The 126283-nt window shown below is 40.3% G+C and overlaps 6 protein-coding genes, 1 non-coding gene and 1 pseudogene across 13 annotated transcripts; 3 read left to right on the top strand and 5 right to left on the bottom strand.

Annotated features, from left to right (window-relative positions):
- Positions 1-4450: 4450 nt before the first annotated feature.
- On the top strand, positions 4451-7807 carry LOC121762609 (heat stress transcription factor A-3-like). 3 transcript variants are annotated; one of them, XM_042158559.1, is made up of 4 exons: positions 4452-5260; positions 6177-6972; positions 7348-7453; positions 7588-7807. In XM_042158559.1, coding segments are annotated over exons 1-4 (1341 nt in total). In that variant the 5' UTR covers positions 4452-4822; the 3' UTR covers positions 7589-7807. The 3 variants fall into 3 exon arrangements, 2 of the variants coding, with proteins under 2 accessions (XP_042014492.1, XP_042014493.1); XM_042158558.1 differs by having other exon boundaries at positions 4451-5260; positions 7348-7807; XR_006042257.1 differs by having other exon boundaries at positions 4453-5260; positions 6177-7453.
- A 660-nt stretch (positions 7808-8467) lies between these two features.
- Positions 8468-17312, bottom strand: LOC121762594 (serine/threonine-protein kinase CTR1-like). Of its 4 annotated transcripts, none has more exons than XM_042158530.1 (17): positions 16451-17312; positions 14951-15252; positions 14731-14875; positions 14358-14461; positions 13036-13244; positions 12349-12444; positions 12046-12231; positions 11889-11929; positions 11614-11682; positions 11429-11529; positions 11247-11331; positions 11017-11115; positions 10446-10514; positions 10215-10346; positions 9662-9756; positions 9087-9288; positions 8468-8958 (listed from the first exon to the last, which is right to left on the bottom strand). In XM_042158530.1, exons 1-16 carry the CDS (start codon positions 17045-17047, stop codon positions 9177-9179), a joined length of 2442 nt encoding a protein of 813 aa, XP_042014464.1. In that variant the 5' UTR covers positions 17048-17312; the 3' UTR covers positions 8468-8958; positions 9087-9176. The 4 variants fall into 4 exon arrangements, with proteins under 4 accessions (XP_042014464.1, XP_042014462.1, XP_042014465.1 ...); XM_042158528.1 differs by having other exon boundaries at positions 12328-12444; XM_042158531.1 differs by having other exon boundaries at positions 12349-12423; positions 16451-17310.
- Positions 17313-20371: 3059 nt separating this feature from the next.
- TRNAL-UAA lies at positions 20372-20454 on the top strand. Its single transcript has one exon. It is a non-coding gene; the product is annotated as a tRNA-Leu (tRNA).
- Positions 20455-29654: 9200 nt separating this feature from the next.
- On the bottom strand, positions 29655-69010 carry LOC121760774 (annotated as a pseudogene).
- A 9594-nt stretch (positions 69011-78604) lies between these two features.
- LOC121762628 (growth-regulating factor 3-like) lies at positions 78605-80946 on the top strand. The gene is made up of 4 exons (XM_042158584.1): positions 78605-78861; positions 78984-79154; positions 79366-79633; positions 80241-80946. The coding sequence occupies exons 1-4, from the start codon at positions 78720-78722 to the stop codon at positions 80647-80649; spliced, it is 990 nt and encodes a 329-aa protein (XP_042014518.1). The 5' UTR covers positions 78605-78719; the 3' UTR covers positions 80650-80946.
- Positions 80947-90399: 9453 nt separating this feature from the next.
- On the bottom strand, positions 90400-98414 carry LOC121762590 (ABC transporter G family member 39-like). The gene is made up of 20 exons (XM_042158521.1): positions 97932-98414; positions 97693-97813; positions 96012-96100; positions 95809-95893; positions 95434-95724; positions 95242-95332; positions 94216-95116; positions 93964-94124; positions 93785-93888; positions 93518-93683; positions 93376-93441; positions 93106-93248; positions 92681-93013; positions 92300-92590; positions 92129-92212; positions 91899-92032; positions 91573-91800; positions 91279-91450; positions 90949-91203; positions 90400-90864 (listed from the first exon to the last, which is right to left on the bottom strand). The coding sequence occupies exons 1-20, from the start codon at positions 98273-98275 to the stop codon at positions 90595-90597; spliced, it is 4329 nt and encodes a 1442-aa protein (XP_042014455.1). The 5' UTR covers positions 98276-98414; the 3' UTR covers positions 90400-90594.
- Positions 98415-107087: 8673 nt separating this feature from the next.
- LOC121760775 (BTB/POZ domain-containing protein FBL11-like) lies at positions 107088-117367 on the bottom strand (the record flags this gene model as incomplete). Its single annotated transcript, XM_042156396.1, has 10 exons — positions 107088-107693; positions 107992-108143; positions 108202-108238; positions 115422-115512; positions 115621-115709; positions 116070-116119; positions 116248-116389; positions 116846-116966; positions 117082-117139; positions 117259-117367. Coding segments are annotated over 10 exons (1455 nt in total), but the record flags the coding sequence as incomplete, so codon positions are not given.
- Positions 117368-118484: 1117 nt separating this feature from the next.
- LOC121762593 (serine/threonine-protein kinase D6PKL2-like) lies at positions 118485-122894 on the bottom strand. Of its 2 annotated transcripts, none has more exons than XM_042158527.1 (3): positions 122630-122894; positions 120196-122277; positions 118485-119510 (listed from the first exon to the last, which is right to left on the bottom strand). In XM_042158527.1, exons 2-3 carry the CDS (start codon positions 122115-122117, stop codon positions 118694-118696), a joined length of 2739 nt encoding a protein of 912 aa, XP_042014461.1. In that variant the 5' UTR covers positions 122118-122277; positions 122630-122894; the 3' UTR covers positions 118485-118693. The 2 variants fall into 2 exon arrangements, with proteins under 2 accessions (XP_042014461.1, XP_042014460.1); XM_042158526.1 differs by having other exon boundaries at positions 120196-122338.
- Between the last annotated feature and the right edge of the window lie 3389 nt (positions 122895-126283).

A 126283-nucleotide genomic window follows, 5' to 3' on the forward strand; every position in this document is an offset into this window, starting at 1 on the left:
ATCTCCTTCATGATTGAGGAGAACATCTCTTCGATAGTAACATCGGATGATGGTGATGCGTCTTCCCTTGTAGGTGAGTTATGCCTAGAGTTCACCATTTCAAGTACCTATAAAACAAATTGCATAAGTCTAGGGACAAGTCCATTTTTGTTAGTAACACAAACAACACACACACCCGAGAATGGAGAATTTAGTGAGGAGCTCACTTCCCATATTTTGTACCCCTTTTCCCCAAAACTCACACCGAATGTCACTCGGAGGGCTTAGAAATTTTGGTGGCTAGGATACTCTCCCTCACTTGCTCTCAAACATGTTAATCCACAAGGGTAGCACAATTCACAAACAAGATATGCAACTAGGCAAGTAATTACTAATTCTAGAAGCCAAAAGATAAGTGAAAGTAAGGTGCTAGGCCAATGGGACAAAGCAACAAACACTTTGTGTGGACAATTTCACCCAACAACAATAGACTCAACAATTGATGTAATTTTGGCCTACAACTTTGTAACAATCAATTTGACATACCCAACAATATATATACCGATTTTCCCATGGATATATTTTGAAGTATCTCTTTTTTTTCTTTTTTTTTATAATTTTCTAACAATTACAAGAACAAGAACCAATGGCTCTTGATACCAAATAATGTGAATCTTAAGGATTCAAGACACATATGTTTGCCCCGGACTTGCTCTTGTAAATATTTCAACAACCCAACATACCCAACAAGAAATGAAACAATAAAAATGGTGGAAAAGGAAGAAGATGAAGGTGTTATGATTTAGATAGATGCTTGAAACCTATGGACCTTCTACAAAACAATGAAGAAAACCCAATGCAACTTTCACCAAAGCAAGAATCTAATGGCTGCACAAAACTAGCAACACAAGAACTAGAATTGCACACCTTAACATTCAATCTAAGTCCGGCAATAGATTAAAATGCAACCACAAGGGATTTTGATAAGTCTTCAAAGATGGAGAAGGATGCTCAATATTGAGACTTTGTTTGTTTACAAATGAGTTCAAAGCTGCCATGAAATAAACCCTAGCAAGAGTATTTATACTAGAGTGAAAAAGAAGCAAAATAAAACAATTCTTAGTAAAAAAGTCACATCCCGGACAAAACACCCGACCGGGTGTTTTCCACGGCTCATTTCACCCGCCCGTGTGAAGTATCTGGACAAAACTGATTTCTCGGTAAAAACGCCCGACCGGGTGTTTTTGGGTTGGCAAAACACCTGCCCGCGTGTTTCTTTCTACATTGCGGGACCTTCTTAAAATGACCATAACTTCCTCATCCGGGCTCTGATTGAGGCATGCAAGATACTCACGTGAAGCTTTTTCGACGATGAAGACAATGGTGGTCTGAGGAGTGCATTTGGATCTTATCTTCATAGTAAAATTCCAGTTTGAATCAGACCTCTGAATTCGGCTTGGCTCCTTGTCATGTCTCCACCCTCTTCTCGGATCCCAATCAACCCATGGCCCTCGACATCGTTGTATTCTATGATTGTGAATACCCGGATTCACATAAGCTGATTTGCAACTCGGCGAGTCACCGGAATTGCGAAACTCTTTCGATGACGAAAAGAATGGTGGGTTTGAAATAGGATTTTGAGATTATCTTGGCAGCCTAATTAATGTCGACATTCTTACTTCCTTCATTTTTCCATCTTACCTTGAGTGATAAATGTGTTTTTGGCTTGTTTTCACATGTTTTCTTGCACATCTCACACAAAAAAGTCAAAATACCATTATATAGAGAATACGATATAATAATGCCCTTTTAACGGCCAAATGTATACAAATACCGAACAATTCTTATCTCTAAACACATGCAAATCCAAGCTTATCCGATACATGATCCAAAAAATGGATACTCGGGCTTGAAAATCGGAGAAATGTGCACCTGATACATGTACTGATATATTTTATGACACCTCAATTACCCGCACCGAGTGTCCGATCTCGAGCAATAGGGTATTGGAAAAGTCTGATTTGACTTGTTTAAAATCTTGAAACACAACTGATAAAGAAGAAAGCTTCACGAATTCACAATCAGTTTGTAAAAGCAGCAAACAAGCTCAAGCAAAAAAGGTAAAGAAAGAGGAGTGGCACCCTCTAAAATAAGATTTCATGTGTTTGCAGAATGTGGTAATGTCTTGGTGGTGTGGAGGCAGAACTGCAATGGAGAGATAGTGAGATGAATGTGGTTAGACAAGCAACTCACTTTTGAAAATAGTCTTCAAATAAAATAAGAGATTAATTAAAGATTATGATTTTTAGTTTCATGAATATCCATTAACTCATGTTTATAAAAGATTTAGTATACCACTCAACTAACCACTCTTTTAATATCTAATTAATTTTCTTTCTTGTACATTTTCAGTATTCCCCCGTCCAAACATACCTTTTTTTGGTAATTTATTAATGATAATCCAACCACATCATTATGTTTTCATATTGTTTTTATTGAAAATATAATTCTTTTTAATAAATATTAAAACAAATTTTTATGGCAAAATTTGTTAAAAAACACAAAAATGATAAACTACAAAGTATAAACAAACCATATAGACTGGTTGACATAAATGTTGGTGGAAAGAGACAAAAGGAAAAAATAAGTGAAGTATGGTAAGTGGAGATTGAGTGCTATCTCATTAATTAGAAAGATTAAAGTTTTCTAAAATAGAAAATTTCTAATTTTAAAAATAAACCAAAACAAATTAAAATCAGTGGAGGAGATGAGGGGCTTAAACCCCTCCCAAACATTTTTTTTAATAAATTTCTACTGCAAAAAATTCAAAAAATTTAGAAACTATCTTCAGCCCCCACCAAGATAATATCTTTGAAGTCTAACTTGTTAGAGGTTTAATAGGAAGGAGGGGTTGAAAACTAAAATTGCAGAGAAAACTTCTTAAAACAATGGCCTCAGCTTAGAATTGGGAAGAGGAAGAAGATGAAATAAACAAGAGTTGATAAACTTAAATGAGGGTGTGATTGGTTCGCGGAAATCCTTTTCATGGGTTTACACATAGGAAGCTTTTCAGATGATTGGGGATAGTATTTTCCCAATATTATGTTGTTTGGTAGAAGAATAGATGTTTTGTGATAGATATCCAATTCAGCCGATAGTGATTTGCCTCCGTCGCTGATGGTTATCCCAATTCCGAGTGAAACCCGGTTATTTTCTACCGGGTCTGCCGAAAAATTTCAGAGCTATCAAATGTAGAAAAAGTCAATCCCTAATCCCTACTTAAACGGTGGCACGATTTAGCTGTACAAATATTATTTAATTGTCAATACATTTTAAAGTTAATAGTATCACACTTTTTAAACTGTTTCCTAAATTTTTATTTAAAACTTAAAAAGTAATTTATTGAAAACTGAAAAGAGTTTTATCTTGTTCAGCTCTATTCCATTTTAATTTATTCCAAACAATCAACAAAAAAAATTCGAATCTTTCTCCCAAAAATTTCAAATGAGAATTACAACCTGTCTTCTTCACAAATTTCAAACGACAATCAATCACAGTGTATTAGATAATTTAGATTTGTAAATTTTCTTGTGTGTTTCTCATTATTTTGATATTCTGGGAGAAAATAAACTTATACTCTAAAAGTTTACATTGCTAATAAATTTTGTAAGTTTTGCTTAGTTAGAAGATGGAACGTCTCCTTAAAAAATGCAAGGTGATGGTTGGATTATTTTTATGTATTAGATATCTATGGATTTGATAATTTTTATTATTGTGATTTTTTAATATATACTCCCTCCGCTCCATAAGAAATACACTTTTGGTTGGACACTAGTTTTAATGCATGATTGATAAAGTAAGAAAGATAGAAATAAAAAATTATTAAAGTATTGTTAGTGGAGAATGAGTTCCACTTCATTGGAGAGAAAAACTTTCTGAAATTAGAAAATATAAACTCTTTTGAAACGGGTTAAAAATAAAAGAGTGCATACTCTTGTAGGACAAAGAGAGTATGAAAAAATTTAGTGAAATCTCTACTAAAATTTATTTTTGCATTCGGCACTTATTACAATATTTTTAAAAGGCGAAGGTAATATATGTATTTTTAAAAAAATTGTTAATAGAGTATAGAGACCATGAACAAAATAAATATTCTCAATGCCAATGTAATCTTATTAATTAAGAAAACTAAGTACTACTATAATTCTATTCTGTTTAATAAGGCTGTAATTATTGTACACATATAATAAGAGGCGGTAAGGTAATCTCTCTAATTCATGTCCAATATAGCACGTGTGGATTGGACCACTGGCAGAATTCCCACACGCACCTGGCACACCACAGTTAATCAAAATTTAGTTGTTTAATTACTTAATCTGGAAGTTTAAACCCACACCAGAAAAAAAGATCAGATTTTTCCCCAATTCTGACCAAATTTTGATTGGTTGACAAACACACAAAATCTCAAACCTTCATATCAGGTGACGCCGCCTACGAAATTCAAACCTTCAACAGTCCAGTTTAGAAGCCCAGATCCAAATTCCCACAAAATATCTTGTCTTCCTCGACCCCACACTTGGTATCTTTACTCTATTGCAAATTTTTGTGCTCGAAAGTGCGATGAAGAACTGGAAAATGAGACGAAACCGCGTAGCTCCACCGCCTTATGCAAAAATTCCTGATTTTTTCTCTTCCCTTTTTCTTTTCTTTATTTGGATTTTGTCTGGGGATGGGCAATACCTATATATACCTCAGCCCCACCCACATTTTTGCCGATCATTTCTCCGCGTTCCGATATTTTTTCCCCTGCTTCGAAAATCTTGCCATTTGAGCCAAAACCGTAATGAACCCTGATGACCGCCCTCGCACTCTTCCAATGCCCTGTTTTCCTTCCGGTGACGAACCACCTGTTACGGTGGTGTTCCCAACTCCGCCGCCATTTCCTTTCTCGACAGAGTCTCTGTCTCTAGAACCGCCGCCATTCTCTCCTTTGATGAACTTCGAGTCGTTTGAGGCCCAATTTGAGTCCAAACCGGACTTCGGGGAGAGTCTAGTGAGTGCCCCTCAGCCGTTGGAGTCTCTGTATGAAACTCCAATTCCGCCGTTTCTGAGCAAGACGTTTGATTTGGTGGATGATCCTTCGTTGGATAAGATCATTGCTTGGGGTGCAAGAGGCGATAGCTTTGTGGTGTGGGATCCTGTTGAATTTGCCAGGATGGTCTTACCAAGATATTTCAAGCACAACAATTTCTCCAGTTTTGTGCGTCAGCTCAATACATATGTGGGTATTGATTTCATTTCTGTATCGGATGCTGTTGGTCTCTATTTGCGTTTGATATCTGTTTATGCAAAATTTTCTATGTAAATCCTGTTTCTTTCTTCTTCTTTATGTATTTTTTTTCTTTTTCTGTTTTGATGTTTCTGGAAAATTGTATATAGCCACATTCTGCAACAAGGACTTTCTGTAATGAGATGTAATTTGTCCTGAGATTTATATAATTCGGAGACAATTTGTATTCCTAATTCTTGATGTTGATATCTTGAGCTGGATGATATTCTCTCTTCATGTGCAGTGGTTGCTATGTTCTTCGGACCTTGCCCCTACATTGGAATGAGCAATGGTGGATTTTGCTCATATATTTAACTTAATTTCAGGAATATCTGTATATATATGTATGTGTATATTATTTCTGCCATTATATATTGCTAGAATGAAGATTCAAGAAGAACCTTTTTTGGTGATATAATCTGTAATGGAAAGCAAAGGCTTTTGTATAGATAATACCAAAACCTTTCACACCTTGTGTATCTGTTTTCCTTGGATGAATGTTCTATATTGAGACTGTAACAGCTGCTGTAAATGATTGAACCATGGTGTAGAATCATGTTGTGAACTAACACTACTTCACATTATGCTTTACCTCCTCCTCCAAATGAGTAGAGGAACTGGAATGCCCATCTCGTCACAGGTAGAAGATAAGCTTTTTGTGCAAGATTTACTTGGGATTGTGTACGTGACTGATTTCTTGCATGAAATTATGTGTGGATATAAACTTGTACTGATCTCATTACTTGTATCATGATGCAGATGGTGTATGGACGTTGGACCTATGCATATGTTTTGTGCATATTTAAGCTTTTCTTGTGGTTGTTGGGAATGGGTTTCGGGTGTGTAATATTTTGTTTACGTTGCGCAGGGATTTCGCAAAATTGATGCAGATAAGTGGGAGTTTGCAAATGAGGGATTCTTGAGAGGGCAGAGGCATCTGTTGAAAAATATCCGAAGGCGCAAATCGTTACATCCTCAGCATACTGGAAGCTCGTCTGGATTGTCTGATGAGGCAGGCAGAGTTGAATTGGGAGGTGAAATGGAACATCTGAGGAAAGAGAGGCATTCGATGATGCAGGAGGTGGTTGAATTGCAGCATCAGCAGCGTGGTACAGTTAAGCATATGGAAATGGTTAACGAGAAGCTCCAGACAGCAGAGAAAAGGCAGAAACAGATGGTCTCATTCTTAGGAAAGATCTTTCAGAACCCAGCTTTTCTAACTCGCTTTCAGCAGATGAGGCAACAAAAAAGCCTCACCTCCCCAAGAACGACGAGGAAATTTGTGAAACATCAAGCGCACGAATCTGGTACGTCTGATTCATCCCCCAAACGGCAGATTGTGAGCTGCCAAGATGAGCTTGGCAATCCTTTCATGCCCAAACAACTTCCCTGTCCTCCCTTGCAAGGTATGATGGGAGACGTGCCATTTGGGATTGACGATACTTCACTAAGTGAATACGCAAGGATGGATGAATTCCTCAGTGAACCAGAGTCCAGCGAAGCAGTTCTTAAAGGCAAGGGTGTTGTTGCAGGTGCCGAATATTTCATGACGTTTCCAGAGGACTTTGTGGAGGAGAAGACGCCTCCTGAATTCTCAACCGCAGAAACTCAGACTATGGCTGTTGAGGAGGGTCTTTGGAGCACGGGATTTGGAGCAAGTGCCGGTATGTCTAGTTCCACTGAGTTGTGGGGTAATGTTAGCAGTCACGACACGCCAGAAATATCAGATGTTTGGAACATAGGTTCACTGCAGAGAGCAGGAAGTTGGGGAATTGACAAGTGGTTGAACCAAGACTCTCCCTTTAGTGAGTTAGATAACGAAGGCCAACAAAATAGAGATGATTATTCTAAGAAGTTGGATCCATGAGATTTCTCTTGGATCCTTCTTCATAGTATAGTTAAATTCATTTGATGGACCATAAATAATAGTATCATCATTATTATTGACTACTACTTTTTAGCATTTGATCATTGGGCCTCAATCATTTTCCCATATTCATTGTTGTTTCATTTTTTTTGTTTCTCATGTTATGCAACAGTTATGAGCTTTTGCATAATCCTACTAACTGTTTTAAGCTGTGGGCGCATGGGCAAGCACACACGAGAGGGCACGAGAAGATGCTTCCGCAACACTCTTTACCACTGGTAAGCAAATTTTGAAGTGTTTTCATCTTCATCCATCAGTATTTGATTGCATTCTTTATTCTTCCCTATATATCGCTCGATCATATACATGCTTTGATGGATTGAATAAGTTGATCTTTGCAAAATGCACGTAGATAAGCTGTGAACAGAATCTGCAGTATTGAGGCAAGCAAACTTGGAGAGGAGAAATCCAAAGCAGAAAACAGGGGATCAATTATCCATCGACCCATGTATCTTTGTGCAGATTGTGTTTACACGATATTGAAATCATGTTTGATTGACGCATGTATTTTCGTTGGTATGTTGAAGAATGAGAAACTGATTTATTGATTATGAAGGTTTGGTCATGTAACATTTTGAATTCCATTGTATGGTGTGTTCAAATTATAAAATAGTAGTAGTACTACTATTTTATGAAGCTATTTTATGGGTGCGGACATCGGCTACTCTTGATTAATACTAACTAGGAGTTAATTAGATCATAATTAGGATTATGGTCAAAATAAGTAATAATCTATAATCAATATTTATAATTAGCTAAACAAAGATTAGTAATGAATTAAGTTCAGTTAATTAAATTCATTAAATAATTTAAAAATTAGCCGCCCTTGCACGGCAAGGCCTCTATACAGATTATAGAGTAGCAACATCAGATTCCTATGAAGTTAAATGACCAAAATTAATCGTAGATGATTCAGAAATTCATTGTTCAATTGCAAAAGATTTTAATAAATCTAGTGGATGATTTACTAGTTACACTAAGAACTATGAGAATAACTGCATTGACAAGTTTAAGGTAAATAGTCGTTTTATTTTATGTTTCAAGTGTTTACCTAAAAAATTTCTCACCACTTAGTACCATTTAATACACAGCAATATCATGATCACCACAAACTTTTTTCTTAGACATTTTATTTTAAAAATTGAAACAATAAGTACTACACAAAAATTACTTAATTGATCATATACCCACAAGTTTATTATAAATCCAAACAAAGTACAATGAAACGAAAGTTCAACAAAATTGATATGGTATTTCCACTCTCAAATCAAAATTTATTTGAGTTGTCAGTCGTTCTTTATACTTTTTCAGTTTTTAGTAAAAAAATTACAAAACAAACAAACCAATGTAGTAGTAACATATATACACATTATTATTGCATTAACATCCACGTTGTAATTTCCAGGTGATGCCCTAATTTAACATATACTATATTGAAAAGCTGGACACAAAATTGAGAATTGTATATGAATTAGGGTTTTTCTGTAGAGCAGTTTTTTTTAAACATGCTCTATAAAACAATATCGCTAAATAATTATATGCACGCTTCTGTTTCTGGCTTCAATTGGGAGTGCATAGAGCTAAGCAGTCTCTTTTGAATGTCTAGTAAAAGGAATTGCAAATTCTCAGAATACCTTAAGAATGATCACACCTTCTTCAACCTTTGCAAAAATGCCAGTTCATCAATAATTTCAACTACTAGCTTTTATGTACACAAGAACACCTGAAACAATAATAAAGAGACGAAGTTCGATCAAAGAATTTTCTGCAGCTTCAAAACCAACCCTAAACCCTAGACTACTAGTGCAGAGAAAAGATTTCAATAAGTTGATAGTTTTCAAGATAAACAACCTTGCGATCCAAGCAGCAGCCTTCATGCTAGAAACTGATCAGAAGAATCCATGCAGAAAATTTGTGAGCTTTTACTGATGTCCAAAATCTTCAAATTAGTTGTAGTTCAGCACGGCCAGCTGGTTTGATTCTTGATGGAGACTTAATTAGTGGTGCCAAAGATTCCATTATACTGGAAAATGATGGTCGTTTCCAGGGCTCGCTGCAGTTTTATTGATAAAGTCAGTATGAGCAGTATGTTCAGCTGGGAACTAGTCTACTTTTGGAGATGATAAATACATTCTCAGTCCAGCGACTCTTCCATTACAGTTACAAAACTAACCATTTATGTGGATCACTTTCTTTTCTCATGCTTTGCTCAACTTTAGGTGACATTATGGAATGTGTATGTGTATGTGTATGTGATGGTTTGTTTATGTATGTGATGTCTAACATGCATCCTAGGAAAGAGAGAAACCATTTTTCCATGCAGTTTCTCCGGTTTGCATCTGCCCAAACCATGTAACTTCTACAATTTAGCTACTAAATAAACTAGTACATTCCAAACATCAAATCAAAAAAGATAGCATACTCACTTGGCCCAGCAGGCTACAATTACGTCTGCAACTTGAGGATTCATATTCTCAGGAATTTCGAGCCTCTTTCCCTTAAAACCAACTGCTGCAACAACCTTGATGACAAAAAGAGAAGTCAAATTTTTTACTTGGGCTCAAACCGAATGTTAAGAATGATGACAGCAAGAAAAGAAACAGCAAAATTCTCGCGAGGGACTTAGTGGATGCATTATTTAGTTTTCCCCTGTAGAATGACAGCCACACATCACCTGCCGACTTGTAATTAACTTAAACATTAACATTAATAATCTTGCCACTAAAAACCTCTTCCAGTTATAACTAAAATAGAACACCCATACAATGATGTCACTGTGTAGATGTAACAGTGAGTACCACTTACAGTATGCATTATTACAAAGTATGAGTAACTAAAAACCATGCCATCGACTTTTTCCACTCCCAACAGGAGGTCAAGGTATATTTTGCAAAACTGTGAATTTGTTAGTATCTAGCAACCAGCATGGCAATGGACTTGACCACAATTATTTATGCCTTTCAAAGCAAGTTCACCAACCTGTGCAGGATTCAAGTTGCCCCATGGTTGCTGCAAGGTTGCCAGCTCCCACAGAATCACACCAAAACTGTATATATCTGATTTTTCATTTGATGGTTCATCGCGGAGGACTTCAGGTGCCATCCACTCAGGCTATCAGTAAACAAATTAATTCCTTATTAATTGATGAAAACTCTCCAAACAAGAAAAAGCTCATGGCATCAGATCATTGCAAAATTGCAGCAAACTTACAGTTCCAGCAGCTGACTTGGAAGAAAGAAATGTGTTTGCTTTGAAACGGGAAAGACCAAAATCACATACCTGATGCAGATAATTTATAGGTGAGATTCCATGCAAATAAATGAAATAACTTAAAAGGGTAAACAAGATTGTTTGACAGAGGGAAATCCTGTATGAAAGAGGACACAATGAGTTATAATGTACATGCCTACTTGCTTCAAGAATATGGCAATCTGTGACATGCATCACACATCAATCACATGGAGGCTATTACAGGGAGTTAACGTTTCAAGGTTAAGAAGAAATCTTAGCTTTTAGTCCAGAAAAATACGCAGGTTAGAATCGTTAGATACTTAGATTAATGTATAACCATGTTCAAACAATATTTTCACATACCAGGAACCATGCCCATAAAAGTCTGAAAGCTTCATATAAGTATCACTTATCATTAGAAACAGTAATGAAGTCACAAACAATAGTACATCATAGTTAGTATTGGATCATATCCATAACATGCCTATCAAGCCCCTCAGCTTTATATCGTGCAGAAGTACCCATCCTTTAGATAACCCATTTTTCATACCTTAACAGTATACTTTATATCAACTAAAAGATTAGGAGATTTCAAGTCTCTATGAACAATTGGAGGGTTGTGTTTGTGAAGATAATTCATCCCCTTTGCCTGTAGGAGAAATTAATCACTTGTCAAATCTCCAAAAGTATTAAACTGAAAAGATGGGGACGGGGCTGACATGGGACTTGATTTTAACAAAGGAGCTGCTACAATCCTAACAAAGCAAATTGAACACCTACCACATCATAGGCCATACTCAACTGACGTCTCTCATCCAACACCTCTCTTGCACCATGTTTATGCAATAGCCTATACAGGCTACCTCTGGAGAGAAAGACAAATGCATAAACAGTTAGAAAACTGAAAGTAATCAATGATAACTAAAGACTTAACATCTGGAATTCAAATGACAAACAAATACCTGGATAAATATTCTGTTACTATTGACAAGTTTGGTGGCTCTGTCACAGCTCCCATAAGGAGCACTATATTTGGATGGCGCAATCTTTTCATGATTGCCACCTGCCCCAGTGAAAAGATCAAGACAACATCATATTGCACAAAGAAGGCAGGTTGAAGCAAAGATTAGAAAGAATTGGCATGTACCTCTCGTAAAAATTCCTTGAACCTTTCTGCATGAAAATCTTGTTCCATAAGAATCTTGACGGCTACATCCTGGAAGATACAATCTCTTATAAGATAAAAACTCGTTATATAAAATACTGAATATTATTTAGGGAAAATAAGATACTCAGAAATTACACATCACAGAAGCACATGACATAGAATCAAATTTCCAATTTAACTAGTGTGACCAGCTCAAGTCACAACAGCATTAACATGCAAGGTCTCTTTAAAGATTAGAAGGATGGATATCATACCGAATCATTCCATTCAGCACGATGAACTGTACCAAAAGAACCTGTAGTTGAAAATCATTGGGCAAATAATTAAGAAGAATACAAGAATACCATGTTCTCTAGTTCCCAAAATATGACAAATTAAAAATATATTTTTGCAATCACAAGACATAAGTACCTGCCCCGATCCTCTCCTTTATAACTAGATCATCCCAGTGAATCTTCAGCTCTTCAATATCAAAGGCTAGTTCAGCACTTGATTTAGTTTGAAATAACATATTTCCTCCATTTCCTCTGGGACCTGGCACAACTTTATGCCGGACTGGAGGGGGAGGCTTTAAAGGTGTTGAGCCTTTTACTTTATCTGAGAGTTTAAAGCATGCTGAGCATTAGATGTTTGGGAAAGCAACGGTTGTAGTTTAGAACATGCATCCAAGAGTTTGTGTGTAAAGCGGCATACAAGAAACTTCCTCCTCCTTACTTGAGCTTGGAGGAGTGCCTGTACTGTCATCATTAATCTTCTCTGATTGTCTAGGGTATATGGAATCACCAGCACCTGCATCAGTAACAGGTCCAGCTATCACCACCCACCCAAAAAAGGAAACAAGGAAGAGGAAAAGAAAAGAAAAAAGTTAAAAGAAGGAACTTTTCAATACTCAAGGGCTAAAGACACTAAACCCATAGAACTGACCAATAAAATCAAATTACACTAATTAAGCAACTAAGTGCCAAATCACGTGTCATCAACACAGAATAGTAAAGAATAAATGCTGCTCTGCATGAAGCAGGATTTAATAAATATACTAATATCTACCATCTGTACCATTTTCAGAAGTTACTACCTAATAAATTCAGGCGATAGTTTTTTATATAGTTTGTAACTAATCAGATTATTTTAATGTTGAGATCCTGCCTACTGTATTAATAATATTATTGACGTCAGTATTTTTCTTTAAAAACTTGTTAGAAATATAAAGAAAAATGAATAAACAGAACACAACCAGAGGGTAAAATTAGTATTACATGTGACTATGTGATGCACGAGCAATGCTAGTATACTTGAGAAAGTTGAATAGGTAGTGATATAGGCATATAGCCAAGGGAAGGCTAGTGAGACTTGCCAAAAGATAGAGCAAACACAGGAAGGGTCAATTTTATAGAAAATCACCTGCTAATGATTCATCAAATATTTGGTTAAGCGATTGATATTCCAAGAAGTACTGTTTCGCCAGAAGCCTGAAGTCAATTGTAGGCTCCACCTTCTTGGATCGCGGATAACGCAATGGAGAAGAAATGGAGATTGTAGATGGACCATTTGACATAGAATCAGGTTCACATAAGCATCCTGGTTTCTCAATCAGATCAATAAGATATTCCCTGATTTGAAACATGATTAAGACAGTGAGCAACCACACACCTCAAATGAATTTTAGTAACAGCACCAACACAACATGCCAGTAAATTAGTCTTTATATCTTTAGGATGTTCAGACACGACACGTGAAGAGTCCATTTGTCAAATTTCCCCTCAACTGACAGAACGGCAATAACCAACAAAGTAAGAGCATACTTTGATAAGCATATAAGATAGGAAGCCCTAACTTAACCCAAAACCATGGTCAAAGGTAAAGGGTTGACTCCCTATTATATGCTATTCCACACTTTCGTGTGAAACCGATGTGGGATCGTATCAATCCATCCCTCTTTTAAACCGGACGTCCACGGACGGCACACGCCACGGGCCCACCATCCGCTTTACGGCCCTTTTTCCTTTCGGGCCCACGTTTTTTTCGGTGGCACCCCTTGGTCACACCTACGGGTAGCCCCTTTCCGTAGGACATCCGGATCCACGTTCACCGCACCAAATTGATAAGCATATAAGATAGGAAGCCCTAACTTAACCCAAAACCATGGTCAAAGGTAAAGGGTTGACTCCCTATTATATGCTATTCCACACTTTCGTGTGAAACCGATGTGGGATCGTATCAATCCATCCCTCTTTTAAACCGGACGTCCACGGACGGCACACGCCACGGGCCCACCATCCGCTTTACGGCCCTTTTTCCTTTCGGGCCCACGTTTTTTTCGGTGGCACCCCTTGGTCACACCTACGGGTAGCCCCTTTCCGTAGGACATCCGGATCCACGTTCACCGCACCAAATTGATAAGCATATAAGATAGGAAGCCCTAACTTAACCCAAAACCATGGTCAAAGGTAAAGGGTTGACTCCCTATTATATGCTATTCCACACTTTCGTGTGAAACCGATGTGGGATCGTATCATACTTAGAGGTGACATCACTATCTAGAAATTACCATTAGTATATGAACAAAACAGAGCAGCTGTACTCGAACAGTTCGCTCAACAATACGAAATTAATTCTAAAGATCTTTTATAAGCCTCTGGAATGTGAAACTTCAGTTTTGGATATAAACTTGGGAAGTTACAGCTGGACTAAATGAATGCAATGCATCAAGGAATAAGAAATACCTGTCTAGCTCAAATCGAACCAGACATGAGGAACCATCTTCTCGATTACAAAATTTACATCCTTTCGCAATCCGACAAGGTAATCCAATAACGTCGGCTAAAACCTGCCAAAATAATAATATTAATAATAGATGAGGTGCCAAGGAAAACTATTTCCAAGAGACATCTTCACTGTCAATTTTGTCTTCTCTGGATTCAGTTTTACTATTAATATTTTTTAAAGCAAAGAACTATGGACATTCTCTTAGGACATAGCCGAGATAACTACTCGGTATATAGGGTATCTAGGTCAAATACAGGTCTGTTAGAACTTAGAAAGAGTTAATTTTGAAAGGAAATAATAACAAGTAACTTCAAATTGTAGAGAGCATACTTTGAATAACAAGGATCTGTGCTTGCAGAGGCCGACAGACACACTGCCAATAGGTAGAACAACAGACCCTAAACAATCTTTCAAGTTATCACTATGCTGTTTCCATATCTGATTTAAGTCGTCTTCCCCATTAGAAGCTGCATGCCTTAGAAAAAAGAAAACATAATTACAACACAAATCAATTTGCTGGAAAGCTTCAGTAGGAACTGAAAGTGCTCACCCCATACGATTGCAAACTATCTTTGCAAGCTGGCCAACAACTTCCTTAGTTGTAATGCTACTAGATGATACAGTATGAACCTGATTTTGCAACTCTCTCAAGCTAGGATCACCATGTCTATCAACTACAATTACTTCGACAGAAGACATAGTGGCAGGATCAACGGCCTTCATTGATTCAAGAGATGGAATTCGGCCAATTTCCTGAAGATCAGAGCATACAGCCCAGACATACGGTACCATCCCGTGAATGGAGTAAAACCCATCAGGTATTTTGTCGGAGTATGATAAACAGCCATTTACCTGAAGAAAACAAATATATGAATTTGGACATCCCAATAAAGTAGAAATATGATACACAATTTATTCTACTCATCATATCATATTACATTAAAGTAAAGCCACATTAATATGTGCCGTGTGAATATTATTCAAGACCTGTGGATATCCCTGTTTCTTTATGCAGTCTTTAACCTAGATAGCCATTCTCCATATTACGTTTACAAAATTCTCAAATCAGTTGATTAAGTATCACCAACAATAATGACGACGACTATCAACTACGTCACAGAACAGTCCCAAATGATTCCGAATAAAAAAAGACGATATGGTCCTTACTAAAGATTAAATACCTGGAAGCCAGAGCAACTTCACCTTATACAGAAATCACTTATTTCAATGCTTATAGCAAGCGACATAAGTTACCAACTAAGATACGACAAAATACGGAACTGTCAGGCTTAATTTTGGTTTTATTATGTTGCAGTTTGGGTAAACATGCTGTAATTGTATTTACTAACGACGGAAACACTTTCTATCATAGATATCAGATGTCATTATAACAAGATCTTATTTGCTGGCGTCAATCGACATCCCATTTAGTTAATTGTCGTATACTGCATTAATGTAGATGCTAGTGTCTTGGTTGGACATGAAGGGGAATACATCAAACTCTTATTTTCAGTTTTCAAAGATACGGATCACAAAAGATTAGAACAGACACTAAATAGACAACTAACAACATACACTTGGGATATTATATTGCAATTCGTCTTCATAAATCTAACTACAAAAAGATTCACATCTCCAGAAGGTTAGACCAGCTATCTACGGGTATCCTTTTTCACAAATACATGTTTCTCGAAAATTGATTCCGTGATATAGAGACATGCAAGAAGCAGGTGACTACTCGAGTTGTACGTGCAAATAAACACACCGAATGTCGACAGTCCAGAATCTAAAATAAGTAAATGTTATAAACGAGGACTTGTACAAACGCAATAGCAAACCACCAGTCACTACTCGAGTTGGCGTTGCCACTAATATCCCTCATAAAGAAGTGTAATAAGTTACTCAATAATGTTTTCGAACTATAGGAACTAGTTCTTGGTTGATTCCAACAATTGTCACTTCCCAATTTATCTTTCACTGTCTAAATGGGCTTTCAAACTACAGGAGCATGATCTTTTAACCCTATGGCTACTAATATCGTTGACATTACCCAGAATCGATGAGAAATGGCCTCAGCTGAAGAAGAAGGGCGGCAAGCAGATTCATCCGGCGCCGGATCCAACAAATTAGGGTCATCAGCACAGGTAGCTTCTGAGGAGAGTCGGAGAGCCAAGGCCAGCTGCAATTGGTAGCTCTCCTCCGTCTGCAGCGCCCAGCTCTTACGCGACGACGAGCTCCCGGCACCCCTAGCCGACGCTTCTTCCGCCTTAGCCCTGAGGTCTCTGCCGCCGTCGCTGAAATGATTAAAAACCCCATCCGGATTGGAGAGAGAGGGCGGGTAATAGTCCCCCGATACAGAGCTCTCACCGAAGCTGCTCCCACTCGATTGCCTCTGCAACCCGAAAGAGCCGGCAAACGACGTCGGTCCGATCCGGCTCTGCTGCTGCGAAACCTTCAGCTGATCGATCGCGTCCCGGTCGTAGGCGGTGGCTCCTCCGAGCTTGTTCTTGTCTCCGGAGTGCGATTCGTAATAGTAGGGCTGCGGCGGCGCGGCGGCGGCGGCGGCGGAGTATTTGGGGCGGTAGGGCGGGTCGTCGGGAATTTGGCTCAGCAAAGTGTAATTGGATCGTCGGCCGGGCAATTCCATTGGAATTGAGGCAGTAAATGCATGAGATCGGAATTCATTGAATTTGAAGCACAGCCATGGTTTTAATTTGTATGGTTGTTGGCTATCTGGTGAAGATTTTGTTTGTTTCTCTCTTTGTCTCCTACTTTCCGCTTGCGATTGTCGGAAAGTGGGATGTTTCAGTTAAATGGCGTAGTCCTATTATTCTTCCCGGTCAATTTTCAACCTTCACATAGAATCCTAGGTTATGGAGTATAATTCATCATTACATGTTTGGAGGTTGGCCACATACAAGGCTAATTAATGGATTTATTAACCCATCTTTGTACCTAATCCTCCTCAATTTTACTTCACATTGTAATCTGCGTAGTGCTCAAGTGCTCGTCCTTGTTGAGCACAACCTGCTCGTGGATGTTTTTTCGTACGACTACATTCAGCGCTGCAACATAACACGCCGATTTTTCTGTTTTTGTAGTTTGGACTTTGTGTGCAACGTAAAATTATTAACACAATTCATTCCACAATTTTAATGAATTCTTTCCAAATTTCAGTGTAACTCATAGAAGGATTTGTTTCGTGATGCCAAATTTTTTATAATAAAAAAGTCTTAAACCACCAAGGTGGTGAGTAAAAGTCCACAAGACAACAACTCCAAGACAAGATCTAAAAAACAGCAAAACCAACTAAAAACAACAGCTAGCCACTAACACATACACACACAAAAAACAGAGAAAGAAACTACAAGCAAAACATTGAAAACCCATGAAAAAAGGAGCAACACATCACTACGGAAGAAACCAAAACAGATCAAGCAACCAAGTACCTTACCCTCCGGTCCAACTTCTGAGTTTGCTCAAGTTGTCGAAGAAGGACTCCGTTGGGGTAGTAAAACTCGGACACCAACTTTTAATCTACGATCATAAGCACCAAATAAGTCTTTAGCAGTGCAACTAGTTACTCTATAGATTGTATATACAAATAGGTCTCATATTATTTCCTAATTATAGAATTTGAAATACCTTAACTTTTGTTTAATTTATACAATACATTCAAATAGTAATTAATAGTGCCACAAAGGTTTTAGGAAAATTAAACTTCATTTAGTACGTGTAACTAAGAAAGAAGAAAGTAAAAAAAGGAGAGAGGAGAAAGAAGATAGTACTATGAGATAGGAGATGGAAGTACCAAGAAGAAGAAAGGAAAATTTTTTAAAAATAAAGGAGAGAGATGCCATGTAAAAGAAATGTCTAAAATGCAAAATTAATTCTAATAATATTACAACAAATCTTAGAGACGTATGATGATATTTTTAAAGAATGAGGGCCGCAAAAGATACTGACGATTTAAGAGACTTGATTATGGATGACTTTAATTGAAGTAGAAAAGGCAATAATCATATTTTCAGATGACTTCAGTCCCAAACACCACTGAATAGGTTTTTGACAACCCAGTGGTGCGTTGACTTAGTTTGGAAAGCGTGAATTTTACCAGATTTTTGTCTTTTAAAGTTCGAACTCTTTCCAACTATAAATAATGCCTTATGGCTCAGTTTTGAGACATCATTGATCCTCATTTTTTGTACTATACATGTTTTACACCTCACACCCCAATTCTAAAAAGCTATGAGATTGATAAAGCAAAGCAAGACATGAATTTTTCTTGTTTACTTTATGTTGAACATGATTTCTCTTGTAATTGTTTTAATTTATTTGTCTATGAGTAGTTAAACATTTAAAATTTTAGTGTTTGGGAGTAATTGCCTCTAATATTCTTTTGTTAATTTTATCTAATATCTAGACCATGTTTTATTTTTATAATTCCTGTTCCCAACACTTTTGGTTATTTAACCAATAACGGTATGATCTGTTATGTTGGTACGAGATTCGAGAGATAGAGTAATAATGCATGACCATGAATTATTAACACCTTAATGCAATAGAACCGAGAGGTTTGTGACTATAGATGTGAAGAAAATAGATCTTATGAACAATTAGGAGTTACATTATTTACTTGCTTATGTATTTTGATGCAGAAGATCTAATGTGTATTCCATGATCTGAATGCTTCGATACAAGGTTTAAGATTATACTTATGACTATTGTAGTGAAATTTGAGTTATAATTAAATAATAGTTTAATGGTTGGATTAAAATATGTTTAAATTTCCTTTTTAATTGTTTCAAATCTAATTTTTTATTAGCTATCTTTGTTTGTTAAAATTATTTATTTTTGTTTGATTAGTTAAAGTAGATTCAGCTTATCTAGTCTAGACAATCTTCGTGGAAACGATAATCGTATATATCTTTAACTATAATAAAATGATATAATTCACTTATAGTCTTATTTTAATGCTAATAAAAAGTGAATTAAGTTTTTTCGCCTCCGCCAACGGTGCCATATTTAACCTCGAATAATCCTTGCACTCTTGTATTGACACGTACTTGTGTAATTTCAATTAAGAAATATACACTTCCATTCACCCAAAAATGTATCGTACTTGTGTAATTTCAATAAAAAATATACACTTCCATTCACCTGAAAAAAATATCGCACATTATTGAATAGTGAATACACAACTGACTAGATTTCTTGTTATAAAAGTATATATGTTGTTCCCATTCCAAACTTGGTTGTTTTAGCAACTTGGATTTAATTTTTAAAAAAGCGGTCCGCCTAATTTTATTGTTGAAACTGTGTAGTACATAATTCAAAGTCATATCACAAGTGGGAGCAATTTGTTTATGTATAAGTATTTATAGTAGATAGCATGGACAGATCAAAATCGCGACCATTGGGAATAAACTGGCATAAACAAAATGTCTATTAAAATGGGTTAGGCATCTTACAAAGATTATATGTCCAAATGGTCAAAGATACTTTGATTTATCATACCATTTGTGTTACTAATGTAACGTGACATGACACGATATAATATCATAAATCTTGTTGTTTTAATAGAAATGACCAACTACACAAAGCATACTATCCCAAATTGTCATTTATCCTTTATATTTTGTCATGAAAAGGATATTATCGGCAACAACATAAATCATTTTAATTTTTTGGTTTCTCGAAATTCATATGTTCCTTCCAAATTTGACGTTCAAAATTATTTTGAAATGCTACATGTATTTTGTCAAGATCTAGTTTTTTATATATTAATTGGAAAAAATGAGATGATTTACTATAGAAGAAGATAAAAATATACTAATAATCTATAATTTATTTTGGTATTTAGCCTAATAAAATACACCCACAGCATAAAGTTATGTTGAAATTCATTTGGCTTTTCTTACTATTTTCACTTTTAGATAAATAAGCTAGGTAAAATTAAATTTTATTATCAGCTGGTTTGCCCGAGAGGTTAAGGGGGAAGACTTAAGATCTTCTGCACATAAGTGCGCGTGGGTTCGAACCCCACAGCCAGCAATTTTTAATATGTTATTTTTTGCTTTATATATTTAAGTAAAATCATTTTTTTAAGTGACTAAATATGTGATGTTTAAACACCATTGAAATATTATGAAACTAGGTTGGGCCGATGGAGCCGGCCATGTTACATAAAATTATTTTGGAAAAGGCCTATAAAGAGTTGGGCCTAAATATATTTTTTATGGCTCTACTATTTAGGAATCCTCTAAAATCCTATAGTTTAAGAGCCTTTCCATGTCTGCTTCATCCAACGAATAAATAAAGGATCATAAAAGTAAAATTATCTATGAATCTGAGGCATCAAAGTTATTTAGATAGATCTGCAAATGCAAAAGTTGAATTTTAATTACAACGAATCAAAGAGCCTCATTTTGAAATTACAGAGTTATGTGTAATGCATTATTTAATAATCAAACAAAAAAGGATAAATGTAAAAAAGCAGTTTGACTTTGACTGGAAAGCCTATGAAGATAAGTAGCATGCCGGAATACGACACTCTCATTCCGTGTAATCTCCCTCTCGTGTCATCACGTGATTTATTTTGTCGAGGATTTCTATCTTTGTTTATTTCATCTTTTAATTAAGTATATATAGATGCTTTGCGTCACCAAATTTAAATAAGAATGGAATCTGATTGCGTATGACTCACTTATACAGATTTTATTACCCACAAGGGAAAGCATATTGTGTATATTTACTAGAAGTACTATGTTTTAAGTTACTTAAAATATACTAGTATGATTTAATCAAGATTACGAATATTATTAGAAATAAAAAAATCATACCAATAGTTTAACTGTATCATTTAAAAAAGAAAAAACACAAGAAATGAAGTAAAAAATGAAATAAACAAGAAAACACAAAATTAAAAAAAATATAATGTGTTTTGAACTCACAATTTCCAGCTTTCACCATAACAAATTTTTCACTAAGTTAGATTTTGATTTTGATTTTCTATCTTAATCAACACACAGTTATTTATATACTTTAATAAAAGCTCTTTCACAAGTGTGAAACATATATCACACGTCCAATACACAAACACTTATGGTGGGTTGAGATTTTCCTAATGGGGAACGAAACTTTCAGTTGAGATTTTGATAAAACATTTATCATACTATGTTTGATTTTTGCAGTTGAGAATTTTGCAAACTATTGATCATTTAATGATAATTTTAAACATAAAAATTGAAATATTTTGATTGGTGGGAACATAAGGCAGCGTCGCTGCTCAATTTCATTCAATAGCACAATATTGGGCTATAAATTATCAAGGAGTACATATAAAAAACTGAATGGTCACGTCATGAATGGTCACCTCAAGAGAATCAAGTTATTGAATTATATTGGGCAGCAATATCTGACACTCTCTCCGAGATACAATTACCAATCTCTCCCCCGCTCAAAGAGCGTCCACTTATTAGACCCCAATAGCCCCGCCTCAATTTTTATCCACGGCTCTAAAATTATTATCCACAACCCCAAAAATTTGTTTCCGCCACTATAGTGGACACTTCCAATAGCCTCAATCTTTTTTTTCATTTTTTATGTTACTTCAATTATAATTAAATTTATCGGAGTATACGTAATTAGAAGAAAACGGTAATACGCGAAGAAATTAAAATTAAACACTAAATTTTCGTCGTATTAAAGTATATGAAAAATTATACAACGAAAATTTAATCTAGTGCAAATCACAAAGGTGTTCACACTGCGCCGCCTCCCCTACGTGCCCAAACTTCTTCAATCAAATCGGTCTGGAGTGTGGTATGTGCTGTGGTCCTGCGCATATCAGTAAAACGTTGGATCAAATATTCATTGCTCCGTGGTACGCCCATCTGGATCGGCGCGAATGCAACACCGTGACTTGTACTTGCGCCCTCTTCCTGTGCCCAGTGCTCTGCCGCAAATCCTTCGTCTTCTATTATCATATTATGCAATATGATGCATGCTAACATAATATTCGCGACATCATCTTCGTGCCAAAGTCGTGCCGGGCACCGTATAATGGCCCACCGCGATTGGAGGACACCAAAAGCCCGCTCAACATCCTTCCTAGTACCCTCTTGTTTGCGCGCAAAATATTGTTTCTTCTGTCCAACCGGTTGGCGAATTGTCTTGACGAATACGGGCCACCGCGGATATATTCCATCAGCCAAATAGTATCCCCTACTGTACTGCATGCCGTTGGCTACGAAGCTGATTTCTGGACCCTCCCCCCCGGCACTCATCGTTGAAGAGCGGCAATGACTGAAGAACATTAATGTCATTGTTCGAACCTGCCACACCGAAATACGCATGCCAGAGCCGCAAACGGTAGTTAACAACGACTTCCAGAATCATCGATGAATGTTTGCTTTTGAATCCAGTTGTGAACTGGCCTTTCCAAGCCACGGGGCAGTTCCTCTACTCCCAATGCATGCAATCGATGCTTCCTAACATTCCTGGGAACCCGTGGATCGAACCGTGCATATCCAGCAGTCTCTGACACTCATCAGGGGTGGGCTTCCGTAGGAACTCCCCACCGAAAATTTCCCGGATCCCTTTACAAAACTGCCTAAGCACTGTTAGGCTAGTCGTCTCATCCATCTGTAGGTATTCATCGAACATATCGGCTGGACCGGCGTAGGCAAGCTGCCGGATTGTAGCGGTGCACTTCTGATGCGTAGACAGCCCGATCCGGCCAGCGCAATCACGCCGGAGGTTGAAGCACTGGTAATGCTCCGCCAAATTCGTCGCTATATGGTTGAAGAGTCGTTGCGACATTCTGAATCGTCGGCGAAAAATCTTGGGTGGATAACGAGGGTTATCCACAAAGTAATAAGCCATTAGACGCGCACCGACGTGGTCTCGTTGGATGGTCCGCCGATGAGTAATCGCACGAGGGATCGCAGCCTCCGCCTCCTCCACCTCCTCCGCCAAGCGATCCGCATCCTCCTGAGCGGCCTGGTGTTGCACTTGTTGAATCAGAGAATTTCACGCGTCTTTCCACAAATTGTCCATTTCAGACCACAAATTTTAGTGAGAGAAAGTTTGAGTGATGAAGAGTTGGAATGGTGTGAAAATAATGAATGGAATGGAGTGTATTTATAGGTGAATTAAATTGAATTAAAAAAATTTAATTTCGCCGTCCTCCGGCGCGCCGGGCACCGCCCCACTATAGCCAGCGCGCCTATTCGCTGCGTCTGCCCCGGACCGGCGCGTCCTCGTCCCGAAGACGCCGATTGATCGTCCGCCCCGAAAATTTTGTCCGCCGCGGGGCGGACGTGCTCTCCACTATAAGGCGCCCTATCCTCGCCCCCACCGGGGCTATAGCCGCGGCGGTTCCATAGTGGACACCCTAATTAACACCACTACCTACTTACTCCGTTACGCAGTAATGGATGCGTTTCTTTTCGGCACACAATTTAAGAAATTTATGTTAAGTGAGTTAATTAGTAAATGGAGAATTAAGTAAAATAAAAAAAATTAGAGAGAAGAAATATATTGACTTTTGTTAGAAAATGAAATGACTCTACTATTATACTAGAACGTACCAAAATAATAAAATGACTTCACTAATGCAGAACGGAGGGAGTAATTCGTCCGTAAATGTGTCACAATTTCCCTTTTCTTTTCACAAGCCAAATATATAACCCTTCCGTTCCCTAATAGTTGAGTCAAAACGTTTTTGCGCAGGATTTAAGAAAATGATGTTTAGTGTGTTAAGTAGATAGATAAAAAGTAAGAGAGCAAAAAAAGTAAAGTGAATAGAATAAAAAGTGTTTAAAGTGTAGAGATAAAGTAAGATAGAGTAAAATAAAAGCGAAAAAAAGTATTCCCTCCGTTCCAATAATTGTTATTGTGGGCACGGGTTTTAAGAAATTTTAAAAAAAGTTGGTTGAAAAAGTTAGTAGAATGTGAGACTCACTTTTTATATTGGCTTTATAATAAAATGTGAGTGAAGTGAGTGAGTTAGTGGAATGTGAGACCTACTTACCATTTATGGTAAAAATGAAGTATGACAATTATTGTGGGAAATGGAAAAGAGTAACAATTATTGTGGGACGAATAGAGTATTATTAATTATAGAAATTACTCAACTATGATGGAGCTTCCTAAATGAAAAAATAACTCAACTATTAGAGAACAAAATGAGTATCACTTTTGTTCTTTGGCTCATTTTTCTACTAATTTATTGCGGGCTAATTTCTCCACTTAAAACAAATCTACCTGAAGGGTGGTTACTCTGTAAGCAGTGATAGTAAGTAAGTCAAGTGTGCACAGAGAAAACTAAAGCAAGTGCTCGGTCAAGACACCACGCTCCTTAAATCCACCGGATCACCAGGTTCAGGAACTCAAGAGAACAACAGTGTTTTTGTCGTTGGACACACTCGACTCCCCTTCAAAAATAAATCCCTCAACCCGAATACTATAAATTAGTATAGAGAAGCGGGGTCGATCCCACGAAGATGGATTCGTGAAGTAGTGCTTAGAGACTCTGGAAACAAGCGGCTGCTGCCACGCAAAAGGGTTGAGAATTTTAACTACCTCTAGACCTAGACACGAAATGTAAATGCTAGACCTAGGACACGGAAAGGAAAATAGAATCAGACTTCAATACTGAGAGACGCATTTTACTTCCTAGATTGAGTAAACGCCTAACTAATTAAGACTAGACAGAGAGAATAAAACGGCGGGGACCATGACTCCAAATATAGTAAGTACGGCCAAAGCTGCAAATAACAAACTTATGCTCCAACAAACAACGACATGAAATTTCCTAACCGATTCAAGCACGCAAATGGAGAAAGAAGAGCATATATCTGGATTCGAACAGAATATAAAGATTTGGATGTTGGAAACTTACCATGAACCGGAAATACATCAGATCTGCGTAAACTTGACGAAATGAAATGAAAACACGTAAACTAGGCATGAAATTTAATCAATCTTGCTCAGATTCATGTCGGATGCTTAATCCACTCCGGATCCAAGCGATCCGAACCCAACAACAGACAAAATCGACTCTATAACTCCGGTTTTCACAGATCTGTTCCGATCAACTCCGAATTCAAACAATCACAACCTGCATAAATTCAGAAAACAACTGTGAAACGCATCCAAAACAAGTAAACTAACTCAAATTCTAGAAGATCATAGCAGCAAAACCAGAAATCAACATCATCGACATAACTGAAAATAAAACTCGCATAAAATACGGAATAAATGGTAAAAACAACCAGAGGTCCGAGCTTCGAACAGCGAAGCACGGCGAAATCAGCAAAGTACGAAAGCGGAAATTAAATTGTTTCTTCGCCCCACAGAAGGACGGTGTTACAACCCAATCGAAAACGTGAAAAAGCTAGATGTGAACCCAAAGTGCGTCACCCTGAATCTCTCCACGAAATGAACCCAAGTGTGTGAAAAGTGAACTAAGCTACAGGCTGTTAGCGAGGCCTCCAACCGAGCAGATCACTCCAGCGTGCATGCTTCTCCCTTTTATAGATGCGGACATAACCTTCTAGAGTCTTCGTAGAAATCTCTATTCTACCCTTCAACTCCGAGGTTTCCTCCGTCAAGTAATTTTTCGCACATTGTTCACTTATCCGCCAGTTTCCTCGGGCGTGTGATTACCGTCTTCCCTTCCTGGACCTGGCGGATTCCTTCTACACACCTGGCTTAAAACAAGTGTTAGACCCTGTAAATTCACGAATTTTTCCCCTAGACCTATGCATGAAATTAGCCTTATCAAACTGCTCACACTTAAACCATGCTTGTCCTCAAGTATGAAAGACAAGAAAAAAGAAATAAGGCGAATTTCAATGCATGGTTCCCAAGAACGACTCTATAAACAAGACACTAACACAAAAACAGACTCCTAGACCTAGACAACTACAAATTCAGAAAAGAAAAATAACACACAAAGAACACAAAACACAACAAATAAGCATGCACTAGTTTCAACTTTTAGGCAACGGTCCCCACAAGCTTAAGTTCTCTCTGATTGTCTACAGTCTTCAAATCCTCCCTCTTCCTTCGTCGACCTAAACGGTCCGTCAGTTTGTCAAGAAGCCTATGGATTTCCTAGCGGTTAGGTTCGCTCGATCGCTCATTCCTCACCAGGGATGTTAGGACCAAAACGCTCCAAAGTTAAAGTTACACCACTGATGCGTTGGGTTACGAGAGTTTCTCATTTCTATCATCTTTTTTTTTTCTAGGTCAGGTAATTTTTATTCTTTTTTTCCCTTTTTCTTTTTTCCCCTTTTTTTCCCTGGACTTCGTCCAGCTTATACCTCCCCCTTTTCCTGGACTTCAACCAGCTTATACCAACAGTTCTGGACTTCGTCCAGCTTATTCCTCCATAACCCATTTTTCCTCCTTCGTACTCTACTCCCTAAGCATCAAGTGGCTGCCTATTTTTTACATGTTAGCTCAAAGTGTTTAGGCTTATAACTCAATTTTATAGTAGGGCTGCACAGCTAGGTTATCTAAAGCATCCTCTATCGTCCTCACTTCATCCAAACCGCTTTTGGTTTATTAAGGAAAATGGCATCAAAGTTGACGTGTATCCTTTCTTCAATTGCTCTTACTAAGGGAATTTTTACCTTATTGTATCCACTAGCTCATGCAACACGCAAAAATAAAATAAAAAAACTGAAGACTCTAAGACTCTTATTTACATACTGCACCTATTCCCTCCCCCTCCCACTTCACTCAAGCTTGTCCCCAAGCTATCCTAGTGAAGGGGGGAAACAGAGAAGTATGAACAACACAAAACAGACCACAAAACGAACAAACAACATGCTAAAAACAAAACAAACTTCTCACACTTAGACCGTACACCGGGCTTAGTGGGAGAAAGTTCAACAACTAAAACCAAACATGCAAAAACGACACAACCCCTTCTCACACTTAGACCAAAGAATGGGCTAAGTGTGGGAAATTGCAACACATAAGTACAGAACAAGCATACTGGCACAGAAAAACAAAAACAGAAAGCAATGAAAGATGAAAAGTAAAAGTTACTTGGGTTGGGGGGAATTAATTCGGGGTCTGGCCCCCTTGGGAGCCAGACTTGGGCGACACGGCCTGTTGGGTCACTTTAGCCTTCTTTCTTGCCGGCGATTACGGCTTCTCTGTCCTCTCTTCTGTCTGTCTGGGTACGGTCTTCTTTAAAGTCACGGGTCTAGCAGAAGACAGGATGGTCAGAGGCTTGGTGACTTGTGGCGGCTTCTAGATAGATAAACTTCCTGGACTTAGCGCCGTGGTTCCGCCACTGGATCCAGGAAGTGACTTTGGTGCGTCCAGAAATTTCTCGCGCAACCACTTCATCATCGTCATTATTAATGCGACACCTTCCGTCATCCTCTCAGTACATCTGGATGATGTCTCCACCAGATCAGAAATGCGCCCCTTGAGGGCCCCCATTTCCTCCCTAACCTTCCTGACTTCCGTTTTTATTTCGTCGATCTCCATTCTTACTCCGACAACTTCTTTCCGGACTCCCTCAGCCCCAACACTGTCCTTCCCTTTACCCCGTAGGGCCACGATCTCTTCCCTCACCTTTTGAATTTCGGATCTCATCCATCCGACTTCCTTCCTCATCACTTCCACTTCCACGACTGACTCTCTGGCTGCATCCACATCAGCAATTTCTGTCACCCCCGCCACCTCTTGCTCCTGTTTGATCTGGGCTTCCGACTTACCAACTTCATAAAAACAGACATCCCTCCCGTGCGTGATTAGCAGCCCCTTGTTGAAGAAGTAATCCATGTTGAAAACCTCTGGGGGTAGACACATCTTCACTTCTCGGCAGGACTTGTGGATCTTCATGATCACATTCCGCTATAGATAAGCCCCGAGAAGATGGCATGTGTATAGATGCCGGGAAAGGTTGGCAGTTACTTGGTGGCAGGCTTGGGCTAACCAGTAGCCCAAGTGGACACGTACACCCGTGGCCATGCACCAGGTAAAGTATAAGTCGGGAGTCGTCAATGCGTTGTTAGCTGTGCCCATCAGATTATAGCTAATGAAGGTTTGGGCGAACCTCAGGATCCTGTTCTCGATATGGTGGGCTTTCGAAAAACTAGTTTTAAATTGACCCACCCTCGGGTGGGTCAAGAACTCCCATGCGCTCTGCGCTTTGAAACCTGGCGTGAACTTTGGTGGGCCGACCATTCTCTCGTTCCATAATCCTTCGTCATCTTCTGTACGCATCAGCAGACCCATCCATAAGGTCCACTCACGGATGCTCATCACATGTTCTTCGGTGAAGAGCCGGAAGTTAATGGAATCGGCATCCAAGTCGGTGGTAGATTTAAACCGAAAAGTCGAGAAAAATTCCTGGGCCAAGTCTATCGGAACCTCAAGGGTGCTATGCTTTAGCAACCAGTCAAAGTCGATTGCCTCTATATACCCCCGAAATTCATCGTTGCTCGAGATCTCCTTTAGTTCCGCCGAGTCATACATCTTCCCGGACTTAGCAACCTTTCCTAAACCACTCTTCTCCGTGTATATTGCTGTGCGTTTTGGGTCCGCGAACTTCCTCATCTCGTTTAGCAGCTCTTTAGTAATCCAGATTTCTTTCGGCTCAAAGTTGAGCTCCACCTCTTGTTCTTCTTCGGAGTCACTGGACCCATCAGGGCTTCCGGACTCCGCAGCGTACGGTACCTTAGCAGGTGGAGGGAGAGAGGGTTCAACGGACTTCCCTTTTGCTTTCTTGGTCGAGGAAGGAGCAATCTGTTTTCCTTTCCTCTTCCTCTCGACCGCGTGTCGGCGCTCCTCCTTGTCGCTCTCCCCATCAGTAGGTCTAGGAGAGTTTACCTGGTCAGGAGCTGCAAGCTCTAGATCCAGCGACCCTGCTTCTGTCCGCGGGACGTGTTCCTCTATTTCATCACGTAAACCTCGACGAGCTTGTCTCCTTGCTTCCCGTGCATTAACTGGTGAATCGGTCCCAACGGGGACATCAGTCAGATCTACCATCAAAGTCATCCCGTCGCCGCCGGGATCTTGTTCAGCATCAGCAACGAGGGCTTCTCCCTTGTCAGACATAAAAGGGGTCGCCCCCTTGAGATAAACAGGGGACTATACCCCAACCAACTCTTGTTCAACGTGGGCTTCAATACCCACGGACTTCTTAGGGGTTTCCCCCTCTTTGACATCTTCCTCAACAGTTAGGGCTTCGGCGCCCTCAACCACTTCTGGGGTTTCCCCCGCTAATTTCTATCAGAATTTAGGGCTTCGTCGCCCTCTGGAACATCACTACCAACAACTGGGGTTTCCCCCCCTCCAAACTTTTCCAAAACAGGGGATTCCCCCTCTGTACGACTATCAGCAACAACAGAAAGATCCACACCCACAGATTCTGGTAGGGTTTCTTTCTCCACAAAATCCACGACGGCAAACACAGGGTTCACCCCCTCAGGAACTCCAACTACTTCATCATTTAAAACAGGGGATTCCCTCTCAGCGACAGAATCTAACTTGGGTTCACTTACAGCCAATAATCCCAGCCCTGCCGCCAGATCTGCTTCTTCTTCGTGCTTTTCTGCGGCGGCTGTCTCCGGGACGGCAGTGTCAGGTTCTGCGACGGCTTCCGGTTGGGATGTTGAAACCCCTGAAGTTTCCGGTGGGGGTGGTACGCCAGATGTTGAAACGGCCGGTACAGATTCCCCATCACAGCCGCGAACATAGCAAATGCCTCCATCTCCTTTTCTGGCCCCCCAAATTTTTCTAGGAGGTCAGCCATGAACGCCACCGTATTAGAATCGGCGGGTCCTGAAGTACTTCCGGCACTCTGTTTGTTGTCCATGAATAATGCTGCAAAATTTTCACAGAAACTCGGATGGAATTTTCTCGATTAGGGTTAGAGAAAGAAAACCTAAAGAGAAATTTTGGGGATTTCCGAATGTAGAGAGAGAGTGAGTAATGAAAAATAAAAAGCAGCACACGGTTATTAGCTGATGGGTATGGACGAGGACGGTTTTGCAGGCATGACGCTAGCGACCGTGCGTCTCCTCATAAAGGTGCCCCTTTAGTTTTTTGAAATCCGAACCGGTGCCAATTCCCTCCAATGTTTTGCTCCTCAACTCCCTGCCCCAGTAAATACTCTCTGCAGAACTACACATAAAAAAAGAATCAAAATAAAAAAATGAAACGCCAGACCCCCCAGGTTTAGGATATGACAATATAAAAAACATTCCCAAGGAGTCTGGTATTTCGAAAATATTTTTGGAAGATTATTTTATTTCTGATTTGTTTGGGTTTTCTTGATTTAAGAATTAAATATTTACAAATTGTGTTCAAGTGTTCTCACGATTCCTAGGTCAGGTCATGGTAAAACTTCTTGGATACTGGACCTAGGAAATCCTTAAGAACACTCACTTCCTAGACCGATCATGCGATATCAGGGAGTGCGCGTAGTGGCATTTCATCCACTACACACGGCTCCGAGTTATCCCTAAATACCTTCACACGATGACCGTTGACAAGAAAAGGAGTTGAGTTTGAAGCACTTCCCTGGATCTCTACTGTTCCATTTGCACTTAGACTCACAATAGTGTATGGTCCAGTCCATTTGGACTCAGCTTACCAGGCATTAACTTGAGTCGGGATTGGAACAGGAGAACTTTCTGCCCAACTTGCAGTTCCTTGGTCCGGAGATTCTTATCATGCCAAAGCTTGGTCTTTTCTTTGTACCACATCGCTGATTCGTAAGACTTAAGCCTCAATTTTTCCAACTCCTGGAGCTGCAGTTTCCTCTCTCCCTCACAGGCTTGAGGATTCATACTAATCTCCTTGACTGCCCAGTACGCCCTATGCTCAATTCCCACCGGCAAGTGACACATCTTGCCGAATACTAACCTGTAAGGAGACATTCCAATGGGCGTTTTATATGCTGTTCTGTATGCTCATAGTGCGTCATCAAGTCTCTTACTCCAGTCCTTCCTTGATGGATTAACCGTCTTTTCCAGAATCGCTTTGATTTCCCTATTTGATATTTCAGCTTGCCCATTTGATTGAGGATGATATGGTGTGGAAAGGCGATGGTGAACTCCGTACTTTTTCATTAGAGCTTCAATAGTCCGGTTACGAAAATGCGTCCCATTATCAGATATTATAGCTATGGGCACTCCGTACCTGTTAAAGATGTTAGCTCTAAGAAATTTCGCTACCTCTTTGGCTTCACACGATGTGGTCGCCTTGGCCTCTATCCACTTTGAAACATAATCAACTGCCACAAGTATGTATGCGTTCCCGTATGAAGACGAAAATGGACCCATGAAATCCATTCCCCAGACATCGAAGATCTCACACACAATCACTGGAACTTGTGCCATTTCGTCCCTCCTGGAGATTCCCCCTGTCTGTTGACACCTCTCACAGTTCTGACAAAACTCGAAAGCATCCTTATGCAATGTAGGCCAGTAAAAACCACTATCTAACACCTTCCTTGTAGTCTTCCTAGGTCCAAAGTGACATCCACAAGCTAGGGCATGGCAATGGTTCAGCACATCCCTTTGTTCCCATTCTGGTATGCATCTTCTAATCACTTGGCCAGCTCCCATTTTCCACAAATACGGGTCGTCCCAGAAATAATACTTGGCCTCGCTTTTGAGCTTCATCCTCTGGGCCCAGGAAATTTCCTGCGAACTGGGCACCTCTCCAGTGACCAAGTAGTTTGCCAAGTCTGCGAACCATGACTCATCGTTTAGACGACATTTTCCTCTCTCGGAATCTCATGGATCTGTTAACGCCATGATCTTTTCCCAATTGACGGGTCTAGGAAGTTCTCCTAAATAGTACAGATGTTCCTCGGGGAATGCATCTGGAATTGCTTCCTCGGTCTCCCCTTGAAAAATACGACTCAAGTGGTCAGCCACCTTGTTCTCAGTTGCTTTCTTATCCTTGACCTCCCAATCCAATTCTTGTAAAAGTAACACCGAACGGATTAATCTTGGTTTGGACTCCTTCTTCGCCAGCAGGTACTTAATAGCCGCGTGGTCTGTGAAAACGATCACCTTCGACCCCAGCAAGTACGGGCGAAACTTCTCGAATGAGTATACAACAGCCAGCATCTCTTTTTCAGTGGTGTCATAATTCTTCTGAGCTTGATTCAGTGTCTTGGATTCATAAAAAATCACGTAGCTTTTCCCATCAACTCTTTGACCTAGCACCGCTCCCACGGTGTAGTCGCTTGCGTCGCAGATGATCTCAAAGGGTAGATTCCAGTCGGGCGCTCTAATAATGGGAGCAGAAACTAACCTATCCTTCAACAACTGAAAAGCTTTTTTACACTCCTCATCGAAAACAAACTCCACATCGTTATGCAATAAGTGAGTGAGTGGTTGAGCAATTCTCGCAAAATCCTTTATAAACCTCCTATAAAATCCTGCATGCCCTAGGAATCCTCTCACCTCTTTCTGATTCGTCGGGTAAGGCAGTTTTGAGATAACATCGGTTTTTGCTTGATCTACATGTATGCCTCTTTCCGATACCACATGCCCTAGGACAATTCCCTCGGGGACCATAAAGTGGCATTTCTCAAAATTCAAAACCAAGTGCTTCTCCAGACACCTCCTCAGCACTATATCCAAACTTGCCAAACACGAGTCAAATGAATTCCCATACACAGTGAAGTCATCCATAAAAATCTCGATGCAATCCTCCAGGAGATCCGAGAAGATACTCATCATACACCGCTGAAAGGTGCCTGGCGCATTGCACAGACCAAACGGCATCCGTCTATAAGCATACGTTCCAAAGGGACACGTGAAAGTTGTCTTCTCCTGGTCCTCGGGATCCACATAGATTTGAAAATACCCACTATATCCATCCAGGAAGCAGAAATATTGCTTGCCCGCCAACCTCTCCAACATCTGGTTAATGAAAGGTAACGGGAAGTGATCCTTCTTAGTAGCCTCGTTCAGCTTCCGGTAGTCAATACACATCCTCCACCCAGTAACAAGTCGAGTGGGGACCAACTCATTTTTATCATTCTTAACCACCTGTATTCCTGACTTCTTTGGTACCATATGTACTGGACTAACCCATTCACTGTCTGGTATGGAATATATGATTCCTAGGGATAGCATCTTCAATACTTCCTTCAGCACTTCTTCCCTCATGTTCGTATTCAACTTGCGTTGCGGGTCTCTGCAGGCTTTTGCTCCTTCTTCTAGACGAATGTGATGCATGCACATATCTGGACTGATTCCAACCAAGTCAGAGAGTGTCCACCCAATAGCCTTCTTGTGTCTCCGGATCACATTAAACAATTTCTCTTCTTGTCCCTCGGTCAGGCTGCTGTTAATAATTACCGGGAAATTTTCATTCTCCTCCAGATACGCATACTTGAGCTCAGGTGGAAGCGTTTTCAATTCTTTCTTGGGGACATCTTTTTCCTGGGGCAAGGGATTTTTCTCTGTCGACTCTGTTGCGATTCCCTTCTTAGACTCAGTAGAACTGTCTATGCTCGCCACATAAGGTGCCTTCCTTGATCTAGCTAGCTTCGGGTTCGCACAGAATTCCAGAATCGCTTCAGCTAGCTCATCATCAGATAACTCACTCGTGTTCATTGCTTGACACCAACTAGCTACTTCTCTATCAATGGCATGACTCATCTCGGATTTCTCGATCTGTTCCCGCATTAATTCTGTCTCAAGGTATTCTTGGACCAAGGGGTTAATAACATCTATAGCATGCAAATTTTCGACGTCAAGAAGTTTTTTCATTGCCTCATCTATGCTAAATGTATATTTCTCCCCATTATAATCAATGCAGATGGTACCATCAAAAACATCAATGATAGTCTTGGCGGTACGCAGGAAGGGTCTCCCTAAAAGTACTCCGCCAGACTCTGCAGATTCATTATTACTCATTCTAATCACATGGAAATCAGCTGGGTACAACAAGTCATGTACCTTTACTGTTACATTCTCAAGCACTCATTCAGGATAAATGCATGACCTGTCTGCCAATTGGATCACAACTTTCGTGTCCACCATGCCTACCCCTACTAACTTCTTGTATATAGACAGTGGTAACACATTTATGGATGCACCTAAATCGCACATAGCATGCTCGATTTTTACATCACCAATAGAGATGGGTAAGGTAAACATACCTGGATCATTGCATTTCGAAGGCATCCTCCGTTTTTGAATCACTGCAGAGACGTTCTCGCCTATCAAAATTTTCCCACTGGGTCTAGCCTTCCCATCTATAAATTCCTTGATGAACTTGCTAAACACCGGCAATTTCAAGGCCTGTAAAAATGGTAGATTAATCTCCAATTTCCCGAAAATATCCATGAACTCCACCGGTTCTTCCTTCTTCTTCTTGGCTTCCCCCCGGCTTGGGAAAGGCTTCAGTCGCTTCCCTGCTCATGTAGAGCTTTCAGCTAAGAATTCACCAGTTTCCTCCCTTACTGCCTCGTTCTCCAACTCCGGCTCTGGATCGAGGAAAAAAGGCTCAGCTGACCTTGGCAAGGGTTTCTCCAAATCCCCTGTCTTAAGGTCATCCTTGACCCAGGAAGTTCCCCCCTCCACGTTCCTAGGCCTAGGAATTGTATTCTCGTCCTTGCCTTCCTCGGGGCTTGTCGCTTCTTTCGTTCTTACCACTGGCCCATCATATCCTTTCCCGGATCTCAAGGTAATCTGACTTATATTCGCTCTATCCGGTGGCCTTACGGAGGTGGGAATCTTCCCTTCATTTCCCCTCATATCACTCAAAGAAGTGGCTATCTGGGATAACTGCTTGGCCAGCATATCCATTGCTGCCTTTTGCTCCTGTTGAGCATCTTGAAGCTTGTGCACTACGTCATTGTTCGATTACAGGTTGTTTTGCATATGCTGCTGAGAACTGACGAGATCATGCACCATATCATCGATACTCTTTGGTGATTTCGATGGCTGACTGGGCCCTGGCCCTATGCTCAGAGTCGGTCCACTCACTTGACCCTGACGAGCGTTTCCTTGACCTCCTGAAGAGTTGTTGTATTGATTTCCTTGACCATGGTAATTGTTCTGAAAATTCCATTGGTGCGGTGGTACATAAGAGTTCCCTTGGCTGTTCTGATTTCTGTTTCCCCAGCTCGAGTGGTCTCCTTGGTTCCGATTGATCCAGCTGCCCTGCCCCTCTTAATTCCTTCCTGACCAGTTACCTTGTCTTTCGGGCTGAGGTGCAAATTGCTGACTTTGTTGTGGTACCGGCTGATTCTGCTCATTGTCAGTCCATTTGAAATTTGGATGGTTTCTCCAGGGCGCATCTCTCTGTCTCTCTGGATTCCAGCTCCCATCGGGATTCCAACTTCCCATTGCATTGACCTCGGCCTGATAATCTCCTTCCTGGGTCCCGTAATATTGCTGAATTTGATTATCTCCTGGACCAGGAGATTTCTCCTTCCCTTGTGAAGCCAGTGGAATCGTCTTTTCAATCGCCTTCAAAAGAGCTTTCTCGAGCCTATCAATTCTTGCTTCTACTTTGTCATCTTCTTGCTCCCTTACAACATGCATCGATCCTCTCCTCACTGCATTCCTAGGGTTATCATATGTTTTTTTAGCGTCGATCAACTTCCCCAGGATTTCTCTTGCCTCACTTCCTCTTTTTCTTGTGAAATTCCCTCCACTCGAGGAATTCATTAAGTCCTTTGACTTAGGAGTTGCCCCTTCGTAAAACAGAGAGTAGGTCTCTGCCTCTATCATTCGGTGGTTCGGGCATGCATCCAACAACCCCTTGAATCTCGACCAATACTGACTCAGCGATTCATCGTAATCCTGCTTACACTCTAGTATTTCTTTTTTCAGTGCATTCGTCTTGTTGGATGGAAAGAAATAATCTAAGAATTCCAACTTGAAGTCCCTCCATGTGCGGATAGAATCTGGGGGCAACCTCAATAACCACGTATTAGCTTCCCCCTTCAAGGTAAATGGAATTGCACGTAGGCGATAATCCTCCTCTGTTGCATCATTCGGCCTCTTCTGAATACCACACAACTTACTGAATTCATTTAGGAACTCATACGGACACTCATTCCTACGCCCAGAGAACGTTGGCAATATGCAGAGTACGTTTGTCTTGATCTCAATAGTCCTCTGGCGTGGATTCATCACTATTGCTTGAGCTGGTTCTCCATCTAAATGGGCAGTGAGCGAACCGATCTCTGGATCTGGATCTGGATCTACTACTTGCACCATGACTATTTCCTCTACTTCCCCTGTTTCTGACTCTGTTTCTGATTCGGGTGGTGACTCTGGATCTTCGCGTCCTGACGACGTCCAAGATTCGTCGCTAGTAAATTCACTCGGAAACGGATCTCCCGTGGTGAACCCTGATCTGGTGGTCACAGTAGAGACTGTATCCTTAACCCACCAGTTAAATTGGTCGTGCTTCCACCCAGATGAGTTGCTCCAGTAGGTAGATCTTGAGCCTCTACTCATAAACTACAATAAAAGAGAGAGAAAATAAATAAAAACTATTTACACTACAGGCTCTGAACACTAACACAAAGCACGTCATCCATCCCCGGCAACGGCGCCATTTGAAGGTGTGGTTACTCTGTAAGCAGTGATAGTAAGTAAGTCAAGTGTGCACAGAGAAAACTAAAGCAAGTGCTCGGTCAAGACACCACGCTCCTTAAATCCACCGGATCACCAGGTCCAGGAACTCAAGAGAACAACAGTGTTTTTGTCGTTGGACACACTCGACTCCCCTTCAAAAATAAATCCCTCAACCCGAATACTATAAATTAGTATAGAGAAGCGGGGTCGATCCCACGAAGATGGATTCGTGAAGTAGTGCTTAGAGACTCTGGAAACAAGCGGCTGCTGCCACGCAAAAGGGTTGAGAATTTTAACTACCTCTAGACCTAGACACGAAATGTAAATGCTAGACCTAGGACACGGAAAGGAAAATAGAATCAGACTTCAATACTGAGAGACGCATTTTACTTCCTAGATTGAGTAAACGCCTAACTAATTAAGACTAGACAGAGAGAATAAAACGGCGGGGACCATGACTCCAAATATAGTAAGTACGGCCAAAGCTGCAAATAACAAACTTATGCTCCAACTAACAACGACATGAAATTTCCTAACCGATTCAAGCACGCAAATGGAGAAAGAAGAGCATATATCTGGATTCGAACAGAATATAAAGATTTGGATGCTGGAAACTTACCATGAACCGGAAATACATCAGATCTGCGTAAACTAGACGAAATGAAATGAAAACACGTAAACTAGGCATGAAATTTAATCAATCTTGCTCAGATTCTTGTCGGATGCTTAATCCACTCCGGATCCAAGCGATCCGAACCCAACAACAGGCAAAATCGACTCTATAACTCCGGTTTTCACAGATCTGTTCCGATCAACTCCGAATTCAAACAATCACAAACATCTCCACAACACCAGCGAACTCAACTCTCCGATTCATCAACAAACAGACTCCGATCACCCAGATCCAACCACAACCTGCATAAATTCAGAAAACAATTGCGAAACGCATCCAAAACAAGTAAACTAACTCAAATTCCAGAAGATCATAGCCGCAAAACCAGAAATCAACATCATCGATATAACTGAAAATAAAACTCGCATAAAATACGGAATAAATGGTAAAAACAACCAGAGGTCCGAGCTTCGAACAGCGAAGCTCGGCGAAATCAGCAAAGTACGAAAGCGGAAATTAAATTGTTTCTTCGCCCCACAGAAGGACGGTGTTAGAACCCAATCAAAAACGTGAAAAAGCTAGATGTGAACCCAAAGTGAGTCACCCTGAATCTCCCCACGAAAAGAACCCAAGTGTGTGAAAAGTGAACTAAGCTACAGGCTGTTAGCTAGGCCTCACACCGAGCAGATCACTCCAGCGTGCATGCTTCTCCCTTTTATAGATGCGGACATAACCTTCTAGAGTCTTCGTAGAAATCTCTATTCTACCCTTCAACTCCGAGGTTTCCTCCGTCAAGCAATTTTTCGCACATTGTTCACTTATCCGCCAGTTTCCTCGAGCGTGTGATTACCGCCTTCCCTTCCTGGACCTGGCGGATTCCTTCTACACACCTGGCTTAAAACAAGTGTTAGACCCTGTAAATTCATGAATTTTCCCCCTAGACCTATGCATGAAATTAGCCTTATCAAACTGCTCACACTTAAACCATGCTTGTCCTCAAGTATGAAAGACAAGAAAAAAGAAATAAGGCGAATTTCAATGCACGGTTCCCAAGAACGACTCTATAAACAAGACACTAACACAAAAACAGACTCCTAGACCTAGACAACTACAGATTCAGAAAAGAAAAATAACACACAAAGAACACAAAACACAACAAATAAGCATGCACTAGTTTCAACTTTTAGGCAACGGTCCCCACAAGCTTAAGTTCTCTCTGATTGTCTACAGTCTTCAAATCCTCCCTCTTCCTTCGTCGACCTAAACAGTCCGTCAGTTTGTCAAGAAGCCTATGGATTTCCTAGCGGTTAGGTTCGCTCGATCGCTCATTCCTCACCAGGGATGTTAGGACCAAGACGCTCCAAAGTTAAAGTTACACCACTGATGCGTTGGGTTACGAGAGTTTCTCCTTTCTATCATCTCTTTTTTTTTCTAGGTCAGGTAATTTTTATTCTTTTTTCCCCTTTTTATTTTTTCCCTTTTTTTTCCCTGGACTTCGTCCAGCTTATACCTCCCCCTTTTCCTGGACTTCGAATTTAATAAAAAAATAAATAAATAAAAAAATAAATAACTGTAATATTACCGTTCAGCGGTAATTTTTAATTTTTTTTCTTTTTTATTCTATAAATACTTCTCTTTCACACACACAAACACACATCTATTCTTCTCAAATCATATCTCTTTCCTCTCCAATTTTCATCTTAAATCATCTCTTTTATTCTTCTCCCAAATTTAATCTATTCATGGATCCATTTGAGCAAATGCGTCGAATAATGGAAGAATCGTTTGAAGAAGATCGACGTAGGGAGGCGGAGGAAGCCGCGCCGCCCCAAAGACGATCCCGGACATACATCCATCGTAACCGGGAGGAAGCCGCCGCAAGGTTAGTACACGACTACTTCTGTGATAACCCGGTATGGGGAGATACCTACATCCGTCGCTGTTTCCGCATGCGGAAACCGCTATTTCTCCACATTGCAAATACATTGGCAGCCCGGGAAGAGTTCTTCCAAGAAGGGTTCGACACCGTTGGCCGTCCCAGCCACACAACACTGCAGAAATGTACTGCAGCAATCCGTCAGCTTGCTACTGGACAAACGGCGGATTTGTTCGATGAATACCTCCACATTGGAGAAAGCACTGAGAGAATGTGCTTGATGAACTTCTGCAAAGACATCCAGGCAGCCTTCACCGATGAATTTCTCCGAAAGCCAAGCACGGCAGATTGTCAGTTTCTGCTCCACCTTCACGAAGAAGTGCACGGATTCCCCGGGATGCTTGGCAGCGTCGATTGCATGCATTGGAATGGAAGAATTGCCCTGTGGCGTGGAGGGGGTCATACACGATCGGCCACAAAGGCACCCACCCCACCGTTATACTCGAGGCCGTTGCCGACTACCGGCTATGGATTTGGCATGCGGTCCCCAGATCGAACAACGACATCAACGTGCTCAACCAATCCGACCTCTTCGCCGAAGTTTTGGATGGTAAAGCGCCGGCCATCAACTTCATCGCTAACAACCGGCGGTATAAAATGGGGTGCTATCTTGCTGACGGCACAACCTGAAGTGGCCAACCTTCGTGAAGACGTTCAACAGGCCGGTGAACGAAAACCATGCTCTTTTTGCGCAGAAACAGGAGGCTGCTCGAAAGGATGTGGAGAGGGCGTTCGGGGTTCTCCAAGCGGGGTTCAACATTATCAAAGCCCCGGCTCGTACGTGGTTTATGGAGAGTATAGTCGACATCATATATACATGCATAATCTTGCACAACATGATTGTCGCCGACGAAGGACCTGAGGTAGGAAATTGGTTCTACCCAGAAACCCCGAGAAGTTCTACCGCAAGTAGTCCGCCTCGCAGTGGAGTGCATCCGTGATTCTACCGCCCACGCCCAACTCCAAGATGATCTAATGGAGCACATTTGGGCAAAATTTGGCAACCGGTAGACGCACATGATCTTTTTTCTACTTCTTTGAGCATTGAGATTTTGAATTTAGAGAGTGTGAGCGGAAGAAATTAAATTATGTATTTTTCATTTTTTTAGGATTTTTAATTATGTTTTTTTTTTATTTTTTAAGAATTTTAAGTTGTAATTTTATTTTATTTAATGAAGTGTGTTTTTATTAATTGAATTTGTTGGAAATAAAAATAAAAAATGAAATTGAATGAATAGTTAAGGGATGAGATGGTTAAGAGACGGATAAGAGATGGAGGGTTGCAGGTTCTGTCTCTTAGTTAAGAGATGGAGTGAAAAGTACAGTGGGGCCCATGAATAGTTAAGAGATGAGACGGTTAAGAGACAGCGTTGCGGATGGCCTTATATATACGTTGGTGGTGTCGGTTGATCGAGCTACGCGCGAATCAAGTAATATCAGATTATCATCGATCGGGTGGATCAGTTAGCAAATGTCGTTGCCACTTGATCAAGGCATTCTCTCTCTCGCTCACCACCAATATAATTTATAACTCCCAAACTCGCACTACTCTAACAGTAAAGCGGCAAGAACGGGGTCGATCCCACAGAGAAACCGGTGTATCGAGTGTGTGAGTAGTGAACAGGGTTCGGCTGCTGCCACGCTTTAAGTTGGGAGTTTTTACGCTACTGGATTTATGCTAGGCAGAATGTAAACTAACTACTTGATCAAACTACTCATCATGCTGACACAATTAATGGATCAAGTAAGCGACAGACGGAAATAAGAACTTAACTACCTAGGCATGCTATGAAATTGCAAAAACATCTTGACATTCAACATAATGAAGTACTGGATTAGAGACTTCAAAACAAACTAAATTGGAACAGTAAACAAGATAACGAAAATAAACAACTCCGATTTTATACTCAGGACTCCAAAACATGTACTGTGAACATGCGGAATACAAAAGATCGATTCTTTAACTTCGGAACAACACGGAATTAAACTAAGCTAACAACTTCCGAAAGTAGGAAAGCGAGTAAGGCTGAGAAGCTCTCCGTTGGAAACTTGAGACAGCGCCGAACAGATATTGAATATTCTGTCACGCTCCCTTTGGTCTCTCTCTCTCTAACTGAACCTTTCTCTTACTAACCATTTCTATCTATCTTTGAAACTGGAGAACTAAACTAGAACGGAATAAAAGAAGAAACTAAAAGGAAGATGCTGAAAAGAAGATTCTTGATTATGGTGGCACATGCTCTATTTATAAGCTCGCCGCAACGACCTCCACCTGGATAACGATCTCGGCAGAGGATATTCGCTCACGCTGTGATAGAGCGTCTCATTGATTGATACGTACCTTCCTTCTAGAATGACGTCGCTCCTCAATAACTGAATGATGACTCAGCTCCGTCCTTGCGTCTTGCGTATCAGCACGTGTCCCCTTCTAGAACGTCGTTCTTGATAACAGAATGATGATCACCATCCAGCTCATTAGCTTCACGTGTCCTTCTTATAGAACGCAGTGGCCCCGCCTAACTGCTTGATCACTCCTTTGATCAACTCCCCCGATTTTTTGGTCTTTTTCACCTTTTGTACCAGCTTGATCAGCTTGGCCTTGATGCATTGGTCAAGCAGCATTCCTGCACAATTAACACTCGCTTTGCGCGATAAACTGATCAAGTAGCATACATTTTACCCCTAAACCGATGCATGAAATAGTCCTTATCATACGTTAACTTTCATTTTTCAACTGAACTCTCATCCTCCAAATCTTCAACTTCAAATATTGACTACAAAATAATTGATGGGATGTTGTATGTGTAAATGATTTTGAGAATATTCAGCTTTCATTGTTCGTAAAACTGCCATCCAAATGACACCCACCCATTTTTCCCTTATTTTCACCATTGGAAAAATGGCGTCCACCCATCTTGCCCTTATTTTCACACACAAAGTAAAGCATTATATACTTTTCACATTGTGGATCTACCACTACTTTAATGGATGCTCTTTCTCAACACCAACAATATTCTTACCCGAACCTTAGCCACCAACAACCTTTGTAACCATTCAAACCACCTGTAGTAGAAGAAGCAATATCCATTTTTATGAATTTGTATATATAAGAAAAAAATACAAAAGAAGGGGATGGAAAATAAAAGAAGTGGGAAGAGAGACAAAAGAAAGGGGTTTTGAGAATATATAAAAAAGAGTGAACTACACCTTTAGTTTCTGGTCTTTGGGGTTGTAACACCATAGATCCCTAATAAAAAAAATCGACATGCACCCCTATCATTCAAATGTACAAAACTGCCATCCATGGCTTGTGGGGCGTTTTGGCGATAAAAGTATCCAAAAATATGAAAAATGATCTCTTTCGTGATTATATTGAATGCTATGGTATGCGGTATGCCAATTTTTTTATTTATCAAGGGTCTATAATGTTTACAACCCAAAAAAACCAAGGGACTAACTATATAATTCACTCTATTGAAATAAATATTCCCCATATCTCATTAAAAACGAAACGCTTTTACTTTTGGATCGTCTCATTAAAAATAAAAAGCTTTTATTTTTGGATCGTCTCATTAAAAATAAAACGTTTCTTAACATGGAAACAACACCGTCTCTATTTTTTCCTCTTTTTAATTTACTCTCTCTACATTAACTCACAAACTAATACTATATAAAATCTCGTGCCGAAAATCAAATGTTTCATTCTTGCATTCTTGTAAATTTGCTCCTCCGAGACTAATTGCACTGTTCCTGTGGACAAAATTAAATGTTTCATATTTAGTGGGAATGAGAGAGTACTTATCACCTTTTAGTCACGCACTACACATAACTGTAGGGGTGAGCAAAAAAATCGGACCTCGAATATCCGAACCGAACCAAACCGAAATTTTGAAATTCGGTTCGGTTTTTTCGATTTTTCGGTTCAGTTCGGTTTTGAAAATACAAAAATTTCAGTTTTTCGGTTCGATTCGGTTCGGTTCGGGCGAAGAAAAAAACTGAAAACCGAATCATATATATATTCTATTAATTTAATATATTATATTATACTCCATCCGTCCCGCACTACTCGCACTTTTCCTTTTGGGCACGGAGATTAAGGAATGAGTGATAGACAAAGTCAACAATTACGGCTGTATGTATAAATTGTTACTAAAAATGGAAAGAGTGCAAATAACTTGGGACGCCCAGAAAGGAAATAAGTGCAAGTAGTGCGGGACGGAGAGAGTATATAATATATAGTATATTCTTTTAATAAATTCTACTATATAATATATGTATTATTAATTTTATATTATATATAAATATTTTATTAGTATATATTGGGTTTTTCGGTTTTTTCGGGTTTTTTGGTTTTTTAAGTTCGGTTTTTGATTTTTCGGATTCGGTTCGGTTTGGATTTTGAACTAAATTCGATTTTTCAGTTTTGATAAAAAATAACTGAAACCCGAATGCAGATGCCTACATAATTGTAAAAATGAGATTGAGTGAAAATTGACCAAATTGTGATGAATGTTTGGCAGACAAATTCTGGGGTGGGGCTGAAATAGAATTTATTCATCTAAAATCAACAAACTCAAGTAGAGCAATAATCTGTGAGTTTGTAGATCTTTCCCCCTCTCTCTCTCTCTCCACCCTTGTTAGCTGTTGTTAGATTCCCAAAGCTGCACAGACAGCATGCAGCCTACCCCGCCACTCTTACCTCTTTACTCTCTTTTTTTATTTATTGTTATTTTTAACTGTCTTGTCTCACTTTCTTTCCTCCACACTGCTCTGTGTTTTGCTTGCCGGCCCATTTATGAATGTGGTCAATCATAGTTATAAACGTCAATCAACCTTATTTCCATTTTATAAAATTTATTATTCCACTAATAATTCACCCAAATATTATTTCCTTCCCCTCTGGCGGAAACACAGATATACGACCCTACGTACGGTCGGAAAATCGTTTCAAATTTTCCTTTGATTTTTTCAAACAAACAATGCAAAGTATAGTGACATACATATAGGTAATTTTACTGTTTATATTCTTCTAAAAATATGTACGGAGTACTACTATATGATTAATTTTTTATAGAACCGACACTTAATGATCATCTCTAGTTACTATTAACAGAAATTTCACAAATACTGTACGACAAATTATAGTTCTTAAACCAATTTGCAGGAATGGAATATATTGTTACAAGAAGGTCTGTTTGGGATCATAATTCATCCACGCCAATCATTCGTAAAGTTGATGTTCATTTTGTGCATTCTTAATACACCACAAAAACACAAATATAGTTTTCTCCTTTAAATTATTACATCATGTTCTTGCATTTTCAAATTTTGTTTTACTGTTATCCTTGGATTATGTAATAAGTACACTGTTTATAACTCTCACACTAGACTCATTAGAGCATGGTTAACGCCGCGGGCCGGACCGCACCTGGGTCGCAGCCCGCGCGATGGAGGTGATGAATTTGCGGCCCAGGCCCAGGGACGCGCCCGGGGTCCGGCCTGCAGGCGATGGAGCTTCCGGTTGGAGGGGGTTCGGGCCGCTCCTGTGTCCCAAGTTCTGAATTTTTATGCATTTGGAAGAGGAAGAAGAGGGAGGGGGAGAGGAAGAAGAAGGAGGAAGAGGAAGAAGATGGAGAGGGAGAGGGGCGACGTGTTGTTGCAGATTTTTAATTTTTTTTACACTTTTTGTTGTTGCAGATTTTTAATTTTTTTTACACTTTTTTTTAATATTCTAATTTTTTTATATTTTTTAGTTTATAATTTACTCCACTATAGTCTATAGTACTAATTTTTATTATTCTGATTTGAAAATAGTTCAAATTTGGACACCAATCTAAGATACTTTTGGCATCCACTTCTCGATAATGTACATATATATACGTAAATCCATAACTATTTTTTACTCCTACAAATAATAATAATTGAGACCAATCAAACTTCTAATTAACATAATAATGTGAATATACATTTTTTAAATGGTAACTAAAACTTGTGTTTAATTTATTTGCCAGTGATGTAGATTGTGAGCGGATGATAATAATATACGGTAAAATTTCTTTCACTTGCAAAACTTAATTTATCAATGATACAAAATCTCTATAAATTAATAAGTTAAATAAGTCATTATTTTATTGATTATGAGGTCATCCACAACTCATTCGTTAAGTATATATCTTCATTACATTACTCATGAATCATATGGAGTACTGAAACGAGGTTTTTGTTGGTTGTATATATCGAGTGTGCACAGAAATAGATCACTGCAAGCGCTTGGTCAAGACACCACGCTCCTTAAATCCACTAGAGCACAAGGTCTAGGAACTTAAGAGAACATAAAGTGCTTGGTCGTTGGACACACATCGACCCTCCTTCAAAAAATATAAATCCCTCAACCCGAATACTATGAATTAGTATAGGGAAGTGGGGTCGATCCCACAGAGATGGACTCGCAAAGTAGTGCTCAGAGACTTTGGACAGACTAATGGCTGCTGCCACGCAACAAAAGGGTTGAGAATTTTAAACTAACTCTAGACCTAGGCAGAAAATGTAAATGCTAGACCTAGGACATGTTAAACTTGTAAATTCAGACTTCGACAACAAGAAACATAACCACTTGCTAGACAGTGTAAACAACTACCTAATCTAGCTAAACAGAATATGACTGAAGGTGGGGACCATAATTCCAAAAATGGCAAGTACGGAAAGAACTGCAGATTAACAAACTGAGCAAAAAGCGAGATTCGAACAGAATATAGAGATTTGGTCGTCGTTATCTTGCTGCAACTCGGAAACACATCAGATCTGCGTACACTAGACGGAATGAAAGAAAATCACGTAAACTAAGCATGAAAATCAGATCGAAACTACTCAGATTCACGGCAGAATGCTTGATCCACTCCGGATCCAAGACATCCGAACCCAACACCCAACAAATCCAGCAAATCCAACCAAAATTCTTCCACAATCCAACTCCAATCTCCCAGATCTGACCATTAACCTGCAATAACTCAGTAAACAGCTGCGAAACGCATCCAACTCAGACAAATTAAAACTCCAAAATCTCAATAAGCGAAACGATCAAACCAGAAATCAACACAATCGCCATAACGGAAAATCAAACTTGCATCTAAATCAGAAACTATTCGGTGAAAACAGCGAACCGAGCTTCGAACAACGAAGCTCGGCAAAGTAAGCAAAATGCGGAAAGCAGAAAATATATTGTTTCTTCGCTCTTAACAAGAGCGGTGTTACACCATATCAGAAGCTAAGATGAAACCCGGACGTGCGAACTGAGATCTCCTCAAAACTAGTATCAAGTGTGTGTGGGAAAGTGAACTAAGCAACAGGCTGTGGTGAGGTCTCCCCCGGGAAGATCCCTCCAGCTTGCATGCTTCTGCCTTTTATAGATGCGGAAATAGCCCTTGAGTCTTCGTAGAAATCTCTATTCTACCCTTCAACTCTGGAGCTTCCTCCGTCGAGCAATTCTCTTCATAATCGTTCACTAAATCGCCAGTTCCTCGACCTTGTGATTTTTTGGTCTTCTTTCCTGGACCTGGCGAATTCCTTCACACACCTGGCTTAAAACGTGCGTTAGTCCTAGTAAAATCACGAATTAAATCCCTAGACCCATGCATGAAATTAGCCTTATCAAACTGCTCACACTTAAACCATGCTTGTCCTCAAGTATGAAAGACAAGAAAAAGAAATAAGGCGAATTTCAATGCACGGCCCCCCCCCCCCAAGTACTATTCTACAAACAAAACAGACTCCTAGACCTAGACAACTACAACACGAAACACATGAAAATCACAAAAGAAAAGAAAACACATAAGCGCATAAACTGGTATTTTCCTAGCAGCCATCCCCACAAGTTTAAGGTCAATCCAAGCGTTTACAGCCTCAGATTCCTCCCCTTCCCTTCTTCTATCTAGTCGAGTTGTCAGTTCGTCAAGATAGCCTTCTGACTTCCCAATTGTTAGATTCACTCGATCACTCATTCCTCACCAGGGATGTTAGGATCGGATCGCTCTTAAGTTAAAGTTACTCCACTGATGCATCGGGTTATGAGAGTTTCTCCTTCCTACCGTCTCCTTTTTATTCCTGGGTCTGGTTTCTACTGCTTCCTGCCCTTAAATTTATTTATTTATTTATTTATTTTTTTTTTCCTGGACTTCGTCCAGCTTATACCTCCGGTTTTATTATTTTAACTCCTCCCCTGGACTTCGTCCAGCTTATACCTCCTTTTCCTGGACTTCGTCCAGCTTATACCTCCAGAAACCCTTTCTTTTTTTTTATTTTTCCATCAGACTCTTCTCCCTAAGCATCAAGTGGTAGCCCATTCTTTTTACAAGTTAGCTCAAAGTGTATAGGCTTATAACTCGCTCTTATAGTAGGGCTGCACAACTGGGTTATCTAAGGCATCCTCTATCGTTCTCACTTCATCCAACTGACTTTGATTTATTAAGAGAAAAGGATTCACAATTTAGCATGTATTTTCTCTTCAATTACTCTCCCTAAGGGGCTTTTTGCTATTTATTATACCAGTTATGCAAACACGAAACCTAAAAAAAAAAAAAAAACTTCTACAAACTCCTAGACCTAACAGAATATGTACAAGACACTAACTGCACTAACTGTGTCCCCCCTCCCACTTAATTTATGCTTGTCCCCAAGCAATCCGTATGAAGTGGAAAGCAGGCCAGTTAGTGGCGACATGAAACGAACTCAACAAAACACAAACTTCTCACACTTAGACCAAGCATTGGGCTAAGTGGGAGAAGGAACAACATACAACACAAAACATGCTATGACATATAACCCCTTCTCACACTTAGACCAATGCCTGGTCTAAGTGGAAGGGTTCAACACATATATACAGAACCTAGCATGCTGACAGGTAAAACAGAAATAAAACGAAAGAACTGTTAAATAAAAGAAAGAAAAAGTTACTTGGGTTTGAGGGGAAATTCAATTCGGTGTCTGGCCCCCGTGGGAGCCAAACTTTGGTGGCACCGTCGGCTGGGTCATCTTTGCTTTCTTCCTGGCCGGCATCTCCGGCTTCACTGGTCTGTCATCAGTAGGTCGGGGTATGGCTGTCCTCAGGACCACGGGTCTAGCGGAAGAGGGGGTGATGTGAGGCCTCGGGCCTTGTGATGGCTTCTGCGCGGATACACTTCCTGGACTTAGCGTTGTAATGTTGCCGCTAGACCCAGGAATAGTTTCTGATGCATCCGGGAACTTTTTGTGCAGCCATTTCAGCATGGTTGTCATCAAAGCAACACCCTCCGCCATCCTGTTGGTTTGCTCTGTTGACGAAGCCACCCAATCGGTGATTCGTCCCCTTAGGACTGCGGCCTCTTCCCTGCTTTTTCCGAATTCCCTTCGGATCTCAGTCATTTCCTTGCGTACCCCGTCGATTCCTTTCCTTACCTCCTCAACCTCTTTCTGAACTCCCTGAACCATCAGCCTGACTTCGTCCTCAGTGGCTTGATCCTTTACCTCCACACCATCGGGTTCCTGCTTGACTTGTGCCTCTGACTTACCGACCTCATAAAAACACACCTCGTTCCCTCGGGCGATCAGCAACCCCTTGTTGATAAAAAAATCGAAATTGAAGACTTCCGGGGCTGAGCACATCTTTACTACACGGCAGGCCTTGCTGATTTTAATTACAATGTTGCGCTGCAAATAGGCCCCGAGAAGATGGCACGTGTACAGATGCCTGGACGGGTTGGAGGTGACTTGATGGCAGGCTTGGGCTAACCAATAACCCAAATGAACTCGTACTCCTGTGGCCATGCACCACGTAAAGTATAGGTCGGCGGTCGTCAGGGCATTGTTGGCAGTGCCCATCAAGTTGTAGCTAACAAAAGTTTGGGCGAATCGCAGGACCCGATTTTCTATATGGTGTGCCTTCGACCAACTTGTTTTAAATTGACCCACTCTTGAGTGAGTCAAGAACTCCCACGCACCTTGTGCCTGAAATCCTGGCGTCAACTTCGGCGGACCAACCATTCTGTCGTTCCACAGGCCCTCATCATCTTCTGTTCTCGTTAGCAAGCCCATCCGCAGCGTCCACTCCCGGATACTCATCCTATGTTCTTCATTAAAAAGCCTGAAAGCTATGGAATCCGCATCCAAATCGGCGGTGGATTTGAACCGGAAGGTGGAAAAGAATTCACGGGCCGCGTCGACTGGGACTTCGAAAGTGCTGTGCTTGAGTAACCAATCAAAACCGATTGCATCTATATACCCCCTGAACTCATCGTTAGAGCTAATATGTTTGAGTTCCGCCGGGTGGTACATTTTTCCGGACTTCGCCACCTTTCCCTCGGCACTCTTTTCCTTGTATATGGCCACACGTTTTGGATCGTCAAATCTTCTCATATTGTCTAACAGCTCGTTTGTAATCCAAATCTCCGTCGGCTCAAAGTTCAGTACATCCTCGTCTTGCTCCTCCTCTGAATCACTGGACCTGGCAGGATTCTCGGGCTCCGTGGCGTATGGTACTTTGGCGGGTGGAGGAAGTGGAGATTCAGTAGATTTCCCCCTCTCCTTCTCGGTCGAGGAGGAAGCAATTTGTTTCCCTTTCCTCTTCTTAGCCCTCGCGCGACGCCCCTCTTCGTCACTCTCCCTTCCACTCGGCCTGGGGGAGTCTTCCTGCGCAGACACGGCTGTCGCTAGGTCCAGCGTATCCTTTTCCTTTTGTTGGGCAGAAACGGCAATGTCATCAAGAATACTCCGACGTGTCCGTCTCCTTGTTTCCCTTAGATTAAGCTGCGAATCGGCCTCCTCAGAGACCTCAGTTAAATCCACTATCATGTGGAGTCCTGCATCGACAGTTTCTTGAGCACCCTCAGAATCGAGTGCTCCACTTTCCTCTACTAACAATGGGGTTGCCCCCGTGATATAAACAGGGGTTTCTAACCCCGTAAGATTTCCTTCAGGTTGGGCTTCAGTGCCCACAGATTTTTCGGGAGTCCTTCCCGCATCAACAACTTCCTCAGTAAATTGGGCTTCATCGCCCCCAACTACGTCTAGGGTTTCCTTTTCAGAATTTAGGGCTTCGCCGCCCACTTGAACATCATCATCATCAACAACGGCATCCCTCTCAACAGACGCCTCCAGAACAGGGGTTTCCCCCTCAGCCCTACTAACAGTAATGGCGGTGTCTTCAACTACCGCAACAAGAGCATCTACCCCCCCAACAACACTCTCCACCAAATTCACAGCAGAAATATCAAGGTTTACTCCCTCTGAAACACCATCACCTCCAAACTTTAAAACAGGGGATTCCTTCTGAGAATCAGAACCTAACCTGGGTTCACCTACGGCCAATAACGTCAGTCCCGCGGCCAGATCTGTCTCTACTTCGCGAATCTCCGTAATGGGTGATCCTGGAACGTCGGGCACTGCATCGTCCTCCGGCCTGGTGGCGGTTTCTGGGACTGTGTGCTGGGCAGAGGTGGTTTCTTCTGGAATAATGGTAGCAGCCTCCGGTGCGGTTTCTTGTACAGCAGTGGGTGGTGTCTCGACAACCTCCGGTTGTGTCACGGTGGTTGTTGGAACGGCTGGCATGGGTTGTCCCATTGCAAACATCGCAAACGCTTGCATCGCTTTATCGGCCCCTCCGAACTTCTGAAATAGTTCATTCATGAACTCCGCCGCACTCTTCTCGGCGGATCCAGAAGCGCTGCTGGTTCCTTGTTGGTTATCCATGGTATTCTGTAGAAAATTTTGAAAAGAACTTGGGCGAAATTTTCAGATTAGGGTTAGAGAGAGATTGAAATTTGGGGTTTTTGATTTGGGAGAGAGAATATTTGGAGAGAGAATGAGTAATGAAAAAAAATAAAAAGGCCAAAACCGATCATAGTGTAGGCATTGGAGAGGACAGTTCCTTTTGCAGGCGGGTGCAGGTGGTGACGCTAGCGACCGTACGCCTCCCCATAAAGTGCTCTTTGAAATCCGGACCGGTGTCAATTCCCTCCAAAACTCTTTTACCCCACAATTCCTTGCTCAAGTAAATTCCTTCTGCCAAAACACACTAAAAGAAAACATCAAACTAAAAAAAATGAAACGCCGAACTCCCCGGGTCTAGGATATGACAGCATCAAAACATTCCCGATGGGTCCGGTATTTCGAAAATATTTTTGGAAGAATAAAATTTTTTATTTGTTTGGATTTTTCTTGATTTAAAGAAAGCAATTAAATATTTACAAAATTGTTGTCAAGTGTTCTCAAAATTTCCTGGATCAGGGTATGGTTAAACTTTATATTACTAGACCCAGGAGATATTTTAAAAACACTTCCTTCCTAGACTGGTTAGGTGATATCAAAGAGTGCGCGTAGTGGCACTTCGTCCACTACACACAACTCTGAGCTATCCCTAAAGACCTTTATCCTATGTCCATTGACAAGAAAAGGTATGGAATTTGGTGCACTTCCCTGGATTTCAACTGCTCCGTTTGCTCGAAGTCCCATGATGATGTAAGGCCCAATCCATTTAGACTTTAACTTTCCAGGCATCAACTTGAGTTTGGATTGAAACAAAAGGACTTTCTGTCCTACCCTGAGTTCCTTGACCCGGAGATTTTTATCATGCCAAAGCTTAGTTTTTTCCTTATACCACATGGCAGATTCATAAGACTCAAGCCGTAACTCTTCCAGTTCCTGGAGTTGCATTTTCCTCTCTTCTTCACAAGCCTGCGGATTCATGTTGATCTCTTTGACCGCCCAGTATGCTCTGTGTTCGATTCCCACGGGTAAGTGGCATATTTTTCCGAATACCAACCTATATGGTGACATACCAATAGGTGTCTTATAAGCTGTCCTATAAGCCCATAATGCATCATCCAGTCTCTTACTCCAATCCTTCCTAGACGGGTTCACCGTTTTTTCGAGAATGGCCTTTATCTCCCTATTTGATATTTCTGCCTGGCCATTGGACTGAGGATGATAAGGCGTAGACAACCTATGGTGGACTCCGTATTTCTTCATGAGAGCCTCTATTGTACGGTTCTTAAAATGGGTTCCTTGGTCTGAGATGACAGCCCTAGGGATCCCGTACCTGTTGAAAATGTTAGACCGCAGAAATTTGGCTACTCCCGCAGCTTCGCAGGAGGTCGTAGCTTTTGCCTCTATCCATTTCGAAACGTAGTCCACCGCCACAAGTATGTATGTATTCCCATATGAAGATGGAAATGGACCCATAAAGTCCATACCCCAAACATCGAAAATCTCACAAACAATCACCGGAACTTGTGGCATTTCGTCCCTTCTAGAAATTCCTCCAATCTGCTGACACCTTTCGCAATTCTGGCAGAATTCGAATGCATCCTTATGTAATGTAGGCCAGTAGAAACCACTGTCTAGAACCTTCCTTGCAGTCTTCCTAGGTCCAAAGTGACCCCCACAAGCCAAAGCATGGCAATCATTCAGCACATCCCTTTGCTCCCACTCCGGAATGCATCTCCTAATTACCTGGTCAGCTCCCATTTTCCACAAATACGGATCGTCCCAAAAGTAGTATTTGGCTTCACTTTTCAATTTCATCTTCTGGGCCCGGGAAATTTCGTCGGAACTGGGCACTTCTCTAGTGACCAAGTAATTTGCTAGATCAGCGAAACATGGCTCTGCATTCGCCTGGCATTTCCTTTTTTCAGCATCTCCTGGACCTGTTGCTGCCATTACTTCTTCCCAATTGAGAGGTCTAGGAGAATCGTTAAAATAATAAAGATGTTCTTCCAGGAACGCATCAGGTATTGCTTCATCCGTCTCACCTTGGTAAATGCGACTCAGGTGACCAGCCACCTTGTTCTCCGTCCCCTTCTTGTCTCTGACTTCCCAGTTAAACTCCTGTAACAGTAACACCCATCGGATCAACCTTGGCTTAGACTCCTTCTTTGCCAGTAAGTACTTTATCGCAGCGTGATCTGTGAAGACTATCACCCTCGACCCGAGCAGATATGGTCGAAATTTTTCAAAAGAGTACACGACTGCCAACATTTCCTTCTCCGTGGTGTCGTAATTTTTCTGGGCTTGATTTAGCGTTTTTGACGCATAGAAAATCACGTAACTTTTTCCATCAACTCTTTGACCTAGCACCGCCCCTACTGCATAGTCACTCGCATCGCACATGATTTCAAACGGCAAACTCCAATCAGGTGCTCTGATGATGGGGCAGATACTAATCTGTCCTTCAGCAGCTGAAAAGCCTTAATGCACCCCTCATTAAAAACAAACTCAACATCGTTATGCAACAGATGAGTGAGTGGCTGAGCAATTTTGGCAAAATCTTTTATAAATCTCCTGTAGAATCCTGCGTGACCTAGGAATCCCCTCACTTCCTTTTGATTTGTCGGGTGGGGCAGTTTTGATATCACGTCCACTTTTGCTTGGTCCACCTGTATGCCCCTTTCCGATACTACATGCCCCAGGACAATTCCTTCAGGGACCATGAAGTGGCATTTCTCGAAATTCAAAACCAAGTGCTTCTCTTGACATCTTCTCAGCACTACATCCAAGCTCGTCAGACATGAATCAAATGAATCCCCGTATACAGTGAAGTCGTCCATAAAGATCTCGATGCAATCTTCCAACAGGTCTGAGAAAATACTCATCATACATCGTTGAAAAGTGCCTGGTGCATTGCAAAGGCCAAACGGCATTCTCCGATATGCATACGTTCCGAACGGACACGTGAAAGTTGTCTTCTCCTGGTCCTCGGGGTCCACGTAAATTTGGAAATACCCACTATATCCGTCCAAGAAACAGAAATATTGCTTGCCTGCTAATCTCTCCAGCATCTGGTCAATGAACGGAAGGGGAAAATGGTCTTTCTTGGTTGCCTCATTCAATTTTCTGTAGTCAATGCACATCCTCCAACCGGTGACTAGCCTGGTCGGTACCAACTCATTCTTGTCGTTCTTGACAACCTGGATTCCCGACTTTTTGGGTACCATGTGTACTGGGCTAACCCATTCACTGTCTGGTATGGAATAAATGATTCCTAGGGATAACAACTTCAATACCTCCTTCAATACCTCCTCCCTCATATTGGGATTCAATTTGCGTTGAGGGTCTCTGCAGGGTTTCGCTCCTTCATTTAATCGAATGTGATGCATGCACAGATCAGGGCTAATCCCTACCAAGTCAGAAAGTGTCCAACCAATAGCGCTCTTATTCCTTCGGATGACTTTCAGCAGCTCCTCTTCCTGTTCCTTGATCAAGTTGCTGTTGATAATCACCGGAAAAGTCTCATTCGCCTCAAGGTAAGCATACTTTAGGCCTGGCGGAAGTGTTTTCAACTCCTTCTTGGGAACATCTTTTTCCTGGGGCAGGGGGTTCTTTTCTGCAGCTCCAGTCGTCATCCCCTTAGTCGATCCAGGAAGATCTTCCTTGCTTGCCCCATAAAGTGTCTCCCTCGATCTGGCTAGCTCGGGCTTGGTGCAAAATTCCAGAATTGCTTCTGCTAGCTCTTCATCTGACAACTTGCTCGTATTCATTGCTTGGCACCAACTGGCCACCTCCTTATCAACAGCATGACTCATCTCTGAGTTCTCAATCTGTCCCTGCATTAATTCAGTCTCGAGGTATTCCTGGACCAAGGGGTTAATGATATCTACAGAATGCATATTTTCACATCAAGTGGCTTCTTCATTGCCTCATCTATGCTGAATGTATATTTATCCCCATTGTAATCGAGACAGATAGTACCATCAAAGACATCAATGATAGTCTTAGCAGTTCGTAGGAAAGGTCTCCCCAATAATACTCCGCCAGACTCTACAGACTCATTATCGCTCATCTTAATCACATGGAAGTCAGCCGGGTACAGGAAGTCGTGTACCTTGACTATTACGTTCTCGAGCACTCCTTCAGGGCAGATGCATGACCTGTCCGCCAATTGGATCACAACCTTCGTATCCACCATACCTACTCCCACTAACCTCTTGTATATGGACAGGGGTAACACATTTATGGATGCTCCCAAGTCACACATAGCATGCTCAATTTTTACATCGCCGATGGAAATAGGCAAGGTGAACATACCTGGGTCATTGCATTTCGAAGGCATCCTCCGCTTCTGAATTACCGCGGACACATTCTCGCCTATCAAGATTTTTCCACTAGGTCTAGCCTTCCCAGCTATAAACTCTTTGATGAACTTGCTGAAAACTGGCATTTTCAAGGCCTGTAAGAAGGGTAGATTTATCTCCAGTTTCCCGAAAATATCCATAAGATCCACTGGCTCATCCTTCTTTTTCTTTGCCTCTCCTCGGTTTGGGAAAGGTTTTGGTCGTTTCCCGGTTCCGGAACATTCACCTGCTGAAGATTCATCGACTTTTTTTTTCTCTACCAATTCCGGTTCTGGATCTAGGAAAAATGGTTCGATTGTCCTGGGCAGCCGTTTTCTCTAAATCTTCTGCCTGAAGTTCATCTCTAACTGCAGGGTTGCTTTCAACCGAGTTTCGTGATTCAGTGGTTTTTTCCTCTGTTTCCTTATCCTTAATGGGGGTCGTGACCTCTCTGTACCTCATGACCGGCCCTTCGTACTCCTTCCCAGATCTCAGCGTGATCTGGCTAATATGGCTTTGTCAGGTGGTCTGACCGATGCAGGAATCTTGCCCTCGTTTCCCCGCATATCACTCAAGGAAGTAGCTATTTGAGACAACTGTTTGGCCAACATATCCATTGCCGCCTTCTGTTCTTGCTGCGCATCCTGAAGCTTGTGGACCACATCATTGTTCGACTGTAAATTGTTCTGAATGTGCTGCTGGGAACTAACGAGGTCGTGAACCATCTCATCAAGGTTCCTTGGTCTAGAGCTTGGCTGACTAGGGCCTGGCCCTATATTTTGGTTTGTTCCACTTCCTTGGCCTGGGCGAATGTGCCCTTGACCTCCTGGATTGTTGTTGAAATTACTTCCTTGACCTGGGTAAGGTGCTTGGAAATTCCTTTGATGTGGTGGTACATAAGAATTCCCTTGATAATTTTGATTCTTGTTTCCCCAGGTCGAGTGATCTCCTTGATTACGGTTGTTCCAATTTCCTTGCCCCTCATGATTTCTCCAGTTACCCTGCCTCTCGGGCTGCGGTGCGGACTGTATACTCAGTTGGGGTGCTGGCTGGCTTTGCTCGTTTTCAGACCATCTAAAGTTCGGGTGATTCCTCCAGGGTGCATCTCTTTGTCTTCCTTGGTTCCAACTTCCATCAGGATTCCAACTTCCCATCGCGTTCGCCTGGGCCTGGTAATCACCTTCCTGAGGTCCGTAATATTGCTGGGGTTGATTATCTACTGGACCTAACAACTTAGCCGTTTCCCTAGGTGCGGCTGTATTAGTTTTTTCGATAGCATTCAGCAAGGCTTTCTCCAGCCTATCAATCCTTGCTTCAACTTTGTCATCCTCCTGCTCCCTCAATGCATTCACAGAGCCTTTTCTCACAGCATTCCTCGTACTGTCATACGCCTTCTTTGCGTCGATTACTCTTCCCAAAATCTCTCTTGCCTCACTTCCTCTCTTTCTTGTAAATTCCCCCCGCTCGAGGAGTTCATCAAATCCTTAGACTCGGGAGTTGCCCCTTCATAAAACAGAGAGTAGGTCTCTGCCTCTATCATCCGATGATTCGGGCATGCGTCCAGCAATCCCTTGAACCTTGACCAGTATTGGCTCAATGACTCATCGTAATCCTGCTTGCATTCCACTATCTCCTTCTTCAGAGCGTTCGTCTTGTTGGATGGAAAGAAGTAATCTAGGAACTCCAATTTAAAGTCCCTCCAGGTGCGGATAGAATCCGGGGGTAATCTCAACAACCATGTATTTGCCTCCCCCTTTAGAGTGAAGGAATCGCGCGCAAGCGATAGTCCTCCTCTGTCGCATCATTAGGCCTCCTTTGAATGCCACATAACTTGCTAACTCGTTCAAAAACTCGTACGGGCATTCACTCCTTCGCCCAGAAAATGTTGGCAAGACACCTAACACATTCGTTTTGATCTCAATAGATCTCTGACGTGGGTTCATCACTATTGCGTGTGCTGGTTCTCCATCGAGATGAGCCGTTAGTGACCCTATTTCTGGATCTGGGTCCGCTACGTGTGCCATCTCAACTTCCTCTTCCCTCCCCCTGTTTCTGACTCTGTTTCCGATTCTGGTGGGGACTCCGGATCTGTTCGTCCTGAATATTCCCAAGATTCGTCACTCAAAAACTCAGTCGGGAACGGATCTCCCGTCGTGAACCCTGATCTGGTAGTCACAGTGGAGGCTGTATCCTTGATCTTCCACACGAACTGACCATATTTCCAACCAGACGAGTTACTCCGGTGGAAGCTCCTGCTCATGTACTACAAAGAAAACAGAAAGAAAAAGTAAATTAAAATTATTCACACCAAAAACTCTAGGCACTAACACAAAGTACGCCATCCATCCCCGGCAACGGCGCCATTTGAAACGAGGTTTTTATGTTGGTTGTATATATCGAGTGTGCACAGAAATAGATCACTGCAAGCGCTTGGTCAAGACACCACGCTCCTTAATCCACTAGAGCACAAGGTCTAGGAACTTAAGAGAACATAAAGTGGCTTGGTCGTTGGACACACATCGACCCTCCTTCAAAAATATAAATCCCTCAACCCGAATACTATGAATTAGTATAGGGAAGTGGGGTCGATCCCACAGAGATGGACTCGCAAAGTAGTGCTCAGAGACTTTGGACAGACTAAATGGCTGCTGCCACGCAACAAAAGGGTTGAGAATTTTAAACTAACTCTAGACCTAGGCAGAAATGTAAATGCTAGACCTAGGACATGTTTAAACTTGTAAATTCAGACTTCGACCAACAAGAAACATAACCACTTGCTAGACAGTGTAAACAACTACCTAATCTAGCTAAACAGAATATGACTGAAGGTGGGGACCATAATTCCAAAAATGGCAAGTACGGAAAGACTGCAGATTAACAAACTGAGCAAAAAGCGAGATTCGAACAGAATATAGAGATTTGGTCGTCGTTATCTTGCTGCAACTCGGAAACACATCAGATCTGCGTACACTAGACGGAATGAAAGAAAATCACGTAAACTAAGCATGAAAATCAGATCGAAACTACTCAGATTCACGTCAGAATGCTTGATCCACTCCGGATCCAAGACATCCGAACCCAACAACCAACAAATCCAGCAAATCCAACCAAAATTCTTCCACAATCCAACTCCAATCTCCCAGATCTGACCATTAACCTGCAATAACTCAGTAAACAGCTGCGAAACGCATCCAACTCAGACAAATTAAAACTCCAAAATCTCAATAAGCGAAACGATCAAACCAGAAATCAACACAATCGCCATAACGGAAAATCAAACTTGCATTTAAACCAGAAACTATTCGGTGAAAACAGCGAACCGAGCTTCGAACAACGAAGCTCGGCAGAGTAAGCAAAATGCGGAAAGCAGAAAATAAAGTGTTTCTTCGCTCTTACAAGAGCGGTGTTACACATATCAGAAGCTAAGATGATGAAACCCGGAGTGCGAACTGAGATCTCCTCAAAACTAGTTCAAGTTGTGTGTGGGAAAGTGAACGAAGCAACAGGTGTGGTGAGGTCTCCCCCCGGGAGATCCCTCCAGCTTGAATGTTTGACCTTTATAGATGCGGAAATAGCCCTTGAGTCTTCGTAGAAATCTCTATTCTACCCTTCAACTTGGAGCTTCCTCCGTCGAGCAATTTATCGTCATAATGTTCACTAAATCGCCAGTCCTCGACCTTGTGATTTTTTGGTCTTCGTTCCTGGACCGGCGAAATTCCTTCACACACCTGGCTTTAAAATGTTGCGTTGTCTAGAAATCACGAATAAAATCCCTAGACACATGCATGAAATTAGCCTTATCAACGTAGCCATTTTCACTCTTTTCATTACTTAAGAAACATACTAATGGACAAATGATTAGGCATCCACTATAGGAGCGCCCGCCCCATCCGCCGTCGCCCCGCTTGGATTTTGAACTAAATTCGATTTTCAGTTTTGATAAAAAATAACTAAACCTCCGAATGCAGATGCCTACATAATTGTAAAAATGAGATTGAGTGAAATTGACGTCAATTGTGATGAATGTTTGGCAGACAAATTCTGGGGTGGGGCTGAAATAGAATTTATTCATCTAAATCAACAAACTCAAGTAGAGCAATAATCTGTGAGTTTGTAGATCTTTCCCCCTCTCTCTCTCTCCACCCTTGTTAGCTGTTGTTAGATTCCCAAAGCTGCACAGACAGCATGCAGCCTACCCGCCACTTACCTCTTTACTCTCTTTTTTTATTTATTGTTATTTTTAACTGTCTTGTCTCACTTTCTTCTCCTCCACACTGCTCTGTGTTTTGCTTGCCGGCCCATTTATGAATGTGGTCAATCATAGTTATAAACGTCAATCAAACCTTATTTCCATTTTATAAAATTTATTATTCCACTAATAATTCACCCAAATATTATTTCCTTCCCCTCTGGCGGAAACACAGATATACGACCCTACGTACGGTCGGAAAATCGTTTCAAATTTTCCTTTGATTTTTTCAAACAAACAATGCAAAGTATAGTGACATACATATAGGTAATTTTACTGTTTATATTCTTCTAAAAATATGTACGGAGTACTACTATATGATTAATTTTTTATAGAACCGACACTTAATGATCATCTCTAGTTACTATTAACAGAAATTTCACAAATACTGTACGACAAATTATAGTTCTTAAACCATTTGCAGGAATGGAATATATTGTTACAAGAAGGTCTGTTTGGGATCATAATTCATCCACGCCAATCATTCGTAAAGTTGATGTTCATTTTGTGCATTCTTAATACACCACAAAAACACAAAAATATCTGTTTTCTCCTTTAAATTTTTACATCATGTTCTTGCATTTTCAAATTTTGTTTTACTGTTATCCTTGGATTATGTAATAAGTACACTGTTTATAACTCTCACACTAGACTCATTAGAGCATGGTTAACGCCGCGGGCCGGACCGCACCTGGGTCGCAGCCCGCGCGATGGAGGTGATGAATTTGCGGCCAGGCCCAGGACGCGCCCGGGGTCCGGCCTGCAGGCGATGGAGCTTCCGGTTGGAGGGGGTTCGGGCCGCTCCTGTGTCCTCAAGTTCTGAATTTTTCATGCATTTGGAAGAGGAGAAGAGGGAGGGGAGAGGAAGAAGAAGGAGGAAGAGGAGAAGATGGAGAGGGAGAGGGCGACGTGTTGTTGCAGATTTTTAATTTTTTTTACACTTTTTGTTGTTGCAGATTTTTAATTTTTTTTACACTTTTTTTTAATATTCTAATTTTTTATATTTTTTTAGTTTATAATTTACTCCACTATAGTCTATAGTACTAATTTTTATTATTCTGATTTGAAAATAGTTCAAATTTGGACACCAATCTAAGATACTTTTGGCATCCACTTCTCGATAATGTACATATATATACGTAAATCCATAACTATTTTTTACTCCTACAATAATAATAATTGAGACCAATCAAACTTCTAATTAACATAATAATGTGAAATACATTTTTTAACTGGTAACTAAAACTTGTGTTTAATTTATTTGCCATTGATGTAGATTGTGAGCGGATGATAATAATATACGGTAAAATTTCTTTCACTTGCAAAACTTATTTATCATGATAACAAAATCTCTATAAATTAATAAGTTAAATAAGTCATTATTTTATTGATTATGAGGTCATCCACAACTCATTCGTTTAAGTTATATCTTCATTACATTACTCATGAATCATATGGAGTACTGAAACGAGGTTTTTTGGGTATATATCGAGTGTGCACAGAAATAGATCACTGCAAGCGCTTGGTCAAGACACCACGCTCCTTAAATCCACTAGAGCACAAGGTCTAGGAACTTAAGAGAACATAAAGTGCTTGGTCGTTGGACACACATCGACCCTCCCTTCAAAAAATATAAATCCCTCAACCCGAATACTATGAATTAGTATAGGGAAGTGGGGTCGATCCCACAGAGATGGACTCGCAAAGTAGTGCTCAGAGACTTTGGACAGACTAATGGCTGCTGCCACGCAACAAAAGGGTTGAGAATTTTAAACTAACTCTAGACCTAGGCAGAAAATGTAAATGCTAGACCTAGGACATGTTAAACTTGTAAATTCAGACTTCGACAACAAGAAACATAACCACTTGCTAGACAGTGTAAACAACTACCTAATCTAGCTAAACAGAATATGACTGAAGTGGGGACCATAATTCCAAAAATGGCAAGTACGGAAAGACTGCAGATTAACAAACTGAGCAAAAAGCGAGATTCGAACAGAATATAGAGATTTGGTCGTCGTTATCTTGCTGCAACTCGGAAACACATCAGATCTGCGTACACTAGACGGAATGAAAGAAAATCACGTAAACTAAGCATGAAAATCAGATCGAAACTACTCAGATTCACGGCAGAATGCTTGATCCACTCCGGATCCAAGACATCCGAACCCAACACCCAACAAATCCAGCAAATCCAACCAAAATTCTTCCACAATCCAACTCCAATCTCCCAGATCTGACCATTAACCTGCAATAACTCAGTAAACAGCTGCGAAACGCATCCAACTCAGACAAATTAAAACTCCAAAATCTCAATAAGCGAAACGATCAAACCAGAAATCAACACAATCGCCATAACGGAAAATCAAACTTGCATCTAAATCAGAAACTATTCGGTGAAAACAGCGAACCGAGCTTCGAACAACGAAGCTCGGCAAAGTAAGGCAAAATGCGGAAAGCAGAAAATATATTGTTTCTTCGCTCTTAACAAGAGCGGTGTTACACCATATCAGAAGCTAAGATGAAACCCGACGTGCGAACTGAGATCTCCTCAAAACTAGTATCAAGTGTGTGTGGGAAAGTGAACTAAGCAACAGGCTGTGGTGAGGTCTCCCCCGGGAAGATCCCTCCAGCTTGCATGCTTCTGCCTTTTATAGATGCGGAAATAGCCCTTGAGTCTTCGTAGAAATCTCTATTCTACCCTTCAACTCTGGAGCTTCCTCCGTCGAGCAATTCTCTTCATAATCGTTCACTAAATCGCCAGTTCCTCGACCTTGTGATTTTTTGGTCTTCTTTCCTGGACCTGGCGAATTCCTTCACACACCTGGCTTAAAACGTGCGTTAGTCCTAGTAAAATCACGAATTAAATCCCTAGACCCATGCATGAAATTAGCCTTATCAAACTGCTCACACTTAAACCATGCTTGTCCTCAAGTATGAAAGACAAGAAAAAGAAATAAGGCGAATTTCAATGCACGGCCCCCCCCCCCCAAGTACTATTCTACAAAACAAAACAGACTCCTAGACCTAGAACAACTACAACACGAAACACATGAAAATCACAAAGAAAAGAAAACACATAAGCGCATAAACTGGTATTTTCCTAGCAGCCATCCCACAAGTTAAGGTCAATCCAAGCGTTTACAGCCTCAGATTCCTCCCCTTCCCTTCTTCTATCTAGTCGAGTTGTCAGTTCGTCAAGATAGCCTTCTGACTTCCCAATTGTTAGATTCACTCGATCACTCATTCCTCACCAGGGATGTTAGGATCGGATCGCTCTTAAGTTAAAGTTACTCCACTGATGCATCGGGTTATGAGAGTTTCTCCTTCCTACCGTCTCCTTTTTATTCCTGGGTCTGGTTTCTACTGCTTCCTGCCCTTAAATTTATTTATTTATTTATTTATTTTTTTTTTCCTGGACTTCGTCCAGCTTATACCTCCGGTTTATTATTTTAACTCCTCCCCTGGACTTCGTCCAGCTTATACCTCCTTTTCCTGGACTTCGTCCAGCTTATACCTCCAGAAACCCTTTCTTTTTTTTTATTTTTCCATCAGACTCTTCTCCCTAAGCATCAAGTGGTAGCCCATTCTTTTTACAAGTTAGCTCAAAGTGTATAGGCTTATAACTCGCTCTTATAGTAGGGCTGCACAACTGGGTTATCTAAGGCATCCTCTATCGTTCTCACTTCATCCAACTGACTTTGATTTATTAAGAGAAAAGGATTCACAATTTAGCATGTATTTTCTCTTCAATTACTCTCCCTAAGGGGCTTTTTGCTATTTATTATACCAGTTATGCAAACACGAAACCTAAAAAAAAAAAAAAAACTTCTACAAACTCCTAGACCTAACAGAATATGTACAAGACACTAACTGCACTAACTGTGTCCCCCCTCCCACTTAATTTATGCTTGTCCCCAAGCAATCCGTATGAAGTGGAAAGCAGGCCAGTTAGTGGCGACATGAAACGAACTCAACAAAACACAAACTTCTCACACTTAGACCAAGCATTGGGCTAAGTGGGAGAAGGAACAACATACAACACAAAACATGCTATGACATATAACCCCTTCTCACACTTAGACCAATGCCTGGTCTAAGTGGAAGGGTTCAACACATATATACAGAACCTAGCATGCTGACAGGTAAACAGAAATAAAACGAAAGAACTGTTAAATAAAAGAAAGAAAAAGTTACTTGGGTTTGAGGGGAAATTCAATTCGGTGTCTGGCCCCCGTGGGAGCCAAACTTTGGTGGCACCGTCGGCTGGGTCATCTTTGCTTTCTTCCTGGCCGGCATCTCCGGCTTCACTGGTCTGTCATCAGTAGGTCGGGGTATGGCTGTCCTCAGGACCACGGGGTCTAGCGGAAGAGGGGGTGATGTGAGGCCTCGGGCCTTGTGATGGCTTCTGCGCGGATACACTTCCTGGACTTAGCGTTGTAATGTTGCCGCTAGACCCAGGAATAGTTTCTGATGCATCCGGGAACTTTTTGTGCAGCCATTTCAGCATGGTTGTCATCAAAGCAACACCCTCCGCCATCCTGTTGGTTTGCTCTGTTGACGAAGCCACCCAATCGGTGATTCGTCCCCTTAGGACTGCGGCCTCTTCCCTGCTTTTTCCGAATTCCCTTCGGATCTCAGTCATTTCCTTGCGTACCCCGTCGATTCCTTTCCTTACCTCCTCAACCTCTTTCTGAACTCCCTGAACCATCAGCCTGACTTCGTCCTCAGTGGCTTGATCCTTTACCTCCACACCATCGGGTTCCTGCTTGACTTGTGCCTCTGACTTACCGACCTCATAAAAACACACCTCGTTCCCTCGGGCGATCAGCAACCCCTTGTTGATAAAAAAATCGAAATTGAAGACTTCCGGGGCTGAGCACATCTTTACTACACGGCAGGCCTTGCTGATTTTAATTACAATGTTGCGCTGCAAATAGGCCCCGAGAAGATGGCACGTGTACAGATGCCTGGACGGGTTGGAGGTGACTTGATGGCAGGCTTGGGCTAACCAATAACCCAAATGAACTCGTACTCCTGTGGCCATGCACCACGTAAAGTATAGGTCGGCGGTCGTCAGGGCATTGTTGGCAGTGCCCATCAAGTTGTAGCTAACAAAAGTTTGGGCGAATCGCAGGACCCGATTTTCTATATGGTGTGCCTTCGACCAACTTGTTTTAAATTGACCCACTCTTGAGTGAGTCAAGAACTCCCACGCACCTTGTGCCTGAAATCCTGGCGTCAACTTCGGCGGACCAACCATTCTGTCGTTCCACAGGCCCTCATCATCTTCTGTTCTCGTTAGCAAGCCCATCCGCAGCGTCCACTCCCGGATACTCATCCTATGTTCTTCATTAAAAAGCCTGAAAGCTATGGAATCCGCATCCAAATCGGCGGTGGATTTGAACCGGAAGGTGGAAAAGAATTCACGGGCCGCGTCGACTGGGACTTCGAAAGTGCTGTGCTTGAGTAACCAATCAAAACCGATTGCATCTATATACCCCCTGAACTCATCGTTAGAGCTAATATGTTTGAGTTCCGCCGGGTGGTACATTTTTCCGGACTTCGCCACCTTTCCCTCGGCACTCTTTTCCTTGTATATGGCCACACGTTTTGGATCGTCAAATCTTCTCATATTGTCTAACAGCTCGTTTGTAATCCAAATCTCCGTCGGCTCAAAGTTCAGTACATCCTCGTCTTGCTCCTCCTCTGAATCACTGGACCTGGCAGGATTCTCGGGCTCCGTGGCGTATGGTACTTTGGCGGGTGGAGGAAGTGGAGATTCAGTAGATTTCCCCCTCTCCTTCTCGGTCGAGGAGGAAGCAATTTGTTTCCCTTTCCTCTTCTTAGCCCTCGCGCGACGCCCCTCTTCGTCACTCTCCCTTCCACTCGGCCTGGGGGAGTCTTCCTGCGCAGACACGGCTGTCGCTAGGTCCAGCGTATCCTTTTCCTTTTGTTGGGCAGAAACGGCAATGTCATCAAGAATACTCCGACGTGTCCGTCTCCTTGTTTCCCTTAGATTAAGCTGCGAATCGGCCTCCTCAGAGACCTCAGTTAAATCCACTATCATGTGGAGTCCTGCATCGACAGTTTCTTGAGCACCCTCAGAATCGAGTGCTCCACTTTCCTCTACTAACAATGGGGTTGCCCCCGTGATATAAACAGGGGTTTCTAACCCCGTAAGATTTCCTTCAGGTTGGGCTTCAGTGCCCACAGATTTTTCGGGAGTCCTTCCCGCATCAACAACTTCCTCAGTAAATTGGGCTTCATCGCCCCCAACTACGTCTAGGGTTTCCTTTTCAGAATTTAGGGCTTCGCCGCCCACTTGAACATCATCATCATCAACAACGGCATCCCTCTCAACAGACGCCTCCAGAACAGGGGTTTCCCCCTCAGCCCTACTAACAGTAATGGCGGTGTCTTCAACTACCGCAACAAGAGCATCTACCCCCCCAACAACACTCTCCACCAAATTCACAGCAGAAATATCAAGGTTACTCCCTCTGAAACACCATCACCTCCAAACTTTAAAACAGGGGATTCCTTCTGAGAATCAGAACCTAACCTGGGTTCACCTACGGCCAATAACGTCAGTCCCGCGGCCAGATCTGTCTCTACTTCGCGAATCTCCGTAATGGGTGATCCTGGAACGTCGGGCACTGCATCGTCCTCCGGCCTGGTGGCGGTTTCTGGGACTGTGTGCTGGGCAGAGGTGGTTTCTTCTGGAATAATGGTAGCAGCCTCCGGTGCGGTTTCTTGTACAGCAGTGGGTGGTGTCTCGACAACCTCCGGTTGTGTCACGGTGGTTGTTGGAACGGCTGGCATGGGTTGTCCCATTGCAAACATCGCAAACGCTTGCATCGCTTTATCGGCCCCTCCGAACTTCTGAAATAGTTCATTCATGAACTCCGCCGCACTCTTCTCGGCGGATCCAGAAGCGCTGCTGGTTCCTTGTTGGTTATCCATGGTATTCTGTAGAAAATTTTGAAAAGAACTTGGGCGAAATTTTCAGATTAGGGTTAGAGAGAGATTGAAATTTGGGGTTTTTGATTTGGGAGAGAGAATATTTGGAGAGAGAATGAGTAATGAAAAAAAATAAAAAGGCCAAAACCGATCATAGTGTAGGCATTGGAGAGGACAGTTCCTTTTGCAGGCGGGTGCAGGTGGTGACGCTAGCGACCGTACGCCTCCCCATAAAGTGCTCTTTGAAATCCGGACCGGTGTCAATTCCCTCCAAAACTCTTTTACCCCACAATTCCTTGCTCAAGTAAATTCCTTCTGCCAAAACACACTAAAAGAAAACATCAAACTAAAAAAAATGAAACGCCGAACTCCCCGGGTCTAGGATATGACAGCATCAAAACATTCCCGATGGGTCCGGTATTTCGAAAATATTTTTGGAAGAATAAAATTTTTTATTTGTTTGGATTTTTCTTGATTTAAAGAAAGCAATTAAATATTTACAAAATTGTTGTCAAGTGTTCTCAAAATTTCCTGGATCAGGGTATGGTTAAACTTTATATTACTAGACCCAGGAGATATTTTAAAAACACTTCCTTCCTAGACTGGTTAGGTGATATCAAAGAGTGCGCGTAGTGGCACTTCGTCCACTACACACAACTCTGAGCTATCCCTAAAGACCTTTATCCTATGTCCATTGACAAGAAAAGGTATGGAATTTGGTGCACTTCCCTGGATTTCAACTGCTCCGTTTGCTCGAAGTCCCATGATGATGTAAGGCCCAATCCATTTAGACTTTAACTTTCCAGGCATCAACTTGAGTTTGGATTGAAACAAAAGGACTTTCTGTCCTACCCTGAGTTCCTTGACCCGGAGATTTTTATCATGCCAAAGCTTAGTTTTTTCCTTATACCACATGGCAGATTCATAAGACTCAAGCCGTAACTCTTCCAGTTCCTGGAGTTGCATTTTCCTCTCTTCTTCACAAGCCTGCGGATTCATGTTGATCTCTTTGACCGCCCAGTATGCTTTGTGTTCGATTCCCACGGGTAAGTGGCATATTTTTCCGAATACCAACCTATATGGTGACATACCAATAGGTGTCTTATAAGCTGTCCTATAAGCCCATAATGCATCATCCAGTCTCTTACTCCAATCCTTCCTAGACGGGTTCACCGTTTTTTCGAGAATGGCCTTTATCTCCCTATTTGATATTTCTGCCTGGCCATTGGACTGAGGATGATAAGGCGTAGACAACCTATGGTGGACTCCGTATTTCTTCATGAGAGCCTCTATTGTACGGTTCTTAAAATGGGTTCCTTGGTCTGAGATGACAGCCCTAGGGATCCCGTACCTGTTGAAAATGTTAGACCGCAGAAATTTGGCTACTCCCGCAGCTTCGCAGGAGGTCGTAGCTTTTGCCTCTATCCATTTCGAAACGTAGTCCACCGCCACAAGTATGTATGTATTCCCATATGAAGATGGAAATGGACCCATAAAGTCCATACCCCAAACATCGAAAATCTCACAAACAATCACCGGAACTTGTGGCATTTCGTCCCTTCTAGAAATTCCTCCAATCTGCTGACACCTTTCGCAATTCTGGCAGAATTCGAATGCATCCTTATGTAATGTAGGCCAGTAGAAACCACTGTCTAGAACCTTCCTTGCAGTCTTCCTAGGTCCAAAGTGACCCCCACAAGCCAAAGCATGGCAATCATTCAGCACATCCCTTTGCTCCCACTCCGGAATGCATCTCCTAATTACCTGGTCAGCTCCCATTTTCCACAAATACGGATCGTCCCAAAAGTAGTATTTGGCTTCACTTTTCAATTTCATCTTCTGGGCCCGGGAAATTTCGTCGGAACTGGGCACTTCTCTAGTGACCAAGTAATTTGCTAGATCAGCGAACCATGGCTCTGCATTCGCCTGGCATTTCCTTTTTTCAGCATCTCCTGGACCTGTTGCTGCCATTACTTCTTCCCAATTGAGAGGTCTAGGAGAATCGTTAAAATAATAAAGATGTTCTTCCAGGAACGCATCAGGTATTGCTTCATCCGTCTCACCTTGGTAAATGCGACTCAGGTGACCAGCCACCTTGTTCTCCGTCCCCTTCTTGTCTCTGACTTCCCAGTTAAACTCCTGTAACAGTAACACCCATCGGATCAACCTTGGCTTAGACTCCTTCTTTGCCAGTAAGTACTTTATCGCAGCGTGATCTGTGAAGACTATCACCCTCGACCCGAGCAGATATGGTCGAAATTTTTCAAAAGAGTACACGACTGCCAACATTTCCTTCTCCGTGGTGTCGTAATTTTTCTGGGCTTGATTTAGCGTTTTTGACGCATAGAAAATCACGTAACTTTTTCCATCAACTCTTTGACCTAGCACCGCCCCTACTGCATAGTCACTCGCATCGCACATGATTTCAAACGGCAAACTCCAATCAGGTGCTCTGATGATGGGGCAGATACTAATCTGTCCTTCAGCAGCTGAAAAGCCTTAATGCACCCCTCATTAAAAACAAACTCAACATCGTTATGCAACAGATGAGTGAGTGGCTGAGCAATTTTGGCAAAATCTTTTATAAATCTCCTGTAGAATCCTGCGTGACCTAGGAATCCCCTCACTTCCTTTTGATTTGTCGGGTGGGGCAGTTTTGATATCACGTCCACTTTTGCTTGGTCCACCTGTATGCCCCTTTCCGATACTACATGCCCCAGGACAATTCCTTCAGGGACCATGAAGTGGCATTTCTCGAAATTCAAAACCAAGTGCTTCTCTTGACATCTTCTCAGCACTACATCCAAGCTCGTCAGACATGAATCAAATGAATCCCCGTATACAGTGAAGTCGTCCATAAAGATCTCGATGCAATCTTCCAACAGGTCTGAGAAAATACTCATCATACATCGTTGAAAAGTGCCTGGTGCATTGCAAAGGCCAAACGGCATTCTCCGATATGCATACGTTCCGAACGGACACGTGAAAGTTGTCTTCTCCTGGTCCTCGGGGTCCACGTAAATTTGGAAATACCCACTATATCCGTCCAAGAAACAGAAATATTGCTTGCCTGCTAATCTCTCCAGCATCTGGTCAATGAACGGAAGGGGAAAATGGTCTTTCTTGGTTGCCTCATTCAATTTTCTGTAGTCAATGCACATCCTCCAACCGGTGACTAGCCTGGTCGGTACCAACTCATTCTTGTCGTTCTTGACAACCTGGATTCCCGACTTTTTGGGTACCATGTGTACTGGGCTAACCCATTCACTGTCTGGTATGGAATAAATGATTCCTAGGGATAACAACTTCAATACCTCCTTCAATACCTCCTCCCTCATATTGGGATTCAATTTGCGTTGAGGGTCTCTGCAGGGTTTCGCTCCTTCATTTAATCGAATGTGATGCATGCACAGATCAGGGCTAATCCCTACCAAGTCAGAAAGTGTCCAACCAATAGCGCTCTTATTCCTTCGGATGACTTTCAGCAGCTCCTCTTCCTGTTCCTTGATCAAGTTGCTGTTGATAATCACCGGAAAAGTCTCATTCGCCTCAAGGTAAGCATACTTTAGGCCTGGCGGAAGTGTTTTCAACTCCTTCTTGGGAACATCTTTTTCCTGGGGCAGGGGGTTCTTTTCTGCAGCTCCAGTCGTCATCCCCTTAGTCGATCCAGGAAGATCTTCCTTGCTTGCCCCATAAAGTGTCTCCCTCGATCTGGCTAGCTCGGGCTTGGTGCAAAATTCCAGAATTGCTTCTGCTAGCTCTTCATCTGACAACTTGCTCGTATTCATTGCTTGGCACCAACTGGCCACCTCCTTATCAACAGCATGACTCATCTCTGAGTTCTCAATCTGTCCCTGCATTAATTCAGTCTCGAGGTATTCCTGGACCAAGGGGTTAATGATATCTACAGAATGCATATTTTCAACATCAAGTGGCTTCTTCATTGCCTCATCTATGCTGAATGTATATTTATCCCCATTGTAATCGAGACAGATAGTACCATCAAAGACATCAATGATAGTCTTAGCAGTTCGTAGGAAAGGTCTCCCCAATAATACTCCGCCAGACTCTACAGACTCATTATCGCTCATCTTAATCACATGGAAGTCAGCCGGGTACAGGAAGTCGTGTACCTTGACTATTACGTTCTCGAGCACTCCTTCAGGGCAGATGCATGACCTGTCCGCCAATTGGATCACAACCTTCGTATCCACCATACCTACTCCCACTAACCTCTTGTATATGGACAGGGGTAACACATTTATGGATGCTCCCAAGTCACACATAGCATGCTCAATTTTTACATCGCCGATGGAAATAGGCAAGGTGAACATACCTGGGTCATTGCATTTCGAAGGCATCCTCCGCTTCTGAATTACCGCGGACACATTCTCGCCTATCAAGATTTTTCCACTAGGTCTAGCCTTCCCAGCTATAAACTCTTTGATGAACTTGCTGAAAACTGGCATTTTCAAGGCCTGTAAGAAGGGTAGATTTATCTCCAGTTTCCCGAAAATATCCATAAGATCCACTGGCTCATCCTTCTTTTTCTTTGCCTCTCCTCGGTTTGGGAAAGGTTTTGGTCGTTTCCCGGTTCCGGAACATTCACCTGCTGAAGATTCATCGACTTTTTTTTTCTCTACCAATTCCGGTTCTGGATCTAGGAAAAATGGTTCGATTGTCCTGGGCAGCCGTTTCTCTAAATCTTCTGCCTGAAGTTCATCTCTAACTGCAGGGTTGCTTTCAACCGAGTTTCGTGATTCAGTGGTTTTTTCCTCTGTTTCCTTATCCTTAATGGGGGTCGTGACCTCTCTGTACCTCATGACCGGCCCTTCGTACTCCTTCCCAGATCTCAGCGTGATCTGGCTAATATTGGCTTTGTCAGGTGGTCTGACCGATGCAGGAATCTTGCCCTCGTTTCCCCGCATATCACTCAAGGAAGTAGCTATTTGAGACAACTGTTTGGCCAACATATCCATTGCCGCCTTCTGTTCTTGCTGCGCATCCTGAAGCTTGTGGACCACATCATTGTTCGACTGTAAATTGTTCTGAATGTGCTGCTGGGAACTAACGAGGTCGTGAACCATCTCATCAAGGTTCCTTGGTCTAGAGCTTGGCTGACTAGGGCCTGGCCCTATATTTTGGTTTGTTCCACTTCCTTGGCCTGGGCGAATGTGCCCTTGACCTCCTGGATTGTTGTTGAAATTACTTCCTTGACCTGGGTAAGGTGCTTGGAAATTCCTTTGATGTGGTGGTACATAAGAATTCCCTTGATAATTTTGATTCTTGTTTCCCCAGGTCGAGTGATCTCCTTGATTACGGTTGTTCCAATTTCCTTGCCCCTCATGATTTCTCCAGTTACCCTGCCTCTCGGGCTGCGGTGCGGACTGTATACTCAGTTGGGGTGCTGGCTGGCTTTGCTCGTTTTCAGACCATCTAAAGTTCGGGTGATTCCTCCAGGGTGCATCTCTTTGTCTTCCTTGGTTCCAACTTCCATCAGGATTCCAACTTCCCATCGCGTTCGCCTGGGCCTGGTAATCACCTTCCTGAGGTCCGTAATATTGCTGGGGTTGATTATCTACTGGACCTAACAACTTAGCCGTTTCCCTAGGTGCGGCTGTATTAGTTTTTTCGATAGCATTCAGCAAGGCTTTCTCCAGCCTATCAATCCTTGCTTCAACTTTGTCATCCTCCTGCTCCCTCAATGCATTCACAGAGCCTTTTCTCACAGCATTCCTCGTACTGTCATACGCCTTCTTGGCGTCGATTAATCTTCCCAAAATCTCTCTTGCCTCACTTCCTCTCTTTCTTGTAAAATTCCCCCCGCTCGAGGAGTTCATCAAATCCTTAGACTCGGGAGTTGCCCCTTCATAAAACAGAGAGTAGGTCTCTGCCTCTATCATCCGATGATTCGGGCATGCGTCCAGCAATCCCTTGAACCTTGACCAGTATTGGCTCAATGACTCATCGTAATCCTGCTTGCATTCCACTATCTCCTTCTTCAGAGCGTTCGTCTTGTTGGATGGAAAGAAGTAATCTAGGAACTCCAATTTAAAGTCCCTCCAGGTGCGGATAGAATCCGGGGGTAATCTCAACAACCATGTATTTGCCTCCCCCTTTAGAGTGAAAGGAATCGCGCGCAAGCGATAGTCCTCCTCTGTCGCATCATTAGGCCTCCTTTGAATGCCACATAACTTGCTAAACTCGTTCAAAAACTCGTACGGGCATTCACTCCTTCGCCCAGAAAATGTTGGCAAGACACCTAACACATTCGTTTTGATCTCAATAGATCTCTGACGTGGGTTCATCACTATTGCGTGTGCTGGTTCTCCATCGAGATGAGCCGTTAGTGACCCTATTTCTGGATCTGGGTCCGCTACGTGTGCCATCTCAACTTCCTCTTCCTCCCCTGTTTCTGACTCTGTTTCCGATTCTGGTGGGGACTCCGGATCTGTTCGTCCTGAATATTCCCAAGATTCGTCACTCAAAAACTCAGTCGGGAACGGATCTCCCGTCGTGAACCCTGATCTGGTAGTCACAGTGGAGGCTGTATCCTTGATCTTCCACACGAACTGACCATATTTCCAACCAGACGAGTTACTCCGGTGGAAGCTCCTGCTCATGTACTACAAAGAAAACAGAAAGAAAAAGTAAATTAAAATTATTCACACCAAAAACTCTAGGCACTAACATAAAGTACGCCATCCATCCCCGGCAACGGCGCCATTTGAAACGAGGTTTTTGTTGGTTGTATATATCGAGTGTGCACAGAAATAGATCACTGCAAGCGCTTGGTCAAGACACCACGCTCCTTAAATCCACTAGAGCACAAGGTCTAGGAACTTAAGAGAACATAAAGTGCTTGGTCGTTGGACACACATCGACCCTCCTTCAAAAAATATAAATCCCTCAACCCGAATACTATGAATTAGTATAGGGAAGTGGGGTCGATCCCACAGAGATGGACTCGCAAAGTAGTGCTCAGAGACTTTGGACAGACTAATGGCTGCTGCCACGCAACAAAAGGGTTGAGAATTTTAAACTAACTCTAGACCTAGGCAGAAAATGTAAATGCTAGACCTAGGACATGTTAAACTTGTAAATTCAGACTTCGACAACAAGAAACATAACCACTTGCTAGACAGTGTAAACAACTACCTAATCTAGCTAAACAGAATATGACTGAAGGTGGGGACCATAATTCCAAAAATGGCAAGTACGGAAAGAACTGCAGATTAACAAACTGAGCAAAAAGCGAGATTCGAACAGAATATAGAGATTTGGTCGTCGTTATCTTGCTGCAACTCGGAAACACATCAGATCTGCGTACACTAGACGGAATGAAAGAAAATCACGTAAACTAAGCATGAAAATCAGATCGAAACTACTCAGATTCACGGCAGAATGCTTGATCCACTCCGGATCCAAGACATCCGAACCCAACACCCAACAAATCCAGCAAATCCAACCAAAATTCTTCCACAATCCAACTCCAATCTCCCAGATCTGACCATTAACCTGCAATAACTCAGTAAACAGCTGCGAAACGCATCCAACTCAGACAAATTAAAACTCCAAAATCTCAATAAGCGAAACGATCAAACCAGAAATCAACACAATCGCCATAACGGAAAATCAAACTTGCATCTAAATCAGAAACTATTCGGTGAAAACAGCGAACCGAGCTTCGAACAACGAAGCTCGGCAAAGTAAGCAAAATGCGGAAAGCAGAAAATAAATTGTTTCTTCGCTCTTAACAAGAGCGGTGTTACACCATATCAGAAGCTAAGATGAAACCCGGACGTGCGAACTGAGATCTCCTCAAAACTAGTATCAAGTGTGTGTGGGAAAGTGAACTAAGCAACAGGCTGTGGTGAGGTCTCCCCCGGGAAGATCCCTCCAGCTTGCATGCTTCTGCCTTTTATAGATGCGGAAATAGCCCTTGAGTCTTCGTAGAAATCTCTATTCTACCCTTCAACTCTGGAGCTTCCTCCGTCGAGCAATTCTCTTCATAATCGTTCACTAAATCGCCAGTTCCTCGACCTTGTGATTTTTTGGTCTTCTTTCCTGGACCTGGCGAATTCCTTCACACACCTGGCTTAAAACGTGCGTTAGTCCTAGTAAAATCACGAATTAAATCCCTAGACCCATGCATGAAATTAGCCTTATCAAGTACCATTTTTCACTCTATTCATTACTTAAAGAAACAATACCTAATTGGACAAATGATTAGGGCATCCACTATAGGAGCGCCCGCCCCATGCCGCCGTCGCCCCGCCTAATTATAGTGCGGGTAGCGTTCGCCCCGAGGCGGACGCAATTTTTGGGGCGGAAGGCCCTCCGGCGAGAAGAGTGCGAGGACGCACCGAGGGAGACGCGCCGTCGGTTTGGTAAAAAAAAAAATTCGACATTTTTAGAGGGGGAGATTGGAGAAGGAAGAAGGAGAGATTGGAAATGAGAAAGAGAGTAGGTGAGTAATTTTGGAGAAGGGAGTGATTGTTTTAAAATTTAAGTGGACGAGAATAGCATGTTATTTTTTTTGAAAAGGGAGTATGAAATTTGCAACAATTGTTTTAAAATGGTATTGGAGTGTATATGTGTGTGTTTTTTTAAAATTGGGAGGATACTATTTTGTTTATTTCCTTTCATTTTGGACTGGTATAATTTAATTGGGATTGGAGAGTATGTTTTTATTTTTATTTGTTTTTTTTAAATGTTCATTGTATAATTTTCCCGTATCCGTAATATAACGAGTATTTGGTCCCAATACTTTTTTTTAATTTTAGTATTATCTCGTTTTCTAATTATTTACATTCTGATAATTTTAATTATAATTGAATTAAAATATAAAAAAGTAAAAGTTGCTAAAAAAAGTGTCCACTATAGTTGCGGACACTTTTTTTTTGTGAGCGCAGACAAATAAACTGGGGATGTAGACAAAAAAAGTGACGGGGCTATTGGAAGTGTCCGGCTTATAGTGGATGCTCTTAGCAATGATCAATGAGTCGGAGGCGCTAATTGGGCAGACGAAGAGACGGTCGGTTCCTTGACTGCAAGCAATCCTTCCGCTTAAAGTGCTTTTCCAGATTTTTCAAACGGACGCAACTCGTTGTGAGTCAACCACGGAAAAAAAATACTTATGACCAACAAGATCTAGTTGAAAAAAATTGGACACACTTCGATCATGTCCATAATGCACAGAATTTTGAATTATGTGATTTATTTTAGTTGTTTAATAACGTTATTATTTTTTGCTTTAAATTAAATTTCAATACTGCTGTTGTCAATAATTTTCTTTAAAAGTGGACGACACAATTTTTAATGCAAAATTGATAAATTAAGAGTGAGATAAAGAGATAAAATAGTTGAACTGTTGTTAGTAGGGGTGAGCAAAAAAACTGAAAACCGAATATCCGAACCGAACTAAACCGAGATTTTGAAATTCGGTTCGGTTTTTCGGTTCGGGCGAAAAAAAAGAAAAACCAAATAACCGAATTATATTTTAAATATTAATATTATATATATTCTATTGATTTAATATATTATACTCCATCAGTCCCACAAGAATGTGCACTCCTTCCTTTTTAGTCCGTCCTTCAAGAATATGCACTTTCCAATTTTGGAAACTCTATTATCTATAATGAGGTGAGACTCATTCCCCACTAACAATACTTTAATTACTTTTTCTCTCCACCTCTCTCTTACTTTACCAATTTTGCATTAAAACTTGTGCCGAACCCAAAGTGCATATTCTTTTGGGACGGAGGGAGTATTATAATATATATATATATATATATATATATATATATATATATAGGATTGTGATCAATACCGAACCACTCTTAAACCTTAAACGCCGAACAACATCATTATATGTTTGTTATTAGTTCATTATAATGAACTAATAACAAACATATAATGAACTTCAGATTTCTAAATTATGCATGATGATGTCATTGCTTTTAAATCTCAGAATTCCCTATAATGAACTACAAATAAAGTTGTAATGAACTCCGCATTTCTAAATTATGCATGATGATGTCATTGCTTTTAAATCTCAGAGCATTCCCAATGGTGTCCTTGCATAAGAGCACGTTCTTGCCATCGGGTGGGCGGCAGGTGCGCTGGACATGTGGGGCGCACTGTGTGGGGGGTGATACCCAATCGCTCCCCGCGCGATTGAGCGTCATTATAATCCATTAAAATATTTTTTTTAATTCGCAAAAATCTTTAAATAAAAAAATGTTTTTTTATTCCCATTTCATCCAAATCATCTATAAATAATCTAATTTATCACCCATTTTCCACATCAAACTATCTCTTACTCATACATGTCTCATATTCTTCATACAATTCACCAAATGGATCCGAATGATCAAGACTGATTGATTGCAGAAGAGGAGCAAGAAGAACAAGCATACTATCAATGTGCGACACCAAAGCCCACATGCAACTACAACAAGATCTAGTCGTACTTCTTTGAGCGAAATTTGACCACGTGTAGTTGTTTTTTTGGTTTTAGGATTTAAAATGCAATTTTAAAATTTTAGAATTTTAATTATTTACTTTTTTATTTTTTAGGAATTTGTAATAGTATTTCTAGTTTTTTTAATGCATTTTAATATTATGAAAATGTTTTTAGTATAATAGAATAGTGAGTGAGACCTATGAATAGTGAAAAAATATGTCTTAGCTAAAAACACGATTGCGAATGTTGTGTCTTAGCTAAGAGCACATAATCTTACTATAAATAGATAGTACATACATAAAATTTTGTGAATGTCCTAAAATGAGAAAATATGATTTATTTTTTGTAGATTAAAATGGTGTATAATAAGAAAAAAAATAGAAATACTAATAAATATGAATAGTGCTAACTAAATGCAAATGGAATATGAATGCGTGCCAAGTATTGCAACTAAATAGGAGTACTAGATGCATAGTCAAATACTACTCACAAAATGTTTAGTTATTTGTTCACTAAGAGCATCTCCAATGGCGGACGTCCGGTCGGACGTGCGCGACGGGCGACCGGGACGTCCGCCATTATGGCAGGGGAGGTCGGATACGGACGTCCCGTGAGGACGTCGGGTGTCCTCGGACGTCGGCGCGACGGGCGGGCGGACGTCGGCCATTGTGGCGTGGGTCGGAAGTCCGGGTCGGACGTCCGATTTTTAATTTTTTTTAATTTTTTTTAAACTCTATATATACGGCTCGTTGAATTTTATTCCAAGTCACGGCATGGCCACTGCGAATGTGAATATGGGGGTACCTCATGGAGAGGTCGAGCGGATGCGTGCATTTGCCTACATGCGGCAAACAGATGCCCATGTTCGACTTCAGAACGATATTATCGAAGAGGTTTGGACGCGGAAGGGTAGACGTTGATGTTAGTACTTTTTTTGTTTTATTACTATGTAATTTTTTTTTCAAATCATGTATGTTTGTTTTAAATGAAGTTGTTAATTTTTCCCGTTCGTATTCGTGTTGAAATTTTATTTCCGTAAACATAAATTGTTTTATTTGTGAATTTGTGATTTTTTTTATTGCGAGAAGTCCTAGTGGGAAGGGCGATGGGAAGGGCGGATTGTGTAGGGATGCCCTAGTGACGTGGCAGTGGGATGGGAAGTCCTAGTGACGTGGCGGAAAGTGTTTTCGGGATGTCCTAGTGGATGTCCGAGTGGGACATCCGTCCACTGAGATGCTCTAATTGAGCATACCCTGCTGCTATCTGCCAAATTAGTACTCCCAAAACATGAAATGATCAAAGGACATATAACAGTGAGTGAGAAGCGAAAGTCTCTGTACCAACTTTTTTCTCCATACTCCTCACCAAACCAATACAAAATTTACTAAAGAATTCCACCACTCTTAGAATCTTCTCATGGACTTGGATCTGAAGCAATGGCGAGATCATCACTCTCAACCAACGTCTTCTGCACTCCCTTTGTTTCTCTCTGAGCCCAACAGAAATCTGTCAGCATTTCTTTCTGATCATACAACTAGAATCCCCAGCCCCAGTCCCAGTACTCTCTCTTTCTCTCTCTCTCACCCTGCTGTTGGAAAAAATAAAGGAGCTTTCTTGATTTTTTAGCTTCAAAGATTCAACATACTTACCCGCTTTGTTCTAAAATACTCCATTTGTCAGGGATGGAGAGCTATTTCAGCTCCTCTCAATGGCAGGAACTGGAGCTTCAGGCCTTGATTTTCAGACATATGAGTGCCGGAGCTGATATTCCTCCTGAACTTGTTCATCTCGTCAAGAAAAGCCTCATCGCTTCCCCATTTTATCACTATTATCCCCATTTCCAGCCTTCTTGTAAGTCAACCCCATCCCTCTCTCTCTTGGTATTGTGTGAAAAGGAAAGAGCTTTGGATTGGGCAGAGTCTGATTTTCTGTTTTCTTGAATTATCCTGCTCTGTTTCCACTATTTATTTATTTTACTTTTTTCTTGATTTGATATGACTGAAAATATGGTTCTTGAATTTGGGGTTGTTTGAGATCTAAAATAGAGGAATGGCTTCTTCAGTGTTGCAGTCTGGGTATTGGGGGCGGGCGGCGATGGATCCGGAGCCGGGAAGATGCAGGCGGACCGACGGCAAGAAGTGGCGGTGCTCGAGGGACGTGGTGGCCGGCCAAAAATACTGTGAGCGCCACATGCACCGCGGCAGAAACCGTTCAAGAAAGCCTGTGGAAAATCCCACATCCGCCACCTCTCCCTACGCCGCCACCAGGCAACCTGCCCCTCCTCAATTCACACTCTCCGTCCCTTCTCATTCCTCCGATCTTCTTCCTAGGTAATCAATCACCTCATTCCCTTCTTCAAATTAAATCAAGATAGCTTTTTTTTTTATTTTGAATATAAGTCCAAATTTGTTTGCTAATCTGTTCTTTGCTGTTTTATTAGAAATCAAGATTGGTTTTTTAAATAGGATTTGTGCTGCTCACTCCTAGTTTTGAACATAGGATTAGTGTAATATAGTTACAATAAATGGAGAAACTGGCGTTTTGAAGTGTAGGAGTAAGTGATGGTACTTGAAGATAGAAACTATAATAGTGGAATCCTTGTTCCCCAAAAGGAAGAAAGTCCCCAAAACTTGATATACAATGATACAAGGCATCAATTGGTTTGTTATTTTCAAACAACTTTTGCATCCTTTGTTTGATAGAAGGGTCCCGTCCCCTAAATGAATTCGCTTTTGATTCCTACTGTTTCATGGAGCGTGTCTCAGACCCACCATTATATCATATTGGTAGGACCCTTGGTTTTCGTATTTTCAGAATAGGCCAACAATCACCCCTAACCACTTGTTTCTATGCCCCTTTCTCATCTAAACCTTCCTTATTAATGTTACACCAACTTTTCTTGTTCCTCTAACTTTGCCTTCATTGTGATGCTTCTAGGCCTCTCCCGGACTCGCAATTTGCGAGCGCTAAGGCCCCTTTCGATGATGATCTGGGTAGTGGGAGGACGCTACGCCACTTCTTTAACGATTGGCCTCCTAAGCCACTTCATGACACGGCCACCACTACTAACTTGTCGATCTCGATGCCCGGGAATGGGAACCCGTCGTCTGACTTCTCGTTGAAGCTTGGCACCGGTGATGGGGATAACACTAGTACTAGTCAACTAGAGGGGGGTGGTAATGAAAGGGACAAACATCAGTTAAACTGGGGGGTTACATGGGGGACTAATGCGGTCGCCCCAATGGGAGGGCCCTTGGCCGAGGTCTTGAGGTTGTCGACTTCCAATTCGTCACCAACCAGCGTTCTACATCGCCCACGACCCCCGGCCTCCTCTGAAGCTAGCTAATAAGGGTGGGGTGAGAAGAAAAAATTGATGCTGAGGATTTCTTCCCCGACCTACGAGTCTCTCGTTGGTCGGGAAAGGACTATTACCCGTATTCGGGGTAGTGACATTCTCACAACGATTCTTGTTATGTTTTTATTCATATTTTCATTTCATTCCAATTTCCGGTATTATTGCATACCACTTTGAAGTGTTGCATTGGCTTGTTTCCTTTTTTTTTTCCCACTTCTCTACCGTGTGCTTTTCTTGCTTTGTTTTTTTCTTGGCATGTTATTTTCATCAACGTCTTTTCTGGATTCATTTTATGATTCTATCTACCTTTATTTTTAATTATTTTTATCTTAATTATTTTTGTGCAACTTCAATATTGTGTGGTTTCTTTTGCAATCTTGAGAAGCGTTAAAGTGTGATTGTACAAATTTGGATGGAAGTGTGATGTACGAATGATTCTTCAATAGCTTTCTCTCTATCAGCTGTAGTTTTCAATGATGTTTTTGTTGAAGCCAGTGTCATCATATTTAATACCGGTGCACTGCCAGGTCATTCTCTTTTTTAACTCTAGTAACATGAAACAGTTTTTAATTCAAATAATAAATGTATATTTATAGTACTAATAATAAAATAAACATGTAGTGTAATTAGGCAATCTACTTTTATTTATATTAGGCAATCCACTTTTATTTTACTTAACTGTTAAGGATGTGCTACCTTAACAAGGATCTGGCGACGACGAGCGGTCGACGATGGAAGTAAAACGGTGGACGTCACGGGCTTGCCCCAGGATCAGCTCCAAAAACTAGGGTTTATGCGAAAATAATAAAGAAGACGGAAAGTAGGAGAATTATGATATTTTTCTTCATTGAATAAAAAGAGAACAATGAGTCCTATTTATAATACTAATTCTCTAATACCCTAACTTAGTGATTAAAAAAATAATCATAAACACATATGGAAGATATTGAAAATAATTGATAGACAAATTAATAGAGATATGGAGATATCTCGTATCAACTCCCCCGTGGTTAAAATCCACCTTGTCCTCAAGGTGGGAACCACGACACAACGAAGAGCGACGCGAACAGAAGTTTTGGGGAGCTCTCCCCTGACACAACGAAGAGCGACGCGAACAGATGTTTTGGCGAGCTCTCCCCTCCTGGATCAAACGCACACTGAATGGTTAAGCGTCTCCATGCACCAATTCCTCGGCGACCAGCTTGGCCGCTTGATTGTATATACTCTTCATAGATAATTATCTTCAAACCGGTATAAGGACCTCCTCTCTTGTTCCAACAAATCTCAACATCTTGAGATGACACACGAGCAACATGAATTGATGCAATGATCTCCTTCACTCAATAGAATCCTCCTCCAACGCCTCTTCTTCCTCACTAACATCGAGGATGTACAACTGCAAAATTGGGGACGGTTGGGGCGGTTCGTCGTCGAACAATTTCCCCTCCTCCCCACTGATATTGCTAGTCACGACAATGGCTTGGTTCGACACGTTTCCTGTATGAGAATAAGCAGCCTCACGATCTATGAATTTAGTCGCTTCCGTTGCTAATATAGAGCCCGTGGACACCAACCCCCTCTCTGAAATATCACAATGCTCCCCTTCCACCATACCACGATTAGAAACGCAGTCGAAATCTTTGGGATCATCACATGAATATTCAACCTGAGCATCTAAAATCAAAGAATCTGACATTGCACCCTCTTGCTCCCTCATTCGATGCTTACTTTCATACACATAACTATAAATCCCTTCTTCGCTTACAAATTTAGTAGCTGCCACGGACTACATAGGAGCTACATCGAATGAAGTAGATGTGGGTCTCCATGAAGGGGTGTAAGGTGCAGGTATCTCCGTTTGAGTTTGATTGTAATAATCAAGCCATTGTTTATAGCGTTGCTGATTACATCCTTGGTATTCGTGCCGCATGCGATAGTCCCAAGTAGGGGGTCCGTAACTCGGGACCCCGTAGGCTAGGGTTGGGTCCAGCTGCGGCTGCGGAGCGTGGTAGGATTGATTGTGGGGCGGGAAGCCGTGAAGGGCTCGTTGCGAAGGTGGATTCCAACAGCAAGGCGGGCTCGACAGCGGCTGATTTTTCTCCCGGTGGTGGTATGGCAGCGGATATTGGTCATATGGCATGAACACCGATTGTTGGCGGTAGGCGGGAGGGTCCCAGCTCGTTGGACGTCGCGTTTGGAGCCGCGTGTGGGGCTGATGTTGTTGCCACAGCCAATCCTGCATCTCCGGTTGTTGCGGTTTCAGATAGTGATGGGGAAGTTGTGCAACGGTGTCCAGCATGGCCGTGTCGGGTGGATCCAGCTCCGGCCGATGTGGATGCCGCGGTGAAGAAGGACGACGATCACACTCGTCCATCCTCGCCTCAACCCTAGCCATGCGGGCTACTAGATGCTCCAACATAGTACGAATTGGATCCAATGGTGGTGAATCCTCCGCCGGCGAAAGCACCTGGTTTGAAATCGTGGGTAGGGAACACATGGGTTCCGTACGCCCGCTTGTTACCTGAAAGTCTGACATAAGTTCAATGAAAGCACCAATTTTTAAGAGTGCACTCCCTTAACAAGATTCCGGCAACGACGAGCGGTCGACGACGGAAGTAAAACGGTGGACGTCACGGGCTTGCCCCGAGATCAGCTCCAAAAACTAGGGTTTATGCGAAAATAATAAAGAAGACGGAAAGTAGGAGAATTATGATATTTTTCTTCATTGAATAAAAAGAGAACAATGAGTCCTATTTATAATACTAATTCTCTAATACCCTAACTTAGTGATCAAGAAAATAATCATAAGCATATATGGAAGATATGGAAAATAATTGATAGACAAATTAATAGAGATATGAAGATATCTCGTATCATTAACTCTCTTAATAATGGTGTAGATCACTCATCCTAAATACCACTAATACACACCATAATCATCATCGCATCAAAGAAAAAGTAAGATTAGCTCAAATTGCAAATATGGGATACAACAAGACCATCTTATTAAGAGGTTTTGGTAATCGTACATGCGTTCGATGTTTATTTCTCATATTATGATGGTGTAGTGATTTAATTGATCTTTTATGTAGTAGGAGTAGTGGTAGAAAATTTGGCATACCCATTCTTATAAATTGTAGATTAAAAACACCTATATTTTGAAACACTTTTTCTAGAAAAATTATCTAAAATGCCCGTGCGGAGATTGTTATCGTAGGAAAGTGAATCATGATTGACCAAGTTATCACTATTCTGTTTTATTTCAATTTTTCTTTAAATCAATATTGATTCTTTTTTTGTTTTTCCTTTATTAAATCATGGTTACTTCAGTATGTTTCTAAAAAAATGACTAATACTTCAATTTCTTTTCCTATTCAATTCACGACTATTTATGTGTTTGTTGCATAAATTAAGTTAATGTAGTAGAATATATACTCTATTTTATGACAGAGACTATTTTCTCTAGGTACATTATCGGATTTGCTCACGCTCATTGAGGTCGTTAATTGATAAAATAACAAAAAATAAAACAAAACAAGTAGCAGTTAATTGTTTTCTCACTCTGACCTAGGTATTTGATTAGTGGCTTCCTCATGATTAAGAAAATGTATATATGAAAATTTTAATTATAAATATTGATAATATGTCCAAAAAAGTAGGTATCGACGAAACAAGAAAGGGACTTAAAACAAATTTAGCAAGGATTACCAAAAAGTGTTCCCCAAATGACATCAACAAAACATATTTACGTTTCTCGCGAAAAATCTCACATTTCAAGTCATGGAGGCTGAAGCTGTTGTGACAAAATCTCACATTTTGTATTTTTTTTAAACGTATTTTAATTTGACAAGTACACTAATTTAAATTTGAAATTAACAGATAGTATAATATACGAACTTTCGTGCTAGCTACTATCATTTTTCAAACTTAAATATAAAATGATTAATTAAATTTAAATAGTTTATTAAATAATTTAATAAATTATTTATGAAATACATTAATTTTAGTATATAGTACTATATACGAAGTAAATAATTTTAAATATATTTTGTTTGGCACAATTATTGTTTAACAAAGATTCTGTTAAATGGTATAGACAACATATTTAGAAAAGAAAGCAATGGGAGAAGATTATTGTATTTTGATTGAATGATGAAATGGTACTCAACACCCATATATTTATAGGGATGTTGGTGACTTTTGAGATCCTACAATAAATGTATATTCATGGAACTACACTACTATTGGAACAATGCATGCACATCTTCAATGCTTCTTGGAACTCTATTCTTCTTTAATGCTTATTGATACTTCCCCTTTTCTCAACACTCCCCCTCAAATTGAGTGGTGGGATCTCCAAAACTCAATTTGGAAAGCACATCTTCAAAGCTCCTTGAGTTGACTGCTTTAGTTAGGATGTCGGCAAGTTGATCCTCAGAGCGAACAAAAGGGAGTTCGACAATCCCATTCTCAATGTTTTCTTTGATGAAGTGTCTGTCAACCTCCACATGCTTCGTTCGATCATGTTGTACTGGATTTTGTGAGATGCTTATAGCGGCTTTGTTATCACAATACAACTGGCACTTGCTTGGAGGGAGATTAATCTCTTTCATCAATCTCCTTAACCATAAAATCTCGGTCAACCCACTTTTAATCCCACGAAATTCTGCTTCGGCACTCGAAAGAGCCACCACCTTCTGCTTCTTACTTCTCCATGTTACCAAATTACCTCCAACAAAGGTAAAGTAGCCTGCTGTAGACTTCCTATCGTTTGGGTTCCCTGCCCAGTCAGCATCTGTATAACCATGAATCTCAAGATGCCCATTTTTAGCGAACAACACTCCATGCCCTGGAGTTCCCTTCAAATACCGACAAATCCTAAGTGCTGCCTCCATGTGATCTGTCTGCGGCTTATGCATGAACTGACTTACGACCCCAACTGCATAGGCAATATCTGGCCTAGTGTGCGAGAGATATATGAGTTTTCCGACTAGTCGCTGATATCGACTACGGTCAGCCAACTTGGCTCCTTCTCTGATTTGTAATCCGTGATTAACCGCCAGAGGAGTGTCTGCTGGTTTACATTCCAGTAGGCCAGTCTCTGCTAGGATGTCCAAGATATACTTCCTTTGTCGCAGAAAAATTCCTTTGGTTGACCTTAGCACTTCAATCCCAAGAAAGTACTTGAGATTCCCCAAGTCCTTCATCTCAAATTCCTGAAAAAGATTTTTCTTTAATTCCTCAATCTCTTCTAGGTCGTCACCTGTAATAATCATGTCATCAACATATATGATTAAACATGTGATCTTGTCACCCTGCTTCTTAAAAAATAGCGTATGGTCTGAATTGCTCTGTGTATATCCATAGCTAATCATTGCCCCAGCAAACTTCCCAAACCATACTCTTGGAGATTGCTTCAATCCATACAAGGTCTTCCTCAATCGGCACCCTTCACCTGCTTTAAAATCTGTTGCAAAACCTGGGGGTGCCTCCATGTAAACTTCTTCTTCCTTCTTCAACTCTCCATGTAGGAAGGCATTCGTCACATCAAACTGGTGTAATGGCCAGTCCCTATTAGCAGCAATGGATAACAACACCCGAATTGTGTTCATCTTAGCTACTGGAGAGAAGGTCTCAGAATAGTCAACTCCATATGTCTGAGTATAGCCTTTTGCGACAAGTCGTGCCTTGTACCTTTCTATCGAGCCATCAGGTCTTCTTTTGATAGTGAAGACCCATCGACAACCCACTGGTCGTTTCCCTTCTGGTAGAGCACATTTCTCCCATGTGTGGTTTCGAATCAGTGCATCAATCTCTTTCTTCATTGCTTCCCTCCAATGCTTGAATTTCATAGCTTCTTCCCATGTCTGTGGTATTTCTTCTTCCTCATATAGTGCATTCTCGAAAGCCCGAGCCATCTCTGATAAATGGCCTTTGGCTAGGTTCACAACAGAGTACCGCTTTTTCTTGTCAATCCTCTCTGGCGTATACCTTTTGGGTGGAACTCCTCTGTTTGACCTTGGTGGAAGTATGTACCTCCCAGTGTCAGGGTCAACTCCTTCGACCTCGACTTCCTCAATTTCCCTTTCTTCGGCCTCAATTGAATTTTCTTCTGCACTTACAGTGTTAGCCAAACAATTATCTGTATCCACAGGATTACTTACATTGGATAACCTTAACGGAGAAATATTTGAGGCGATGCCACTTTCTACGATGGACTCTACCACATCAGAGACTTGCTCAGCGGAATTGCTTACTGTTTTCTCTGATAGATCCGCATCAGGATTGCTTGGCGTTGGCAGTGGCATTGAGATCCAACTTAGCGGGTCCGTATCATTGTTATCCCTAACATTACTCTCCCCCTGACCGCTAAGATGGGTAAAGAAGTACTCAGTTTCAAGAAAGTTGCAGTTCATTGTAACAAACATCCGGTTGGACTTTGGATCGAAACACCTATACCCCTTTTGATTTACCCCATATCCTACAAAAACGCATTTGATAGCGCAAGGGGATAGTTTAGTTCTTTCATGTTTAGGAATGTGGACAAAAACGGAGCATCCGAAGACACGAGGTTCAAGAGTCAAGGGCGGAGGAATTTTTGTGAAGGTGGACAAGACTTGTAGAGGAGTTTTGTGTTTGAGAATACTTGTGGGCAATCGGTTTAAGAGATAGGCTGAGGTGGCAATGGCTTCTGGCCAGAAGTGTTTCGGGGCTTTTGACTCTATAAGCATAGAACGAGTCATTTCGAGGAGAGATCGATTTTTCCTTTCAGCCACACCGTTTTGTTCGGGAGTATGAGCACATGTGGTTTGGTGTATAAGACCTTTGTTTTGGAAGAGTTGTTTCATGGTAGAATTAACGAACTCCCCCCCATTATCTGACCGAAGGACCTGAATGGTTTTGTGAAACTGAGTTTGGATAAGGTTATAGAAATGGGTAAAGTGTGACAAAACTTCAGATTTTTGTTTCATGAAATATATCCAGGTCATGCGAGTGCAATCATCCACAAAAACTAAGAAATATCGAAAACCTTGCCCCCCAATAACTGGTGCGGGCCCCCAAACATCAGAGTGTACTAAGGCAAATGGGGTTTCAACACGAGTATTACTTAATGGGTAAGAGTTCCGATGACTTTTGGATAAAAGACAAGTTTCACAGTACATGTCATGCTTAGGAATAATACTAGGAAATAACAATTTTAAGTAACCGATAGATGGATGACCTAAGCGCCGATGCCAAAGCCAAGCTTTCCGGTCAGCTGATCCGTGAGTTAACATGGCAGTCCCTTTTGAGCTATCTCATCCACATAGTAAAGCCCATCACGTTCAGTGCCACGTCCAATTATCTCTCCGGTTCGGATATCCTGCAACAGACAAAATTGTGGCTGCATTAGTAACGTACAATTCAATTCCTTTGTGACATGACTAATGGATAATAACTTATGAGACATCGAAGGAATATATAGACAATTTGATAACTGCAAAGTTGGGGAAATGTTAACGGTTCCAGCCCCCTCAACCACCGTAAATTCCCCATTGGCAGTTTGGATATGAGATTTTAGAGGTTTCTGAAGGTTGGTAAGGTCAGAGGCATCATATGTTATGGTATCGTTTGCCCCACAGTAAAAAATCCATTTATCATTTTTCTCATGGCCATTAGATACTGCACACACAACTCCAAGCTTCTCGAGAGGCTGAAATCGATTTTGGCAAGTGGTTTGGGAAATTATGGAATTTTCAGGAGATTTGGGGGCTAATTGTGACTGAGAATTTTGGTGGGGTAAAACCTGCAATTTCCCAAAGATTTGGGGGCTTCCAATAAAAGAGCCCCCTAACCCTAATCTACCTGAATCAGGCGCCGCCTCTCCCCTCATCAATTCTTCACTCCAATCGTGAATTACACTCCCACTTCCGCTGGCAACGAAGTTTGCTGCCCCGGTTGTGTTCGCCGGCTGAGCAGCTTCATTTCTGGTCCTTCCTCCTGGCTGGACAGCACCGGCGGTTTGCACGACCCCCTGCACGGCGTTGCCTCCGTCGCCTCCAACTGCTGCGGCGGCGTGCCCGCCACGGTTCCAGGGTGTTTGCGGTTGCGGCGGCTTGCCGTGCTTCTCTTCCCACCAATCTGGATATCCAACTAGTTCAAAGCATGAATCTTTTGTGTGTCTTTTCCGTTTGCAGTAGGAACACACCAGTTTTGACTTGTCTTCTTCATCACTTCGCCGATTTCTATCATTGCCACTGCCGCGACCACCACTGTTGCTGCCGCGACCACCACCGTTGCTGCCGCGACCGCCACCCCGAGAGCCGCCGGTAGGGTTCTGCCACCCTCGGATGGCGAGGCCAGTTCCAATTCCATCCATGGCAGCTGCTCCGCCGGTGTTTGCCTGTTGTAACACTCGGAGTCGTGTCTCCTCCTGCTGAATCAGGTTGTACGCATAGTCGACGGAGGGAAGCGGGTCCATTTTCAGTATCTCCCTCTTAGTTGTTTCATATTTGCTATCAATTGCATAGAGAAACTGACATACTCTCTGATCTTGTATGAATTTGTTATGAATCTCCATATCCTCTGGACATTTCATTGGGTTCGTCTGTTTTTGGTCGATTGAAATCCAGATCTCTCCCAACCGGCTCCATATTTCTTCTAATGAACTGCTTCCTTGTCTCAGTGTGGTTGCTTTGAACTGAAGATCATACACCTGGATTTTATCTCTTCCGCTCCCATATGTGACGGCCAACGCATCCCATATATGCTTTGCCGTCGGATGTTGTGAAACTCGACTGACCAGTCGAGGCTCAATGTTTTGTACTAACCAAGTGATCACACAGTGATCGGCTTGTTCCCATTGTATGAAGGCTGGATCGGTTCGCGGTGGGGAATGAGGCACTCCGGTGACGTGAGATACCATTCCCCGACCGCTTATTGCCGTCTTCATCAATACGGACCAAAGGGCGTAATTTTCTCCATTCAACTTATTCCCACCAATGTGGAGGGGCTGCATGTCAATTCTGAATGGCATGGCAGCTGTTTCTGGTGGATTTGGTTGGTTCATCGCAAAACTATTGCGCATAAAGTTGGCAAATTGCCGAGCAAATTCATCTGCCATAGATGAATCTGAGGTTTCGGTTACTATATAGTTGTCATTTGACATTTTGGCTTATGGTTATAGGTACAGCGGAAAAAGGAAAAACAAAAAAACGGGAAGGGGCCGAGAAAGGTATCAAGGACGATGATGATACCTTATCTGAGTCCAAACCCGCTCTGATACCATGTTAAATGGTATAGACAACATATTTAGAAAAGAAAGCAATGGGAGAAGATTATTGTATTTTGATTGAATGATGAAATGGTACTCAACACCCATATATTTATAGGGATGTTGGTGACTTTTGAGATCCTACAATAAATGTATATTCATGGAACTACACTACTATTGGAACAATGCATGCACATCTTCAATGCTTCTTGGAACTCTATTCTTCTTTAATGCTTATTGATACTTCCCCTTTTCTCAACAGATTCCTCCTATGTTCACAAACTAAGTTTCTGCTGATTTAGCTTAACTGAATAATTATGCCATATGTAATGAAAAAACAATTTTCCCAAGATAAAATAGTCTCAAAATCGATTACTTTAATCTGTTTTCACTTTTTTGTGTGAAAAAATCGGTTTTCAAGTTTTTTCCGAAGCATAAAACAAATATATTCAAATTTAATATGAATTAATTTTCACACTATCAAAGAATTATATGGAGAAAATAATGAGCCTCAGATAGCTGTTATAGTGTTTTATTTTTGATGCATAATAAAAGCTCAAACAACCGAAACAACTAACACGAAAAACTCAACACACATTAACACTCCTAGCAGAGCCAAGACCAAGGCTAGCACCAAGTTCAACAAAGCAAAGCTATTAGTTGATGTGATGAAGGTATGACGTTCATCTCCTTTGGAAGTTTAGGCACTTGATGCCAAAGGCAAAGGTTAGGGCAAAGATTAGGACAAAAACCAGATGCATTACAGCAACAACAGGCAGAAAATCATGCTCAAATCCCAAATTTTGTTTAAGGTATGATTTCACCATCCTTAACCCAACTCCAGGCACCTCTATTCCAGTTTCCATCTCACCAAATTGTGAAGCCACCAGCCCGTAGATCGTCCACGCCACCGGAGACCCCCAGTAATACCACCTCCACCATATCGGAATTTGCTGCCACACAACCACAACTCACTCTGTCAAACACAACTCACATACATTAATTAATCTCTACAAAATTATGCCAAAGTCACTCACCACTCGTGGAAGGAGGAAACCGGAGAACAAATTCCAGAAGCTGAGGAAGAAAGATGTTGTAATGGAAGCGACTTGGAGGCCCGGTGTGAGAGCGATGAACATCATTCCGTAAAGAGTGAAGTAGATGAAGCACATGTACATGAAGTAGTAGAACCAAAAGAATCTGGCTACATTCCATTCGAATCCAATCATTGAATAGATTAGAAGGACGTATGCTGCGGTTTGTATTGCTACGTAGACCATCTCTATAGCCACCTGCAAAGATTCACAATGTGTATTGTTGTAAGGTGGAGATGATCACTAAGCTAACAATGTGGTATTCAAGTAGACCTGAGCAAATGCATAAGGCAGCGGTGAATACATTCCAGCTGCCTTTTCACGATAGAAAACTGTCTTCTCTATAGAAACGACGCCTTGCACAGAACTCATATTCGAGGCTCCCAGGAAGACAACAGCAGAGTATATAGCTCCCAAAAGATTTTGAATATCTTGTTGATTTTCGCTGTCAAAACACACAAGTGTAAAACATAAGTACTCAAAAATTATTAAGTCAGGACTAGTATATAACATGCTAGTATTTCTCTCTTAGAACAAGAATGCTAAAAATAAATACGAGCAACTTACATTTTCTGTCCCTTATTCCAGAAAATCAACCCAAATATTAGGCCAATCACAGTTGCCATCAAGAACCTGATGGCATTATATAGTGGATTCCTCCAGTATGACCAATACTGCTTCCAGAAGCAAGCTTTGCATTGCTCCAGAAACGACTTCGAGTATTTACTAGGAAAATAGAGGTCCTTAGAATCTGGTGGAGGAGTACTGAGCTCTTTAATAAGTTCTTGATTCCTCCTGAATACCAAAGAGCAAAATGACATTTGTAAATGGCTTCAGATACTGAAAACACGAAAGCTAATAGCAACAGAAGAGCAATCGTCGGTTCTACTCACTGGTAAAGTGCTGATTTAGTATAAATATCAGCAAAATCAACTCCAAGTTCAATCTCAGCTGCTGGAGTGCTGATATCCATCATCCAGGTTGCTGGATTGTAACCATCTTTAATCTTGGGAACCCCAGGAATAGCCTGACACGAGACGAAAATAGTAGTACTTATGATTAAATTACAAGGAAAAACAAGCTTCCAATGGAGAATGAGCATAAATTGTTGGAGACAGCTGACCTCAAAATATTCTATCAGCTTATGAGAATGCAGACCAAGAGGTCCAGCATATACGATCCGGCCTCCTCTCTTCATTAAGATTAACTGCAGTGATACAAAGATTTAGTCTGATCAATACAAGTAAAATATTCAGAGTAGATTAAAACTTATTAATATATGTATTGTTCATACTTCATCAAAAGATTCGAATATATCCATGCTTGGTTGGTGAATCGTGCAGACAACAGTTCTTCCTGTATCCACGGTGTTTCTCACTGTGCGCATTACAATAGCAGCTGCTCTTGCGTCGAGGCCAGAAGTAGGTTCGTCCATGAAGATGATGGAAGGGTTAGCAACTAACTCTACAGCAATTGTTAGTCTTTTCCTTTGTTCAGTTGAAAGACCGGAAACTCCAGGAAGCCCAACTAAGGAATCTCTTATGGGGTTAAGCTCAACCAATTCCAATACTTCTTCAACAAATTGCTGCAGTATGTAAGGAACAGATTGCCAAATGTTACTAAGGAATCATCAAGGAAATTAAGTACAAAAATAAAAATAACAATAATATACAACCTTTCCAGTGTCTTTGTTTACTTCTTGAGGAAGGCGTAGCCAGGCAGAGTACAACACAGATTCGTAAATGGTGACGTTAGGCGAATGAATGTCATTCTGTTCACAGTATCCACTGATACGTGCAAATGTATCCTGTTTCTTGGGGTAGCCTGAAATGCTGATATTTCCCTCGATGTATCCGCCTGTTTTTCTCCCTGCTAATACATCCATTAAGGTTGTCTTTCCAGCACCACTAGCCCCAACAAGTGCCGTCAGTACCCCAGGTCTAAAAGCTCCACTCACATCTCGTAGTAATTGGAGACGATCACCCTCAACACCTTGTGCTTTCATTTCCTGATAAATGAAACAAGTTAAAAGAATATTCAAAACGTAATGTAGTTTAGTTCATTACCAAAGTGCAAATTGGTAAAGATAAGCATACTTACAGGTGGCAAATCGACATAGTAATTTGTATGGTTGAACACAAGAGACAGAGGCTGAAAGGGTAGAAGCATTCCTTTGTTAGACGTTTGACCTTCAGTGCCAACGATTCCGTCTGAACTGCTTTTCTGGACAACCTTATCCCCTCCTGTAGTAAGTTAAGTAAGTTTTCTAAAACTACAACAAATAAACCGAATGTAAACTGGTTGTTTTCCTAGTTTACTGAAATGAGCAAAAAAAAAACTAAAATAATAACCTAAAGGAAGGGCTAGTACCTTTAGATGAATCCTTTTTGCTGTCATCATCGTCATCCAATGTCAAATTCTTTGAAACACTTGAAGCTATAAATTTGATCAGCCAGAAAATCAACATCTATTTCCAATTCAAAGAAAGTGGAATTTATGGAATATGACTTACAACTTAAGAAGGTCAGTGCAGCAATAAAGAAAAGGTTGTAGAGAACAGAAAATCCCAAGAGTGCACATACACAAATCCAGAACCAATAATCCTCGGTGAAAAAGCCCCTCGACTGAAGGAGGACTTTTCCAATAGTAGGTTCAGGGTATTTAGGATCTGTATTAGGCTGCAGCAAAGAAGAATGTGTATGAAGATTTATCAAGAATCAAAGAAGAAATGAACACGAAGTGCAAGCCAGTATTATTGGTAATCTAATGAACAACTTACACTGCTCCATCTTGTGGCAAGAAACTCATTTATGGATACAGCATTCTGTCCATAACTCATGGGAGAAATATAATAGGCCCATTTCAACCATGGCTCCAGATCATCTGCCATCAAGCAAGGATATGAATATAATGTCTAAAATACAGACATATTGCATTTTAGAGACATGCACGACTTACCTTTGGCGACTATAAAACCCCCAAGGACAAAGATCACGAGCAAAGAGAAGGTGCCTAATGTGTTTGCAACAACCTGGGTTCTTCCTAATGCAGCAATGAACCGGAACAGACCAAGTGCCATTTGCTTTATGCTGAACAACGTCAAAAATTGCCGGAGAAATCTAGAGCACAGGTAAAAAAAACTCAGTTCAGCACATTTTTTGATTAGTGGTCAGGTCAAGATTACAGTTAGTTGATTGAACAGGATTTTACCTTCCCGGAGAAGGAGCAAACCCGATTGTGTAGTATGTAAGAATCATCCATATACATGTTTCGACTATACTTAATGGGATTCTTAATATCCAAATAGGTAAGCAGAAAGCCCAAGCTGGATAGAATAAAAGATCCCTTTGTTTAAAGAAGACTGGCAGCCTTGAGACTGTCATTGAAAGCTCAGCCATCCCATTGAACATCATGGTCATGAGACTGAAGAAAAGTGCTCCAAAGAATTTTCCTCCATCCGTTAATTTTCCATGAGACATTGTTGTTCTCAGAAACAGCGTACAGGCTATAAAACCCAGTATTGTGAGCTGTGTAGACTTGAATATGTAAACAAAAGAGTTACGTTTCATTAGCAACCATTCCTTAGAGAAGCACGCACAAAACAGTTGCCAACTGGATATACCATACTTTTCTTTAACCAAAGCTGCTCCGTGGGTTTCAGAGTTTTCATAAGGAACACGGAGGTCTTCAGCGAGCTTTTGCCCTACTTCGAAGGAGTTGAAGGCTTGCGCAAATTCTGAAGCTGGGATATACCTATATGGCTGGTCTTTCTTGTACCAGTATTGTTCTTGGTCTTTCTTTGAGGTCACTTCTTGAAGAAAATCAGCAACTCCTTTTCGTGCAGGGCATTTGAATCCCATGTACTCGAAGAAGTCAGTAACACTTTCTCGTGGACCTTGATAGACAATGAAACCTTCTGATAACAGGATAACATCATCAAAGAGATTATAGGTCTCTGGGGCTGGTTGCAAGAGAGCAATAACCATGGTTAAACCAATTATGTGAGCAATTTGGCTCATGTGATTGACAATCTGAAAGGTGGTAGAGCTGTCTAATCCAGTCGATATTTCATCCATGAACAGAACTTTGGCTGGTCCAACCAACATTTCCCCTAAAGTATCAACAATAATAGTTCAATGCAAGTAAAATCTAAAGAGGTTCACTTCACCCACACTAACTAATGCAGAAACACACCATTTCTCATGTCAAGATCAAATATTTCAACATCCAACATACCAGTAGTGACACGTTTCTTTTGCCCTCCCGAAATTCCTCTTCTCATATCATCACCAACCATAGTGTCCGAGCATATATCTAAACCAAGTATCTATGAATGGAGATGATAAAACTAAGTCAGTTTCCTGTCAAATTTCACAATACTTGAAAAACAGTTCACTAAAAACAGCATAAATAGCAAAGATGAAAAACCTTAAGATAATAATCTGTGAAGAGGCTGGTCTTCTGACCAGAGACTGATATGCCTTTCATGAATGCATCAACCTCAGGGTCGGGATGGATCCCGGCCTCTTTCTCGCGCCTTGAGAGCTCTGCCAATGTCTCATATCTAGGGCCAACGCCCAAACAACGAGCCGAGAAATCAAGAGTCTCCCTCACTGTCATCTCCCCATGATGAAGATCATGTTGGCTGATATAGGCACAGGTCTTCTGAGGAACAAACTGACTGAACTCATGCCCACAATACGTGATCTTCCCTGTTTGCTGCACCCCCCAATTTCTTATCAAATATCACTATTTTTGGAGTGTATGAACGATACAATACATCAACAAAGGAATTATATATACCTTTAAATTGTGATCAAGCTTTCCACCAAGTGAAAGCAAGAAACTTGTTTTCCCTGCACCTGGAGGGCCCAAAAGCAGAGTGATTCTGGAAACAAATCAAACTAGTTTAAACAACTTAATAAATTTCCAATAACATAAGTAAAAAAGAAAAGTAGAAAGTAATACTATTAATTATTAATTGAGGGGGAAATTAGATCAGAAACCTGGATGGTCTGATAATTCCACTGACATCTTTGAGTATTTGAATCTTTCTCTTCTTGGCAGGGGAGAGCTTCACTAGTTCTAGAATACTCTGTTATCCATTAATGCCACAAAATACCAGAATTAAAATCGCCATGAGCCATTGATTTTTTTTTCTCTTTTTTATCAGAATTAAAATACCAGAATTATACAGTAGATGTTACTATCATAATGTGATTTTTTGCAACTCTACGACATAATAGTGTTGAATTCTATATCAATCAAAATTGAAGTAAAAAAGAAAGAGTCACTATATTTATCTAATTATTTCTATCACTTTATATTTTTCCATATTCCCCTTCTTCTAATTCAATTTACTAAATTAATTAAAATACGATAAATTTAAATATGCATATTTATTTAATAAATATTAATATAGTATTTCATTTAATTCTAAGATCATGCAACATGCATAAATTATAAATTAAATAGAAGATGTAATAAACAGCTTAAAATCTCTAATTATCATTATTTTGAATCTGTAATATTTAATAAAAAAATTCAAATTACTACTATATCATATATTTAAAGATATGTGCTAGTACATGAAAAAAAAAACTATTTTCTGTGTAACTAGTCAGTACCAAAACGCATCTGACAACTTTGTTTATTCTTGACGAATAAATGGTCAACCCATCATTACACAATGACCACAAAAATAAATAAACAAATGGCACAAAAGATGCATATAATTCATATGATTGACTTTTTTTCATATCTTCAATCTCTTACCTATGTTTACAATAAGTTAGTGTGATTAATTAGTAGTATTGGTTATATCTGATTAATATTTTTCAAAATTTAATTAATAATTGATTTCTTAGTGTTAATAATACTTTTAAACAATACATGCAATCCCTAAAAAATTACTATTAAAATAGTAAATTTGACCATAGACAAATATTTAAGTGATCCGTGTACCCTAAATATGAATATTATTAACCTGGTTAGTAATAATTTTACTATTAGCTAAATAAAGTAATGAGGGTAGGGTTAGACTCTTGTAGACGGCACTAGTTAACATTTGTTGCGTAGTGTCGTACTCCCTCCGTCCCGCACTACTCGCACGTATTTCCTTTTTGGGCGTCCCAAGTTACTTGCACTCTTTCCATTTTTAGTAAAAAGTTTTACCTATAGCCGTCATTTTTGACTTTCCTATACACTCATTCCTTAATCTCCGTGCCGAAAAGGAAATGAGCGAGTAGCTCGGGACGGAGGGAGTAGTATTTAGAAGTCAAATTCTCCTAGGCAATCAATTTCAATTGTCTTCAACAAGATTTTCTGTTGTGCTTCCATCACATTTATTATGTGGCATACCATCCAAAATCAATGGTTTCCATTTAACACTTTATATAGTAGAATCACCCACAAAATAGGCATCTTATTCCGTTATTTCCGAAAATCAGGCATAATAACTTAAAAAGGTATAAATAAAACAAAAAGGTCACCTCCACAAGTCAAGATCAATTTAGCAAGTGAAGATTCGGACTCATATATATTATAAAATCATACTCCATATTATTACTAGATATGAGTTATGATTTCACAATATTTAACGTTAGTAGCGTCTAACAAAATACGATTAGGTAATGGTCTGAAAATAAATAAATAAATAAAGATTAATTAGAGTAGAGGAGAAGTGACCTCAATTGTATTCAAGGTTGCATTAATCAAAGTAGGCAATGCTCTGCTTCCGACATGCACTTCTCCCTCCACCGACAAATGCTCATACCTTATTTCCACTTTCGGCACTTCAAGCCCCACCCTAATAATTTATATGACTAGTATGGTAAGTAAGGTCTCAATTTTGAGTCGGCGATCTTAAATTTCTGTTTATTTATCAATAAAAAAAAAGAAGTAAGGGAGCAGTATATAACAGGTACCTACGGACCCGGTTTCTGAGAGCGCTGAGGAGCCTCTCGTTGTCTCTCTCAACGTTATCCAGAATCCGGTTCATGAAATAGCGCTTCTCGTCGCCCTTGAGCTTCTTGAAGTCGATCTCCTCGGCCTTCACGGTCCCGTCTTCTAGAACCTTCTTGAGAAAGCCCTTGCTTATCCTATCATAGGTGGGCAGCCTCTCGAGCGCCGCCCACCGCAGCTCCTCCTCCTCCTCATCCTCCCTCTCCCTCGCGCTGTGGAACACGTCCGGCTCCTGCTGCCACACCCTCTTCAAACTCCGGCTGCTCACCGATCGCGCCAAATCATCGCCCGCCAAAGCCAAAGCCATCTCCACTTAATTTACTCCAACTTCCTCTTTTTAAATGAAAATGCAGACTGAAAAGTTAAACAAGAGGCTCAAGTTCAGGAAACAGTTATTCACTTTGATTTAGTTAGCTTAGATATTTTGGTTCTCAAAATGAAAGCATTTATTACAGTTGGAGTAATCATATTTGGTGCAAAACAGCTACTCTTAAATACTACGAATGGGTAGATAAAATTGACTGCTCTACTTTCACCACTCAACTCGAATAATCTACCTTGGAAGGAAGAGAATATTGTGACTCAACTAAATAATCAATCCTATAATTAGAGTCTGATCAATGAAAAGAAGTCAATCTCAAATTGATCTAGATTAGTAAAATATCGTGTTACAAGTAAATTATTTACTTCCATTGTAAGAGATAATATAATTCGAGCTAAATATAGTAGAGTAGAATAAATCGATCCAATATAATCCCGATTTATATGTTTATTTTATTTATATTTTAACAGCTTGGTTATAACTTATAAGTATGTGTGTGTTGCTACTTTAAAGGAAAAGTTTACGGGCGTTAGCGATGCGCTCGCCGATCGGCTGGCCACCATTGCAGGCTCCAGATCGGCGAGCGATCGGCCAACCGATTTTTTATTATTTTTTATTTAGTTTTGGCGGGTTTAAATATTGTAATTTGGTCCTTCAATTATCGGAAATTACATTTCCGGATGAAGATTTCTGTATCGGCAAGCGATCGGCCAGCTCGACCCCAGCCAGGGGCTCTGCCCCTTGACCCCGCTCTCGGGGGCGCTGCCCCCGAACACCTGTCCAATCATAACGAATTCAAACAAGTGTACACTCCGCACTTCCAACTTATTTGATGTCTCATTATGATCATATTGATCAATCAAGTTAATCCAATTACACTAAAATATCCAACACCGGATAGCGCGCGACAACGGCGACGACGGCGAGGAGTGAGGCGGAGGCGGGGGGCTCGTGTGTGGAAGAGGAGTTTTTTTTAGATTTATGTATTTTTTTTAATTAATGTATTTTTTTTAATTAATGTACTTTTTAAAATTTTAATATTATTATTGAGTTTTCCTGTATCTGTGTCGTACATTTAATTCCGTATTTTGTGTGATTGTTAATTATTTGTTTTTATAATTTTATTTATTGTGGCTGAGTTATGGCTGAGCTATTGCTTGTCCAGTTGCTTGTCCTGATGATGTGGCAGGAGGAGTTTTTAAAACTGTTGATGTGGTAAGAGGAGTTTGTGGCTAGACTATGACTGAGTTATTATTTGTCCAAAATCATGGTGGATTTTGTTAGTGGTGTAGAGATGACAAAACGTAAACGTCATAAGTTTTTCTTAAAAAAGTCGCTAGTGCATTGCAATGATTGGTCAGACAAGATATTTCTTATCTGAATCATGATTCGGATTATTCGAAATAGCAAATTGAAAATAAAATGAAATCAAATTAACAATAAACAATTGACCATACCATTACCACCTCTAAAATAGAGTGAACAAATTAGCAACTCGTTCTGGTTATTTGTGTTGTAAGATGCCAGATGTTAATTACTGCAAAGTTGAAAATAATAGTGCTATGATAGATACATACAGGAGTTTGAATCCATATTTAATGATAATGGATGACATAGAGTAGTTTGAATTATTAAATCCATATTTTCTTCTAGCTGTGGACTATTCCCTGAGCGCGCCGCCGGTCATGCGGGCCAAAGGAGATTTCATCTGCGTAATTGTTTGGTGCAATGTTAATAGAGACATTTCATTTTTTTTTTTCATCCATTTAAAAACATTAATAATAATAAATAATTAAAGTGAAAAAAATAAAATAAGAGAAAGAATAGTGTTAAAAATGAAACGCCTCTATTAACGTGGAATGGAAGGAATACTTCTTTTGTAATATAAAAATAAATTATTTTTATCAAATGAATTTATCTCATAAAATAGATAATTCTATTTTTTTTAACTTTTTTTTAATAAAATTTGTCTCGTTCTCCATTAATAATATTACAATCACTTTTATTTATAATCTCTTCCTGACTTTATTAATTGTATAAAACTCATGCCGTCTCAAAATAGGCTCTAGTTTGATGTGACCGAAAGAGTAATATTTATTAAACTTAATCATATACTGGACTCCATAATTTATTTAACTAGTGGAAGCGATCATTCAATATAATTAGACAAACGTATTCAAGTTTTTCTCTTTGTTTGTTATTAGCACAAATTTGACTTGTTTCTCTGAACAGCGCTTTCAACATCTTTTCTTTATTTCAAAATGATTATGCCTTTAAATCCACGATATATTTACTTATTAGAGCACCCGCAGCCGTTAGACTTTAAATTCATAAATCATAAATCATAATTCATAATTCATAATTCATAATTCATAATTCATAATTCACAATTTATTTACTTGTTGAGCACCCGCAGCCGTTAGACTATACAGTCATAATTCATTCATACTTTAGTCATTATTAAAATTTCAAATGTTAAATCATCGAACTTTATTTAATTTTAATTTGGTTGTTACACTAAAGCAATCTATGGCAAACTCAATGATTGTTTTTAGTAATATTGATTTATAGACATTTTGCATTATGAAACAACTGGCTCAATGATTTTAGATAATATGAAACAACTGGCTCAATGATTTTAGATAATTTTATAGTATCAAAAGACAAGAATAAATCAATTGACCATTTAATTAAGGATGCATGAGAGTGATGCAATTCGACCACACCTTGAATTTCAACGAACTTTATTTTAATTGCAATTTCTTCAATGTGAATATTTTCATACGAACCACATCTTAACCTTTTTAATTTGATTATTAATTTTATTATTTTATGATTAATATATTTGTAAAATCGATATCAAAGGCTACAAATAAAAAATTACTACCTCCGTCCCCCAAAATTCGTCCCGGTTTGACCGGGCACGGGTTTTAAGGAATGTAATGGAAAGTGGATTGAAAAAGTTAGTGGAATGTGGGCTTGACTTTTATATATTAGTTTTATAATAAAATGTGAGTAGGAATGAGTTAGTGGAATGTGGGGTCCACTACCAAAAATGGTAAAAGTGAAATGGGACAAATTTTGGGGGACGGACGAAAAAGGAAAGTTGGGACAAATTTTCAGGGACGGAGGGAGTACTTGATTAGAATGTGAAAGTAAATTAAGTTAAACACCAAAAATTATACTCCTTATGTCCCATAGAAGTAGGCTAATTTGGTACGACATGAATTTTAATGCGTAATTGATAAAGTAAGAAATAAGGAGAAAAAGTAGTTGAAATAATATAGTGGATGATGAAGCTCATAACTGATAACGTAAAAGAGAATGATAAAATATTACCATAAATAAATATGGACTATATCTATGAGATGGATTCTATGGGATCGAGAAAGTATTAAATAGTTAATGTATTAAAAATTGCATGATTTAATATCATAATATTACTTAATGAAATAAACTTAAGTTGCTGTATGTCTAAATTTCTTCATTTAGATCTTGTTGGAGTTACTCATACATTCCTTCCCTTTTGATGGAAGTCTGAATTTGCATATAATCTCATAAGCGAGGTGGCGCACCCTAGTTGATCTGTCATGCGTGTCCCTTGAGGTAGATCCTACATTCCTACGACCTTTTTGCTCCAACTAATTGTGTTTTATCTTCTGTTTTTGATTATCACGTTATGCAATTCGAACAAACATACATTGTGTTGGCAATTCATGATTGATACTCCTCCGTCCCGCTTTAGTAGTCCCGGTTGAGTTGTGCACATGTTTTAAGAAAGTATTTGAGTGTGTAATAAATAAATATTGTAGTGGATGTTGGGACCCATTTTTAATTTGAGTATGTAATAAATAAATGTTGTAGTGGATGTTGAGACCCACTTTTAACATTTTTTTACTTACTTTATATGCATTTTTTATTAGTTTATCCCAACCGGGATTCCTAAGCGGGACGTCTGAAATTAATCAACCGGGACTCCTAAAGCGGGACGGAGGGAGTACTATATACATTTTGGACCTTTCACTATTGCCAATGTTTTTGGAGCACGCCAAAAACCCTCTCATCAAATTGGTTTGGCACCCCACCATCGGACCCCCGGTGGAAGCATTCACCGCGTTCTGACCTTATATATATTAAAAATAAGAGTGTTAGTTTTATTTTATTTTTTTCAATTATTTATTTTTATCAAAATTAACATTGGAGTATTGAATTAGTTTCTAAATAAGATGTAAAAATAGACAATAGTTGAATCTATGAGTAATTCACTGTCAGTTCATCGAATTCTAGTTAGCTCTAACTAAGTTGCTGGCTAGCTAAATGAGTTCGGGATAATCGCATCCACATTAGCTGTTGGCTAAACAAATGCGGGTTAATCACATTAAAATTTTATCATATTAAGGACTTGTTTGATAAGATAGTAATATCAAGATAGATAATTATATTTAGACGTTTTTAATTGTTTGATATTATATTTAAGCTTAACTCAAAGCCTAACATAAGACAAGCGCCCGTCTCATCTTGCCAAAATTATACTTTAAACATGTTTATATAACCCATCAATTTGTCAAATTAAGCCACTGTTATTTACTATACAAATTTAGATAATTTCTTTTTTATTAAACAACAACGAAAAAAATCTTATATCTGCATATCTTAACATAAAGCCCGTATTTCTTACTTGTTTTACATATCTTCTCATAACTCACATTTCTTATCAAGAAATTGTTTTACATATCTTCTCATAACTCACATTTCTTATCAAGAAATCATATTATAAAAACCAGTGTTTTGAAAACCGGACCGATTAGGCCGCGAACCGGTGCTCAGTCCGGTCCGGTTCACCATATAAAACAGTCGGCACGTTGAGCCGTTTTGCACCGAATGAGCCGGCCGGTCAGACCGTGAACCGCTTGCCGGTTGGGCCGGTTTTTCATTTGTAAAGCTTTTTTCCAAAAATTGATCCCGATGGGAGTCGAACCCTTTACCTCAAAGGAGAGCCCAACTCCTTTGCAACTGTACCACTTTAATTGGTTTTAGGTATCAACAACCTTAATTTGTCTTAAGAGTAAAATGTCGTTTATTTAATATTTAATACTTTTTAAGTAATTAATTAGTAATATTATTAATTATTTTTTTAAACCAACTAATTTATTCTAATATTCTATGTATAAGTTATTTACTAAATTTTAATACTAATATTTTATCATTCACTAAATCTTAATATTAAAGTATGTATATATATAATTATATATGTTTTAATATTTTAAGTATATATTAATAATTTATTAAAATTTCATTATATTTATTATCAACTAGTTTAATAACATTATGTAATTCACTAGATTTTAATGTTATAAATATAGATTTTGATGAAAATTCAACCATATCTTTATTATAAATTTGTATATATTTATTTATATATTTAATTATATATGTTACAGTAAAACGGTCTGACTAGTGGTTGAATCGGTCTGACCAGTGGTTGAATCGGTCCGACCAGTTAAATCGTGAACCAGTAGTTTCACCGGTTCTCTTGCCGGTCCGATTTTTAAAACATTGATAAAAACTCAAAGAAAACCGCTTTTCTTCATTACAAATAATTATACCTATGAATCCATATTTCCATTATTACTACGCATTAACTTATACAAGTATTGGTCAGTCAACAATTAAGCAATGTTTCCAAAATTCAAGAATATTTTAATTATGTCAGCCGTACGTAATATGTTTAGATATTATGATAACAAACAGTCAACAATTAAGCAATGTTTCCAAAATTCAAGAATATTTTAATTATGTCAGCCGTACGTAATATGTTTAGATATTATGATAACAAACGTTACACCTACTACTATGAATTTCATAAAGGTTTGAGCTATCCCTAAAAAGTAACAAGTGCGGACCCTTGATTTACTAATAAACTCGTAGGAAATTCTCACAACATAAAAAAGAATTTACATAATAAAAATCCACAATAAGTACTTTCTATGATTTTGTATCTTCTATTCAATAATATCAAAGGTGCCTCCGTCCCATTCAAAATGATCACATTTTTTTGGCACAGAGTTTTAGGTGGAATAGTTATTTGTGATAAAATAGAGTGGAAAAAGTGATTGAATATTTTAATGAGAAGAGGGGAGAGGAATTTAATTCCAAATATAGAAAGTGAACATCTTGAATGTGACAAACTAAAAATGAAAAGTTGACATCTTGAATGAGACCGAGGGAGTAATTTTTACTATAGTATAGGTGATTGACCCGAAATTAATTCTTTTTGTAAATATATATATGATAAAAATAAATTAACTTTCGGCACAGCTTGTTTAATATTGCTTCATGATGTGGAAGCACAGTGTAATATTGCTCAGAAGTGAAAATAGCGTGTTGATAATCTGGGAGAGCGGCTGCGGCTGTTAATTTTGTAGGGATTATTAGGGCAACATAAGAATAATTTAGTAATTAATTAAAGTAACGAAGATAATTTTGGCAATTATAATTTTAATCTTTATTTGTGACTTGTTGCACTAAACACTTAAATAAGATAACTCACAATTATCTTAATCTACCAAACACCCAATATATATCTTTTAACTAATTGGAACTATGATAACTATCATGAATTGTATGATGTCTAGTCGAAACACGACATAGCTACCAAACGGCATCTATGAGCACCCGCAATGGCGGACTTCCAGCTGGACGTCCGACCGGCGTGTTGGATGTCCGCTCAGGACGTCCGCCATTAGGCGTGGGAGGGGCGGACGCGGATACCTCACATCCGCGGCTTTCCGGCGACGTCCGTCATTGCGGTGCCACGACGGACGTCCCGATTTTTATTTTAAAAAAACTCTATATATACGGCTCGTTGAACTTCATTTCATTAGCACCACTTGTTTTAACAGGTTTCTCTATCTTCTTTCATTTCTTTTGAAGATAAATGGAGCATGATAGTGATTCTCCCGCCATGAGCGAGTCACAAACGCCGATGTTTCCCGTTAGAGGTGAGGGAAACGTCGGCGGAACTGCAGGGATGTCCGGGATGATGCCCGGAATGGCGCCGATGATGCCCCAACCCCAAATGGCGGGGATGATGCCCGGATACTACAATATGTACCCTTGATGTGCAGTAGGGGTGGAAAATCGTGGTGACACGATAATGACACAACACGATAACAACAAACACGAACACGACCCGTTAAGAAAACTCCAAACACGAACATCACAATTTTGGGCCTCAAATGCATATGATAAGTTTTCCAAGGGTGCAAATGAGTTTTGGCAAATGATGGGGTCATTTTCGCAATTATTGATAGGCTGGGGACGATTTCTAGAATAATTATCCTGATGGGGGTAATTTTCATAATTCTTAGGATTCTTGGACTTAATAGCAAGGGTGTGTGTAATAGGGTTAGGAATCGAAATCCCCAACCCTTTACCTCCTTCACCGCCGCCGTCCAATCTGAGAGCGGCTACCATAACCTCGGCCGTCTTCCCTCCACCGCCGCTGCCTTCGCCTCGCCCGCCACCGTCGGTTGGGAGGCCACCGGCATCAGGTCTCTTCTCCTGGAATGCCACCGCCTCTCGATTCCCTTCTGTCTGGCTTCGGCCTCCTCCGCCGTTGGTCCCGATTGCGACCTTAGCCTTCCCGGCTTTCTCTTCCTCCCACCAATCTGGATACCCTACTAATTGGAAACAGGTTTCCTTTGTGTGTTTGTGCATTCCACAATGGGAGCACCATAATTTGGATCTGTCCGGTCTGTTGTTTCCCCGGTGGTTGGCGGCGGAGCGCGGTATCGGTGGTTGTGCTCTGTTTTGCGGTGGCTGTGATGGGCGGTAATCACGCGCTCCGAACCCGAATCTGATCCCCGATGATGTCTCGGAACCGACGGTGATGGAGGTTGAATCGGATGCCGGCGACATGATCTTGAGTCGAGCCGCCTCCCGTTTCACCCATCCATACGCTACGTCGGCTGAGGGGTAGGGATCCTCCTTGAGGATCTCGCGTCGGATCCAGTCGTACTTCTCGTTCAACCCGGTGAGAAATTTAAACAGCCTTAATTCGGATTTGATATCTCGATATTGTGCTACTCCTTTGTCGCAGCAATTCACGGTTTTTTGAGGGCATCGATCGATGTCGATCCATGCCCCGTGCAGCCTGCTCCAGTAGGCTTCTAATGTCGAATCTCCTTGCATAATCTTGCTTGCCTTGTCTCGCAGATCATATATTAGGTATGAGTCCGCTGAACTTGCGAACGTGACGGCGAGGGTATCCCACAGTGCCTTCGCCATTTGATGATGTGCGAAGTCGGCGATGAGGCTGGTTTCCATATTGTCGATTATCCAGGAGAAGACTATTAGGTCTATCTCCTCCCAATCGGAATATCCCTTCTTCGTCGGTAGTGGTGGAGGTGGTGTTCCTGTTATGTGGCGGTAGACTCCTCGGCCGCCTATGGACACTTTCATCAATCGTGCCCATAATGGATAGTTTAAGCCATTCAACTTGAAGGCTATGGTAACACTCTTGCTTGACCTGATTTTCTCGGCAATAGGTTCGGTTGTTTCTGGTTTGTCTTCGGCCATTTCGGTCGAGAAAGGTATGATTCTGGGGCTGGTTTGGTTGTTCTCGCCGTTTCGGTCGAGAAAGGTATGATTTTGGGGCTATGATGAAGGTTTTCTGAGCCTAACATGCTCGGATGTCATGTAGAAATTAAGAATTGGGAGAATTTCTTTATGTTATTATTCACACTGCATTTACATGTTTATGTAGACATAGGAAGAATCTATACAAGGTAATATCCTAAACAAGGTAAAACGTGTATATAATCTTCCTAATTGCTTGTGATTGATTTCCTCCGATTTCTTCCTTGATTCCATCTAATCTCCTCTTTGATTTGTGCAGGAGATCCTCTGCAATCTTTCCAACACACTGGTGATTATATATGTCATATCGTGGTGTTGGTGTTGATTTCTCTGGTGTCAGAACTGATGAGGACACCATAACAGATACTTGTGTAGGTATAACGGGGTCAACATCCAAAGTAAGGTCAATTGTGGTCAGTAGAGGGAACTTCTGCACTAACTGATGCAATTTCTTAGCATTGAAGTTCAGAAAATATGTCGCCCTTAATGATCTTAACGATGGAAATGACTTGCGCAAAATCTCAATTGCCGACTCCAAGCAATAAGAGGGGCAGTTTGAAATATCCAACTCCTGCACTCCTTTAAAAATTGTGATCTGTCCCAGCTCCAGCAAGGTCTTCAAATCATCCCCACCAGTCTTTACATGATCAATGTAAGACTTCTTAGTGATCTTTTTCAAAATTCTATTTGCATTTGATGAAGGGTGAACGGATAGAAGAAATAGCCCCGCCGTAATATGTGGGCAACCGGAAATATCCACTTTCTGCGAATATTGCATGAAAAAAGTAAGTATCTAACTAAAGTCAGCAGATTTTGCATAAACTTTCAGGATGGTAGAAAAGTGCTAATCTAATCGCTCTGTGAAGGGATATGTGCAAAGATTGTGAAATATGAAACTGAATGTTGTGCAAGTTTGTATACTGAATGATATAGATGATTGTATCAGGGAAATTGTCGAGGGTGCAACAGGATTCCCAACAAACAACATCCCCGATGAAAAGAAGAAGTTGTAACAGATACTGGAATGGTCAAATTTAGGATACATGTAAAAACGTATATACCTGTGTATATTTTGTTAAACGAACTCTAATCTGATTCAACTCGCCTTCTCTAAAGATTTTTGTCAAGGTTGTAGGATGGTGTCTCTGTATCTTAAGAATTGCTCCAGTTGCTTCATCAGCGAACTTTGCAAAGAATTGGCACCTTCGTTTTCCTTAGGCATTCAACGTTTCTTTGGCAAGAGAAATAGCTTTCTGAACAAAGAAACATACCAGCAACAAACCACATGGGCAGGAGGCTTATCCGTATCTGTTCAACACAAGTATGAATTACTAATAAATGTTACTGACAACAATATAGATAGGAAATAAATTGAGGAAACATAATCAGTCTAAGTACTACAAATGCATCTGTTTTAATCCTTCGCAGGTTACTGCAATTGATACCAATGAAAGGTGTAACATCCAGGCAAAATCACACAGAAGTTGAGAATAGTTGTGTCGGTTATTTTGGGCTGTTTGTTGTTCTTGGTGCTGTGAGAACTACCTTGTAGGCTGTGATGAATTTAACTTTAGCTAATAGTGGGATTGGTTTCCTAGAATGATGTCCAAGGTGGAGTATGTTGGTTATTTTGGGCTGTTTGTTGGTGGACATCATTTGGGCCTGAGAATTAAGTTGGCCCAGTTGGTGTTGGGCTTGTGACTTGCCCTAGCCCAATACTATGTGAGATATTACTCCCTTCCTCTCCTCAGCCGTTTCATCATCTCTAACTCTCTTTCTCTCACTACTACTCTCTGGCGATTTCTTTCCTTCAAGCTGTTCTTCATCTTGTGATGATGTGTTCTTCTCTGAGATCTCTCATGTTTTAGTGGTGTTAGATCTTTGGTGAGAAGTGTGGAGGGTAACCATTTCGGTTTCTCAAGTTCTGGAAAGTTAGGGTTTTCTTGTGAGGGTGTTGTGGTGAGATTTCTCCGGTTAGATTGACAGATCCGGTGTTTAGGAGAGGCTTGAGGGTGGTTTCTGGAATGTGTGAGGTGATTCACGGTTGAAACCTCTTGTGCTCCCTTGGGTCTGAGTTCTTGTGAATAGATCTTCACTATTGGCGGGCATCTGAGCCATACATTGTGATGTATCAGAGTTCTTAGTTCGTTCTTGTCATATTCAGTGAGTTTTGCACTAGATCCACTTTGGATCTGCTTTCTTGTGTCACTGACTTGAGCTTTGAGTGTGCAGGTACTATCATTGAATCTTGGAGACTTTCTGACTCAAAAATAGATTCGGTAATTAGCTATTTGTTGACTGTTGTAATAGCTAGTTATCTTGTATAAATCAGTCGCTTGGTTGGTGGTTTGACTGAGCCATCTTGTAACAAGACCAAAGAGGTCTGAGTTATTAGTGAATCCGGAATTGTCTGATCCTTACAGTGGTATCAGAGCCACAGGGGGACGATTCCGGCACGCCGAGTCGCTATAAGGAGGTGGGCAAGTGGAACCCTCCTTCGAGTGGGGGTTTGCTCAGGTAAATTGGCTGTAACTCCCTTATTTTTGGTTTTCTGTTTAGAGCCACCCTAGGTTTGGGCTTTTGCTGCTGGTAGTTGACCTTGGCAAGGTTTTAGGCTTCTCTGTGTGTTTTTTCTCTGTGTTTTCCTCTCTTCCGTGGTTGCTTGTTGTTTTTTCTGTCTCTCTGATCCCTTATTACCTGGCCACCAAGCACACATACTGCCCAAGTGACCCCCTGCGCCCTCCAAGAGTGAGTGCTTGTGAACTAGGATAGCCTTAGCCAGCGATGCTCGTGACAGTCAGGAATTTGGGTTTGACCTGTGTGTATGGTGTATTTACTGTGTGTTCTTGGGAAAATTCTCTGTGGAGATAGCTGTTTCTGCCCTCTGGGTACTTGTCTCTGTGTTCTTGAGTGCTCTTCTTGTGAAATTCTGTGGTTTGGTCCTTGCCTGCATGTCTCTGTTCTCTCTTGTGTGCAAAGTGGTGTGTTCTTACCATGCTCACTGTGTTTTAGCTGAATTGGTGTTCAAAATGTCTCAGCCTATTGGTTTGGTTCCATTTAATGGAAAAAATGACTTTATGATTTGTAAACAAAAATTGAAGTGTATTTTGATTCAGCAAAAGGTTTTCAAGTCTGTTGATGGTACTTTGTCTGATGATGTTTCTCCTGAAAAACAAGATGAAATGAATGAGTTGGCTAGGGCCACTATTATTCTCAATTTATCTGACTCTGTGATTAGGAAAGTTGATCATGTTGAATCTGCCTCTGAAATGTGGAAACTACTTGATACTCTGTTTACAGAGACTTCTATGTCCTCAAGAATGTATTTGCTTGAAAAACTGTTCAAATTTAAACTTGATTTGTCTAAGGATATAGATGATAATGTGGATAGATTTCAGAAACTTGTGCAAGATATTAAGAGATCAGGTGATAAAACAATTGATGAATACACTAGTATTGCTCTAATGAATGTTATACCTGATTCCTATAGTGATGTAAAGGCTGCCATTAAATATGGCAGAGACTCTACTCCTCTTGATTTAATAATTAGCTCCCTTAAATCTAAGGAACTTGATCTAAGGGAAAGGGGTTCTGACAAATCTACTGCCAATAAAGTGTTTAATGTTAGGGGTAGATCTAATTCAAGAGGGGGACATGAATCAAATGGTGGTTCTAATAATAGATCCAACTCCAGGAAGAAATTTAGGTCCAGATCCAGTAGTAGGGACCCTAAATCCTTCAGAAAATGTTATAATTGTGGAGAAACTGGGCATTATAAAAAGGAATGTACCAAGCCTAAGAAGAATAAGCCTCCTCACCATAATAATAACAATTCTCAGATTGAAAACATTGCTAGTATGGTTAAATATGAAACTGACAATGAATCTGTGTTTATGGTGCATGATTTGTTGAATATCAATGCCTCCCCTATGTGTCCTTATACTTCAAATGATAGGTTATGTGACTCTGGATGTACCTATCATGTGAGTCCCTTCAAAGAAGTGTTTTCTGAGATAAAACCTGTTTCAAACACTTATGTGTCAATGGCTGATGACAAGAAGTGTGAAATTCTTGGAATTGGCATTGTGTGTTTAAAATTTAACAATGGCTATGTGCTGAATTTGAAGGATGTTAGATATGTTCCAGATCTGTGCTATAACTTGATGTCATGTAATGCTCTTGAAAGTTCTGGATTGAGTGGTAAGTGGGGAGAAGGCTGTATGAAAATCTGTAAAGGTTCTATGTGTTTGTTTAAGGCTCAAAAAAGGTGTGGTTTGTATGTCTGTAATGATGTCCCTCTTACTTGTGATAAAGCCTCTGCCAATGTTGTAAAGTCTGACAAATTATTGTTGTGGCATAATAGGCTAGGTCACATGAGTGAAAAGGGGATTAACATTCTGAAAAAACATGCTATTCTTTTTGACTCTGATGTTTGTGGTGAATTGCCTTTTTGTGACACATGTGTGCTTGGCAAACAACATAGAGTGTCTTTTCCTACACCTGTCCCTGCAAATGTGAGTAAGAATGTGCTTGAATATCCGCATCTGGATGTTTGGGGGCCTGCTCCTGTGTCATCTCACTCTGGTTCAGTCTATTTTCTCTCTGTGCTTGATGATTTTTCAAGGAAAGTGTGGTGTTTTCTAATGAGACATAAGTCTGATGTGTTTGGAAAATTTACTACTTGGAAAACTATGATTGAAAATCAAACTGGAAGAAGGGTTAAGACTATCAGAACTGACAATAGGCTTGAATTTTGTAATAACCAAATGGATGATTTGTGTACTGGTTTTGGTATTAAAAGGCATAAAACTGTTCCCTATTCTCCTCAGCAAAATGGAGTGGCTGAGAGAATGAACTTTACTTGAAAAAGTTAGGTGCATGCTTTCAAAATCTGGTTTATCAAAGAAGTTTTGGGGTGAAGCTTTATTAACTGCTACTTATCTGATAAATAGATCTCCCTCTGTGCCTTTATTGGGGCAGTGCCGTGAATATGTGTTTACTGGAAAATCCTTGAATTTTTCTCACCTTAGGGTGTTTGGCTGCTCTGCTTTTGTGCATACTAAAACTGATAAGCTTGAACCTAGGTCTAGAAAGGGTGTTTTCTTGGGTTATCCTGAGGGTGTTAAAGGATATAGAATCTGGCTTAGAGATGAGCCTGGTTTTAAGGTCATGATCAGCAGGGATGTAATCTTTAATGAGATTGAATTCCCATGTCTGAGGATGACTGAAAGCTCAGCTTTAGAGGAAGTGGACAGTGACCCTCCTAGTGAGGTGGAGTCCATAGAAATACCCACTGTTGTGGAGCATCCTTTGGATGCTTCAAGTGAGGTGGAGCAACCATTTTGGAACTCTGTGCCAGTTTCTACTCCTAGTGATACACCCCTTGAGGGAAATTTACCTGCTAATGATGTTAATAATGAGGCTTTATCTCATGATGATGTGCATGCTAGTCCTATTAGGGGGAATGCTCCTGTGCCTGCTCAGAACTTGTTGAATATTCCTTCTGGAATTCAAAATGCTATTGATGCCTCTACTTTGAACAATTATGTGCTAGCTAGGGATAGATCCAGAAGGGTGAATGTGAATAAACCTGCTAGGTATGTAGGGCTAATTGCTCTAATAAACTTGGCTTTCAATATACATGAATCTGATGGGGATGAGCCTCAAACTTACAAGCAGACTACCAAATCTAAATTCTGGGTTAAGTGGCATCATGCAATGATTGAGGAAATGAATTCTTTAAAAGTAAATCTGACCTGGATCCTTGTACCCCTGCCTCTTGGTGCCTCTGTGGTTGACTGTAGATGGTTGTATAAGCTAAAGAATGAGGTGGATGGGCTGAGGTATAAGGCCAGATTGGTGGCTAAGGGTTTTACTCAACAAGAAGGGGTAGATTACACAGAAATTTTTGCTCCCGTGGTTAAATTTACTACTGGAAGGTTAATGCTTGCTTTGTGTGCTCATTTTGATTGGGAATTAAAACAAATGGGTGTTAAAACTGCCTTTTTGCATGGTGATCTTGATAAACCAATATACATGAGACAGCCTGAAGGTTTTGTAGATCCAAAGTTTCCTAATCATGTGTGCTTGCTGAAAAAGGCCCTATATGGTCTAAAACAGTCTCCTAGGCAGTGGAACATTAAGTTTAATACTTGTATGCACAATTTGGGCTTTGTGAGAAGTACTTTTGATGCTTGCTTATATGTGAAGAACCTTTGTACTGTTCCTGTGTTTCTGTTGTTGTATGTTGATGACATGCTGATCATGGGTCCTTGTTTGAAAACCATAAGTACTGTGCAAGCTGCTTTGAGCAAGAATTTTGACATGAAAGATTTAGGGGATGCTCAGAAAATTCTGGGAATTAATATTTTCAGGAATAGAAAGGAATACACTCTTGTCTTGCATCAGGAACCCTATGTTTACAAAATTCTGAAGAAAGTTAACATGCATGAAGCTAAATCTGTTTCAGTTCCTCTTGCTGGTCATTTTTTGTTGAGTAAAGACCTCTGCCCTCACACTGAACTTGATATCAATTCCATGAAGAAAGTTCCTTATGCTAATGCTATTGGATCTGTAATGTACTTGATGGTTAGCACTAGAGCTGATATTGCTTATGCAGTGTCTTGCTTGAGTAGATATAATCCTGTGCATTGGGAAGTTTTGAAATGGTTATTGAGATACCTTAAGCATACTGCAAAGTATGGTTTGTGCTATTCTAAGTGTGAAGAAGGTGTTAAACTTGCTGGATATGTTGATTCTAACTATGCTAATGACAGGGATAAGAGGAAGTCCACCACTTCCTATGTTTTTACTGTGTGTAGATCTTGCATTAGTTGGAAGTCACAGCTGCAGCACATAGTAGCTCTGTCTACTACTGAGTCTGAGTACATTGCTATCACTGAAGCCATGAAAGAGGCTGTGTGGTTGAAGGGGGTACTTTCTGAACTGAACTTTGTGAAAACTCCTCCTGTGGTATTCTCTGACTCTCAATCTGCTATTCAGTTGTGTAAAAATCATGTTTTCAATGATAGAACTAAGCACATTGATGTAAGGTTTCATTACATTAGGGATATTGTAGAAAAATGTGAAGTTTTTCTCTCTAAAGTGCATACAGATAAGAACCCAGCTGACATGGGTACTAAATGCTTACCTCTTGAAAAACTAAGTTTCTGCATTAAGTTTTTGCATTTTGATTTTGGATAAGTGCATGTCCCGGGGTAAAAAGACCTCAGTCACTTAGTCTACTGTGGTAAGGGTGACTAGTGATTGCAGGCACTAAGTCCTATAGGCTAATGGGTGTCAGCCCCTCTGGAGCCTATTAGGCAGACCTGGTGGTGTCCCTATAGCTTGTGAACTTTGTTCTTGGTGTTGTGGGAACTACCTTGTAGGCTGTGATGAATTTAACTTTAGCTAATAGTGGGATAGGTTTCCTAGAATGATGTCCAAGGTGGAGTATGTTGGTTATTTTGGGCTGTTTGTTGGTGGACATCATTTGGGCCTGAGAATTAAGTTGGCCCAGTTGGTGTTGGGCTTGTGACTTGCCCTAGCCCAATACTATGTGAGATATTACTCCCTTCCTCTCCTCAGCCGTTTCATCATCTCTAACTCTCTTTCTCTCACTACTACTCTCTGGCGATTTCTTTCCTTCAAGCTGTTCTTCATCTTGTGATGATGTGTTCTTCTCTGAGATCTCTCATGTTTTAGTGGTGTTAGATCTTTGGTGAGAAGTGTGGAGGGTAACCATTTCGGTTTCTCAAGTTCTGGAAAGTTAGGGTTTTCTTGTGAGGGTGTTGTGGTGAGATTTCTCCGGTTAGATTGACAGATCCGGTGTTTAGGAGAGGCTTGAGGGTGGTTTCTGGAATGTGTGAGGTGATTCACGGTTGAAACCTCTTGTGCTCCCTTGGGTCTGAGTTCTTGTGAATAGATCTTCACTATTGGCGGGCATCTGAGCCATACATTGTGATGTATCAGAGTTCTTAGTTCGTTCTTGTCATATTCAGTGAGTTTTGCACTAGATCCACTTTGGATCTGCTTTCTTGTGTCACTGACTTGAGCTTTGAGTGTGCAGGTACTATCATTGAATCTTGGAGACTTTCTGACTCAAAAATAGATTCTGTAATTAGCTATTTGTTGATTGTTGTAATAGCTAGTTATCTTGTATAAATCAGTCGCTTGGTTGGTGGTTTGACTGAGCCATCTTGTAACAAGACCAAAGAGGTCTCGGTAATTAGTGAATCCGGAATTGTCTGATCCCTACAAGTTGATTACAGCTTTACTGACCCAACTCTGATACAAATTCCTTTTCACACTAATAAAGTGAACCATCTCTTAATCAATCTGGCTACATGTAACTTACTGAAATATGAGTCATATGACAATCTTAATAGTACATTTTAGTTCTTACTAATATAAATAAGTCCCAGTATGCAGGTATCCTTCTGATTTTCTAATTTATCAGGTGGCTTACAGCATGGGATCTTTCACTTCATACCTGGCGACACAAGTCATTGCTCCTCCAGTCCTCTGATTCGATGGCATTCACATTGAGCCAAACTAGAATTGCATCAGCAAAATGCCTCTCGCTGTGAGAAACCAATAATTGCATCACAAAGATGCTTCACAATTTGATGACTGAAGATAGCATTTGAAGTAAAATTTAATAAGAACTTCAAATGAGTAAAGCCATTAACCTGTCCACAGTTAAGTCGGGATGCCGGATACAGGAGTAAAGTAGTTTGTATGGGACATCAGCGTAACAGTTGAAATTTAGTGCCCACATCTTTCAAAGTAAAGAAAAATGTATCAGGTTTGAGTAAGTTAAAAGAGTGAATCAAAATTATTTTATTTTAGATTAAAGCAAAACAGCAATAAACTACATTTTACAGTCTTCTACCATGCAATATCAAAAGCTTAATAACCAATGATGTCTATGGGAGGTAATGAATAACGGAAGATCAAAATCTATAAGCATTACCTGTTGACTTTACTCATACAGATTCTTACAGCTATGAGAGAGAAATGATAGCTGATAATGAGTTAAAGAATTATGACATTGACAAAAACAACGGTTCTTCTTATAAAAGGGCAACACTTCAAAACGGGGACAAGAAAATATATTTATAAAATCCAAAGTACTCACAAAGTTCCTCGCCAGATAGCTTGTGCAGAGCTGTAGGATGAAATCATATGCTGCAACATATTTCACTTCCATCCATAAGAGTGAGTTTAATAATATCAATGACTCGATGAAGAAACTAAGCTTTACTTCTTATATAGACAATTTTCATGGACCTTGAGAACTGGATGGAAGACCTCACCATGCTCAAGACCATATTTCCAGATGCGAATCAAGTCATCTAGAAATAGTTGTGGTGATTGATGCCCGGTGTATGAAGTCACTTCAGCCAACCATAGTCTACACATGTCTAGAAGTTTATCCACCCCAAAAAACAAAGCTGCCTGAGTACATACTAGAATTAGATTACATTAACTTTGAAGGAAAACTCACAACATAAGAACCTTGACTAAGTGAACCATAATAGATTGACTTATCATTCGAGGCACCAAACATGACCTCCTTAATATAAAACAGGAAGAGGCCATAACAACAGATAGCTAAGCCCAAAAAGACTTTAAGAAACAATTAATAGAAGCAAAACATGAAAATAAACTTGTAAATTAACTTGGACTCGACACTTCAAAAGCTGCATCTTCTTGCGAGTATTTCACCGAATCATTCAATCACTCCAAATAATGGACTAAATACTAACATCAATCCTGACCAGAATGGTTCTCCCTTTTGTTGATCAGTGCTCTATTAGCAACACATGATCAAATGCCCCATTAGTTTACAATCTACCGTTGAGACTAGAAATAGACCCTCGATAACTAAACATAGGAAGGAACAATCCATACCTCATTCAAAGAAATAAAATTGTCAGAGGAAATCTCCCCTTCGCATCCATACACGATCCTTAAAACAGTCACAAATGATTCCAAACTCCATTGTATTGATACAGAATCGAGGCAAGATTCACTGAGTAAATTAAGGGATACAACATCAGTAAATGTTAAACTACACAAAAAGATTCATTAAGCAGAATGGGATGAGAATTGAGAAGAAATCTCAAGACAAATTATAAACCACTAACCTAAAGCTTCCACCTAGGAGCCCACGAAAATAGGAGGATTCCTCAGTGAGCCTGTGTGCATAAACATCAGTTCAGAATTTTAAAAATGGAAACTTGATAATTAAGCAGTAATTCATTCAGGGGTTAGACTGTTAAATTGAGAATTTGAGCTTAATCTGTATTGGTATTTCCTGAGGGGATTGACTTCGATTCTAAGGAGTTTGTGAGAAAGAATTGAAGGCAAGTTCCAGTTGCTGATCTCGGACGTTGATATTGTGATTTGACAAGAACCGGGGAGTTTATCATGTGGGTTTGAAGAGTCAGGCAATCAAAACCAACTACTATATGTTTTATTTCAATTAATCCACTATTAAACTATCATCTGAACAACTCTAGATGAATAGCTTATCATCTACGTTTTCCATCTAATCCAATGAGACTATATGAACCATCATTGAATGTGCACTTAAAATGACGAATTCAACAAACTAAACCGAGATGATAACAATCATATTGATAAGAATTACGATAACGCTTAATACTTCATCCACAAAATATTCAATTACCTAGTAGGAGCAATAACAGAGCATTTAGCCAAGTTACATAATTGAAAGCACAACAAAAACTATAGCCCATGGGATGAAACGGTGTCATTCATGAATCGTCCAAAAACTGTCCTCTAACTTGTGTAGAAACCAAATTTGGCAATTGGGGGGTGCAAGTCACCCCCGGTTGGATGCCAAATGGCACAATAGTGACTTGGTCGGGTGAAAGTTTCTAGACTCTCTACGCTTTAGCAAAGTCAGTCACTCTGCCAAATGGCATGAAAGTCCCGGCCGGGTGAAACTCTCTAGACTCTCCATGTTGCAAAGTCACACAACCGGGTGCCATGTGGCACCAATGTCACCGGACGGGTGAAATTTGTGAAGAGCTCAAATTTGAGTTTTTCTTCTTTTTACTTCAATATAGCTTCATTCTCATCTTCTATCTCCATCTAACTAAAGAAAACATCTCCAAATGACTGAAAAAACACAATAAACATTAATTAAAACATGGAAAAAACATGTTTAATTTGCAGCACACAGATATTTTATCTCTACTCCCTTTCATAATTTTGGTAGTATAAACTATATGTAGAATTTATATCAATGAATTTTAGTTTCGTTCCATTTTTTATTATTTGAAAATAAAGTGACATCAATTCGCATATTTTCAATTATCAAAAGTATGGTACATAATCTTAATTTAAGTTGGGTTGATTTTGTTTAAATTTATGATTATTGTTTGAAATCATACACAGTTGAAATACTAATACTTTCTCTACTTCTCTTTTCAATATGGACGGCTCCTGCGATTAATGTACTGCTTTATATTGGCCATTCAAATAGGGCAAACTATGTTAGTACTTTGTAAAGAAGACTAACTTCAGTGGTATATTTGTATTTGTTTTTGAAAGAGGGAATATTTATAATCTTGATAGCATTCAATCTCAAATTGATCTCGACTCATCTAGCTTTGATCTATAAGCCAATCTCACACAGTGGAATCTCCCTCACCAACTTTCTTAGACAGTATTTTGTGGTGTATATCTTAAGTACAAGACAACTAATGCAGAGTTAAACCACCCTTTGTTTCAAAACAAGTCGAACTCCAGATGGTCTCCGGCGTCCTGCTTAGGCGCTGGTTGCGGATTCCCATCTTCAAAGAACTCCGGTATTTGAGGAGGGGTGGCACAGCGTATCAGAGCCCAGTTCAGGCCATCGAAGAACGGGTGGCGTTTGATCTCAGCAGCTCCAGTTTCCGTACCAAGCCGATTCTCGGGCTCTTTCACCAGCAGCCTTCTGATCAGATCCCTCGCCTGAAAACTAACAATGGGGGAATCGGGAAATCTGAGGTTATGCATTACCACGTTGGCTAACGTCTCGTCATTCCCAGTGCCTTTGAACGGCGTCTTCCCATACAGAAGCTCGTACAGGAAGACACCGAATGTCCACCAGTCTACAGCACTGCCATGCCCCTCTCCCCTGATGATCTCGGGCGCCAAGTACTCGTGTGTGCCGACAAAGGAGTTGGATCGCGCCTCTGTTGGCTCAGCTACGAGCTGCGGTAGCAATCTAGCTTGGTATGCAGCATCGGATTTTAGCTTCCTTGCTCTAGCTGCTGCGTTTAGCCTAGGGCTAAAGCACGACACTTGACAAGAAGGCCCTGCGCAGAATGGATCAATGCAGTTGGATCCTGCACACGGACCAGAGATCCTAGGAGGCTCCAGTACTAACGAGGATGATTTTACGAGAGTTGGGTTTACAGAACATCTCAGGGACAGGTCGAAATCCGTTAGCATGATGTGACCATCCTCGCGGACCAGGATGTTTTCTGGTTTTAGATCTCTGTACACGATGCCGAGCATGTGCAAATACTCGAGTGCAAGGAGGACCTCAGCAACATAGAATCTGTAAAAAAGTAACTATGAGCAAAGAGTATAGTAGAGCAGAACTCATCTCACAAACAGCAAATTGATCCAAATTGACCCATGTTTGTTATGATTCTCCTCACTTGTAAAGATGATTCAAATGGTTTCTATGATTCTTCTTCTCTGCTACATATCGAATGTTCATTAAACAGAATCATGCAATCTATATGTGCATCACTATCTCCTCTATCAGCATTCAATACACACACCAAAGCTAGAGCAGTTCACAATTTTGGATGGGTCATAGACACCGATCAGTTCATAACAACAATCATGTCGAATAAAAAATGTGGTGTCAAGTACATTGGGGCAAAGGATGTAACAGAACCCTAAAGGAGAAGACCAGAAAACTAAATTAGTGATATATTATGGTAGATATACTTTACATATGATGTATCTGATAACTCTAGCATCAAGTCTGAATCTCAATCCCAAAACTGTGAAGGTTTTACAGTTGAGTTATATACCTCACCCCTTAACTCCAAAAATAATGTAAAATGAACCTAGACTGTTACCTTCTTATGTTCAAATGTAAATCAATCAATTTCTAGAACATTTCACAGCCTCTTCAAAGCCAGAGAATTCCTCATATTGTTTCAAGTAAATGCAGTACTTTTATTGTGGCGCTAAACCATATAAATAAGTATGGACTTTAAACACCATACCTCGCGGCCTGTTCAGGAAAATATCGTCCAGTTTGCTTCTGCCTGAGGACATGTAGATCTCCACCAGGACAAAACTCCATGACTAAACATGATAAATTATCCGATGTAAACTGAGCGTAGAGTGTCGGAAGAAACGGATGATCCAGCATTCTGAGAATTTCTCTTTCAGTTTGAGCTCGAGGCATCTTTTTCCTTTTTGCTAAGAACTCGTTATCAATCACCTTTATCGCAAAAAGGCAGTCCGTTCTTATCAATTCCGCAAGATACACTGAACCAATATCTCCAGAACCAAGTTTTTTCAGTAGGGTGAAGTGATTCAGTCCTAGAAAACCATACTTGTTTCTTACATGGTTGATTGATTCCCACCTAATATCCTTCGACATGTGTGGCTTATTATTGCAAGTTGATCCACTCGGATTGCTCTCGTCACTAAGGCTTGTGCTGGTACTACTGAAATCACAATTACTGCTCTTCGAGCTCCGAGAGAGATCCTGTTTTTCACCTTGTTTGGCAACCATGATACTTTTAACAACAGAGGTATCTTTATTCACCCAACCAGTTGGAATTGAAACTAGTTTGTTCGCATCATGACCTCTGCTAGCTGTAGAAGGCTGACCACCACTATCCAAGGGATCCTTACTCGTATGCCTCAAAGAACACTGACACCTCTGGCAGATTTCTTGCTCCGAACTATGATTCAGAGCAGCATCTACTTCGCTAGATCCTTTCAAACTTCCATCAGTATATATCACAACCTTCTTTGATTTCTTTATGATGAGGTTCTTGTTTCTGCCAACTGGCTTGACTGCACGAGACGTGCTTCTCATGGAATTCACATCTTTCTTTCCTTTGACCACACTGGATGAAGATTGTAGCCTAGACTTCCGTCTCACCTTTGGTGCTGCTTTTTCAACTACTTTCAAGGAAGCAGGAACTTCCTTGCAAAGGACATTCACAGCTTTGCTCGAGACAGAAATTTTCAGGTCTTGCTTTAGATGATTATCATGAGAATCACCATGGGGCAGAACAGAAACTGAACAGCAGTCTTTTCCCATTTGGCCTACTCCCGATTTCTGGATATCAACTTCTGAAACGGGTATTACTTTATTATGCGCGATGTTAGACTCTGCACTCACCAAAACTACAGCAGCAGGTCGAAGAGGAGAATCACAAGCACTCTGATTCAGAGCCACCGAATCTTGAACCTTCCGAGGCAGCGTACTGGCAGAACATACGCCAGTATATTTTTCAACACGAGACTTTCCTACATCATCACATTCATCCAGTGGATGGCCTGAGTCTCGTGACTTATGTTGTTTGGTCTTTCCAATTGCTTTAACATCAAAACAGGGAGACAAATTAGGAACTCGGAATGTTGATGTTAACGCAGAATCATTGAGCGATGGTAGCAAGGTTCCGGAAGAACACGAGGCACTCTGCTCTGGAATCAGAGTTATTTCTATTCTTTGCGCCTCACTTTCAACAGAAGAGCAGCTAGATTCACCAGTTTCAACACCAACAAACCTGCACATATTCGCAATTTTCCCCGCTTCCGAGACCCTAGGAGATGCTGGCAGCGACAACCGTTTCATGGCAGCCATCTCTGCTGCCTGAGAAATGCATAATCCCCTAAGAGCCTGTTTCAAAGAGACGGAGTCAGGGAATCCAATTCCGGGAGAATGAGAACCAGCACCCCTCATCGGCTTCTTCGAAGCATTTCTCCTCACATCTGAAAGATCAAGACTCTTTGATGATCTGAGATTGACTGCTTCAAAAAGCTTATTGATGTCATCTTCCAATGACTTGTTCGGTCCTTTTCTAATGATCGGAGGCTTCTGATCTCTGTTCGATTGAGAATTCCGAGTTGCACTCCCTTCATCCTTCACCTCCATTATTTCACAATTTTCGCGAAAAGAATCCATCACTTGCAAGTTGCAACAGATCAATGTGCAACGACTCACCAATGAAGGATGCTTAAAATTGGAAAATCAAAGAGCTCCATCTCTCAAGAGTGTAAAGGAAAAACTAAACCTCCGAATCTTTACCAGCTAACCGGTGAGAACATTCACCACCTAGACCAGCCTTAACAACCAGAAATAAGATAAGCTTACAACCATATCAAGATTCAGAACTAATACCCAACCTGCAATAAAATATTACAGTATTTATCTATCAAAAAGATATCTCCTTTCATTTTTGCGAAATATCAACTTCACAAGATAAGAAGGAAAAAACCCATTTCGCAATTTACCTTATCTTCATATGAAAATTAAAAAATCACAAAAAAATAAATTAATTAATAAAGCTCGTAGGAAATCGGAAAGATGATCTTTTTACAAGAAACGAAACAAGTAGTAACGTTAAACAATAAACATTAATTAAAACACAAGATGTGAGCAGCTGCTAGAAAAAAAATGCGGTGAAAATAAGGTACCTGAGTCTTTGAGAGATCTACTCCGGTGTAAACAGACGTAATGTAAATTCAAAAGTTTCCTCCTTTAATGAAGAAAAAAATGCAGTTGGCGTGTGCAAGCTTTGAACTTTTCCTGTTTTAGGTGTGGAGCCGAATAAAGAAGCAGAAAACCCTAGAGAGAATGGTGGGTTTTTCTGATTCGGTGGACAAGGATGTGAGAAGAGAGATGACAAACTCTACTGTCTCTCTCACTGTCTCCTCATCTCCTCGCTCTCTTTCTTGTCTGTAACATTATTTTTTCTCACTTTCTGCATTTTTCAGTTTCGTACGAATTTGATTTAGGGCAATGTCCCACTTAATTATAGAATGGGTCCCACTTAAAACGTCTTTGGATTCGGATTTGCATGTAATTATACATAAATATTTTGTAGTGTGATATCATATTATATACAAAAAAATTTGTTTTTTTTTGTGATGAGCAGGGATCTGCTGAGGCAACAAGCAATGATATAAGATTGATTCCAGTTCACTCTACCAAATAGTAGTAGTAGTTTTATTTTACCACTTTATCTCCTCACTTATTACATTTATTTCACATAATTAATCTCTCTTTTTTAAGATATGCATAAATCATAGTAAGAAATCGGATTAAATGGATGCACTTTTATTAGTGGTATAAAAAGATATGTATATATTATAGTAAGAAATTGGATTAAATGGATGCACTTTTATTAGTAGCATAGGAGTCTCGTTATTAACCTCATCAAGAATTTTGTAAAAATTACTCCCCCGTTCCACTTTAAGAGTCTCATTTGAGTTCGACACGAGTTTTAAGAAATATAAAATGAAATTGGTGAAAAAGATAGTAGAATGTGGTTCTTACTTTTATATATTAAAATGTGAGTGGAAAAATATTAGTGGAATATGAGACATATTATCATTTATAGAATATTCCAACCGAAACTCTTAAAATAGAACACCAAAAAATGGTAAACTGAACTTGCTAAAGTGGGACGGAGGGGGGTATTTAAGAACCCGGTTATAAGAGCATCCGCAGCGGTGGCGAAAGACGCCACCGCCGTCCGCGCCGTTGGCAAGGCGCAGGACCGCCGCCGCTGCAGCCGCGCCGCTGGCACGGCGCTGCTCGATGTATCGAGCACGTCCGTGCCAGCGGACGCACACGTGGCGCGCTCCCATTCGTCAACGGCATAGCCGTTGTGTTTAAACTTTTTTTTATTTTTTTTTAAAATCGGTATTTAATTATAAATAATGCTAAAAAATAAAAAAAAAAATATTTTCCAAATCCCAAAAATATGGCCGTTTTTTCCCGTTTTTTCTGAATTTTTTTGATTTTTTTTTATTTTTTTTTCCCCAAAATCATCTATAAATACACACATTCATCATTCATTTATCACATCAAATCATCTCTCATTCATCTCTCATTCATAATTCTCATACAAACTATCAACACATTCATCACCCACTCAAAATCTCAAATGGATTTCACCCATATTATGGCGGAAGCGGAACGCGAAGAACAAGAATACTACGAACAACATCGTGCCGCTTACGAAGCATATGTCGCGGCGAATACCCCTGCTCCTCCTCCTCAACGAACCAGATCAAATCGACGGTACATCCATCGTGACCGGAAGGGAGCCCAACAGCGAGGTCTCCCCTACGCCGAGGCGAGCATACGACGGTTGGCCAGAGGATCGAGACAAGACACACAATGCGCGATACTCGAATCCACAATCAACTACAAGAAGACCTAATCAACCACATGTGGGCGAAATTCGGCAACGAGTAGTGTCATTTTTAATTTTTAGGATTTTAATTATGTAATTTTTAATTTTTAGGATTTTAATTATGTAATTTTTAATTTTTAGGATTTTAATTATGCAATGTTTAATTTTATTTGTCATTTGTAATATTTATTGTGGGTTTTAAATGAATTTTAATATTATGGAAATGTTTTTGTGTAATTGAATTTTATATTAATTGTGCTCGTCCTTGCGGAAGAGCACAGTTGTGGGTGTTGTGCTCTTGCCAGAGAGTAGGCATGAATAGTACCGCCCGGGCCCACAACCGTGCCGCTGGCAAGAGCACGGTTGTGGATGCTCTAATGTGAAGACCTTTTTAAGGAGGCAAAATGCAATGTGATGAACATGTGATATTTTTTCTGATATTTTTTATACTCTCTTTGTCTCATGATAATAGATGTCACACTTTAATTTTTAGTTTGTCATATAAAAATTGTCACATTTCATTTTTTGAAAAAAAACTTTCACATTAATGTAAATATAATATTTTTTCCCCCACCTAACATAAATAATAAAACATCTTCTAAAATTTCATGTCATTTCCCAAGTATGTCATTTATTATGGGACAGAAGTAGTACAGTTACATAACATATAAGGTTCAAAACCTAATTGCTTAAATTAATATTTAATTAACACTAGCTAGAGAGAAATATACAATTTGGTTCGGCATGAATTTGAATGTAAAATTGGTAAAGTAAAATAGGGGTAGAGAGAAAAAGTAATTAAAGTATTATTAGTGGGAAATTGATCCCACCTTATTAGAGCGGAGAATTTCTAAAATTAGAAATTGCATATTCTTATGATACGGACTAAAAAATAAAGAATGCATATTCTTATGGGAAAGAGGAAGTACTAGTTTATCGCGGCATTAACGCTTTTAACTCTTAATTAATGCGATCAAGCTTAAGCAAAACCTTTATATGTACAAACATCCTTTTCAGGTCATTTTCGTTACAAAATTTTGGGAAAGTGATTTGCCATATATTTAGACCTTTCAATTCAGTCAAATTTAATTCATTTGTTTTTAGTAATGTGTGCCGCTCGGAATGCGTTATAGAATCATTTAACAATAGGTGCTAACTAAATGAAACACAATTTATTTTTATAATAATAATAGGGAAAAGCTATTCAGCCATGCTTATCAAGAAGGAAATACTACGTGGCCACATTATGACTGGCCATAAAATGACATTTTAGTAAAATTTAGATATTATAGCTCAAATAGGTCATTTAATGCTCCAATACATTTACACTATTACCCTTTCTATTTAATTGTAATTGTTTTCCAATTTCATTTCCTTAATCCGATATTTACATGTCTTTTTAAATTTATTTATTTTTTAATTTTCTATTTTCAGTAATTTATTTTTAACCAATTTTTTAGTCTAAGATTAAGTTTTTATCTTTCCCTAAATGTTTTTCTATTAATCATATTAAATTGAAATCAATAATAACTAAGTTGTAACACAATCAAATAGTCTATAATATTTAATCATGTTATAGTTTAAAATTATCAATTATACTAAAAAATATTTTCTTAGTAAATATTGTATAATTAATTCAAATAAAGCTCGAAATCATATTACAATTCGACATAAAATTTATATTTCACTTCTTTCTTATTGCTACATATAATAGAATAAATAACAAAACTAATTTTTAATTAAATTCAATTAAATTTAAAAATTTTAGAATATTAGTTCAAAACTTTAAGTATCAAATTCCGGTCCCTAGCTTAAAAACTAGTCGGAGAAAATATATGAAATTTAGCATTATTTTCAGTTATTTCGTGATGCAAATTGCATACATGTTTTAAATTAATAAAATAACTGAATAGGTGTTAATTGTATT

The sequence above is a fragment of the Salvia splendens genome, chromosome 13, assembly GCF_004379255.2.
Source record: "Salvia splendens isolate huo1 chromosome 13, SspV2, whole genome shotgun sequence".
In the NCBI taxonomy this organism is placed as follows: domain Eukaryota; kingdom Viridiplantae; phylum Streptophyta; class Magnoliopsida; order Lamiales; family Lamiaceae; genus Salvia; species Salvia splendens.

Bases quoted from the DNA above. Each gene is read 5' to 3' on its own strand.
- LOC121762593 (XM_042158527.1), bottom strand. From the start codon at position 122,117: ATGGATTCTTTTCGCGAAAATTGTGAAATAATGGAGGTGAAGGATGAA. The intron at 119,511-120,195 runs GTATGGTGTTTA...ACTTTTTTACAG, and splicing joins TTTCCTGAACAGGCCGCGAG to ATTCTATGTTGCTGAGGTCC.
- LOC121762590 (XM_042158521.1), bottom strand. From the start codon at position 98,275: ATGGCTTTGGCTTTGGCGGGCGATGATTTGGCGCGATCGGTGAGCAGC. The intron at 97,814-97,931 runs GTACCTGTTATA...ATAAATTATTAG, and splicing joins CTCAGAAACCGGGTCCGTAG to GGTGGGGCTTGAAGTGCCGA. The intron at 92,213-92,299 runs GTATGAACAATA...GTATCACTGCAG, and splicing joins TATTCGAATCTTTTGATGAA to TTAATCTTAATGAAGAGAGG.
- LOC121762594 (XM_042158528.1), bottom strand. From the start codon at position 17,047: ATGGAATTGCCCGGCCGACGATCCAATTACACTTTGCTGAGCCAAATT. The intron at 11,530-11,613 runs GTACATGCCAAT...TCACTGGGGCAG, and splicing joins TCAAGGAATTTTTACGAGAG to GTGGCAATCATGAAAAGATT. The intron at 10,515-11,016 runs GTATGAAAAATG...TATCTGCATCAG, and splicing joins ATATAAAGTATACTGTTAAG to GTATGTGATTTTGGTCTTTC.
- LOC121762628 (XM_042158584.1), top strand. From the start codon at position 78,720: ATGGACTTGGATCTGAAGCAATGGCGAGATCATCACTCTCAACCAACG. The intron at 78,862-78,983 runs GTACTCTCTCTT...TCCATTTGTCAG, and splicing joins AATCCCCAGCCCCAGTCCCA to GGATGGAGAGCTATTTCAGC. The intron at 79,634-80,240 runs GTAATCAATCAC...TGATGCTTCTAG, and splicing joins TCCTCCGATCTTCTTCCTAG to GCCTCTCCCGGACTCGCAAT.
- LOC121762609 (XM_042158558.1), top strand. From the start codon at position 4,823: ATGAACCCTGATGACCGCCCTCGCACTCTTCCAATGCCCTGTTTTCCT. The intron at 5,261-6,176 runs GTGGGTATTGAT...TACGTTGCGCAG, and splicing joins TGCGTCAGCTCAATACATAT to GGATTTCGCAAAATTGATGC. The intron at 6,973-7,347 runs GTATGTCTAGTT...GTTATGCAACAG, and splicing joins GGGATTTGGAGCAAGTGCCG to TTATGAGCTTTTGCATAATC.